Source organism: Ammospiza caudacuta, chromosome Z (genome assembly GCF_027887145.1).
Source record: "Ammospiza caudacuta isolate bAmmCau1 chromosome Z, bAmmCau1.pri, whole genome shotgun sequence".
In the NCBI taxonomy this organism is placed as follows: Eukaryota; Metazoa; Chordata; class Aves; order Passeriformes; family Passerellidae; genus Ammospiza; species Ammospiza caudacuta.
Genome location: NC_080632.1, coordinates 23,414,499 through 23,536,394, shown reverse-complemented (window position 1 = coordinate 23,536,394; position 121,896 = coordinate 23,414,499). Strand labels below are relative to the sequence as shown.

General features: G+C 41.6%; 1 protein-coding gene across 1 annotated transcript; it reads left to right on the top strand.

Annotated features, from left to right (window-relative positions):
* The first annotated feature begins 546 nt into the window (after positions 1-546).
* PIGG (phosphatidylinositol glycan anchor biosynthesis class G) lies at positions 547-81,431 on the top strand. The gene is made up of 13 exons (XM_058823748.1): positions 547-759; positions 3,953-4,158; positions 5,139-5,348; positions 6,841-7,029; positions 8,575-8,713; positions 12,039-12,251; positions 20,241-20,458; positions 22,838-23,119; positions 30,211-30,668; positions 38,129-38,320; positions 40,043-40,352; positions 50,328-50,491; positions 79,556-81,431. Exons 1-13 carry the CDS (start codon positions 600-602, stop codon positions 79,779-79,781), a joined length of 2,967 nt encoding a protein of 988 aa, XP_058679731.1. The 5' UTR covers positions 547-599; the 3' UTR covers positions 79,782-81,431.
* Positions 81,432-121,896: the final 40,465 nt, after the last annotated feature.

The window sequence follows — 121,896 nt, the reverse complement described above, 5'->3', positions numbered from 1 at the left end:
TGTGTTTGCGCGGCGAAAGATTCTGCTTGCCAAACACCCGCAGCAGCCACAGTCCAGGACTCCTTCCTGCCCTGCCAAGCACTCTTAGCTGCAGCAATTCCTCAAACCTGCTTTCCGCTCCCGCCGGGGAACGCGGGGTCGGGACGCGGGGTACGATGTGGAGTTGGGTCGCAGGTGTGGGACGCGTGACCGGGATGCGGGAGGGACAAGCGGCGGCAGGAACGCAGAGACTGAAAGCGCAATGGGACGCGAGCCCCGGAGGCGAATTGCAGAGGCGTAACGAGGACCCAGGAGGCGGCTCCGCAGGCGGGTCCGGAGGCGGGAGCGGGCCCGTGAGGCGGGCTGTGGGGGCGGAACGAGGGGCTGTACTTCCGGTTCGGAGTTGCTGTTGCGCGCTCGCGGAGGGGCTGCCGGGCCGCTGGCCAATAGCGAGGCTTGGCGGAAGCGCGCGCTGGTCGGTGGTTGGCCGGCGGCGGGCCGGAGGCGGGGCCAGGCGGGCGGGGCGGGCGCGCCGCAGGTGCCGCCCCGGAGAGCCGGCGTAGCGCCGGCCGTGCTGGGTCGGGTCAGGTCGGTGCCGCTGTAGCTGGTGCCGAACCAGGATGCGGCTGCGCTCCGGGGTGTTTGCCTCCTCCTGCCTCCTCGTGCAGGCCTTGGGCGTCGCGCTATTCCTCCGCGGCTTCTTCCCGGTGCCTGTCAGGTCCGTGCCCCGCAGAGAGGCCCGCGCGGCCCCTCCCGCCGAGCCGGCCCCGCCCGGCCCAGGTAACGAGAGCAGCTGCCGGGCGCGCCCGTCGCACGGTGTCGCGGAACATCTCTCTGTAGCGCCCTCGTGTTTCCAGACCAATTTCCCGAATAGTTTAGAACTTAACTGGTTTTCACGTAGTTATGGATCACAGGCAGGTGTACTTACTCGCAGTCGAAAAGCCTCAAGCGTCAGCTGTCACTTTCTTGAAAGGTGTGTTTTCCTGTCGTTTTGTTTCCCTCTCCCTGACTCTGATGGAGCCGTGATACCCGGGCCTGTTCAATGGCTCCTTGTTTGCATTTAATGATGCCGCCTCAGCTAAAACGCCACACGCTTTTCCTGTGATCATTCGCTGGCTGTGTTGTGCCCGAGAGTCATTGTTCATTGATGTTTCTGTGGTGTGTGAGTGTCTTAAAGCCACCTCAGTGAGACTTTTAACACCTCAGTAGTGACAGAGCAACTGTAGTAATGCAGGTTGCAATATGTATAGTGTTGCCATCCATCACTGTTTCTATGAAATCGCTGTCTTTACAGGTCGTACTCTGTTCCAGAGCTGAATTTGTGAAAGCAGAATTTTCAAAAATCTTTTTAAGGAGCCTATAGAGGATGTGCTAAGAAAGTAGTTGTCTCATATGTTCAGTCACAAATTGTATTAAAGTAATGTATTAAGAGGACTGTGTACTTGAGGGACTGTTTTTCACCAGTTTGGAGCTTGTGGGGTGAAACTTCAGTTTCACTTGGCAGCTAGATCGAGTTGTATTTTGCTTATACAAAGTTCTTGATTGGAACACCAGGTTATGGTTAACTTTTTGGAGCAGGACTGTAACTTCCAAACTGGGTCTTTAGCTGCTTGATATTTACTGTTAATTCTTCTGAAGTGTGTGACGTTATGCCTGTAGGGACAGGCTTACTTAAACTGCAAGACACAGTGGAGAGAACAGAAGGTTGTGTGGTTTAGAGTGTGGTGTGCTGGTTTTGGTTAAGCAGGAACACAAAGAATCTAGTCTGGTAACAGCCTGAGTGGTTTCTGCTGAAAGACAGGTTGATTTTTATCTGGAGTTTACCAAGACTATCGCAGATATTTGAAAGGCTGCTGTGAGTGAAATATTGCATTCACATGTGATTATTAGCAGAAGACTTAATGTAGAAGGAGACTGTTCAGGTGGGAAGGAGATGTCAGACAATTTGGTTTTGGAAAGACTGGTTTGTGTTGAAGAGTGGAAATGTGTGCCACAGGGCTCTACAAGCAGTTTAAATTTAGGCATGTCACAAGCAAGTCTAGGTGTAGTAGGCAAAAATGGAGTGACAGTAGAAAAATGCTTACTTTCTGTAGTACTTGGTTACAGTATGCTTGCAGAGTGATGTCTGGATGCTATTGTCTAAAGGCAGGGTATTGCTTACTAAACCATTGTGCAGAAGGCTTTCAACCTACTTTAGACCTATTCAGAAAACAATATTTCTCCAGTGCTTCTTTAATTCCTGAATGTTTCACTTTGTGAGTCCTGACTGCTGTGGAGTGCATCCTGTCGTAGCTGTAAGAAGGCTTGATGCTGAATGCTTGCAGCACATTATTGTAATAAGTTCTTGGTAGAGAACCTGTGGTTTTCTTCACAGACTTTAGGTTCATTTAGAGTAACTGTTTTTTAAGTAACCCTGGCAGAGATAAATAGGCATGCTGCATGGCAAGACTTGGACAATGTGTTGCTTTAGCTGTCTTACAGTATTTTCATATGGCTTGTAAATGACTCCAAATTCATTTGAACTTCTCAACACTTTGGCTTTCTGATAAATCACACTGCAGGAGGAATTGAGGAGTAGGGCATATGTGTCTGTGATCTGAACATTTTTGGTGTCCAGCAAGCTTTCTTTCACTAAGCAGTGGATAGGGAAAAGATGTAACTAACAGAACATCTGGTGATGCCTTCTTGTTTTTCATAGAGAGCCAAAGCATGCCTGATAAGTTGATAATTCATGTCCTGAAAAAAACCCAAATTATCAGTTTAATTAGGATTGCTTGCAGTCAGCATTTTGTTGTTGTTGAGATTTCCTTCTTCTCCCTGCTGTGTCCTCCTCCTCTATTTCCTAATCTGGAAGAATCACTAGCAGTAACTAGTCTGCGAATGTCAGTTGGTTGATGCTTCTCTGTGTAACCCCAAAATAAAATTTCTGAGGTTGTTTTTGATGTTGCTGTGTTAGACACACCATTATCTGCAACCTGTCCAAACTGTCAGCCATTTTGCAGAAAAAACCTTTACTCTGAAGGACTGTAAAACCCCTGACTTTATATAACACATTTACAGAGTGGTCAATTCATCATGATGGTGTCTGGGTAGAGGCCTGTGGGTTGGATACATTCTGCTTCCCTTTTGCCCTTCTGTGTTTTTTCCTGGTAGAGAAATGAGATATGTAGAGGTTGGAGCAAAAATGTTGCTGTAAGACCTGAACGTCACCGTGTGGACCAAGTTCAATGCAGATGAAGAGTTGCTGTGGCCAGAATTAAATCCATGCAAGAGAAAGAGGTGGCATTGAAGGCATGACGTTGCCTACTGCTTGATGCACAGCAGCATTTTTCTGTACCCACCTGTATGTTCAGGGAATTCTGGAATTGGATTTTGGCCCTGCAGCTGCCATCACTGAAGTAGCCTGTCATACAGTCTTCTACCTTGAAGGGAGTGAATGTGCATAAATCTGTTTGATTCAAGTTTCAGTGAAATTGTCTCTTTCTTTGTAATCTTCCTGTTATCTTACAGTGAAATTTCATGCAGAGGCATTGTTTATGTTGTGATGTGAAAAACTGGGTATTAGCGCTGGTGAATGCTATGTTTTTTTTGTAACAGAAGTTGTCTGTCAGATACAATTAGTTCAGCTTTACTGAAGTAAAAAGAGAGAAGGTAGCAGCTGTTACTTTGAATGCTCTCCATTACAAAGCTTTTCCTTAGTTTTCTCAATTTCATGTCACACATTCCTTTCACATCGTATTTTACTTCCTAAAGGTGATATTGGAGTTGTTGTGTTATTCCTGTGCTGGATGGCTTGAAAACTCTTCTTCAGATTACTTCTCAGGTTTGCTGTGTGCAGCTTCTTATTTCTGGGTGTAGAATTAATAAAGAAGTTGAAAGCACTCATTTATATGGCCAAGTTGTCCTTTAACTTCTGTCTCGTCTTTGGTGAAATTTTTTGGTGACTTTTATATGCCCTGTTTTTGTTGCTTAGGAATGGTTTCTAACTGGACCAAGATTCCTCCACCGCTTTTCAAAAAAGTTGTCATTGTGCTGATAGATGCTTTGAGAGATGATTTTGTGTTTGGACCCAAAGGTAAACAGTTCATGCCGTATACTACTCAAGTTGTTGAAAAAGGGACTTCCTACAGTTTCATTGCTGAAGCCAAGCCACCCACTGTGACTATGCCTCGAATTAAGGTAACTGTAGTAATTTTTTATCTGTCATTTCATTGGAGAAGCTTTTGAAGTATGAGGTGTTTCATATGCTTGGAGTTGGCATAAAGGACATGTGTGTGATGTTAGTGCTATCTATGGCTGAATGTCTCTGTGCTGTAGTAGTGCACGTGATAGACTCCTGATTTGCCATGGGCAAGAGGTTAAGGACAAGTAAGGCCCTAGTCCAGGCTTAAGTGATCGATGTAGCCTTTTTATTTGTAATCATGGGAAGGCAGTAGACTCTTAGTTGTCCAGTTTTCCAGAAACATTTTTATTGTATTTCTCTGTGTTCTTGTAACTTCCGAGAGAAAATCCAGTTAAGTGTAAAATGTTTTTTGTCATAGGGATGTTTCTGAAGAAATTAAAAAGGAAATTCTGCCAAGTTCCAGATAAATAAAAGATGAATTGTGTTGGTGTCATCAAAATACTATATCTTCCAGGCTTATCAGTGGTAGATCTGAGTAGCACCTCTGCACTGAAAAGGCCAAGGCAGTGATGAGTGGTAGGCTAACTAGCAGGACAGTCAAGGAGAGACAGTCTGGTAACTCTTTATAGGTGCACTTCAGTGCTTCTTCTAGAAGTTTCTTACTTAGTGTCTTGAAGGTACTGTTGTTGTTAATGTTGAGTCAGTTTACTTACACCTAAATTGTCTTTTGATGGTTTAATGACCAGCAAACATCAACTGTTTGTTTGATGAAAAGACTGAAAGTCTTTTTTCTGTCCATTAATTGAGACAGTAATATTTTTACTTTCTGTAAAGCAGTAATCACATACATAAACTAGCACTATGTTGTGGCAGATGAGGTTATGTGGCAAGACAGCTTGTGTTCTTTTACTTTGTCATATTTCCTTCCCAAAAATATGATTTGTCTACCATCTGGCTTATTCCTTCCTCCCATAGCTACTGTCTTCTGAGCACTGGAAGTTTCCTGTTTAGTGTGTCTCTTTTCTTCTTTCATTAGGCTTTGATGACAGGTAGCATACCTGGTTTCATCGATGTTGTTGTGAACCTCAATTCTCCAGCTCTCTTGGATGACAATCTGATATGGCAGGCAAAAACAGCTGGGAAAAGAATCATATTTTATGGTGATGATACTTGGGTCAAATTGTTCCCAAAGCACTTTGTGGAATATGATGGAACAACATCATTTTTTGTGTCAGACTTCACAGAGGTGAGAGGTTTTGTATGATCTCAAGTTAAATGAAGTGAGTACAAACAGACAGTGTCAGTTTTTGAGAATGAGTGAATAAAGCTACCCTTGTTCTGAGATATTCACCTGGCAATTAAATAGAAATTGAATTTCTATGTCATTTTGGTGTGGGTGCTGTAAAGCTAAGCATTTGAATCCCTCATGCATCTGCTGTAGAAAGTGTTGGAATGATACAGTAATCATCAATTTATCACTCTATAATTTAACTAAGCATGCCGTTTTTTCACAAAACTTGTTCTGATTGGAAGTTAGACTAGTTGCTTTGTTTAAAAATTCTGCTAACCACATTTCATTTTGCTATCAGATATTTTTAATTAGTGCAATCTTTAAGAGGTCCATTAGTATATTAACTTGGTGTCTTAAAGGTGTACTTTTATAGTATTGCATCACTTTTGTAACTGCAATGGGAGCAGCGTTTCTTTATGTTGTAAAAGAAGGAGCATAGAAAGTAAGTGAAACAAATGCTGATAATTTTTACTCCGAGCACATTAGAGAGTAAATGCTTTGACAAATTTACTTAATTTTTGAACCTTTATAATTTTTAAAACCTCAAGTCATTGACCTGCTGCTACTGACTGAAGTATTTTATTATTTAAGAAAGTTAAAAAGGTCTAATGTGAATTGGAAGACATGTTTAATTGTTTATATTGTTGAGAGTTGCAAAAGCTTCTACCTGGAGTAAAAAGTACCAGTGTTCTACTAGATCTGTGGTTATGTGGCTCTCAAACTCTTTATGCAGTCCTTAAGCTGTCAATGTAGTTTATTAACCACAGGTTTTTACAGTTCTTTTGGTAGTTTTATACAGACTCAACAAAGTAGTATCACATGGGAAATATTGTAGGGATTTTTAATAACTGAAGAGAATACATGCAACTAAAAATGTATTGTCAATCAGAGCAGGAAAAGTTAAGTTAGTTGACTTAGTTTGAATGGTACTTTTCAGTTTTTCTTTCTCACTATGTTGTCCGTTATTTTACTCATAACAAGTTCCACCTTCTTGTGTTTGCACACTAACAAAAAGGGAGCTGAGAAATTAGGGTTTGTTGTACCCCCAAGCTTCCCATCATTAAACTGAGATTTTCTTTGTACTTGTGATATGATGTATCACGTGTGAAGTGATTATCTGGAATGTGCAGGGTGAAAGTGACTGAAAAGTTCTTGGGACAGTTTTTAAAAGTTTCTATGGAAGCTTTGCAATCAGATTGCCTTGTCTGCATGTAACCTGGTGTGTCCTTACCAGAAAAGATTAAATGGGGTGAAGAATCTATTTTGTTAGACAAATATATTTGAGTGCCTGACATTGAACTAATCAATTTTTTTTCTTGTTAACATTGCCCATGTAAGCTCATCAACTTCTATGGAATTTTCATGGGTAGTATATGGTTAATTTTTTTGTGCTTTTTAAAAGAGGGAAGGTTTTTTTTACCTTATAGTTGTTTTCCTTTTCTTTGAGGTTGATGATAATGTTACCAGGCATTTGGATAGAGTGCTAAAGAGAGAAGACTGGGATCTCCTAATACTGCACTATCTGGGGTTGGACCATATTGGTCATATGACTGGGCCAAACAGCCCATTAGTGGGACCAAAACTTCGTGAAATGGATAACATACTGAAGAAGATTCATATTTCCCTTATTTCAAAGGTAATACAGATTCTGGGGTCAGTGTCTGTTAGTTGTGGACTGACATTGAAATGCTTGCTGGTTGTTGTTGTTGGCTTCTTTATTCATAGACTAAAGCGTGTATTCTGTTCTTTGCTTTCCTGGGCTATTTCCCAGTGTAGTATTTGTAAGGATTTGGTGGCTGACCTTAGTAACATCTGCTAACAGCCTCTTCTGGGCAGCTGTGGGAAATAACATCCCCTTGATGTGCAGGAAGAGGAGAGGAATGCCTGCCAAAGTTCTCTCATCACTTGTGAATTAAAATGGTTGTTGATGTGCTTTCAAGTAATGAAATTCTGCAGAAGGAGGAATGGGGATGTGTAGCTAATGGCTCTGATGTCCAGAATTAGGAAGGCATACGTAATTCTTAGATAGCTGATAAATTCAAATGGAAGTGGTGGTCTTAATCTGCATTTTTTATGGTAAATGTAGCACATCTGAATCTGTTTTTAGATTTGTAAATACTAGTTGTCACTTACCTAAGCAGTCTGGATACTGAAATACGAAGTCCTAGTTCCAGGTGGCCTGAAGCTCTTTTTATTGTTTGTTTTTGGCTACTGCAATTCAGAATAGCTGATCATGAAATTTTAATAATATTTTTAGTCAAGTGGGTACTATAACATGAAAAAAAGGTTAAATCCTGTGTGTGGAAGTTCCAGGAATGTTACAGTTTTCTGCTTTTTAGTATCTTTGCTTTTGCCATTTATATTCAAGCCTTTATCTCTGTTTTAGAATACAGACGTAGTAAAAGCACTTTATTTTTTGGATAGCATGTGTACTGGTGATAACTAGAGATGATACAAAAGTACTTTGTTGTTGAATGACTGTTAATTTTCTGCCGCTTTGGTTTGTTAGCTCAAAATTCTTGGACAGGCCTCACTTAAGTTTCTGTTTCTCTTTATTCAGAAACATACACCTCATTCAACATAATTCTTCAACAATCATTATCAATTAGTCTTCATTGACTGTTAGATTTAAATCCCAAATCAGTCAGATTTCCATCCCTAAAGCCCTTGGGAAACTATCAACCATTAGAAACAGGATTATTTTTTAATATTGAATTAATATTATGTTAGTATTCACAATATTAGTAATTTGGCATTTATATTAAAACTTGGTGAAGCTGAGGGAATGAAGAGGGGGATTATTTCTGTGTTAATGATGCTCTTCTGGGATGCCTGATTTTCTTCTCATGGTGATAGCCTTTATTTAATCTTCCATAGAGTTTCTTGTAACTCTGTAAATTCAAGGTTTTTTAAAAAAGGTTTTTTGTTCCTTTTTTTTTTTTTTTTTGCTAAGATACTGGCAAACATGTTAGATATGAATATGCCTTAACTTTTAAAAATTACTATTACTGAGTTACACTTAATTGCAGTGATCTCTTATTATCTGTCCCAAGGTGAGCAAGTTTCAAAACTGAAGTTAATTTTGAGACATATTCGTGTTTGAAAATGATGAAGATAGTGAAATGAATATAAATGAATTGTGTTTGTATGGTAACGTAGATTTTTTTTCTGTGATTTGCAGGAGGAAGCTTCTCTTCCCAATTTGTTAGTTGTTTGTGGGGATCATGGAATGTCTGAAACAGGCAGTCATGGTGGTTCTTCAGAAGAAGAAGTGCACACACCCCTTCTGTTTATCAGCTCTGCTTTTGGGAAGAGAAGTGGTAAGGATCAAAGACGCATGACGTTTTTTAGAGCTGTCTTAGTTTCAGATGGAATAGAGTTAATTTTCCACTTAGTGGCTTGTACAGGACTGTTTTCTGGATTCAGTATGAGAATAATGTTGATAACAGACTGGTGTTTTGGTGTTTACTCTGAATCAAGGACTTTCCCTTTTGCCATGCTCTGCCATTGAGCAGGTGCAAGAGGAGCCATTAAGGAGCATAGCAAGGACATCTGACCTGAACTGGCCAAAGGGATATTTCATGCCATGGAACATCATTCCTAGTATATAAACTGGGGCTCCCAGTCACTGCTTGGGGATGGACTGGACATTGGTCAGCAGGGGGTGACAAATTTTATTGTGAACCACTTGTTTCTCTTGGGTTTTATTCTTCCCCCGTCTTCTTTTCATTACTATTATTGGTATAATATTTAATTTTGTTTCAATTATTAAACTGTTCTAGTCTCAACCCATGAGGTTTACCTTGTCTTTCTCCTCCCCACCAGGATGTGGGGTGTGAGTGAGTGGCTGCATGGTACTTGGTGTAAGGCTCCAGTAGATACTTGGTGTAAGGCTCCAGTAGATACCAGTGCATAGTGTACTCTAATAGCATGGGAACACTACTACTGTATATAGCTGTAACAAGAATAGCAATAATAATTATGTGTAGATTATAGTAGTTATTATTGTAAGGGAAAGAGGGGAGAAAGAGGAATAAAACCCAAGAGAAACATGTGATGCACAATGCAGTTGCTCACCACCTGCTGATTGGTGCCCAGCCCACCTTCAAGCAACAATCCAAAGCCCCCAGTCAACTCCCTCCAGTTTGTATACTGGCTATGATGTGCTATGGCTTGGACTATTCCTTAAAGCAGTTCAGGTCAGCTGCTCTAACTGTGTTCCCTCCCAGCTTCTCTTGCTCACTGGCAGATCAAGGACATGAAAAGTTCTTGATCTCGGTGAATCATGAATGAAGCTTTGTAACCAGTGAGAGAATTGTGTATTTCTGAGATGATAATCTTTTACAGCACTGTCCTATCCAAATGTTGAGCGCTAATGAGATGTGTTGTCAGAATATTGAGCTAATGGTAAATAAATAGGTGTATATCCAAAATCCTATTTGAAGTAGGTTGAAGCTGTGTCTTTCATGTCCAGAATATTTCCTTGGCCTCTATTCTTCTCTCTCAGGCAGCTAGGATAGAAGAATGAAAATTTCTCACACAGAGTCCCCCAGAAGGAGAAAGAAAGCCCTTGGAATACTAGAGACTGTTGGAAGTAGGATTATTTGATTATTTTTTAACAGTAAATTGATCTGACCCTTTTGAAAGGGTGAGAGGTGATGGCACTGATAACATAACTATTGATTGCTAAGTCTTAAGGATAGAATATGGACTGTGAGTTTGTTTACTGTACAGGCTGCTTAATTTTATATAACTGATGTGAGTTCACATGGTTCTAAAGCTGATTTTCTACTTGTAGGTAATGACAAAAACCAAAAACCAGACAGTTAAAGGCAAGAGGCAATAAAGAAATGGGGTGGTAGAGAATCTTTAGTCTACTTTGTACAGTTGTGCTTAAACAAACTTCTTGACTGAGTGGATAGGTAGAATGCAGTTATACCAGGAGTGAATATTTTCCTCAAAATAATACTCCCTTCTGCCTTTCATTCTGCCACTTGTTCATTTCCATGTGATTTCTTTTCTTCTAAAACCTGTGTGCAGAAACTTGATTTATTTATCTTGCTGGAAGTTCCTGCAGCACGGTGGAGGTAGATTGTCCTGTAAAGTTGCTATACAGCTGCAGTAGAAAGCACTGCTTAAAGAGTCCTTGACCTCTTCTCAGGTCTGTAAACAAAACAAAGTCAAGAGTGGATCAAAACTCTTGGCTAAATTTTTATTTTATGAATTTCACTAGCATGTGTTGACAGCCGGGCCACAAGAGTATAGCTTCTGTAAATGCAGTCTCCTGTTCATTGGAATTAGTTTCTGTGAGGTTTAACCTGAATGAGCAGTTCTTACAATTCAGTGAAATGTATCTATTTACCTGTCTTTTGGGATAGCATTTGTGATTTCTAATGCCTTTGTAAATATCCAGCAGTTTACTTTTCATTGGTACAGTAATCAGGATTCTAGCGACTGCTCCTTATGATCCTACTGTAAACAAAATGTACTGTGGTTAATTTGGTAGACCTCAAAATAGTAATCCTGTGGGCTTTTTACATTTAGTATGCTGTCAGAGTATTACTTGTATAGCCTTCTACAGAGATGTGTCACCCATGATTGGCTAAATGTGTTTGGGTAGTTTGGCTTTTTTTTTACCAGTTAAGAACTTGCCTTTAAAGATAAAATCTGAAAACTGCTGACATACAGGCATTCATGCAAAGAGGCTTTACGGATTATAGATGGCATTCTGTACAAGTACGGGATTAATCAGAGCTCGATGAGAAATGAGTCAAATTTTAATGCTCTTAAAAGCAGCCTTGAGAGGAATAAAGACTATATAGAATTCTTTCTATACTGCATTTAAGTCAAAACACTTAATGCTTGAAGTTACAAAGAGGATGAAATAAAAGCACATAGAAAACCACTGTTACCTAACTAGTTTAGCATGAAAAGAAACAGCTGGCAAAACAAACAGAAGGTTCATTATGTTCATAAAATCATTCATGTCTGTAGATTTCTGTGGGACTGAAGGCTAATCCTGATAACTGCAGTAAGTTAATGGAATCTTACACAGGACCCTTAAAAAATCACTAGGTTTTCCTGCAGGGAGCCGTGGATTTGGAGCCTCAACATTCTTTACCTGATGTCTAACTATTTTCCTAGCAACCTGATATTAATTAAATCTTGAGCTGTTGTCCTTATATCAAGATGGTTCTGGAATGCTGTCAGCATTATTTTAGGTTCTCATTCTTTGTTCATATATTAAATTGACCTACTGTAGTGTTTTCTATTCTTTCTAATGTCAAACTTATGAAACCCTCTTAGGATGTAGGCTGCAATTTGATATTAAGATGACGTCCTGGACCATCTGTTTTCTTACTTCTACTTGTATAACATTTATTTTATGTTTACAGTAGTTATTAGCATTAAAGAGTGGCACTGGCTAAGAATTTAATAAATATTGGATTTACAGCAGCAGAGGATGGCAGCTGAGAAAGATCAGTCAGCTCTCTGTAGACCACTTAAAATAGCTGATCTAACACCGGTGAAACAATTTTGAATCTAAAAAGGTGCCAGCTGTCTCTGGAGAAATAGAATGGGCTTGTTATTGAAACTTCTTTTCCTCTCTCTTTTTCTTTCTCTTTTTTTTTTTGGTCATTCTAGCTCCTCCAGCCCAGCCTGAGCATGTGCAGCAAACAGATTTAGCTAGCACACTGGCAATAGGTCTTGGCCTACCAATTTCAAGAAACAGTGTTGGGAACCTTATATTGCCAGTTGTTGGAGGCAAGACAATGAGAGAACAGCTACGTTTTGTGCACTTGAATGGGTTCCAGCTTAGCAGATTGCTGCAAGAGAATACGCCTGCATATGAAAAAGGTAAATTAGCTAAAAAGATGTTACAGGTATACTAAAAGGAGATTGTTTATAAAACAGTTTGGACTTTTAAATTCAATAGTATGGCATTGCACTGCGAGTTAGCTATTCTTTTGAGAGCAGGATTCAGAACAGTTGTACTGAATTCAATCTTTACTGCAACCTACTTTATACTGCTTCTGAATACAATTTTTTTAATGACTACTAATATTCCTAGTTGGCAAAAGAGCAAAAATAAAGATGGAGTAAGATTAAAGTAAAACTGCCTGTGTAGTTAAATCTCAGTGGTTTCATAACTGCTCTTTGTGAGGTGTTCTATATAGGGCACTGACTCTGAGCTATTTGGAGAATTAACACAATGGACTGAATTTTCTAGTTTAAATAAAAAGATGCTTCACGTAAAGCTGGGAAATAATTTAGGGTAAGTTATCTTTTTATTTCATTTTTATGTATTTACTTGAAATGAGAACCTAGAGAACTGCTTATTAAAAATGCATATGTGTGTGTGTGTGTGTGTGTGTGTGTGTGTGTGTGTGTGTGTGTGTGTGTGTTTATTTGGAGGAAAGAATAAAAAACAAGTAGAAAAAATAAACCAAACCTAGCAAAATGTTCTATTTCATTAGGAAGCATGATACAAACTGCAGTATAAATAATGAAGTTAATATGATAATTTTGTTAAAAAAATGAGTCAGAGGGTGAAGGAGAATATTTTACCACTGACATTAGAAGAAGTTGTCTTAAAGTGATTCTGAAGCTTGTCAGTTGATTTGTAATCTGTTGAATTATTGAAATAACTAGATGAGAATGCAGAGCTGTTGTATTGCTAGGAATAATTAAAGTGGATACCAACGTAGATTTTAGCAAAATGATTGTTCTAGGTCAATAATCAGTTATCTTTCAACATCACAGCTTCAAATCATAATTAAACCTTGTCCAGGAATCTCAACAGAACAAATTCTGCTTGTAGCAACAACATGCCTATAGCAGGACCCATGCTCCTTGTCTTCTGACATTTTTCTTCTACACAAATTTCTTCACTTAACCCAGTTGTGTCAAGTGAGGAACTTGCCCTGTTGAGGGGTTTCAGGATATGACTGTGTTGCTGAAAATGCCAGCACGAAACTCCCATCTGACAGTATTTCTGAAAACACTGATGAAACAGGCTGGAGTTTCTACCAGCTTCTTGTTTATATCTTCATTTTCATTTTATTCTTGTCTGGGAACAATTTAATTTCAACTTGTAGCTTTCATCTGAAACATGAAAGTCAAAATTGCTGAGGATAAAAATGTGAGAAATTTTTATGGTGCTTGCTTGTGACTGCAAACTTATTAGAGGTGCTACCATACTGGAAAGAGTTTGGGTGGCAAAGCACCCACAGTGACTTTCTCTCCTTTCAGTAATGGAAAGTCTCAATAACATGGTGCAAATTAAGCTTTTTTTATAGAATCTTAATGTCAATTTCCCCTGTTTCTGTTGACTTCTTAGAGGGATCTTGTTTTTCTTAGAGTGTCCTAGATGTTCAAGGCTTTGGTCTGTTCAGTTAAGACTGGCAGGGAAACAGTATGTTCTGTTTCTTTAGTGTTTGATTGATGTGGATACTTCAGGCCTAGAAGTACTAAAGACAGTATCTCAGTGACGTACATATGTAACTCAAGAGCTGCATGGATGGCCATTTGTTTTGCATAGCCTTTAAGTGGAGATAAAAGCCATCCCACTATCCCACTACAGAAACATGGACATCTCTCCGGATTCCCCTAGTGGGAGGTTACCTTGCAGAGAAGTTACTATATTCAGTAGTCTGATTCATGTTCAAGAAGGTTGCCTGCTCTTTAAAAAAGGTAAAAAGAAGGCTTCTGGGAACTGCGTCTGTACTTGTTAAGATCACAAAACAGATCTTCCTGGAAGACATATTAAAACATGTGGAAGACAGAAAGGTTGTTGGAAATTATTGATACTACTTTGCCATGGGAACATTGAGCCTGGCTAATTTAGTGTCTTTCTATGATGGAGTAAATGCATCAATGGACAAAAGATGTGGCATCTACTTAGACTTTTGTAAGGCCTTTGGTAAGGCATCCCTAAACATTCATGCTGCTGTTGTTAGAGTGATATGGTTTGACAAATGGACTGTGTCATGAATAAGAAATTGGCTGCATGTGTGTAAAGTCGGTGGCTTAATGTCTAATTGGAAACCAATAAGGAGTGGTGATGTAGCAAAAGATGTCCCCATTAACAGTGCTGGCAATGAATGAGATAATCTTAAAAGCAGCTTCCAGCCTGAATAATTCTACTATTCTAAGATTGTAAGTTGGGAATGTGAGGAGGGAAAATTTATCTTAATGTGAGAGAGTGGTGACAGGCATGTAGCTATTCCTGGGAGGGGATGATGAAATAGTAGAGAACTTCTGGGTCAGGATTAGTGCACAGACCAACATGGGCAATATTTTATGGGCATCTAGGGCAGACAGTTGGATTGTAAGGAATTGTAGCTTTTGTTGTAAGGATTGTAGCTTTTCAGACAACTAGAGGAGGTCTTACTTTCACCATCCACGGTGCTCATGTGATGCTTCAGCCATCCCGTTGCATTTCAGGCTAGATAGCTGGACAGTGAGATGGACTGAAAAGTGGCTTACCTGCTGGCTTCGTGTGAATGTGATCAGCAGCACAAAGTCCCCCTGAAGGCTATTGTGATCAACCACAGGGCTTGACTCAAGCCAGAACTATTCAACATCTTCATCAATGATCTGGCCAGTGGTACAAAGTGGCATCTCAACAAAGGAAGGACACAACAGAAATCTGGGAGAATGCAATAGGTGGGTCTCCTGCCACTCAGAAGCACTTTGGCAGCCTGGAGAAATGGGCTGACAGGAACCTCTTAAGGTTCAGCAAAGGGAAATGCTAAATCCTACAGCTGGGAAGAAGTAATCCCAATGTATTGTAGCAGATTGGGTTTTGGCTGACTGGAGACAGCTGGAAGAAGCACCATGGGATGACTGGGGATCCCAAGTTGAATATCAGGCAGCAGAACACCCTTGTAGAAGGAAGGGCAATAGGAGGCATCCAAGGTGGCATTAGGAGGACAATCATCAGCTGGTCAGTCCTGCCTCTTCTATCAGCTGTGGTGAGCGGGCATCAGGAGTCTTGGGTCTGGTGCTGGGCTTCTCAGTACCATAATTTAGTGGATGTAACGTAGTAAGTGTAGTGTGTGGTCATGAAGGTGATGAAGGGATTGGAATGTCTTTCATATGAGGAGGGGTGAAGGTGCTAGGACTGTTTAGGAGGGGTCTTGTCAATGTAGATAATATATGATGGGAGGCAATAAACAAGATGGGACCAAGGTCTAATTGGTGGTCCTCACAAAAAATTTGGAGGAAACCTTTTTAGGTAAGGTTTGTCAAACACTGGAATGAGTTGGCAAGAGAGGTTGTGGAGGCTTCATACCAGTAAACATTCAAAACCTGATGGGACACAGGTTCAGAGCAATCTTCTTTAACTCACCCTACTCAGAGCCTTTTAATCTGTATTTATGGAACATCTGAGCACTCAGCGGAGTTGTGCTGACAACTCTTGAGCTGTATAAATTCTGAATTCCACAGGTAAGGTCTTCTGCCAGGTTTTTTGGAGTAAAAGAAACCCCAAAAGATAGTTGGATTCAGCTGGACATCACTCCCATTTGCTTAGTTGGACATCACTCATATTGAAACTGCTGCTGCAGTTTCAAGCTTTCCAGTGCAGATTCTCCTCTAGTAACAACTAGTGGATCAAAACATTTCCATTTCAATGCTAAGAGAAATGCCTACACTTGCAAGGATAGCATAAGCCTTGCTGCTTTAAAAAAATATGTTTTTGATTCTTGAAGTCCTGTCCAGTGCTGTAATTTACAGCACAGAGATTAGAGCGCCAGCTGTTGGGACCACGAGGATGATGACTGAGTCAGGAAAAGACTCACCCATTTTAAGCTACATCATAAAATGTACATTCATTTTTGGTGGAATATTGGTTTCCTTCTTAACACAGTGATATGAAGTCAGCTGTCAGTTGAGTTGAATTGCTGTCAGATGGGAAGGCAGAATGATTTTAACAAGCTGTTTCATAAGGAAGCCATGGATTTCCTTCAATTCAACTGCTCCAATGTTAAGAGCAAACTGTAACAGTACACAAAAATTTAATCTTCAAGTATGTTTTAAATATATCTGTTAAAATAAATAAAGAGCAGAAAGAAGGTAGGTGAGTAACTCCCCCCCCATGTTTGTTCGCATAAACACGCATTTTCAAACAAAAATGTTGCACAACATTTAATGGGACTTGGGCTTTGCTTTATTGAGGTTCAAAAGAATCCTCACACTTAAACATATCAATTAAATGAAATTTTGCAGGAGAAACTTGGAGGTTGACTAAAGGCTTTATTATTTAAAACATATATTTTTGAAACATGCTAATAAATTGTGATGTGAGGCATGAGATTTTCTTTTGATAGGTGTGGATACATGCAGCTAAAGAAAAAGTCTGAAAAAGGAGAATAAAAATAGCTAGCAAAAATTAAAAAGCTGAAAGAAGAATTATCTAAAAACACACTTTGGGTTTTTGAGCAAGTTCATACCTCAGTGTAAGATAGGCAGTCCTAGGTATCTAGCAATGCTTCCCTTATGTTCTGAACTTCTGAACATGTAGTTGAATGATAAATTGGGACCTCTCTTTGAAAGACATTTTACAGTGGAATGAAGAGCCATTCTGGTGAGCAAGTTGGCTGGTGTTATTAAAATGAGTGCAAGCTTTTCAATTTGGGACTGATCCTGAACTGGTGGTAGATTAAAATAATTTGACTTTTACTGGGACATGTATATGTTGAAACTGGAGAAGTCACTTTTACATTATTCATTCTTTCATATAACTCTTTTTAAATTATTGTTGCCTGTGACTGGAACTAAGTGAAATTATTGTCAAACATGCTTGCAAAGCTTATCCATCTGGTTGTGATAAGTTGGTAGTGAGGCTGAAGCAGAAATTGCTAATGTAATAATATGCAAGTAAAACATTGCCAGTGCTTTGTGAAATATGCAGCTGGGCAAGCTTTCTTTGGATTTTGCTTCAATTTTGACTTGTTTTAGAAGTATCTTGTATGAGAGTGACTTCCTATTACCTGCCTGTTACCAAAATGCGTCTCCAACAACTTAATGCCCATGACCCGTATTATTTTATGCCTTCTGCATATAAATGTGCCACTTAACCAATATAACTGGAGTTCTCCAATGAAATTTGGCAAACATGGTCTTCTATTCCTGTCTGAAAGATCTTTAAATAATTCATTCATGAGAGTTTGGCTAAAAGTCATCTTTCATAGCAGGGACACCATAGTTTTGGTGGGCAGTTAGCATGGAAAGGAATAGATGAGAATGAAATAAAAATGCTGAAGGGGCTGAAGAGGGAGACTAGTCAAGAAGCATGAAAAGGGAGCAGAAGATGTGGAGAGAATTTATTTATGTTTCAAAATACAGCTTGAACTCATTTCAGTCTTCTGTATAATGAAAAAGTGTCATGTCAAATCTCAGTTTGATTAAAGCTCATTTTAGATGATCCTTTATGGATGTCCTCAAATGTATGAATATTTAACTCTTATTTCAAATATACTGAATGAGAAACTTTACAGGGAAGTTAAAAGTATTACAGAAAGGAAATAAAATTGTCCGTGAGCACTGGCAGCTATCTTGATAAACGGGTGTTTGCTGCTGGCTGGATTGTGCTTTCTGGCAGATTCCTGCAAGTCCCCTGATTAGCAGGGTCAGCATGCCTTGGTGTCTGCTAGAAGTCTTAGGAAAACAAACTGCACATTTTGAGTTAAACACTGCCTTTTAAAATTCTCACCTTGAATTCAGCCCACAGTAAATGATGAAATGTCTTGTATGGTAAGAGACATGAAAATAGTAAGCACAATTCTTTCATGACTATGTGATTTGAGAATAGAAATACTTCATTTAACTTCATTCACTTGAAATAAAATTTAAAATATTTCTAGATTTAATAATGCACTTTTGCTGAAAAGGCTTAAAAAAATAAATGTTTTTTTTTTTTCCAAGTAGAATACATTGATCATCTACAAGGAGTGAAAAAGAACTGCAACTTAAGTCTTTGTGACAGCAAAGTTATTTCACTCATTGTTTCAACCTTTCTTGTCTGAAACTGTACAGCAAATGTTTCACCCTACTTTAAGCTAAAGAGGGAAGAACTGCACGTTATATAAAATTTCCAAATTGACTTTTTGTACTTAAGTTATCATTACCTCTCAAATCAAATTGCAGGGAAATAGCAAATACTATTAGTGTGAAGTGAAATTAAACATATATTTTTCAGAAAAAATGCAGATAAATGTGAATATTCATGCATAACATAAGTTCCAGTGAGCTGTGATGTTCTGAAAATTATGCTCTTGCTTTCCATGTGTTATCAACTGAATTTGTATTGTGAATGCATACTGTATTAAATGATCAGTATTTGAAAAGCAGTCACAGATTAGGTAAAATAGGACTGGATCACTGCAGGTTATTTACTCCAACTGCCCTGCTTGAGCAGGATCCCCTACAGCACCTTGCTCAGGAATGCGTCAGACAACTTTTGCATATCTCGAGAAAAGGGCTCTGCAAACTTTCCATGCAACCTGTTCCAGTGCTTAGCCACCCACAGTATAAAAAAGTTCTTCCTCATGTTTAGGTAGAACTTCCTGTGCTCCTGTTGCCTCTTGTCAACAAGCAGACTCCTGCCTGTTGCTGGGCACTGTGGAGAAGAACCTGGCTCCTTCCTCTTGGCGCCCTTCTTTCAGATACTTACAGACACTGATGAAGTCCCCTCTCATCCATCTCTTCTTGAGGATGAGCAGGCCCAGCTCCTTCAGCCTTTCTTTGTCGAAGAGATGCTTCAGTCCCTCATCATCTTTCTTGCTCTCCACTGGACCTGCTCCAGGAGCTCCATGTCTCTCTTGTCCTGAGGAGCCCAGAACTCCAGATGTCCCTCTGCTCACCAGGGCTGAGCAGAGGGACAGGATCACCTCCCTCAACCTGCTGGCAATGCTCTCCCAAATGCACCCCAGGGTCCCATTGGCCTTGGCCCCCAGGGCACACTGCTGGCTCATGGACAGCTTGTTGTCCACCAGGACCCCCAGGTGCTTCTCCACAGAGCTGTTTCCCAGCAGGTCACCTCCTGCCTGTGCTGGTGCCTGGGGTTGTTCCTCCCCAGGTGCAGGAGGATTACCCTGCTCTTGCCTCTGTTGAATTTCAGATGTTTCTTTTCCCGTCCCTCCAGCTTGGCATGGTAGTTCTGAAGAGCTGCACATCCCTCTGGGGTGTTGGCCACCCCCTCAGCTTTGTGTCATTAGGGAACCTGCTCACGGGAGGCCTCTGTGCCTTCATCCAAGTTGTTGGTGCATAAGTTAAACTTCTTTGGACCCAGTGTTGATCCTTAGGGGATGCTGCTACTAACAGGCCTCCAGCTAGATAGGCTTTACACTGCTGATTAAAAACCTCTGAGCTCTGCCTTTTTTTAGTTCTCAGTCCACCTTCACCATCCACTCATCCAACTCGTACTACCAGCTGATGTGACGTGTGTCATTTGGTGTTTCCCCTATCAGCTATTTGATAATTTCCTGCTTTGCTTATACAATGTGTTCCGGTCAACAGCATTGCTCTCTTCCCCCTCCAGTATCTGAAGCATTTAAATTGTTTGTCCTGGAAACATTTTGTAAAAATGAATTGTTATTCTATATAAGTTTGTCAATTGTTAGAGGTCTTGACAGTTTATTAGGTTAGAATTAATTGCTTTTATTCCAAGTAGCTGGTATTGCTGCAGAAAGATAGTGTAATTTTGTACCCATGAAAAACTTCTCAACTGCCATACCAATTATATGTTTTTATACATTTTACAAGCAAATATAAAAATATGATCACATCTCCAAATAATCTTTGTTCATGGACCCTCTTTCTTCTTTTCTTATCTCTCTCCAGATCCTGGGTATGAACATTTTAAGATAGCAGAAAAATCCCATGGTAATTGGATCAAACTGTATTTAGAGGGGAATAATTCAGAAATACTCTTAAATCTTGGCAAGAAGGTCCTGAAGCAATACTTAGAGGCCCTCAAGACTTTGAGTTCTTCATTAAGCAGACAAGTGGCACAATATGACATGTATTCAATGATGGTGGGGACTGTGATTATCATGGAGGTATGAAAATCTTTTCTGTGTAAAAGTTAAGTGCACAAAAGTAAAGTATCTTGGTGTTGGATATGTAATGTATACACTTACTAGTCTTTAAAATTACTGAATATGGGTTCTTAGGGTTGGCTGACATTCTTCTTGCATGATCAATACCCTTTTTAAAGTAAAATCTGGCCTTTGAAATTATTCAAGAGCGCTTTTGATATGAATTACTTACATTTTAGTGTATCTTGTTACAGTAGATATGCAGATGTGCTGCAACTTTAATTACTCCTATATTAGTTAGCCTCCTATTTTTGAGTGACTTTACTGCATTAGGAAAAAGAAAAAGAGTCTGGCAAGTAAATCCCTAGCTGTTCCTCTTTATCTAATATTGAGTATAGCTGCTCCAAACAGGCAATACCTTATATGGAAAATTCTCACAGTTCCAGGAATTGTTCCTTGTACTGATAGATTTAGAGGCCTGAAATAAATACTTGCTGTAGGGTTACCTCTTCATATCTCCTGTAGTTACAAAGATAAGATATACCGAATCTTTAATTTTAAGTGGATCACTCCAAGTGATGTTTTGGGGAAAATTCAAGTACTGGGTCTCCTTTGTCCTGGCAGGGCTCTGTGCCTTGTCTGCCATGCGCTGCTCTCTGCATACAGAGAGCTTCTGAAATGGCTTTCTGGTAGAGTGCTCAGTGGGGTTAGTCACTCTGCTGGTCACTTCACACGAATGAGTTCCACAGTGCCCTTAGGTAGATGGGATGGTAGGTTCTGTTCCTGCTCTACAGATGGAAGATCTGGAGGTGGCAAAGCTGAAGGTGCATATCTTTCTTTGTTCCTTTATTTTCAGAACCTGTGCATTCAAGTTGTTGAATGTTACTTTAGATTTTTATTTTTGGACTGCGGTTGTAGATGCTTACTATTTCTTGAAAACAAATCTTAGGTGTTATACACAAAGAAATATACATATTTCTTCATCAAAGAAATATGCAGCTACTAACCACAGAAATTTTTGTTGAGAAGTGTATGCTTAGCGTAGCTGTAAGACTCCAGCAAAATGGCTGGAATTGTTTATTTTCTCCAGTGCAACACTAAAGAAACTGCCTTGCTCTCCAAAATGTTTTTGCCTTGATATTGATTTTCCACCTTCACTGAATAAATAAGAGTAGAGAAACTCAGATGTCTCTTCAAACTACATTATGCTATAAATGCCATTTATCCTGTACTTCGGATGAGGAGACTACCTCTGAGACGTAAACTGATAACAGTGCATTTGTTCAAAAGACCTAAATTTAGTTTGGTAGATACCTACAGTTTCAGCATTTTCCTGCCAGGAGTGCTGTTTTGGTTTTAAGTGATGGGCTGAAATGTAAGACTTAAGCCATAACTGCATATTTTCATAACCAAATGAAATATGCAGTAGAATATGAAGAAACAGCAGACTGTTGCAAAGCTTTTTTTTTGTCTACTTTACTATGTCTCACTGTAGTGTGGGAAAAATTTTAGGCATAGGTCTTCACAAGTGACAGTGAAAGATTACAGGTTGACAGTGCTCTGATATAGTTATTTTTGTTTTGATTTGTTTTAATCTTGCTCTAGCACCAGCTGATTGAGGTCAGTCTAGCCTTGCTCCATCTCTGCAGCTTGCAAACATTTCAGTGTGTGGCTGAAATTTCCCACTTTTTGGTAAAGATTTGTATACGAGTTGCAGAAAGTTTCTTTGTGTTGATCATCTCTGCTGCCACAGTTATGTAAGAGAAAACTTGGAATTCTGCTTGATCTGTGTGCAGGTCAGAGCAAAGTGAAAGTAAAACTATAAATTCAGCTAAGATCAGGAGAGATAAAAGAAGTACTGGGAGAATTCATAAACTAGAAATTCAGCATACACTTGTGTGATGGTATGAGAACTTCCCCTCGTTCGGGAAGCTATTTAGCTCAGCAGGATCTCATACATATGTATTTCTCATACAGGAAATAAATTGTCTTTGACAGAGTGTATTAACTTCAGGCATTTACAGGTGACAAACAATGGGTCAAATTTGCTTGCTTAGGAGCTATTTTGATACTGGGAGTTCAAGATCTTTTACAGGGAATGAAGGTCATACATATGATTGGTTGCCACAGGTGAGGAGGCAAATGATGATTTATTAAACTTGGTAACTTGTGTGTTTAAGCCCTTAATAAATGAAAAGACAATATTGGGTTCTCCCATTTATATGGTAATATCTTTCTGAGGGAAAAGAATTCCAACATAATTCTTCATAGCTTTTTTTACAAAGTATGCATATTAGCATAGTGACATGGATGACAGCAGCATGATTTTTTATGTGAATTCTTAGTGTATGCTTTAGCTAACCCCAATTTTCAAAGTATTAATTCTCCTTTTTTTTCTAGGTTCTGATACTGCTTTTGCTCAGTGTTCCAAAAGCCTTGAGCAAGCGGGCAGAATTTGAAGTGCCCCTCTCCCCTCCACTGTTCTCTCTGCTGTTTTACCTGATGTGTCTGATGCTGTGTGCTGTTCATGTCATTGTATGCACATCAGCAGAAAGTTTGTGCTATTTCTGCAGTATGTCCTGGTTAACAGCAGTTGGAGTGATGATGCTGATTTCTGCACTCATGTGTGGTATTTTATCTGCTGTTGCAGAGGTCTTAGAGAATTACAGACTTCCACCGAAGGTGAGAGCGTGCATTAATTGTGTTTCAAAATGTTTTATCATTCATATACTGTCTTCTATCTTCCATAATATTGTCAGTTAAAATTGTGTTTTCTCTGCGTGTGCTTAAAGAAATTCTTATTTGTAATGTAATATGAATATGTATTATTATTTAAAATTGTAATTGAAATGTGTTGTTGTCGCTGTGGCATGATACTGATCTGATGAAGATCTAAGAAGTGCTTTTTTTGACATGATTTGAAGAATTTTTTTAAAATATTGTACAGTATTTTCTGGTTGACTTTATGAGATTGGAAACAGTTATGCATTGTACAAATCCTATGCTTTTACATAGTTAGGTTTCACAATTGCCATTAAAACAAGATGTATAATGCTTTACAACAATATGAACAAAGGAAAAGTGATGATACAACAGAGAGTAAGGCTGTAAGTATACCTTTTCTTGTATTGGTGCTACTAATGTTTGGGTTTTTTTAAATAGTTTTGAAAATGCAACAGAGAGAGATAATTTAATCTGTCTTTTCTACTTTTTAAGCTTAAAAATAGAGTTTGTTAAAATCTTCGGAGTTCTTGAAGTGTTCTCAGTGTGAGGAGTTACCTTCTCTATGTTACTTGATGAGTTTTATTGTTTGTGTTCTGTAGAATACAGGAAATTCAAAGGAAAGAGAATTTGCAATGCCTTTTCTTCCACTGTGAAACTTAGTGTGCTAAGAGCTGTCTGTCAGATCATAAAATAAGCTTCTAGCTGGTTTTTCTACTTCTTGTTAGTCATATTTTTCAAAGGTCTCTAATGTTCAATAGCTTCACTGCTCATAGTACTCCATTTGATGGTGCAGCCTCTGTGCAGTACAGTCCTTCATCAATCTGTTTCGTAGAATCAGGCTTGGGGGTTTAGTACCTTTTTTTAGTGTCTGACAAAATACGGCAAGTACATTGGTTTTATGATATGACAACATGCTCTATCAAAGAAAAGAGCAAACTTTCCAACTTGAAGAAACATTTTGTAACAGCTATATTTCTTGCAATTCAGAAAGTTCAGAATTCCTGAGTAATGATTTATTTTGCAGTCTGTGCAGATATGTGCTATAATTCCTGAGTGTAGATTTAAATTCTTATAAGTAGGGTTGCTAATATATTTTATTCAAACTATGCCAGATTATAATTTTGTTTCCATAATTTAAGTGGTTTTTTTCCTTAGAAAAAGAAGAAAAATATAATCTTGAAATAAGTATTAATGCTTCACTGTAGAAATCTCACATGTACTTGGTGTGCAGTGACAAGCACAACTACGAAAGATAAACTTGTTTTTCATCTTGTTACTAGGTTTTCTAATTTTAGTAAACAGTAGAAATCTAAATACGATGCATTTTGTGGACCTGCATAAAATTTACGTACATACCACTTCAGTAGCATGGAAAGCAATTGCAAGAGATGATACATTTCTTCTCCAGGTGGATAGTCTCAAAGAATCACAGAATGATAGAATGGTCTGGGTTGGAAGGGATACAAAAGATCATCTGGTTCCAAATCCCTTCCATGGGCAGGGACACCTTCCACTGGACCAGGTGCTCAGAGCTCTGTCTAGCCTGACCCTGTTGGGGCATCCACAGCTTCTCTGGGCAACCTGTTCTAGTGTCTCACTACCCTCAGACCATCTGCTTCAAATTGATAATACACGAATGAGATTTTCAGCAATGTTTTGCAGGTTTGCTTGTATGTTTGTTTTTCCAGGGCTGGGGCAGATAGAAATAAAAAATATTGGATTCTCCATCCCAGGCTGGTCTTGTGATTTTATTCCTACCTGAGATATATCTGAAAATGGGGAAGCTTAAGTAAATCTTATGAAGTTTAGGCAATAGTAATTTTGGTTGGGCAGACATGACTTTATATTCAGACCAGTAGAAATACATTTTTGTCATCCTGTCTTCACTCCTATTCCATAGGTGACTGAATTACTGGATGTATCTCATCTCATCAGTCAGGGAGGCTTTGTTGTGTCTGTTCAAGTTCCAAACAAAGCTTGAAATATTTCTTGGGTTTAGTTAGTATGTGCCTTCATTCCAGATATGTGTAAAAACAGTGACTGGGTTCTGAATAGCATTTTTACCAGTCTCAAGGCTGTTGTAGAATGATGTGGTGGGGTTTTTTTTGGGTCTGCTTAGACAAATGCAGAGTCTGGAGAAGGTGAAAGGAGCAGTGTATAAATCTGGCGCTGCTTGTCATGAAGATGTGTTCCAAATGTTCATCTACATCTTTCATGCCCTTTCCAGTAGAGCGCCTAGGTTTCAGGGAGAAATGGGTTGTTTTCATATGCTGTGTGTTGATCTCGAGGGGCCTTCTGTGTGAGTTGTGAGTATCGCTTATGCTAAAATATCTCTGAATCCAAGTGTTTTGTGACCTGTGCATCTCCATATTGTGAATCTGCCTGTGGAGTCCACTTCTGACAGAATTCTGAAGCTCTCATCTTCTGATGGTGGGAATAGAATCCTGAATCTTGGCCTTTCTGGTTAAAAAAAAAAAGCTAAAAAGCCTTTTCTAAGCTCAAGCTATACGATAAAATGCAGGTATTCTAAAAGTAATTAAGATAAGCTCTCCTGTTAATAGCTTCAGAGCTTTTTTCCTTCAAATTGTTTCCGTTCTCTTCTAAAGATTTCTCTGAAGTGCTTCTCATTTGTAATGCTTTTTTTTCCCCACTGTGGCTGAATATAGAAACTGATTACCAAGTTCATGAATTTTCTGAAGACCAGTGCAGGGAGTGTTAGCATCTGCTTCCTGATGGTTATTTATAGATTCTGATTGCTGTGTTTCTAGCAGAACCAGTCCCTTCTTTTAGTGATATTTCAGGCTTTAAATAGTTCTGCAGCCCATTATGAATTCCAGAAAATTATTTAAAATTTTAACTTCTTGTTCATAGTTTCACTGTAAGTGCTTGGTAGTTGATATAAGCATGGTATTTACTACTACTAATTATGGGGGGTTTTTTCCCTGTTTCTGTTAGAAATAAAAACTAACCATTTTTTTGAACTAGAATACAGAAGTTAAGGCTTGTCAAGTAGAGATTTTGAGAATTTTCATTATGCAGAATTATAGTGGGTTTTTATCACATATACAAAATGTCCTTCTTTCAGTTTATTTTAAAGCACCTGTTCATATAACAGTACTTTTGATTTTCCTCCTTTTTTGATATTCTTGATGAATTGAACAATGTTACATTTTTATGCAATTGCACCTAAAATATTTTTGTCATTTTCTGATCTGGGGAGAAAAAAGCTGATTGGGTAGTGTCTTTACCAGGTAGTGTTCAAAAATTATCCCAAACTGCTGTGAAAATGTAGGAGCAAGTGTGATCTGTAGTACTTTGGCATGGAAAAGTTACCATCATAGAGAATCATGGGTTCAGGGAGCTCAAGTATCAGAAGGGAACATAATGATAAGTGTTTAAATTGTGAGTGATGGTGAGCATGAAAAATAAAATGTTTCTCCTCTGAAAAGTAGTTGCAGAATTTCTCAGGCATTAGCTGTAGATGGTTAATCACAAATTAAAAAAAAAAGGTAACTGGAATAAGACTTAGAGTGCAGGAGGCTTTATTTCAAAGTGAAGAAGTTTCAAAATTTAATGATCAAAGGTGCATGTACTCTGTCATTTATGTACTGACACTTCTGCAAGCTGGCAAGGTATGTTCAAAGATGGGGCAGAGAGGTCAGTTTCCATGTTGCTTAAATATTAGTGCTGATACATCAGTTGTTAAAATTGCCTTGGCTTGGGAGATGATATGTTTACATAATTTGAAGCCTGGCATTTAAAGATTTCTAAACAAAAGCTTTTATTTGAAGTTTTTTTGCCAAGATACCAAACAAACTGAGAGTAATACTGTTTTTTTAGTGTCTGGAGTGTCTGCTGAGTTCCTGAGGGCTGGAAATGTTCAGCAGCTGGAAAAACAGAGCTGTGAATATCAGAGTAAGACCTACATTTCAATGCCTTTAAGCCAAATATAAAAAATAGGTACAATCTAAAAAATCGAAGGTCAGACTGTATATGACCCCATACTCATGGCATTCGTAATAAGGCACAGTTAATACATAAGGAATTAGAAGTAAATGTGGAAAACCTTGATGAAGATATTTCTAGAATTTCTGAAGATTATCAGGGCTCGGGAGATTATAATTTGCATCATAATTTTTAATTTTGCATAGTGATTTAACTCTGATATGAGTTGTGGTTTATCAGTAAATGTCATTGGATTTTAATCCTTTGATGTAAATATAGGAGTAATTTTTTTCTCTTTTCACTGAAGTTAGGAGAGACAAGCAGGCAAGAAATACAGATTTCTGATCCTGGGACATTTCACATTAATGCCATCATGAGGTTTTTGTATGTTCCCCATTGATAATGCATCACTTCTTCAGTTTTCACGTTGGTTGCTGACAGAAACCAGATACAAGAGACCAGTCCTTCGATGGATTTTATGTTATGTCTTACAAAGAAGACAAATTATATCGTGGACTTTTTCATTCTCATTTATTTAGGATCTCAGATTCCTTTGTCTCTGCAAGCTGATGGTGCTTACATGCTCATTTGTTTAGTTAGCCAAGATCTTTAAGGTCAGCATGATAGAATTATTGGGATTCTAACTTGCTGAAGATCCGTCATGTACTGTTCTTGTCTCAGCTTTGTGAATTTCATGCTCTTTGGTCTTTGCAGAGACTACCTTGTCCTTTTGTTCCAAATACCAGCTTATGGTATTTGCTTTTCAGAACAGAGTACTAAACAAACCTGAGTTTGTTCTTCCACCAAAGAAATTTCAAATGCTAGTAAATTTAGATTGAACTTGGGCATTTTTTTTTATTATTGGTATTTTTCTCTCCATTATTGTTGTGTGTAACCTCATGAAGACTTTTTTGGTTGTGTGGGGTTTTGTTTGTATGTTTGTTTGTGTTGTTGTGTTGTGTTGGTTTTTGTTTTAAGTTAAATGAGTTTGATGTAATATATTCTTTAAGAAAACAAGAAATGAAGAAGTGAATAGGTCATAATTGTAGTTATAGCTCCTGCATTCTTTCACATACATCTCATTAAATTTCAATTTTGCAAAAGTTATTTTTTTCCTAAAGCAAAGTTTTTTTTTCCTAAAGCAAAACTTTTTCCTAAAAAAGTTTTTTTTTCCTAATAACATTAACTGTCTTCTTGCATCATGTGTTTATTGTCCTCTTGGTGTTACATTGTCTTGCTTATTGACAAAAATACATATGCTGCTGTCAGTAAGTCATAAACACAAGTGATACTTGCATTTAAGATGCTCAGAGCTACTTGTATTGTTTATACCTGCTTACTTATTATTGGCTCAAAGGTCAGTTTGGTTTGATTTTCTACTAACATGACTTAAACTGTGCAGGTATAATAGTACACTGTGCATCTTTAAATTTAGTAGTTTCTCTGTGAAATTTATCCCTGTGAATATTCAAGATTTTTAAAAAAGTTTTTTCATAGGTCAGATGTAGGAGGATGATGTAGTTAAAATACGCAGTTAAAGAAATGAATGTGAAAGTAGTTTCAGATATCTTTGTTCTGAAGTAAAAATGGCATGCAGTAATTTCAGTCTGGCTTCTAAATTTTTGATTCACTAGATGCTTCAAATACATTATAAGAGATTCTGCATAATATTCTGTAATAGTGCAAAATTAGACAAAAGAAATAGTAATGTGTGAGACAGTGTATTGACATTGTCTTTCCCAAAATTCTTCACAAGCATGTATGCTAGCCTATTCATTAAGGTATTGTTAGGAAGCTCCTGGTGGTTCCACTGTCCTCTGGTTCTTGCTTTTACTTGCTCTGGTCTCAAGTTTTTGACATACAGGCTTGTCCCTCGCAGTTGCATCTTGAAACACCCACAGGTGGGACAGGGAATGGGCTTGAACAGAATATAGGAGAGGATTTAGTAAGAGAGGATAGACCACAGTAACCAGGCACAGGGCTCAGTCTGAGATGTGCACTGGCTCCTCCTTATATGTAACTGAATCCTTTCTCCTTTCCCCTCTTACTTTGCCCCTGCTTCTAGCATGTTCCTCACCACCCCCTCTTCCCCACCCTTGACATTCTTGAAGCTCTCTTTAATGAGTTGGTACAGATCCACAGGCACTCTCAGATACCTGTAACGCCCATGTGCTGTCACTTCTCCCTTATCTGTTACAGAGTCCAGACTGATGCTCTTCAGAGCTGTGCCTGTGATTTCTTACTGGCCTGTCAGTTAATGGCTGAAGAGTTTTGGTCATCTTTATGATCTTCCTTAGTGCATACTTACCATGGTTGTGTCTCTCTGTGGTCTTTTTATGGCTTTCTTTATGTACTGAAATGGTTCTTTACTTGATAACAGCAATAAACTGGGTACTCTCAACTTCCTCATGCCCTTAGGCTTTCTCTTTTGCCCTACCATTGGAGGTAGTAATGGTAAGGCAATTCCAATTAGCTGCTGAGAACAGGAAATTGAGCTAATGAAGGTATTAGACAAAAAATATTGTGTTTTTAGATAAGCACAGATTGTAAAGTAAGTAATAGATGGTTTAAAGTAGATTTTATGGTGAAAGACGCATTTCAAGCTAGACAAGGTCATGGGGTGCCAAGGTCATCAGGCAGCAACTTTGTTAGCTTGAGTAGTGAAGGCTGTCACTGCATTGAGTTGAAGATATCACAGATTTCAACTACTAGAGAATTACCTATTATCTATATCTCAAGATTTCTGCCGGATTTCTATTTTTACTTCTACAAATATGCAACAGGGCATGAACTTCTTTTGAACCTTCTGTTACAGAGTGGTAGGGAATCTTAATCTGTAAAGTTGTGATGATTATTCATAGAGAAGTTTTATTCCTTAAACAGAATGCACTTTTAAAAATCATTACTATGTTGTAGTGCTGAGTATGCTTCACTGAAATTTTGAATTTCTAAAGATAGCTATAAGTTATAAGTTATCCTGCTATTTATTTTGTTTTCATTGGTGAATACATACAAGTGAAAGTTTTACATACTTTTTCACCACTGCTTTTTTTGTGTTTTGTTTTTGTGTTTTTTTTTTTTTTTTTTTTTTTTTTTTTTTCCAGAATCCTGTTGCTTCCAGTTATAGCTGGTCAGAAATAGATGTCCTGATTCTGGCTGGAACTATTGGCCATGTTTTGAGTTTGGGGGCAAGCAGTTTTATAGAAGAGGAACATCAAACCTGGTATTTTCTTATCAATACACTTTGTTTGGTGCTGTGTCAGGAACTTTGTAGAAATAATTTTCTTCTGAAAGAATGTGACCCTCAACATAGCTCCAGTGTGAAACAAAATTTTGATAGTGTCGAGGAATCCTCTGAGTGCAAGAATATAGACATTCCAGCAGCAAGTAATTCAAAACTGGGCAAGGCTACCTCTTCCTCTGAATTCATAAAAGGATCAGATAAGTGGATAAGCTTAGCAACTCCATGGATCATCCTTATTTGCTGTCGGCTGCTTCGATCCTTGAATCAGACAGGTGTTCAGTGGGCTCATCGGCCAGACTTTGGACACTGGTTGACAAGGTTGGTATCTGATTTATTGTCACACTTTCTGCCTTATTTAAAAATTAATGTGTGTTGAATTTGGTGGAATATGTATTTTTCTATATGGTCTCTGATCAGGAAGTGCTGCAAACAAGCAGATAAATGGTGAAGTGACATAAGGAATTTTTTCACTTCTGTTTCATGCAGGAGTAATTCCTTGTGTACTATCAATAGTTTATAATCTTTGCCCTGCACCATGACATACCTAATTAATGCCAAATACATGATAGGTTTATCAGAAGCAAAAAGTAAATATTTTACATGTGTAAGTCAACAGTGTCTGGTTTGAGAAATTAAAAATTGCTTAATAGAATTAAACTTTTGAAATTCAGGCAGGAAGGTTCTGCATAATTCCAAACTTTCTGAAGTCACAGGAGAAGATGCCGCACATAGAATTCTTCCTTATCTATCACATGCTTGTAATGTGTGGGTGAAAAGCTGAAGGAATTTATTGAGTGTAATATGATAAACATGAAAAGGATTTTTTATAACTGAAAGGACAGCAGAGAAAGGCTTCTGTTTTTTCTAATGCCTTTCAGTATTTTTAAGGACTAAAGTTATTATTCAGTGATACTTGAACTGTCTCATGTACTTCAGTTAGTGGATAGAGATGCAATACTTTTTGACTGTCTAGTCAATGTTTTGCAAACAGCAGATGAAGAGGCTCTGCTGTGTAAGATAAATAGATTTCTTGCCAGTATTTTACAACACATGGATGAAATGTCATTCATCATTCATTAAAAATGACATGAGGAAATGGACTAATATGAGACTTGTTATTTATTGGCAGCGTCACAGATGAAATGCTAATTGCAGTGACAGGCATAAGTGCTGAAAGACATGAGTTATGAGGGAATTTATTGCATTATAGCAGTTGTTCTATACCAGAGTGTCACAGACATCTTTTATGAAAAATCCTTTCCTTAGGATTTTTCCTCCTGAGAAGCCGAGAGGCCTCAGGAACAAAATGTAAACAATGATTATCTGCTGCTGGGGAATGCAACAGGTGGATCTGTGATTGGCCCATGTCAGATGGTTGTAATTAATGGCCAATCGCAGCCCAGCTGGCTCGGACAGAGAGCCGAGCCACAAACCTCTGTTATCATTCTTAGCCAGCCTTCTGATGAAACCTTTTCTTCTATTCTTTTAGTACAGTTTTAATGTAATATATATCATAAAATAATAAATCAAGCCTTCTGAAACATGGAGTCAGATCCTCGTCTCTTCCTTCATCCTAGGATCCCTGTGAACACCGTCACACCAGAGCTTTCAGCATGCATTTCTGCTCTTGAGGTCAGGAAATGAGGAAAAAAAGTCATATTTCCTATATCATGTCCATATGATAGATAACTCACTTCTTCAGTATGAGCTAAGCCAATGTGTGAGCAGGATGAGGTATGATTTGGTGTGACTGTGCGAATTTTTACAATCAATCCTGAGCATCTGCGGAAGATTTATTTCTCCAGTTATGTCCTGAGCCAGATTTTTTTCTTCAGACAGTCCTTTTCTTTGGAGTGTGCTGGTGCCACAAGGCCATGAAACAAGGACCTGATACTCCTGCAGCTGAAAAGTTTGTTTTGTTTTAGATACATGCTTTTACTCATGTGGTCTGCCAGAGATGTTTATTTACTCTTGGAAATGTTACCAGACTTATAAAAATTGTGTGTGTGTGTATGGACTTAACTTTCGAAAATCCTCTCTTGCTTTAATATGCTCCCACCTCTGATTTCTTGGTGCTAAGTATGCCTGGAAAGCAGCTAAACTTTTTGTAGCTTTGGCCTGTAGGGGTCTCAGGGGGATAACACAGATGGAGTGTAGGCTGTAGGTAGAGCAGGTGATTCCTAATTTATAACAAAAGTGGGAAATCCTGTATGCCCAGCTCTAACACTAGTTGCCTGTCCGGAACTTCCAAGCAACCCATTCAGGTAAACCGAAAGCTTTTTACATCTTTTTGGTTTACTATAGTGTGTGTGTGTCTCTGTGGGGTTTTTTTTTTGGTGGTTTTTTTTTTTTTTTTTTTTTTTTTTTTTTTGTTTTGGTTTTTTTTTTTTTTTTGTTATTGTTGCTGTTGAGGAAGGAGAGGGGAGAAGGGAGAGAGGATTCTACTTTTGTGTTTGGTTTTTGTCCCTGTGAATTGGAAGTCATGTCAATTTGAATATGTCCATATCTTTCTCTGCACTGGGTCACCCCTAACTGGAGCCATGGTTGAACCCAGGGTGAGAAATAACCTTTGTCTGTCTTCGAGTAGGGTTCTGCATGTGCAGCTCCACATGCTGTTGGTTGCCTTTGTTACAAGGGCATGTTGCATGCTGATTGTTGAGTCAGGGTCCACCCAGGCATTTAGAGTCACCTCTGAGAAGATGGTCAGCCCCCAGTCTGTCCTGATATGTGTAGCTGTTCCTTCCAAGGTGCAGGACATTCCTCTCACACTCATTGAACTTCATAAGATCGCCGGTGGGTAATTTCTCCAGGCTGTCAAGGGGCCTTTAAATGTCATCAGACCCACCTACTGTACCAACCACCCCTCCCAGTTGTGTATTGTGTGCAGACTTGCTGAAGGGGCACTGCCCCATCCCCCACGTCATTAGTGGGGATTAGTTAAACACTATGGGCCCTGGTGGGGGCCAATGCCCAAATCCTAGGGTTGACAGGTACTGACTGCCCTCCACGTGGACTTTGTGCTACTAACGGCAACTCTGTGAATCCAGCATTTGAGTATTTTTCAGTTTGCCTGACTGTCCACTTATCTAGCATGAGATTGCCTATGGGAATGTTATGGGAGCTGTTATGGGAGCTGGTGATCAAGGTTAAAAACCTTGTTAAGGCACAGATAAACAACAATGTGGGTTTTTTTTTTTTTTTTTTTGTGCTCTTCCACTGAGCTTGTCTCATCACAAAAATCTGTCAGGTTGATAAACTATTCTCTTTCCTAAAGCCATCACAACCCTATTATTAAAACTGTCTGCCTCCCCCTTCAGTAAGGCTGAAGAATAGCAATTAGACATCAAAACAAAACCACCAGAATTTTACAGATTAATTTCTTCCTCTGTTCCCTGTCAAATTATGGCCTCACATTGAGTATATTTGCTTAGGTCTTGAAGTAAGTAGAAGAGAAAAAATTCTATGTCTGTAGTCTTAGGCTATGACTGATTGTTTGGCTAAAATGCTATATTTTGCCATACAAGGCAAGGAACTTGCTTTCTTTCTCCTCACCTCACTGGCCTGTATTTTACTTGTTCCTGTGTCAGTATGGTGAACCACTACGTGACTGCATAGACGTGTCTGGAAAAATAACTCAAGATGGTATGGGAAACTCTTGGCTTTCAGTTGGACTTTCACTTTTCACTCTAATTTACCATCAGTCTTGGCAGACAATTGGGCTGACTTAGTAACTGGAATGCAGGATGGGAAATGTATACAAGTCAGCACTGCTGTTGTTGGAATTACTGTAAGAAGAGAATGTGGAAGTGTCTGCGTCTTTTGAAGTGCATCCAGACAAACAGGTTTTTTTTTCTGCTGTTGTCAAGCATTCCTTACAAAACTCACTTGCCTTTCAAATCTAATTGAGAAAGAAGCAATGATTCCCTACCTTGTACTTTGGGAGGCTTAAAAAGCTTATGCAACAGTTCAGAGTGTTGTGCCATGGCAGGCTAAGAGGATGTATGATTAGGACTGTCACTGTCACAGTTCTGCCTTCTCCCTTTCATTGGTGAACTACTTCTTCTGTGTTTAGGGACCAAATGAAAGAACTGAGCCCTGGCAGCCCTGGCACATGTTTGCTCAGGCTGCTGTGGGACTACATATTGACTTAAAACAACGGAGCAATTTTCAGCCTAACAGGAGAATATTATGTAGGTGTCCATGGTGACATAAACTTCAGTTGCAATATGGAGTTAAAAGATTAGTAATATTTGAAGTATGACAATTTTTGAACTTGAATGATGGGATGTAGTTGAGTGTATGACTCTGTTATGGCTCACTGAACAAGCTTTGGAAAGGTTAGTCTATGATGCAGCTAAATCTTTACACATCCTGTGGTCTGTAAAGTGTCTGGGAATTCCTATTTGGCCAGCATGCTTACATTTTCTTTGGTCAGGGGTTTTAACATCTTTGTTTCTTCTCCTTCACATGATATTAGGGTTGTAGAGATGTCTGTTTCCCTGGTGATTTGATCAGTATTGAGATGAATAGCATGAATTAAAAGTTGGTGATAAACTGAGTTGCATAAAGCATTTACTCTTCTTCCCAAAACACATTGCTAGTCTATAAGGTTGATTGTTATTCTATTTTTAGTATTAGTTTAATTGGTGTAGTTATGTCTTAATAGCATGTTTTTTACTAGTAAGAATTAGGAACCTTACTTAGATCCTGTGTGCTGTTGTTAGTTTGAGTTTGGGCTACTCAGACTTTTTCTAGCCAGCCTTCTGTTTTGTCTCTAAGATAAACTAATGAACAAACAGCCCTCTTTTTTTGTTCCTCTGTATTTATTTTCTGGACATCTGTGCTCATGCTCAGACTAGGATTTTGCTTAACTAGACAATGCTGAAAGGGCTCAGCATTTAAAACAGAGACTGTTGTCTAGATTTTCCTGTTTCATGTAAGCATCAAAACACAGAAAATCAATATACCTATAGTGTGTTGAATTTGGCTACTAGGAAAGCATTCAGCAGTGCTAAAATAAGGAAAATGTTCTTTGTTACTTGCAGACAGACTGTGAAACCCAAAAAATATTTTGATGGGACAAAAAGCAAAAGAAAATCAGACAGTAGATGAAATGAAAGAAAACATGCAATCTAAATCTTGGCTGGAAGTCAAGTTTTCGTTTTGATTGGTTGGTATTCAGTTAGCTTTATTTGGCTGTTAATCTTGTTCAGCGCTGATACTTGAAAGTATCTTCCATGTACTTCCTCCATGGAAGTGTCAGCTTGAAGAGAAGTGTCAAGAAGCATCAGCATGGGAAGATGATAACATTTTCATTAAACAATATATTAACCATCCCCAAATGCCCTTCCCCTCAAAGCTAGCACACCTTGTGACTTCTGTGTATTTGGTTGTAAAATGAAAAAAAACTATTTAAAAAGACCACATCCACTTAAGTTATTAATCATGCACATTTACAATTTGTTTCACTCTACTTGTATTTGCAGTAATGAGGTGAGGTACAAACAGTGGAAGAAAACGTCTTCAACCTTCCTTTTATTACCAGAAGTATGAGTGTAGACCTAACAAGCTGTTACAGTAGGAAGATAGAGCCAAAGTGCTCTTTTTTCCTTCCCTTCTCACCAGATTTTCTTCTCAGGGGGCTATTGGTTCTTCACTTTCACTTTTGTGGTTTGTCCAAAACCCAGGATAGGGCAGCTGAGATCAGAATAGCTTGTTTGTGCTTGTATTTCTGAGAAGACTATCAAAACCATGTAGAGCTTTCCATTATCTTTCAAAATATACGCTAATTACATGTGCTTTTAACTGCCTAACTGTAAGAACCTTGACTGGAAAACCTTAAAACACTAGGTGATTTGTGCTGACCTGACTTGGCTGTCTGTAAATCCTTTCCTTGTTTCGTCAGCAAATGCTATGAAGCATGCGGGTAGGGTTTTTTCCAGCAGATTTATATGATTCAAAAAAAATCCAAACAAGATCACAAGAGACTGTTACAAGAAGACCTGGACATGAGATGTGTGTTAATCCCTGTGCTACCAGTCAAGAATGTAAACTCAATGTGTATTGAGTTTTTTAGATAAAGCGACAAAGATGATGATGAGGGTGTGCTGTTGTTTATCCCTAATTTGTCTTGCTTTCACACAATCACTAGCCAAGGAGAATATAACCAGAATGGTTAGAGTTTTCTGTAAGTGCTCATTTGAAAAGTGGCTACTAAATTAGTTAGTTATATTTTGATCATAAAGAAGGTGGTGCTTGCGTTACCTTCATAGGTTGCTGCAGGAGTCCACTGTTTCTGCTCTCTCCATGTGTAGAGGAATAATAATTGGGACGAGAAACATCAAGACTACATTTTCTGTTTCATAGTATTCTAGATTTTGTGCCTCTCACTTTTCTCCACTGGGTTTCAGAGAATACTTCATCTCTTGGGAATTTTGTTAAGGTGTACAAGCTACTTGACTGGGTTCTGCATGCAGAACTAACAGGACAATTTATCTGCCCTACAACCTTTCCTCCATGACTTTTCAAGCACCACACTTGGAACAGCTATTGATCAAGCTCCTGATAAAGTGTATACTGGGGAATAGGAAAGTAAACTTGTTTTTGAAGTACAATAATTGTTATTAAATCAGAGATAAAACTGTATTTTCATAAGTGATTGAATTCAATGCAGCTAACAGCCCAGGCACACTGTTGATTTCTTGAAGTTAGTGATCTTTTATCATGGAATTTTGAGTTGTGGAAAACAGAAGATGGAGCCTTTAGCTCTGTGGGCTATGGAAAATCTACATGTTCATAACTGAAGGCAGATTTAACAAAATTAGTGGTTTTATGTTATTTGGGATACTGGGAATATTTTCAGGCATGGGTTGGCAGTTCTTGGACTACAGCAGGCTTTCTGAAGCTACATGTTAAGGAGTGGGTGCAGATCTTTGCCTTACCCTATTACATTTTGCATTGCTGGCTCCTACTACTGAAGATTTAAATATATAACACTGGCAGCATGCTCAGTGGAATGCCCTTGTTTCTGGAATGAGTGTTACCTATTTAAGATGCAGGGGAACAAACAAACAAGCTGTATCTGTGATCGTCTCTGCCAGTGATGCAAATTTTCTGTCTGTCTCTTGAATGTATTGACAGAATACAATGTTCTGTAGTTGCTTAAGGCAATCATATTGTGCCAATGAGTTTGTGTGTGTGTGTTTGTGTCTGTTTTAAACTATGTAAGTGTATTTTTGGTCATTTTGAGTAGATAATGTGCTCTATAGGTGGTAGGGTAGGTAATGTGTCTAAAATGAAGCAAATACATATGTAGTTATTTCAAAAGACAGTTCTAATCCTGTAGTGCAGAAATATTTGTAGAGTGCTAGAAAATAAAATACTGTAGTATAAGAAAAACACACAATTTCAAAATGTATAAATTACAAAACTGTAGTTTAAAAGCAGTAGACCCTTTTCCATTATGCAATATGCAGCTCAGTTTTATATAATTAACAGAATAACTAGCATATGGTGGAACACAATAATTACACTTTTAATATGCATGCTTGAATAGAAAACCTCATTAATAAAACTGCTTTTCTAAAAATACTAAAATATTTTACCATACCTCTTGGAAAGTTCATAACAGACACCATTGCAGTGATTAATTTGGTGCTGCATTAATTAATACAGTTTGTTTAATACAGTGCTGTAGCTAAGGCTTTATCAAATGTGTTTAGCACTAATTACTGGTTTTAAAGGGGTTTTTTTGTTTGTTTTTTTTTTTTTTTCCCCAGCTCTGAACATAAATCTGAACTCTCCTTCTTGGCTGCAGTCTCCCTTCTTATGATCTTCTTTCTGGTTCAAAGAAGATGCTCCCTGGTTTCAAAAATTGCTATGGCACTTGGGCTCCTGGGAGTCTACAGTTACCGGGCAGCTATTGGAAATGTCACATTTCCATGGCAACATGATGGCAAAGATATTTCAAAGTAAGTTCATCAGCAGATAAGTAACTGTTTCTAACAAGGTGTTGAACACTGCCTGTCAGGGGATGAGGTGGAAGGGATGTTCTATGTTGGAATTACATTCTTAGGAATAGAATTGTGAGTTGTAGGTAATCAGCATTGAATTTTTGTGATGCGTGTTTAATTTTAAGCCACATGAAGTGTCTTTTCACTGTGACACATGAGAAGCCAGTCAGATAAACATTAATATGAGGGAAATCTAGTAGGTATACTCTATATTTTTTGCTACTAAAACCTCCAAATGGACCTTCTCTTGTTTTCAGTTGGATTTGCCACAGAGCACAAGCCAAGCTCATTTAGCTACTTCTTAGTTTTAATAGTGCTTAGTAGTTCAGAGAGCTGCTTTTCCATACCTTACTTTTGCAGTTGAGTATTCTATAACATGGGCTTTCAATAAAGGTAAATCATGCTTGACCAACCTGACTGTCTTCTGCTATGAAACAAGTACAGGGATGAACAGGAGGAGAGCAGTGAATGTTGTTTACCCTGATTTCAGCAAGGATTTCAACACTTTTTCTCACATTTCAACCCTTGTAGACAAGCTCAAGTAGTGTGGACTGGATGAGTGGACACTTAGATCTTGGCAGCCCTCAACAGGCTGGAGAGTTGGGCAGAGAAAGAGGGGTGACCTGCTGAGAGGCAGGCCTGTGCAGAAACACCTGGGGGTCCTGGTGGACAAGAAGCTGTCCATGAGCCAGCAGTGTGCCCTGGGGGCCAAGAAGGCCAGTGGGACCCTGGGGTGCATTAGGGAGAGCATTGCCAGCAGGTTGAGGGAGGTGATCCTGTCCCTCTGCTGAGCCCTGGTGAGGCACATCTGGAGTGCTGTGTGCAGTTCTGGGCTCCTCAGGACAAGAGACATGGAGGTCCTAGAGTGAGTTTACGGCTGGACTCTGAAAGTGGTTAGGGGACTGGAGCATCTCTTGAATGAGGAAAAGCTTAGGGAGCTGGGCCTGTGTAGCCATGAGAAGAGAATGATTGAGAGACAACCTCAGCAATGTCTCTGAAAGAAAGGTGTCAGAGAACCACCAGGCTCTTCTTGGTGGTGCCAAGCAAGAGGGCAAGAGACAATGGGCAGAAACTGATGCACAGGAAGTTCAATTTGAATATGAAGAAGAAGTTCCTTACTGTGAGGGTGACCAGACACTGGAACAGGTTGCATGGAGATGTTGTGAAGTCTCCCTCACAGGAGATATTCAGGAACTATCTGGAAACAATCCTGTGCAACATGCTCTAGTTTGTGCAGTGTGCCCTGTTTGAAGCTTGAGCAGGAAGGTTGGATCAGATGACTTGCTGTAGTCTCTTTTAGTCTTAGTTTCTCAGACCTTGCACTTCTAGAATATAAGGTTACAGTTTTTAAGCTTACTGATCCTCCTTCTTGTCAGCTTTTTTGAACAGCATGCTGTGTTTCCGTCAGAAGCTGGCTTTCACTGGAAATTTAGAGGCAAATGAATTTATAAGTGGTTTGAAGATAATGTAAGTGCTAATTACACTTACAACTTAAAATGTACATTTTTTTGTAATGGAATTGCTTAGGGATTTCAAAAATACTAGCCTTGGATTTAACCTGTTTGGCAGAACTGGTTGGTCTTGACCTCTCTTGAAAGGTTCTGAAGTAAGTATTAGTAAGTACTAATCTTTCTGGTATATTTACTTATTAACTTTTTTTCAATTTTATTTTTTCTTTAGGGGGATTACTGAAGCTCGTTTTGTTTATGTCTTTGTTCTTGGCATAGTCTTCACTGGCACTAAAGATTTACTAAAGTCACAGGTTATTTCTGCAGACTCCAACACAAAGAGCACAGGATTATGGGAAGTATATAGTGGATTGGTTCTACTGGCAGCTCTTCTATTTAGACCTCACAATTTACCAGTCTTGGTATTTTGTCTGCTGATTCAGACAATGATGACAAAATATATTTGGATACCTTTGAAATTTGATGCAGCACAGATTACTATCATGCACTACTGGTTTGGCCAAGCTTTCTTCTATTTTCAGGTAAGCTGAATACCCTCTCCACTGCAGAGGTGGGAGATGGTATAATTTTTCAGAGAAATATTCCCCATTGTAAATAAAATGGTAACTAAATATTACAGTGGAAGACTTTACTGAGTTCTCAGAATGATTTAGTTGCTAAATGCTTTAATAATGTTTAATTTTCAAAATCAGGGAAAGATGCATTCCTTAGTGTCTTATCCTCATTGTAGATTTCCAAAAGTGTTACAAAGATCAGAGAGCTGCACCCAGATGATTTTGGTCTGTTAATGGGCCTCATAAGTACTTTTCAGATGATAATTACTTTAAAAATGTCATCTGAGTTGATTAATACCAGTAAAAGACAAGTGGCTTTTGTCACTGGTTATTGAGAATTATGATAGGTCTATATACTGTTTAAGACTGAAAGAAAGTGCTGTGGTTTGTAATACCTCTTATGAGAACCAGAACTAATTTTCTTTCTTATTACATCAAATGATACCTTCTTTCCTGAGGAGCCTTACTAACTTCAATAACCTAGTCTCTGCATTGCAAATAAGGTTGCAGTTCCACAAAAACTTTGCTTTGTGCTGAAGCTGGAGAGGATCTTTCTACTTCTAGTATTGTTGGAACCTTAGCGTAGCAGGCTGTCTAAAGAGAGCATTTGTTAACCTGGGAATCAGGTTTAAAAGGTGGGGTTTGCAAAATTTCAGTGTGGGACCTCCATTGACTACCTCTGGGCCATGGCTGGGGATGTTGAAACTCTGGTCAAGCTTAGGCTACTATGACTGCAGATTAAGGGTTGGCTTGATTGAGAGTAGTGTATGTCCAGATAGGGGACTGCTGATGCAGGTAAGATCATCATGACTCATCCCTTTGTCCCCACTTTTCCTCTTCAGAGGGCCTAGCATGTCTTGCTTGAGTGGCTTTTGCATATTTTGAATGTTACTATTCAGGCAGTCAGCTTTGATTACAGTCTTCTGAGAGCACCCCTTAGTGCAGCTGGCTAAATGCTGAAGACAGAGCCATCTCTGTACTGAGGGACCAAACCATAACAACTACCGAAAATTTAATGGTGGGGAGGCTGGCACGAAAATCCTAGTGGAAAAGAGACTAAAAAAGAATGGTTCCGATTTTTTCATAAAGCAGCAAATGGTTCATGTTTTCAATGATGTTGAGTTCTTGATATACTTTGCTGAGAATTTCACAGGACCATGAAATTACAGGAGAGTTGAAGCTGGAAGATGCCTCTGGAGATCAGTTAGTCCAGTCTGACCCTGACATGAATCAGCAGATCAAACAGACCAGGTTGGTCTGAACTATGTCCATTCCCTATTACAAATGCCTGAAAGGGTGAAGACTCTGCAAGCTCCCTGGGTAATTGGTCCAGGGCTTGACCACCCTAGCTAGTAAAAAAAGCTTTTTCTGATTTTAATCAGAACTTCTTGCATTTCTGTTTCTCTGTATTGCTTCTCATTCCTTTGCTAGTCACTATTGGGTGAGTGAGAAAAGTCAGTCTGGCTACATTTTCTGTACTTCCTCTCATCAGGTATTTATACACATTGTTATGATCCCTGCTTTCTCCTCTTGAGAGTAAAAAGATCCAGGGAGTTGCTTGTATGACATGTGTTTTGTTCCTGCTGTCATCTGTGGTGCTTCCATGGACTTTTTCTGGCACACCCTTGGCTTTTCCATGGTGGCAAGCCCAGAACTGGACCCAGGCACCCAAATGTGGGTCTCACCACTGCTTATTAGAGAGAATGGAGATATCCCTTATATAGCTTAATGGAGTCCTGGATGCTGTTGGTCTTTGCGCAAAAAGGACAATGGCTGGCTGATCTCTTCCAAACTGCTTTCCGTATGGTTAGTTCCCAGTGTCACCAAAGGCATGATTTTATTCCTCCCCAGGTGCTAGATTTGACATTTCCCTTTGGTGAACTTGCTGAATTTCTTGTAATTTCATTCCTTCAGCCTGTTGAGGTGCCTCTGATGGCACCTCTGATGGCAGCCGACCCATGTGCTGTATCTGCCACTTTCCCAGTTGTGTGCAGCCTTCCTGAGAGAGCTCTCTGTCCACTGCCCAGGTCATTGGTAAAGATGTTAAACAGTATCAGCCCCATTGTCAGTCCTTGTGGCTGACGGCAGCCCTGTGAACCCAGCATTTTAGTAGTTTCCAGTCCACATGACTGTCCAGCTTCCTAGCCTGGACTGCATCCATTTGTTTGCCTGAGGAGATATTTAAAAGTGCTTGTGAGGTGATTGTGCCTTAGATAAATGTAGCCCATGTATCTTCAACCAGTATTGCATGATGGAAAGGAAAACAAAAGCTTATTAAAGTAATAGTTTTGTTTTGGAAGTTTAATGTGGCAGATGAAATGTTGTGTCTTTTCTGCTCTGAATGATGCAAAAAACTTTGGACTAACTTTTCTGGAAGAATTTACATCAACTTTGAAGCAGCCATAAACATCTTCCGGAAATGAGCTATTAGAGCTATGAAGAGCTTGAGACATCTTTCTGTTTTACTGTGCTGTGTCAAGGGGTTTTTTTCTACACCAGTAAAAACATATTTATGCAAGACCAACAGAAGATAACATGATGTAGTAACATCTGTTTCAGCTTTCTAGTGGTCTTAAACTGGTGTTAGGGGGAAGACTGCTCTATTTCATTATGAATGTTTTGCAGTTTTAACTACCCTTGTGATTGAGGAATTTTTTCATTTTTAGAAGATTGGAAGTGATTTCCATTTTACTTGACTGCAGATTGTGTTACTGCACATCCTGCAGTTTCAGAGCATCTGCCTAGGTTCTATCACTCTGCTGGCAAATTTGACATTTCTTCTAGAAGTGTTTCCTTTGGAAATGATAACTTCAAGTATGATACAGATTTCAGCAAACTTCAGGATATTTGAAAAATTAGATCTGACAGGGGAGTTTCTTCCACATAGACATGTTGCTGAGTCACAGCATCCAAATCTCATAAATGAGAAATTCTCCATTGCTCTATTATGAGCCAGATTTCTAGATGAGTCTTTGTGCATCTCCCGTCACTGTAAGATCTGAAAAATTATGTGATCTGGGTGATACTTACCTATCAGAACTTCTGTTAGAAGCACAGCAAAGCTCTTCCCCCCATATTGCTTTTCCTGCTGCTGTGTATGAAATAGAACAGGCCCAGATAAGAAGCTGCCTTTTTCTGTCCCATCACAGCTTTGAAAATATTATTTTGACTAGCAGTGGCTTAGCAAAAGTTTTGAGAAATTCTTTAGCACAGTACCTTTTAAAAAGTATCAATTTCAGAAGAACGTGTTAACAGTCTTCTAGAATTTTTTTGTGTGTTGGTTCACAAAAACGAAGGTGCATGCCTATTCATGATGCCCAAGGCTTATTAAAATGAAAAATGAATTGTAATAGAACAGGACGGATTTCCTCTATTGTTTCTCTTTATTTCTCTTTTTGTTTTTCTATTTTCAGAACATCTTAGAAATATTTCAGAAATAGAGAAATCAATTCTTCTGATAAAAACCAACAGCTTTTAAGGGTCAAGTCAGATGGAATTTTCTTCCCCCCCCCACCCCCTTAGAGAACAAGTTTTTGATTCTCTTTTAGAAATGTTGTAAGTACATTCATATTAGATGCCTTTTAGGGTGGAGATTAAGAGTTTGACCAAAATACCCATCTTTAGATGTTGGCTTGTTCTTTCATTCTCTGATGAAAAAACTGTTCTGAAGGTATGGAAAGAAGCAAATTAATTCATACAAGGGTAAGAGGGACCTTTTTTTTTTGCATTTCACAATTGAAAAAAAGTTATCTGATATGCAGAATATTAGTATAGAAAAGTAGAATGTTTAAGCTGGTAGTTCATAAATTACAGAGGCTACAAAGGTGCTTCAAAATCTAATGAATGCTCTTTCTTAAATTTGTAAATTTCTCTCAGTTTATGCTGAGAATAGTTTTTCCAGTCTGGGTCCATATTTCCAAGGACGGAAGGAACTTCTTCCAAAAATGATGTGTAATTTTATGCCTCTTTTATGTTGTTTTTCTCTGTGTGGCATTCTGATCTGCATTATCTGGGAAAATCAAAAAGCTGGTGACATACAAAACCAAATTCTTCATTATTAGTTTTTTTAAAAATGTATTTAAATGTCTTCTTCTCTTTCCTTTGAGTTCTGTCTAGAGATTAATGACTTGTTGCAAAGGGAAAAGTGCTCACTCTGTACAGCTGAAAATCAGAATTGAAATGTTTCTTTAGTTTATTTGTGGCACATAATTAACTGGCAACTTTATACTGATAATGAACTGCCAGTCACTGGACTATAGATGCAGGTTCCATACCAGATATACAACAGGTGAGCTTTTACCAATATTTATGCTATTTTGTGTACCTGAGTTGGAAAAAAAATCTAAAAAATTGCCTGCACTGGGACACCAGGCTCCCAAACACATGGAGGTAGCCTCTCCCTGTTTACTCACACCTCCTTTGACAAATGCAGGCACTCAAACTTCCTTCATGTGTCTTGATAGTACTGTAGACAAGTGACTCAGGTGAAGTTAGAGATGATTCTGCATAGTTTTGTACATTCTCCAGCTCTTGCTTAAGTGAGTGATGGAGGGTGGAGGTCTGGATGTACCCATACTGGTTCAGTAACAAATTCTACTTGTTTGAATAAGCCATTTGATCTTTTTCCTTTATTTGTGGGAAAACCAGGAGGATCTTTGCTTAGTGACAAGCAGATTCAGATCCCCACCTTACTTCTGTGCCTCCCCATGAAGTGACAGTGTTCTTATTGAGTACAGTTCAGGTGTCCCAGGTTTAGGATCTACCTGTCCTGTCCATGTCCATCAGTGCTGAGTTCATACATTTTGACTGAGTTAGGACAGGGTTGTCTTTCAGACTGAGCATGTATGGTTTGTTCTCAGACACTGAATAAACATAAAAGAAGTACAGCTGGGCTATTTCTGGAGGGAGGAGTCCGTCAAATTCTCCCTTTCAGTATTGACCTCTGTTCTGCTTGCTGCTGGTAACAGTCATTTGTTTACTGCCTCAGGAGCAAGCAATACTTATGCTAGAATTCTAGGGGAGAGATGTGAAGGAAGCACAACTGTATTATTAGGTATGATATGTACTGCTGGTGTAGATTTAAATGTCTTCCTTTATTTCTCCAAGTTTTGTGGTCACTAGAGCTTCAGTATGAAACTTACTGAGTTCAGAGTGATGCTTAGGTTTTAATTTCCAGACAGACATAAAGATGTAATGTAGCATACAAAAAAATAGCAGGCTTATGGTTGAAATACAAAAACTGAGTATCACTGAAATTCACTGGTGATGTAGATCACATTGGATGCTAAATTTATACTGTGCTGGCTAAATGAGGCAGGAGAAGCAAAAAATAAATGAGATATGGAATGCTTCCATCTGGAAGTAGGAGAGAGGTTTGGAGAACTACTTTTTGCACATGTCTTGGTGTGATTATGAAGTAAATGAGAGTTGCCCATGTTGCTGAGTCTTTATTAAGTATTGGTAGACGATATGTTACATAATGACTAAAGGAGTAACTCTGTCTTGCTGAGTGTGGATTGTAAGTGATGGCCTTTTGAATATGATAGTAAAAATAGCCTTGTTCAGGATAGCATATTTAATGAATGAGGCACTGTTCTTTCAAAAAAGTATTGTAGAGTCCTTCAAGACTTCATGGAAGTAGATCTGCAAAAATCCCAAGTGTACAGAATAAGCAAGGCTGACAGGAACAGATACTACTTTTTATTAATCAGTTGCTATAACTGAAGAACATGGGGGAAAAAATGAAGTGCCTGGGTGTGGAAGTTAACTTTTTAATTTTGAATGTAATAGGAAAAAAAAATAAGGATGGGTTGAAGAAAAATACCTTGATAATACACTTGGTTTTGCATTCTGCATTTCGTCTGTGTCTGAACTCTGAGTGCATCTTTTGTCTCAGTTTAGTTAGCAGACTTCAGGGTCATGTCCTTGATTGAGAGAGGATCTGATGGTAGAAAAGCAGCAGGAAAGGCCTGGCTCTTCTTTCCATTCTGGTTCTGCTTTAATCTGATGCTTTACCACCTGTGTTTTATGCCAGCTGTGTAAGCAGGTATGTGTGTGCCTGTCTTAAACTTTCTCGAACCTGCCTTGGACCTGGACCTGATGGCTGAGCTTTCTGGCCTAATCTTGGACTTGCCTTGTCACTACAGACTTGCAATCCCTGGTCTACATCTAGCCCTGATCATTATTTCTGGATCCAGCCCTGATGTGGGCATGCCACTGAAGAGTCCTGACTTACTGCGCTCACCTGCCTTGTTTTCACACTCTTTTCCCAGCTTATCTTCATTTGCAGAACCAAAGTCCCTTTCTGCTTTCTTGCAGTTTGGATCTAAAAGGCAAATTTGTTAAACAGTTGTAAATTAAATGGGAAGGCTATGTGTAATGTCATTTTTCCAGCATTTTAGCAAGATTTTTGTGAATATTAAGCAGAGGAAAAGGTTGCTCACACAGGTTGTGTAGTCTTCATGCTTGGAGGTTTCTAGAGATTGTCTGGATAAAGTGTTGTCTTATTAATATGGAGCTGGGTAAACCCAGTTTGTTTTCTAGTCTTGTTTTAGTAATTAAGGACTTGGTTTATCACTTTGTGTGAATCGATGAAGTGAAGGAAAGTTTAAAATATTCCAGTATTGTCAAAAATAGATGAAGTTAATAGATTTAGTCAGAATACTACTTATTTATCGGGATATTATTGCAAGCTTGAGAATCTCTTGATGAATTTTGCAATCAGCTTGAATAATTGATTATTTTCTCCTAAGCCCTGAGTTGTGCACATCTCATAACTCAGCAGTCATTTCCCAAAAGTATGTTGTATCTTTATCGTTAATATTTGTCCTTAAAATACAGTAAGAATAGAAATAAATTACTTGGGTTTTTTTTCTCTTTAGTAGCCCAGCTCATAAAAAACTTATTTTGCTGTAAATATTGCTAAAAATATTGTTGTTTCCTTGTGTGAATGCTCATAAATGAACAAAAATTCGATGTATTTATTTATTAGTCTTGTGGAGTTTTGTTGCCATGCTTACAGCAGTATATCTGCAGAATGGGAGAAAGAAAATACAATTCCACTTTCTGGTGGTTCTTAATCACTAGAAGAAACCAAAATAGGTTTGTATATTTAGAATTATTTGGATCTAATTCGACTTGCCTTTAAGTAAAGAGATGGACTGAGTCACTATTTAAAGTGATTTTAACTTTTTTTTGTTATGATTTGAAAGCATTGTAGCATAATTTATGTTGGAAAGGACTCACAGTTCAGTCCCATTTTCAGAACAGTGTCAACTGTGAGGTCAAACGAGATGGCTCAGGGTCTTGAAACCTCCAAGGTCTGTCCGGAGACAGCAGAACCTTTCTGGCCAATCTTTTCTGAAATACTAGAGTGGTATGTTAAAATAAAAGGAGGCATTCTGAATTGTCAGTTATTTATTATTGTGTGGCATATTAGAATTTATAGCTTTGAAAATTTAGTGTAAATACATTAATTTGTCTTGGAGAAAGATATTTAATGTGAAGAAAAAAGTACTTCTTCCTACTCACTGGGACTCTTCCAGTAGAACAGTGGCAGTAGTATCCATGAGACTCAGATTCACAGTAGGAATAAGATGTTTGGACAACTTTGCAGTGTGATTGGAGCTGTGTGTGGATCCAAATGTGTGCGTCCTTGTTCTACAGCTATGTCACTTTAAACAAAGTCAAAGACAGATGGAGTGAGCCCTGTGGGGAAGGGACTCAGGGAGCTGAGGAGAAGGAGAACCTGTTCCTTCCTCCAACTTCCTTGCTTGCCTTGACTATCTTCCATAGGGAAGTACATATTTTTGCCTACACCAGGTCTGTAGGATCAGTGACATGCGCTGCAGGGTAGCATTTATTCTTGCTTCTTCGCATATACTGTGACCTGGGGAGTTGCCCCAAGATGCCGAAGATCAACCATGTGCGTGAGGATTAAGCAGTGTAAAGAGACTTTTCAGCTCCTCATGATACAAGCAGGAAGGATCTCCTAATATCTCAGCTTTTCTACTGTGTATGCATCATGCAGTGAAGGGCAATGAAAAATAAGTAGATGAGGTGGGCAAAAGACCTGCTGCTGTTGACAGGGACTGGAGAAAAATGGAGCAGGTTCCTTCCCTACCTGTCCCTCTCAGACTGTAGCTTATTGAGAAGCAGCACCTTGCTCAGCACTCAGAGTACTTACACTTACCTTTTTGCTCTTGCCATGACCTCAGTCTGTACTGGTTAAACCTGAGAAGTAGTCTTGTTTTGCATCTTCCTTGTGCAGTCTCATATTACAGGTTCTAGGGCACAGACACGCTTTTTTTTTTTAGCTGCTTGTCCTTTGTTGTGCTGTGCTTTGCTCCTGGCATTTCTGAGCATTGCACTAAATGCATAACAATAATTGATATGCTGGTGCAATGATTTACTACAATGCTACATGATGAAAGTCAAAATGAGGAAGACTAATAGTCATAAGTGAAGAATTTTATACTGTATGATATCTTGGTAAAGTCTATACCATACAGCCCTCTTACAACTTCAGGCTCCCCTTACATTCTGGGGATATCTGCATGGTGAGATTGATGGAGATGGTGACTACTCATAATGGGCTCTGAATGGTTCCATCAGCACAGATGCCTTTTTTCCTCTTAGGTTTTAGAGCTGTCTCAGGAATAGGGTTTTTTGCTGATGCCTCATTAGTTATGTACCTAAAAGAGCTGCCTATCTTTTATGCTTCCCTGTGTGCTCTGGGCTTTGTGACAGAAATGTGTATTTGATGATAGCACTTCCTTGCTGGGTTAACTTGCAGTTCAAGAGGACTGCAGTCACTCAGGTGACCTGAGGTCAGTTTTGAGGGAAATGGAGAGCTACCACTCCTCATATGCTCTGTGGGGATTGAGTCCAAGGCTATTGGTGGTGACAGCTGTCCTTACATTAATGTTGTTCTGGGATTCTGTAGGTGGAAAAAGAGTGTTTGATGGCTGTTAGAAGATCAGTGCTGTCGAAACTGATCAGTTTCTCAGGGTACAGCAAGAATATCTGAGAGCTTTCTCACTAGTCTGAGGAAACTTATCTGTGACCTTTTAATTTAAGAAATATTCTGCCTTAATCATAGGGTGTGTTTGTTATTTTAGGTATTTGGGTAAAGTTAAGTACTTTTGGATTTTCAATGGAAAATACTTCCTTCAATTTTACATTGTTTCTTGTTATTTAGTGGTCCTGGTCACTGGAAAAGAAAACTAGGTAAAACATGCCAGACTTTGACAGCTCTTTGTACTTTAATTGCTGTATGTTCCTTCTGTTTTTCTCTTGGTAGTTTTAAATGCCTTTTATTGATGATTCAGGCTATATAGACTGACTTCTGGTCTATTTCAATGCAATCTTATGTAGTACAGGGACTTGAGAAGGAGAAGCCTCTCTAAATTTGCCTGTCTTAATCTGTTTACATGCAGGAACTTGTGCTGTGAGGCAGGCAGGTGGGCGATGTAATGTTCCATTACAGCTCTGATTTAGAGTCCTGCTGTCTCTAAGGGCAAGAAATATTTATTCCTGGTATAATTTTAGGCAGCAGACCTAAAATCTTGTGTTCTAACCTTGTGTGACAAAAATAATGCATCTTTTTCATTAATGTGTCTGAAATCAGCAAATGGAGCTGTTTATTTTAAATTCTTTATTTTTTTAATGTAACTTATTAAACAATAGGCATGTTAATTTGCAGAAAAAATAAGACTGACAAAGTAGCATGCTGTTTATGCCTTTGTTAATCTGTAAATTTTAGTTAAAAGCACTTGTTTGGTAAGCTGTATTATTGAAAGTCAGATGTAAAGAATATGGCTGTACTGTAAAGCAATTCAAAGAGTAAGTCCTTTATGGGTGCAATTATTAATATTATTCTAATGTATTTAAAATGTATCTTTGTAGGTATTTGGATATTTATTATTTTATCCCTATTTTCAGGGAAATTCAAATGGCATTGCTACTGTGGACATTTCAGCAGGTTTTGTGGGACTAGACAGCTATGTGGAGATACCAGCTATCTTCCTCACAGCATTTGCCACATATGCGGGACCATTCCTTTGGGCCATTCATCTGCTCTGCTACTTGAGTTCTGAAGTTAGGAGGTAATAATTTTTGAACTAAAGTAATGCTCCTCTAAGTAATGCAGTTATAAACACCATCTATAAAGTGTATATGTTTGCAAAGAAGTTTTTGTTCACATAGTCTTTTTCCCTGAAAGTTAGTCTTGTATTAAAAAAATGCATGTGAATTTTTCTAGTATAAGTTCACCTAACTCTACCAGTTCCATTTTATCTGCAGAAGCTTTGCTTTGGGAATATACATGCATGTTTTCCTAATTGTGTTTCTTAATGAGTTCTCAGTTTGCTGTGCTAAATTACTTAATTTTTTTTCTTTTTATGACAGCATGTTCTGCCTAAAAACATTTTTTCTTGAAACCTTTTGAGATTTTAAGACCTGAGAAGGGCTTTTTAAAGTATTAGAATAGAATTCAAACTTAACTAACATGATGTTCTTTGAATGTCCTAGGACATAGTGACATGCCAAGTTTTATAAATAAAACACATTAATATTATTGTGTGTTACTGGTTATTGCAGTCATTTGTAGCTAAAATATTTGTACTTATTTGGGTATCTTGTGTAGTGGATGAGTTAAAGTAAAATGAATTATTGCATTGGAATTAGAATTTTAAGACGGTTGTAAAAAGGTAATGTAATTTAGGAGTGTGCATATAACATCCGATTGGACTCTCTAAAACTGCTTTTAACTCATCGTTCAGGGTATTTAAACTGTGTGGTACAATATGTTTAAATAGGGGAGTTATTGTATCATATCAATGTACAGATGCCAAACAATTAATTTTCCCAGAATTGACATTTGACAGTGACAAAATTCTTATCATCTCAGAGTCTTTTCTCTGTTATCTACTTTCTTTTAGTGATTGTAAAAATATTACAGTAGGCTCAGGAGGTGGGATTTTTGGCAGTATTTAGTTTATCACAAATTTTTACCTTACTTGTCAACATCTGTAAACCTCTGACTCCTTTTTATCTACACAGTGTCATTGGTCTCACTTTGTCAGTGATTTTTTGTTTTCTGGCTTCTCTCTTCTCCTTTTGCTTCTCTGTTTTGTGCTAGGCCTACACTGTGTACTTGTGTTGGCTCGTTAAAGGTGTAGGGAGATGGGATCACCAGCTGACAAAACTGCACAGACCAGTGGAGGTTTTTGAGCCAGGAGGGACCTGTTGTACCAGACTAAATTTGTGCCCAGTCACTGTGTCCATTTTTCTGGATTAACAGGCCCCTAACAGGTATTCAGAATTATTAACCTTTGTTCACTGATTTGCCTGTCTGCTACATGTCTCTGCAAAGATGTCTAGCAGTCTCTTGTTGCTGTGGATTTATGCAGACCAGTGCTGGGCCATTGTATTGATCTACTCATGCACTTCTTAGTGTAAATTGAGACTCACTGTAGAACCTTACCTCTTAGGCTGAGGCCAGCTACCCTGAAGTTGTCTTTGGTCTTAAATAGGTTGATACTTTGGTCTAAGTACTGGTGTTTGAATATAATACTTCTGAAAGCCAGGCTTTTCTCTGTTCATTCACCCTGTTCATTTTTTTGCTTCAGCAAGAGTATATGTGGAGTACACTAAATATTGTTGTTTTGATTTGTGTAACCTTAGAAAGCCCTTTCCTGAATTTTCCTTACTGCCTGCTGACTTGACACCAGACTGAGTTATAACTCTATTTCTAAATGCTCCCCAGTTTAGCTTTAGTTACTGCTTTGCTCAATCAATACATTTTTCCAGTGTCCAAACTCTTCAAGTGTTCTCCATTCTTTCACTCTATTTTACAAAATAGTGAACCTGTACATATAAAAAGTGTTGCCACTTGTCTTCTGGTAAATATGTTACCCATGAATCTGGGTATTGCTTGCATTCTTTCAATGTCCTGATTTTCCCAATTCCTTTATACCTCTAGTGTGATTTGTTAAAATAGCTCTGTGCTGTTTTAAGAGTTCGCATCCGTGTTTCTGCCATGTTGAGTTTTTTTCTTGTAGTCTAACTCTCCATTCTTCATTGTTGTACTCTAGGTGCTTTTGAACTGGCACTTTTGGTTTGAGCTTGGAGGATTCCAAGCAGAGTAGAGAGCACTGCCTTGGTGGCATTCTCTGGGGAAGGAGGAGAAAAAAATTTAGCTTGTGTAATTTAAAGAACTTCAATTTTATTGTTTAAAACCTAGACTGCAGACTGTGATGAACACTAGCATACAATGAAGAGAAAATGATAACATACAGCATGTTTTGGAAAGCTCTTCTAACAAAATAACAAAAAACTTTAGGTGACAAAATCTTTGAGTGTCTGTACTTGTTTAATATTAATTCAAATAATGTGCCTCTACATTATTGTTTCTACAATAGTGTTTCTTGTTGTTCTGATATTTTCCTGGTTGAATTTTTGCAGATTAAATCTCAGCTAGTAGTGTTGCTAGGTACAGAGCTGGCTTAACCTGCTCTCAAGCAGGTAGCTACGGCCAGTAACTCCCACATCACTTATGTAAGTAGATTCCATCAAGCAGCTTGTGTCTCTACCCATTCTAAGGTTCATTTCGTTCAACTGGTAAGGTTGTTTCCTCAATGAAACAGTCCATAAATATGGACTGGAATCTCTAGCTGCTGGGACTTGCTTAAATTGATATGTTAATCTGCTTGGAACTTGGTCTACATGCTTTTTATTCTTGTGCTTTGCCATTGCTGTCCAAATGGTTCTTATTACTTGCTTGTTACTCCTTGGAACCAAAGCTGAAATTGAAGGAGAAGGCAGGGGGTTGGCTACTTCATATGCTTTCTTAAGTGTATGGGACACTGAACTTCTTAAAAAAAAATGCTAGATGCTTTAGGATGTTCTTTATAAAAGCTTCTTACTAACTGCTTTTTAGCAATATGCTTTGGTCAGTGGAATTCAAACCTCTGCTTTTTGATTGTGGTTCTGAGAGCAAGATTAAGATGTGCCCAGAACCACTCAGGAGTATCATTCTTAGCAAAGAGCCTTGCATTCTGCAGCCTGTTTAACAGCTGTTGCATCTGAGGAGGTTGGCCTGGATAGAAAAGCCTGATTCCAGGACTGTCTTTTTTAATTTCAACCACTCTAGCAGAGTCCATGTAATTAACAGCTGCATCATTTGGGTTGGCTTACCAGACCTTCTTGCACTGAGCATCTCTGCATAGGTGCAAGTACACATACATTCATTTCCCTCTCTTGGCACTTTGCATTTATGAAGTCGCAGAATACCTGAGTCTGGAGTCCAGCCCTCCTGCTTAAAGGAGGGTCAGTCACAGCAGGCAGAGATATTCCAGGGTCTTCTTGAACAACCTGTTCCAGGAGTTAAACAGTTGTTCACTGGTGTTTAAGGGCAATTTGTTGTGCATCATTCATCCTTTCACTGAGCACCAGTGAGACGAGTCTGAGTACATCTTCTTGTGCCTGTGAGACATTTATGAACGTTGGTGAGAACCCTGCCAAACTTTGTCTGCTCAAGGTTAAACAGTCCCAGCTTTCTCAGCCTCTCACTTTGTCAGATGCTCCAGTCTCTGAAACATATTTGTTAGCTTTCAGTGCATTCTCTCCAGTAGACCCATATCTGTCTTGTACTGGAGACCGCAAAACTGGATCCAGAACCCTAGTGTGATCTCACAACTACTTAACAGGGAGGGAAGATCACCTTCTTCAACTTGCTGGCTCCACTTTTTGCACTGTGGCCTTGGGTTGGTTCATGGGAACATTGCTTGCTTATGCTCAACTTGTTGTCCAGCAGGAATGACATACGTCCTTCTCTACCTAGCTGCTTTCCAGATGGTCAGCCCCAAGCCTGTTCTGGTGTGTGGTGCAGAATTTGGCATCTCCCTTTGTTAAACATGTTGAATTTCTTGTCAGTCCATTTCTCCAGCCTGTCAAGATGCCCCTGAGTAGTAGCAGACCATCTGCTGAGCCAGCTCCCGTACAAACTACTCCTCCCAGTTGTGTATTGTGCAGACCTGCTGAGGGGGCACTGCCCCATCCCCTACTTCATTAGTGAAGTCATTAAGGAGTACTGGCCCCTCTGTGACATCCTGTGGTTGACCACTGGTGACTGGCCCTCAGATGGAATTTCTACAGCATCTCAATAGTTTATCAGTTCACCTAAATGTCCACTTTTCCTAGTCTGGACTAGGCTAGGAAAATATCAGAAAATAGCAGTTTGCTTATGGAGATGTGATAAGAGACATTAGGAGCCTACTTGTGAGATGAAAGTGCATTAGATACGTGTAGCCCATGTGTCATACCAGTATTTTGCTGGTATCATAAGGTGGAATAGAAGATAAGGATGGTTTCAGATAGTACATTTGCTGTGGAAATGTAGTTGGAAGTCCTTAAACAATTTGCTCTCATCTGAATAAACTCGTGAAACTATAAGATATTCTCCTCATATGGAAAGGTAAATGTGTTTCTAAAATAATTAAGTGGCATGTGATAGACACTAACATGGATATTACTGCCACTTTTAATCGTTCAGGCTCTCCTGAGAAACTTGGCAGCATAAATGTGAAGGGATTTTCACAGACAGAAATAGAAAGAACTCTTTAAGTTCAGTCTCCATGGAAACTGTGCAATAACTCTTGAAACTATTTTTGAGATGGGGAGTACTGATTAAACTGATGCCTGAACTTAACCAAGTGTTCTGTGTGTGACTTGCATAAATTCCTGTGAGTACCTGGTTCATATAAAAGGTAGTTTTTACAGTGACCACTCTATTGCTCTGATCTAGATTAGAACTTTGGGGTTTTCGCTCCTTAAAACTGGAAAGGGCTGTGTTGTTGGATAATTTAACCTATATTATATGACCTCACTGTGCAGTACACTCCATATGGATTCAGTTTCTGAGCTCCTACCCAAACAAAATTGTCATATGGGTGATGTTCACAGTGTTGTGTAATTACCACTCTTCAGTTAGGCATCGTGATAGTTTTCAAATTACCAGCACATTGAAATCTGTGTTTTAGTTGGTTTAGTTAGGTGTCAGGGTGAACTGGTGGGTGTTTCCTAGCACTAGAAGCCTGCATGCCTATTAGTTTTTGTTCCTCAGATATCATAAGTTGTAACAGTGCTTTCACATTAGCAAATGGCTTTCAGGTAGCAAACATGGATGTATGCCCAACAGGAGGGTGTTAATAGTTGCATAACTTCAATGTTATGCCTTGACTCTGTTAATGTAGAGCACTGGCACATCAAACTTAAATTTTGCTCTGAATTCTTTTATGATGCTGATCTAAACAGAATTAGGAAAGTGTTCTTCTAGCTGAAGGAATTTCAGCAGTTCATATCAGCTTTTGCTATCTTCAGCCTAATGTGTTTGATTGATTGAGTCCCCCTTCTTGGTTTGAAAACACAGGTGTCTGTTAAGGAGTGCAGGAGCCTCTCTTAAAATGGAAAATGTAAACTCCCTCCCTCTGAATTATTAGAATTCTGAAATTAAGGGGCTCTCAGGCAAGATATGGGAGTAGGAATAACAGTTCTTTATCAGGAAAAATAAAAATGCAGTAATACAAAAGAGCACTGGCAGAGTCAGAATACAACCTGACACCCCGTGGGTCAGCGTGTTGTTAGCAGTCTGATTGAATGGTGGCTGCAATCCTCCTGCAGTGACAGGGGTGGTTCTGTTGGAGCAGGGATCCTGTAGAAGGGCATGATCTTCCTCTGAAGGTCCAGCGGTGGTGTAGATGGGCCTGGTCTTCCTCTGGGAATCTAATGGAGAAGAAAGCTGCTCCTGTGGGAACCCAGTGGGAAGAGGCTGCCTGTTGTGTTCCATATCTCAGATTATATTTTGGAAGGAATGCTTGGCTCCTCCCCCTGCATGAAGCATCTCACAATGGGATGATGGCACTTTATCAATCATGCAGGGAGACTCAGTGGCCTATTAACAGAATATATCTCCTGGAGGGAGGATGGGTCATGGAAAAGACAAAGAAAACAGAATATATCTCCTGGAGGGAGGATGGGTCATGCCCAATTAAGAGAAGGTAACTGCCCCACCTCTAAGAGATGGCAATAGAATAGACAACCCCATTTGCAATCTAAGACACCCCCATTCACTACCCACATTAATGCATTAAAACTTTTCCTTCTGACATAAGGTGGACATGCAGTGAGTGTTTCAATACCTTTTTTTGAGTCCTAGGTAGAAAGTGTCTCCTTAAAGACAAAGGACAGTCCAAACATTTTCCACTGAACCCTTCAATATTTTATAAAAACAGTTTTTAATTCTTCTGTTTAAATTCATTCTGTCTTACTTAGATTAGCTGAACAACGTGTAAGCTGAAAAAATGTTGGCATCTATGAGTATATGCTGCTGCATTCTCTAAAATTCTAATACTTGTTATCTGTTATACTGTAGCAGTTCCATTCTCTAAATAAATAAAAAGAAATACGAAGGTCATCTACTTGTTTGTTGATAATGTATGGAAATCTGGAAGTGATTGGCTAAAACTAGGCTGGGGGTTTTATTGCCACGAGCTAGAGGAGTATTCTACTCACTTATGTTTTTCCTGAGATGCTGTCATTGTAGAGATGGCTGAAGATTTCTCTTGGACTTTGTTACTACTCTGTGATGGATACCTCTTCAGTCATTCCTTTTTCATGTTGTTGAGACACTGATTTTTCCTATGAGGCTTCCTCCAGGCATCCATGACTTTCAGTGTTGAAAAGTATTTTCTAATTGGAAAGTGATCGAGCAAAGTAGGGTTGCTTCTGTTATAAACAAGTAACAAGTTACCTGCAAGCCATTTGCAAAATAAATATCATCCTTTTGCTCCATTAATCAGTTTTAGGAGCTGAAGCACTTTCTATGTAAGTATTAAGGAAACTTGTGTGCACAGAATTTATGAGTAAACAGATTGGGGGTAGGTTAGGTTGTTTTTGCTTTCTGTAGATAAAATTAAGTGTCTGAACAGATTTAGAGCTTAAAAATTAAAATCTAATTTTTGGAGGAGTTAGCATATCCAACATGAGGTTTGCTTTCCAGTAATGACTGGTGACCCTAATTGAGAACTTGTCCTCCAGTGTGCTAGCTACTGCCCAAATCTTTGAGACTTACTCACTTGGCTTTTAAATGGTCTTATGGATACTGTTTATTGCAATTGCTATGAGATTTGTTCTCATCAGCAGAACTGCAGTCTTAGGTAGAGACCACTTTGAGTAATATCAGCTACACTTTTAAATTGAAATGGTCTATCACTTTTTCTTTGTGGGTAATACTGAATTGAACGGGTTCTGAAAATCTTTTTTATTTCTGCCCAAGCTCTGGTTTGAGGTTGTCATGGTTACATTGTCTTCTTCCTCTTGTTCTTCTGGTTTTCATGTGACTTTTGCTCAAGAGCACATAGCTGAGTTGACAGTTCTCATTGCATCTTTAGACTGCAACTACCTGCAGTGCAAGTATGTAGTAGCACTTTGCTGTACAAAAAGTATTTGTTCTTTATTTTTGTTTGGAACCTCTGTGTTGTGAGACAGCATTTTTCTGCCATCCTATATGGTTAGATTTCCCAAAGTTGCTTGCACAAAAGAGTTCATTAAACGTTAATACATGCAAAGCTTATTGAATATATTAAGACAATCAGTATTAACTGTGTTGGACATGAGTAGCCTAGGGAAAGTTTTGTATTCCAGTGGTAAGCGTGCAGAGTATCCTCAGAGAATAATGACAGTGTCGTCAGAAACTGTTAGCAGGATTCTAAAAGGACTTGAAAAGATGAAAAGATAGTAATGAAAGGTTGGTTAAGTTTTGTGTCTGTAAGTAAACTTATACCAGTCCTTCCTATTGTTACTGAACTGTGCTTACTGGAACTTAACAGAGGAAAACTAAAGCAACCACATCATTCTGCAATAGGAGGAATTTTAGTAAGTTTGCATGGAGAAGGGATTAGGTTTTTCTACACTACCATGTAAGAAAAGTTTGATTAGTCAGCCCAGCTGATAGTAGATGAAGAGCTGTGAAGCTTGGTGCTGCTAAAAAATGAAGATTTCATTTTCCCGTGTGCTTTCCTGCTGTCTCTGACTCACTGTCCTTCTTTATATCTTGCCTGCTGTCTCTTCGCTCATTCTTCTGTATCCTTTTCTTTAGCTTGTTTGGTGTCTTCCCTATACCTCTCTTGTTATCCACTTGCCACCAGCACCCCACCCCAAACTTCCCTTCTTTCTTGGACACACTTTGCACCTGTTTTTCATGCTTTTTCTCGCTTGCATGTGCAACACATCTCTCCCTCTCACACTTCAATCAAGATAAGACCGCTGCATGCAGACTGAGACAGACCAAGATGGAAAGCATAGAATTACAGGAGTAAACATTTTTTTATGTATATGAGTGAGGTGTCCCAGTAAAACAGAGGCACCTGGATGTGGTTTGACACCTCTGTTCATTCTCCTCTCTCTCACTGTGTCAGTCTCTCTCTTTGTCTGTGTTGCTACACCTGTCTTCTCTCCGCCCTCCTCCCTCTTGCTTTCCTATCCTGTCAGACACGTACCCTTCTTGTGCACATTGCCTGTCTCTCATGGCTGTGCTTTCATCATCCCTTGTGTTTGGGTTTCCTGCCTCTTTTACATGCAGACTTTTCCTATTTGCCACATGTGTTTGATTTGTGCCTCTTGTTCTTCCTGTCCTGGCTATGCTTACCTCTCTCTCTTGGGCTTCCCCACTCTTGTGCTCTCCTCCTCAGTGCCCTCCTGTCACTCTCATGGTTCTGCCCCTCACAAGCACGCTTCTTCCTGTTTCATGCTTCTGCATGAGCTTTCCTCCCCACACACTTCCTCACTCACACTTCATGGCTCCCTGACTCCCCATCAAGGCTTTTCCCCTTTCTTCCTCACTTTTTCCATCTCTCAGTCATGCTTGCTCCTTCTCATGTATGTGTTCTTCCTGCTTTATGTGCTCTTTACATCTTCTCTCACACACTTCTCCCCTTCTCTCACACATCTTTCTCCCTCTCTCTTGCCTTTTCCCCTCACCTTTATGCTCTTCTCCTGATTGGCACACTTCTCTCCTCTTTTGAGTGTTCCCATCTTGCAGCTCCCCCCTTGTATGCTTCCCCCTCTCACGCATGCAACTCTCATTGCTCATGCACTTTCTCCCTCTTGCAAGCACGCAAATGCTCTCCCTCTGTCATTTGAATGTGCTTTGTTTTTCTCTTGCTTTCTTGTGCATGTTTGGTCTCTTGTTTCTTTCTCTTGTGCATCCTTATGTCTCTTGTTTATCCTTTTTGTGTCTTCCTTTCCCTTTTGCAGCTTTTCTCCCTTGTTGCATGCCTTCCCATGCCTCACAGATTTTCCAGCTTTCACATGCACTCAGATACTTTCAAATCCAAACTACTTGCACTGTCCTTCTCTGCCCCTTGTTAAATCTTTTACCTGGGCCCTCATCTTCTCCCTCACCCTTCTTCTTTCACATGCCTTTTTCACTAGGACTTCCCTCCCTCATTCTGTGTATCTTTATCTTTTACTTTCTCCTTTGTATGTATTCTCTTGACAGACATACTTTTCTTGCATGCAGTATGCCTCCTTAAGCTTGCAGTGTCTCACTTGTGCTTTCTTCTTCTCACTCGTTCTCTATCCTTTCCGCCTCTATAGTTTTTCTTCTAAATCTGTAGAGCTTGTCCCAGATATACCCTGCTTTGGCTTGTCTTGAACCTGCTTTTCCTCCCTCTTAGATTTGCATTTCCTCTTTCTTGGGGATTTCCTATCTGTCTTTCAAGCGTTTTTGAGAGTCCTTCCCAAAGCAGAGTGGCTTCCCTTCCTCCCTCCCCTCTGTCATTATCTCCAGTTGTTCTTCCTCCTCTCTGTTGTTCCTTTCCTGCATCTCTTCCCCCTCTCACTGTGAAGCTTTTTCTCTCTTTATGTCTGCACCCACATTTCCCTCTCTCTCTCTGATAGGTTTTGCCTTTTTCTCATGTGCTTTGCTTTGCCTGCCCCTCATCTCTATCTTTATCAGTGATATGTACAAGGGGATTAAGTCACGACACCAAGTTAGGTAGAAGTGTTGATCTACTGGAGGACAGGAAGGCCCTGGAGAAGGATCTGGACAGGCAGGATTGATGGGCCTAGGCCAGTGGTATGATACTGAAAAAGACCAAGTTCCAGGTCCCTAGCCTTGGATCACAACAACCTTACAGGCTGGGAGCAGAATGGCTGGAAAGCTTCCTGGTGGGAAAGGACTGGGAGGGGGGTACTCATAGAACATCAAGGGCCCAGGTGGTCACAATGGCCAATGGCATCCTGGCCTGTATCAGCAATAATGTGGCCAGCAGGACCAGGGCAGTGACTGTCCCCCTGTACTTGGCACCGGTGAGGGCACACCTTGAGTGCTTTGTCCAGTTCTGGGCCCCTCACTACTGGAAGGATATTGAGGGGCTGGAGCATATCCAGAGAGGGCAGTGGAGCTGGTGAAGGGTCTGGAGCACAAGTCCTATGAGGAGCAGTTTAGAGAATAGGATTATTTAGCCTGGAGAAAAGGAGGCTCTCTACCAGAAAGGAAGTTACAGCTAGGTGGGGGTCAGTCTCTACTTCCAAGCAGCAAGTCATAGGACAAAAGGAAGTGGCCTCAAGCTGGGCTAGCGGAAGTTTAGAGATAGGATGTTAAGGAAAAGTTTCTTCACTGAAATGATTGTCAGGCACTGGAACAGGCTACCCAGGGAAGTAGCTGGGTCACCATCCCTAGAGGTATTTAGATGTGCAGATGTGGCACTTTGGGACATGGTTTGGCGTGGACTTGACCTGGGTTCATGGTTGTACTCAAAGATCTTAAGAGTCTTTTCCAGCCTAAATGACTCTGTATGTTTTCTGCATGTACATTCCCTCTCATGCTTTCCCTGCTATCCAGTGCTTGCTTTCTTCTGCGTGCTTTGCCTCTCTTGCCTTTCGCCTGAATATTGTGCTGTGCCTCTCTCATGTGCCATTTTTTTCCTTGTAACTCTGAACTTCCCTTTCTTATTCTGTCACTTTGTTCTTGTGCTTTGACCTTTGCTTCCACTTCTGTGTTTCTTCTTGCATGCATTTCCCTCCTTTGTACACTTCATCTCTTATGTATCTTTCATTCCCTTCTGCATGTTGTCATCTTTACACACGTTGCCTTTTCTCTCACATACTCTCTGTCTTTCATGTGGGCTTTATCTGTCACATGCTTTGCTGTTCCCTCATTTGTCCCTTGTGTCATGTGCTTCACCTTTCTTTCTTTCTTTCTTTCTTTCTTTCTTTCTTTCTTTCTTTCTTTCTTTCTTTCTTTCTTTCTTTCTTTCTTTCTTTCTTTCTTTCTTTCTTTCTTTCTTTCTTTCTTTCTTTCTTTCTCTCTCTCTCTCTTTCTCTCTTTCTCTCTTTCTCTCTCTCTCTCTCTTTCTCTCTCTCTTTCTCTCTCTCTTTCTCTCTCTCTTTCTCTCTCTCTTTCTCTCTCTCTTTCTCTCTCTCTTTCTCTCTCTCTTCCTTCCTTCCTTCCGCCTCTTTCTCTCTCTCTCCTCAGTGTTTTGCACTCATGCTTTGTCTCTTGTGTATGTGCATTTTGACTCTTGTGTGTGGTTTGCCACTCTGTCTCCCACAAATGCATTTTGCGGCTTTGTCTTTTGTGCTTTGCAGTCATTGTGTCGATTTAGGCATTTTGCTCTCCTAGTCTCTCTTCTTATAGTGTCTAACATTCTTCTCTCTCATGCATTTCCATCTTTCAGTTTTTCTCTCCTTGGACTTTGTCTCATGACAGCTTTCTGTCTCTCACTATCCCCTTTGTGTCACTTGCGGTCTCATTCTTTGCCTCACTGTACTTCTCTCTCCTGCTCACTCATTATCCCTTCTTCTCAGTCACACCCTCAACCATTCCTCTCCCTCCTGAACTTTCCATCTCTGCATCTCCTTTTGCCTCCCTCTTCCCCATCAATCTGTGTCTCTTTGACCTCTGTCCTTCTCTTCCTTCATGTCTTCTGCTGTTTCCTTTCTTTCTGCCTCCATGAGATGGGCTTTTCCTCTCTCATTTGTATCTCTGCCCTGCAGCTTTTCTTGTCTTCCAGACATATTTTGCCTCTCACTCACTTCACTTGCATGATGTTTTTTCCCATATTTGCCTTTTTACATTCTTCCTTGCTTTGCCTTTTTCACTTTCTCCATTCCTCATGTGCTTTCCCACCTCTTTGACACATTCTTGCATGCACTTTCCCTTCATGCTTTCATTTCCTTGCTTGTGCTTTCCCTACACTGCTTACTATTTCCTGCTCTTGGCATTCCACTGCCTTCCTTTCTCTATCCATCTGTCTCTTGGGCTTTTTCTTTGTCTTAGATGTGTTTTCTCTCCCTCCCCTCCTCACAAACTACCTCTCAGTCTCACTCTCTTCTTCCCTTTGTGTAGCTTCTGCTTTTGTCTTTTCTTGTCTTAGGCTTTCTCTGGACTCCTCTTTGCATTCCACTAGTCTCTATCCTTCCCTGTTTTCCCTCTTAGCAGTGTGCTTTTTTCAGTCAATTCCCTCTTGCCTCTCAACCTTTGCCTCCCTCTTGGCCATGTTTTCCTCTTCCCAAAGAAACTGTCTCCTTTTTGTAGAGGCTCTTTCTCTTCCATTCTGATCAGCCTTCTCTTTCACAGACCTTGCCCTCCTGTTTAAGGTTGTAAACTTAAACACATCTGCTTTCTCTCACATACATAACATCTCAAACACATGTTGCTTCTCTCTTGGTTTGCTTTTCCCTTATGTTTTGGTGAATGTTCACGCTTTTATATATTTCTTTTCTGTTTTTCTGTGTTCCTCACTTTTTCCTCCCTGCTGTCATCCTGTTGGCTTCTCTTTTTCTTGCTTTCACTTTCCCTGTGTATTTTTCTCTCTTCTGTCTCCAAATTCCCTCCCTCCCTCCTTTGATCTTCCCATTTCCCTACTCTCTTTACCCTCCTTTTACTCTATCTCAGATGTTTTCCCTTTCACATTCACTCTCTCATATGGTCTTCCCTATTTACTTTCTTCACCTCTCTCTGCTTCTGACATGCCCTTTGTCCCTCTGTCACATGCTTTGACTCTCTTGAGTGTTGTTACTTTGTTTTGCACTTCCCTCTTCTCACTCTTTCTTCTCTCTCTCATTTTTTCCTCCCCTTTGGTTGCTTTTCCATGTCAGACACATTTTTCTACTTTGATGTGCTCACTTTCCCTCTTGCTCATGCTTGCCATCTCTTGCTTATACTTTCCCTACCCCTGATCTCTTCCCATTCCCATACCATTCAGGCACGCTTTTCTTCCCTGATGTGCTCGTTCTCCCCTTTCCTCACAGATTTCTCTCAAAGGGAGCTGAGCAGGTGGTCTCCTTCCTCTCAGCAGCCATTCAGACGCAGGGAGGTGCAGAGGTGCAATCAAAAGAAGGCTCTAAGGAGCATGGTGAACAGGGTGTGGCCTGTGTTTGAGGGAGCAGCGTGGCACTTTGTGCAGGCAGGGTGGCAGTCATCCTCCTAGTGGAGTTTTTATTTTGGTTGGTTGGTTAGTTAGTTTTGGGATTTTTTCAGCAATGGTCTCTAAACGATGCCATAGCTAGTAAAAGTGTGCCAACCCAAACAGAACCCCCCAACACATCTGTCCAGACCCTTTCCTGTAAGGAGTGTTTGAGCCTGTGAGAAGTACCAAAGGATGGATGATGCCTGCCTGCGGTGTGAACAGCTGAATGATCTCCCCTGTCTGGTGGTCAAGCTAAGGAGGAAGTTGAAAGACTAAGGAGTATTACGGAAAGTGAAAGGGAAATATTGTGGAGTTTCACCCTTCCATCTGTGAGAGAAGCCCACCAGGAGCCAGAGGACCCCTGTGCCTCCTACAATCAGGCAGAAGGAGGAGACCTCTGATGAAGGAGAATGGAAATGGGTTCCTTCTTGGGGACTTAATAAAAAATTCTTCCTGACCCTCATTACCTGCCCAGGTGCCACATACAGAACAGGTATGAGGCCTGGATCCAGAGGGTCAGCCAGATGATATTGAAGAAAATAATCTGCCTGGAGAGCCTCCAGATTACATTTCATCTGTCAAATGGATCACTAGCATTAAAAAGAAAAGTAGTCATAGTAGGTGACTCCCTTCTGAGGGGAGTAGAGGACCCTGTATATTGACCAAACCCATCCTACAGGGAGATCTGCTGCCTCCTTGGGGCCCAGGTATGGGATATCACCAGGAGACTCCCTGAGCGGATTCAGCCCTCTGATCACCCTCTGCTGATACTCCAGGCTGGCAGTGATCAGACTGAAAAGAGGAGTGTCAGGGCAGTTAAAAGGAACTTCATGGCTCTGGGTCAAGTGGTTGGTGGGGTAGAGTGGTGTTCTGCTCAGTCCCTTCAGTGGCAGGGCAAATGATGAAAGGAACATGCGAACCCACATTTTCACCAAGCAGGCTGGTGCCATCAGCAGAATTTTGGGTTTTTTGATCATGGGGCTGCTTTTACACCACATGGCTTGCTGGAGTCAAATGGGCTTCATCTATCTATTAAGGGCAGGATTCTAGCACATGAATTGGCAGGACTCATTTAGAGAGCTTTCAACTACGTTCAGAGGGGGAAGTAGATGCAACTAGGCTCTCCACAAACAAGCCCATGGGTGGTAAGCCTGAGTCAAGGGTGAAATCAGCAGCCCAGTTGAAGTGCATGTACACTAATGTGTGCAGCGTGGGTAACAAACAAGAGGAGCTGGAAGCCATGGTACAGCAGGAATGTTGTGACTTTGTTGCCATTACAGAAATGTGGTGGATCGACTTGCATAACTGGAGCGCTGCAATGGATGGCTACAACATCTTTAGAAGGGACAGAAAAGGGAGAAGAGGTGGAAGGGGATAGCCCTGTATGTTAGGGGGGCTCTTTATACCACAGAACTTGAGATTAGTAATGATATGGTTGAGTGCCTATGGTTAAGAACCAAGGGAAAGGCCAACAAGGCTGACATCCTGGTGGGAATCTGTTATACACCACCCAACTAGGATTAAGAGGTGGATGATATTTTCTATAGACAGCTGGAAAATGTTTCACAATCACCAGCCCTTGTTCTTGTAGGTGCCTTTAACCTTCTGGGAACTTAACACAACAGAGAAGAGCCAGTCTAGGAGGGTCTTAGAGTGTGTGGAGGACAATTTCTTGTCGCAGCTGGTGAGCGAGCCTAACAGCAGCTAGACCTGCTGTTTGCAAACAGAGAAAGGCTGGTGGGAGCTGTGGTGGTTGGAGACCACCCAGTGCACAGTGATCATGGAAATTACAGTTTTCAGTATTTGGTGAAACAAGGAGCGGGGGGTCAAGTTCACACTGGACTTCCAGAGAGCAGACATTGGCCTATTCAAGAGACTTACTCAGAGAATTCCTTGGGAAGGAGCCCTTAAAAATAAAGGGGTCCAGGATGGATGGGTATGCTTCAAAGCAGAAATCTTGAGGGCACAGCAACAGGCTGTCCCCTATGTGCCAAAAGATTGAACCATCGGGGAAGATAACCAGCCTGGATGAGCAAAGAACTTGTGAAGGGGCTAAGAAAGAGGGTGTATCACCTTTGGAAGGAGAGTCAGGTGTCTCAGGAAATGTTTAAGGGAAATGTTGCTTATTTGGTCATGTAGAAAAAAAATTAGAGAGCCAAAAGCCCCATGGGAACTCAATCTGGCCACTTCTGTGAAGGAAAATAAAAAATGTTATTTTTAATACATTAATGGCAAAAGGAGATGCAAGGATAACCTCCATTCTCTATTAGATGTGGGAGGGAATTTAGTAACTAAAGGTGATGAAGAGGCAGAGATACTTAACACCTTCTTTGCCTCAATTTTTAACAGAAAGGCAGGTTGTCCTCAGGACAGCTGTCCTCCTGGGCTGGTAGGTGGGGACAGGGAGCAGAATGGTCCCCTTGTTATCCAGCAGGAGGCACTCAGAGACCTGCGGAGCCACTTAGATGCTCACAAGTCTATGGGCCCCGGTGGCCATCCCAGGGGGAGGAGAGAGCTGGCAGATGAGCTTGTGAGCCTCTCTGCATCATTTACCAGCAGTCCTGGCTCACGGGGAGGTCTCAGATGACTGGAAGCTGGTCAGTGATGTCCATCCACACAAAGGGCAGGAAGGAAGGTCCAGGACACTACAGACCTGTCAGCCTGACCTCTGTGCCTGGCAGGAGAATGGCACAGATCATCCCAAGTGTGGTCACGTGGCACCTCCAGGATGGCCCAGGGCTCAGATGCAGCCAGCATGGATTTAGCAGGGGCAGGTCCTGCCTGACCAACCTGATCTCCTTTTATAACCAGGTGACCCACCTGGTGGATGAGGGGAAGGCTGTGGATGTTCTCCACCTGACCTTCAGCAATGCCTTTGACACCATCTCTCCACAGGACTTCCACCCCTGGAAAAGCTGGCAGCCCATGGCTTGGACAGGAGCACTCTTTGCTGGGTTAGGAACCAGCTGGATGGCCGGGCCCAGAGAGTGGAGGTGAATTGTGTCACATCCAGTGGGTGGGCAGTCACCATGGTGTCCCTCAGGGGTCTGTGCTGGGGTCAGTCCTGTTTCATATCTTCATTGATGATCAGGACAAGGGGATTGAGTTCACCATCCGTAAATTTGCAGATGACATCAAGCTGGGAGCAAGTATTGATCTGTTAGAGGGTAGGAGGGCTCTGCAGAGGGACCTGGACAGGCTGGATGGATGGGCCGAGTCCAAGGATATGAGGTTTAACAAGTCCAAGTCCCAGGTCCCAGACTTGAGTCACAACAGCCCCCTGCAAGCACACGGGCTGGGGATGGTGTGGCTGGACAGGGCCCAGGCAGAAAGAGACCTGGGGGTGCTGGTCCACAGCCGGCTGGACATGAGCCAGCAGTGTGCCCTGGGGGCCAAGAAGGCCAAGGGCATCCTGGCCTGTGTCAGGAATGGTGTGGCCAGCAGGAGCAGGGAGGTCATTCTGCCTCTGTACTGGCACTGGTGAGGCCACACCTCGAGTGCTGTGTCCAGTTCTGGGCCCCTCAGTTTAGGGAGAATGTTGAGATGCTTGAATGTGTCTAGAGGGAGGCAGCGAGGCTGGTGAATGGTCTGGGACACAGGTCCTGTGAGGAATGGTGGGAGAGCTGGGGTTATTTAGCCTGGAAAAAAGGAGGCTCAGGGAAGACCTTACCTCTCTCTACAACTGCCTGAAAGGTGTTTGTAACCAGATAGGTCTCTTCTCCCCAGCAACAACTGACAGAACGAGAGGACACAGTCTTAAGCTGCGCCAGGGGAAGATAAGATTAGATGTCAGAAAAAAAAATTTCACTGAAAGAGTGATTGGGCACTGGAACTATCTGCCCAGGAGGTTGGTGAATTCACCATCCTTAGACATGTTTAAAGAAAGACTGGATGTGGCGCTCAGTGCCATGGTTTAGTTGATCAGGTGGTGTTAGTTCATAGGTTGGAGTTGATGACCTCAAAGGTCTTTTCCAACCTAGTTAATTCTGTGATTCTGTCATTCTCCCTAAGTATCCCTCTCTTTTCCCTTTGTTATCCCTTTCCCTTTGGCTCTGTCATTTGCCTCTTCTACTTTTTTTCCCTCACACTTGCCCTTTCACAGGCTTCCCACACCCTTTTCCTCTCTGTGTGTATTTTACCCATGTGTGGTGCACCTATCTGTCTCAACAGCCTCCCTCTCAGATGCATCCTCCTCACTCTCATGTGTTTCCTCTCTCACATAAATTCCGCCTGTCATGCTTACATTATCTCCCATGTATGCTTTTTCTTGCTTGCTGTTCTCATTCTCTGGCACTGCCCTCTCTTACGTGTATTGCTATTCTTCATTTCTGTGTCTTCCTTCCTCTCTTATGTGCTTTCTGTCTCACAAAATTACCCTTCCTGTTTGCACTTTCAATGCCACTTGTGCTTTCTGTCTTGTCTAGTGTCATTGTTCCCTGTCTTGCTGTCACTACACCTTTGTCTCGTTCCTTCTCTTTTTCTCTAGCTTTCCCTCTCTCCTCATTTCCCTCTTTCTTATTGTCCTCAGTTCCCCCTTACTTCTCTCTTTTTTCAACTTCCACCCTCTGTCACTTGCCTCGTCTTTCTCACACACTTTCCCAGCAGTATATGATTTGCTTCCTTCTCACCTGCCGTGCCTCTCTTTGTCATGTGCTTCCCATAACTTTTCATGATTTACTGATGTCATGTTCTATTCACCTTGCACTTTCTCACACCTCTTCCCCATCTTCACCTCATCCATATTCCCTCTGTCACACACATCTTCCCTCATGCTGTCATTCAGTTTTATTGTCTGTCTGGTATGTGGTTTTTGTCTTGGACGTGCACTTTGTGCTCAGTCTCTAATGCTTTGCTTCCCTTGCATGCTTTGTCTTCCCCTTGTGCTATACTGTTCCCTTTTTTATCTTGTGTTAAGTCTTTCTCTCTCACTAACCTCCTCTCTCACGCTTTCTCACCTTTCTCACATTTTAACTCTTGGATTTCCCTTTTGCTTATCCTTCCAGCCTCTGTCTAATGCTTTCCCCCCTTGCTTGCTACCTCCCTCTCTATTGCTCTCTGTCCTTGTCCCACTTGCTGCCCTTCACACTTCCTCTAGCTTTACATTTCTCACAGTATGTTTCCCTCTCTGGCCTATGCCCTTACTGCTGTCCTCAGTGTTCATGTCCTCTCTCTTGAGTGTGCATTTTCTGTCTTGGATGCTCTTTGACCCCTTTGCTTGCATGTCTTCACTCATTTGTATGTATCCTCTTTCTCTTGCACACCCTTGCCCTCTGTCCCTTTGCTCTTCTGCTGCCTCCCTTTCTTGCATTGCTATACAAAGCACACAGTTCTCCTCTCCTCTGCTTGTACTTCTTCTCTTACTCCTACTGTCAATTTCCTGTGCCCCTTTCCTCCTTCTCTCTCATCTTTTTTTTATCCCTTTTGCTTTCCCTTCTCCCTTCTTTCTCTTTCTCTTGTTTTCCTTCCCTCTTGCATGATTTCTTGTTTGTCTCCATCTTCCCCACACTTTTCCCTCTATCGTGGGCTCTCTCACTTTGCCACCTGGTTGTGCTTCTTGTGTGTCTCTCACTCAGTAGCACTTCTCTCACTGTCTACTTGCTAGTTCCCTCTCTCTGCATTTCTCTCTCCCATAATTTAATTCATCTTGCTGCCCCCTCACTTACCCTCCAAAATTCACCCTAGCACTCCTTCTCTTGCTTCCTTACTCTTGCCTCTCACACACCCTGGCACTCACTGGCATACACAGGTTCTGTCACTCCCACATGCTCCTTCTCCATCAGTCTGTCTTTCCTGGAGTCTTTCCCTCTCCCTTCACCCCTCTCTGGACATCCCTTCCCTCCCACCCACTGTACCTTTGGCTCCCACTATCAGACATCTTTCACCTTCTTACCCTCTTTTACTTTTTCACACACTCTATCACTTTCTTCCTTGCTTTCTCAGACTTGCCTCACAGAGCTTCTTCCCTTTCTACCATGCTTGTCTTGCCTCCCGCTCTTCTGCATATGCATTTCTCTATTCCTATGGCACTCCTTACATGTTTTTTTCCTTTCCTTGTGGGTTGTCTCACATATTTTGTTTCTCTTTTGTACTTCATGGCCTTTATTGCTTTCTCTTGACCACATTTAGTTTCAGTTGAGCAGTATCCCAGTCTCTCTTGCTTGTACTTTTCTAATTACATGCACACTGCCTTTTCTTACCCATGTCTTCACTTGCTCTTTCACTTCCCCTCTTCTCTTTTGCTCATGCTTTCTGTCACTTTCACACATTCCATCCCTCTTTCACACATTCCATCCCTGTTTGTTTTTATGCTTTCCTTTTAGTTAATGCTTTCAATTCCTAGAATTCTGTTGCATGTGCTTTTCCTTTGGTCTGCTGCAGTTTTCCTTGCTTGCCCTTGTACACTTTGCTCCCTTGTGTATGCTACCCCACCCTCTCTGCCTCATACTCTGTTGTTGATTTACTCATCTTTTAAGTTTCTACTTCTTTGCATGCGTGCTTTCCTTCTCTCTCTATAGTGTGTCCCCCTTTTTCTGCATGGGTTTTTCCTCTCTGGTACACTTTCCCCATCTCACAGTCTTACGCTTCCTCTCTATTACTCGCTTTTACTTTCCCTCTCCTGGGCATGCTTTCCCTCCCTTATGCAGCCATTTTTCTCCTTTCCAGTGCTGACTTGAAACCTTCCATCTCATTTGTGTACTTTCCTGCTCTGTCACATGCTTGTGATTCCACATGTGTATTCCTAATAAAATTATCTTGTATGTAAATTCTCTCTCATTTTTCATCCATTTTCCCGTGCGTGTCCCCTCTCTGACACCTTTTCATTCTTTCTGTTACACCTTTCCTCTCTCTTGTGCACATACTTTCTAATCTTCTCTCTGGCGTCCCCATCTGCTCACACCCACAGACACATTCAGTGTGTTCCTGGTATGCTTTCCCTCCTTTTCCCTGTTGTTTTTCATCTTTCTCCCATATTTCTCTCATGTACTTTCTTTTCCTCAGTTTCTTGCTCTATTGCGTGCATTCCCTCTCTGACAGGCTCTTTCACTTTCCCATACACACTTTACCTCTGATTTGCTCAAGTGTCCCTTGTCTCTACTGTGAATGTTTATCACTTTTACACTCTCTTGGTCTTTCTCAGTCAACATAGGTTCCCCACTCCTTCCTTCCTTCCTTCCTTCCTTCCTTCCTTCCTTCCTTCCTTCCTTCCTTCCTTCCTTCCTTCCTTCCTTCCTTCCTTCCTTCCTTCCTTCCTTCCTTCCGACACTTCCTTCCGACACTTCCTTCCGACACTTCCTTCCGACACTTCCTTCCGACACTTCCTTCCGACACTTCCTTCCGACACTTCCTTCCGACACTTCCTTCCGACACTTCCTTCCTTCCTTCCGACACTTCCTTCCGACACTTCCTTCCTTCCGACACTTCCTTCCTTCCTTCCGACACTTCCTTCCGACACTTCCTTCCGACACTTCCTTCCTTCCTTCCGACACTTCCTTCCTTCCTTCCGACACTTCCTTCCTTCCTTCCTTCCTTCCTTCCTTCCTTCCTTCCGACACTTCCTTCCTTCCTTCCTTCCTTCCTTCCTTCCTTCCTTCCTTCCTTCCGACACTTCCTTCCGACACTTCCTTCCTTCCTTCCGACACTTCCTTCCTTCCTTCCGACACTTCCTTCCTTCCTTCCTTCCTTCCTTCCTTCCTTCCTTCCTTCCGACACTTCCTTCCTTCCTTCCTTCCTTCCTTCCTTCCTTCCTTCCTTCCTTCCTTCCTTCCTTCCTTCCTTCCTTCCTTCCTTCCTTCCTTCCGACACTTCCTTCCGACACTTCCTTCCGACACTTCCTTCCGACACTTCCTTCCGACACTTCCTTCCGACACTTCCTTCCGACACTTCCTTCCGACACTTCCTTCCTTCCGACACTTCCTTCCTTTCAACACTTCCTTCCCACACTTGTTTCTTTCCCACACTTCCTTCCTTCCTTCCTTCCTTCCTTCCTTCCTTCCTTCCTTCCTTCCTTCCTTCCTTCCTTCCTTCCTTCCTTCCTTCCTTCCTTCCTTCCTTCCTTCCTTCCTTCCTTCCTTCCTTCCTTCCTTCCTTCCGACACTTCCTTCCGACACTTCCTTCCGACACTTCCTTCCGACACTTCCTTCCGACACTTCCTTCCGACACTTCCTTCCGACACTTCCTTCCTTCCTTCCGACACTTCCTTCCGACACTTCCTTCCTTCCGCCCCTTCCTTCCGCCACTTCCTCCCTCCCTCCCTCCCTCCTCCTTTCCCTTCTGCAAATTAACAACTGCAATCTTCTGAAAGTTGTGTTCTGTCTGTTTACATTTTCTGTCTCAGAGCCATTCCAATTACAGTATCACCAAAACTAGGGCATGAAAAATCCTGTTCTGATTTGTCTTCTTCTCAGCTGGGGTCCAAAGAGGAGGAGGATCTGCAGATACTAATCAAGGTATCTTCATAAAACATCAGATTAATCTTGCAATTAGTTACATTTTGTTCAGCGTTCCTTCTGCACTTAATGTTACTAGCAGCGTTTCATCTTTTCCATCCTTGCAGAGGTCTTAGGTCTACAGATCATGCTGTAATCCATTTTGCTTCCCCAGAGGAGGTATGTGGGGCTCTGCAGTCTTTATCCCAATGCTGAGTATTGCTCTTAAAAGTAATTTGGACAAAGCTGAATTACTAAGAAGTCCAACACTCCTATAAACTTGCCTAAGTAAAAAGTGTGTATGACACTTGGGCTTATTAAGAATATCCCTGTGTAATCCCAGAAGGCATCTCATTGCACCACAAGGAATAAAAAGTCTCTGAAGATGAATATGCTGTGCATTGTGCTAGAAAAAGCTGTGAAGAAAGTTGGGAGTAATATTCTGATACAATGCATGAATGCACAGTTCACTGAAGAAATTATTCCATTGTCCCTTTCTCTTCAGTATTTTGCATATTCCTCCCTATTTATTCTGAAACAGATTGGAGAATAGTACCAACTTCTTTTCCTCTCTTAAATCAGCAAGAGCTGCGTGATGATGTTGGACTCTGAGTTGTTTATTGCTGCTGCTCAAGCACAAGCAGAGTCCTTCAGAAGAGCCCTGCTGGAAAGAGAGGGTCATACTTGCATAGCTTTGCTTATATACCTCTTTATTGTCCCTATTATACCTCTTTACCTCTATACCACTTATACCTATTTATTGTAGCAGTGTTTCTAGATATAACCTGTACTTTTGCTGGTATTGGCCTAGTCCTACTATTCTTACAAGTTTTTTTTCCTTTTTCTCCATTACTTTACTGTTCTCCTCTGTTCCATGACCAACATAACTGGTTGGTTCTGGTAGCTGTGGATAGGATTGTGCATGACATACTGTCATTCTGCATTTATCTAGGATTTTTCTATCTTCTTTTCTCACACCTTTTCTTGAAGTTAACAAATTCTTATTGAATGTGTGTGTTACTGGGATGGCAGGAGTAATTTGAGGAGAGAGCTGTTATTTTATTTAAGTCGTAAGTTTAAAAATAGTTACTGTAGTGAAAAAACACGAGAAAGAATTGAGTCTACCCTCAGTGCAGAAGAGTGAGAATTGCTTCACAGAACCACAAGACACCCCAGGTTGGAGATGCCCTTAAAAGATCATCTGGTCCAACCTTTTCTGGGAAGAGGAGCGTCCATGAGATTATCTAGCATGCTGTCCAGTCTTGTCTTGAGAATTTGCAATGAGGGGAACTCTACCAGATCCCTGGCAAGATTGTATCTGTGAGTGATAGTTCTCACTATAGAACATATCTTTTTTATACTGAGATGAAACCTCTCCCAGTGCTACTTGTACCCATTGCCCTATATTTTCTCCATGTGCCACCTGGTGAGGAAAGCATCTCCATCCTTTGTTGCCATCTTGAAATAATAAAGTACAGGAATGCTGTGATAAAGTCTCCCTGAGCCTTCTCCATGAAGAAGAGACTTAACTTCTAATGTCTTATGTTGTACAACTCTTTCATGCTCTCAAGTCCTTCTTTAGAGCCCCTCCAGCCTGTCCATGTCTTTTTGGAAGGGTGGGGAACAGAACTGAACATGGTACTACAGATATGGCCTGACAAGCACTCAGTAGAGTTGGACTAACCACATCTCTCCCTGCTAGTAGTGCCCTCGAGAATGCAGCCCAGAACATGATTTGCCTGTTGCTGCAGCAGTGCTCTGCTGACTTGTGTTTAGCTTGTTTTCCCCAGTACCCCCAGGTCCCTTTTGAAAGCACTATTTCCCAGTCAGTGCATCCTAGCCCACAACCCGGGTGCAGGGCTTTGTGAAACTTCATATAGGTCTTGATCAGATCTCTCTGTAAGACAGCTCTCCCTTCTACTCTGTCCACCTCAACGCCCAGTTTAGTGCCCAACAGCACATTAGCAGAGGTGTTTTCAAGTCCTCACCATCTAGACATAATTTATCTAGAATTAATCATGTATTTATGAAAATGTTCAGCCATTTGGGGCTCAGTAGCATTCACTGTGATACCCTACTTGTGACTGACTGCCGCAGTGAGTAAAAAACACAGATTACCACCTATTCTGGCCTTGCTGGCCAGTTTCCTATCCACGCTTAAATAAATTGTGCTTTACCTTTCTAGAAATGCCTTGTGTCACTGTCAATATGTCTTGGTATACTGGTATATTTTAACATGTTACATTTGAATTTAATTGAATAACTTGGACACTAACAGTCTGTGTTAAATTTCTTCAGATCCCATCTGTCAATAACAATTGTCGGATGCAATTTTTCTTTACACCTTTAGCTAAGGTCATGAAGAATAACTGTTTGTTTACAAAGATGGGCAGGAAATTGTGCAGATGCACCTTAATAGAAAATCAACCTGTGAATTTCCTTGTTTTTCCTTGCATGTATGACGCCATTGTAAAATGCTTCAGGTTTTTTTCCTACTGGAAACCTTATGAAGTGTTCAGTGAATTTTGGAAGAATCATCACAGAAAATTGACTGATGCTGGGCTTTCAAATATTTAGGGTTTGTGTTTTGCTTGTTAGGATAGCTTGGTTATACCTTACTGCAATAAAATCTGGGACAGTGTCAAAGGAGTAGACTGACTTGGTTTAGTGTTTTTTTTCTTTATTGTCTTTTTTGTTTTGTTTTGGTTTTTGTGGGGTTTTTTTTGGTTTTGTTTTGTTTTTTGGTTTGGTTTGGTTTTTTCAGGGTTTTTTTTTTGTGTGTGTATGTTTTTGTTTTGGGTTCTTTGTGTGTGTATATGGGGTTTTTGTTTTGTTTTGTTTTGTTTTGTTTTGTTTTGTTTTGTTTTGTTTTGTTTTGTTTTGTTGGGGGTTTTTTTTGCTTATTTTGCTGACATGAAGCTCACAGCACAACTGATTATGCCAGCAGTGAGAACAGGAAAAAACATTGATACAATTCTACTTTTCATACTCTTGATGCTGAAATCAAGAGAATTGAAATTTTAAGTCCTAATAGCTTTTTACAGCTAAGTCGGTGTGAGAACCTGCTGAACGCTGTACTACAATCCACATGTCCTACAGTCCCCTGTAACTTACTGCCACAGACATGACCTTGCTCAGGTAGTTGTACCTTCTCTGCCTTTCTTACTGGGAAAAAAATGCAGAGGGTAGAGAAAAATTAGTCCTCCCCAAGTTCCTCATTTCCATGGCAGCAGAATACACTTTACAGCCCTTTTATCTTCCTGGCAAGCACCATTTTTGACATCTATCCATTGATAGGGTGTGGTGACAAAAATCGTGACTTCATAGCATTAAAACTGTTGTTCTGATTGATAGTTTCTACCAGAATTAATCATGTAAATTTCCAGAGGACTCTTGATTCCTTTGGAACTGCTAAATATATAAGGTGTTTTTCCATGAAAACGCAGGATTGTGTTCTGTAATCTAAAATAGTGTTGTAGAATTATACTAAGTGAGAATGGGACATGTGGGAGAGATACAGCAAATTTGTTCTTGCTGCTGAACTGATGGATACTTGCTTAGATCAGAGAAATTGCAGATACACATTGCAGATACACTAAGATGATGGAGAAATTTGGAATGCTACACAGCTTGTTTCTGAGTGCAACCCTTCATTAGTATGTATGGGGCAGATGAACAAAATCCTGAGTATTTTTCAGAGGGCACTAAACAGGGAGATCTTTGAAACTGCAGAATGCCTAGAAAGAGAAGTGCCACTTAATACTGTAGAAGATGTTAATACAGTAAAAATTGCCTTCAAATAGGCAAATTCAGGATCTCCAGTAGGAGATAACTTAGGCAGTGATGTTCAACTAGAAAAGGGGGGGTGGAAGGGCAGAAATGCTAGAGGGTAACTTGCATTGAAAGGACTCAGCACATTCGCAGTGAAACCCTCCAGAGCGAGCCTCCTCTTCCAGCCCCAGAAGAGCGACAGTGCTAGGGTATTCCACCCTCATATGCCTGCATGTTTCTATGCTGTTTATTTGGTATGGTGTGTTGGAAAAAGGGTTGGAACACTGTAAACACTGTAAAGATTATTTTAAAATTCCTTGTGGATGCATTTGTAGGGCTGTTAGCGGAGATGTTTTTCTTGATTTTTAAGCTACAAAACTTGTTGCCACCAACTGCCAAGTATTCTGTATAACTATGAGACATGTTTTCACAAGAAAATAGTGGTTTGGGGTTTTTTGTTTTGTGGGGGTTTTTTCAGCGTGGATTTTTTTTTTTTACATTGTAGTTTTTTTTCTTTTTGCAAGACTTGCATTACTGAGTGGCACCTTAGAGATGGATTGAGAGGTGAAAAATTTGTTGATGGAACATCTACTACTAGGGTTTAGGATATCAAAAGAAGAGGTAAACCTATTAATATAACAGTTTCTTGGGCATATTTTACTACACATTAAATATTTTCTGTTAAGAGACAGTTTTTGCTGAAAGCCAATGTTTTCTAGACCATACTTAATGTTTGCATTCTAATTACAGCATGTCTAGTGATTTTAATCTGTAGTGTTCTTTGCTTCAGAACTCTCAAAAAACGTTTTTTCCGGGATCTCACATGAAGTTTGGATATGCTTTGTCATCTGTAACACATATGGGTCTCTCTTTCAAGTCCCCATAAGCTGACTTTCTAGATGAGATGATTATTAGAAGCTGAGTATTCCTTTTTGTTACTCCTGCATTGTGCAGAGGCCTTAATAGTGGGCTGTTTTTGTCAGAACATGGAGGTAGTTTATACCTGTCTGTGCTCTTCTCCTTTAAATTATGAAAGGTATTAATTGCTGAAGAACGACTCAGTGTGGATTAGTTACAGTTTGATACTTTAGATGTGTCCTGTAGTCTTCCATTATTTTAATTGAAACAGCACTGAGAATTTGCAAGCTTGTTCATTACTGGCTGGTCCAGATCATAAACATGAGCATACATGGGTGGCATCCCACAGACAGCTTTCTCTGTTCTTCTGGTGAATTAGTTCGGAGTAACTCAGAAACTGGCAGAACTAGCTGGATTGTCATGGTCATGTTATCAATAGCTGCCTAATCCATGGATGCTGCCTTCCTTGTGGCCTGGAGATGCTGTGTGCACTGTGTCTGTAGAATGAGAAGAAGGAGCACACAAAGGATATTACTACTCGCTGTGCAAATTTTGTCCCTGGCCAAAGTAAGAGAAAAGGATTATGATGTGCTAAGTTGTTGCCTTAGGATCAGGGTAGGTCTCACTGCTTCTGCTCAGTCACTCCAGTGCTCTGTCCGCAACGATGCATGTGTGAACACTTTCACCAGCTCTGAGATAAACCCAATTATTCTGCTGCTGAACCCCACTAACAGTTTAACTTTGTGGATACAGTGTGCTTTTGCTGCCTTCTCTAAATTGCGCCACTGAGTTATACAGCAAAACTGTCCAATATTCCCTCTAAAGGTATGTGTCAGTGTTATCTTGAGAACTGAAGTGAATGCTGAGAACTTTTGTAAGTAGAGATATCCTGTAAGCAGAAAACAGTTAGCTGTTTTTATGATATCAGAATACAGAAAGAATTGGATCATTGACCTGGAGATTAATCTATACGATCTATTAAGTGCATTTTTTAACTCTAGAAAATATTTTTAAAAATGCCTGTTTGTCTGACTGAAAAGCCATTTCCTCTGTTTATTCAGTGGTCATCTGACTATTACAAATACTATTTTACTACAAATACTGTTTGAACTCATATCAGCATCAAAACAGCTAAGACTGAGTGAACTGAACTTTGTTTAATCCTTGTCAATAAAATCAGTTATTAAATATAAAGTTGATTATTTACACAAGCTCACTGAAGATTAAGATAGTTATGCGAAGCAAGGAGCAGTCTAATTCACTCCCAAGTCTCAGTTTTCTTGGCTAAGCAGCAAGGGAAATAGTTTTCTGTGAACTGAATATATGTTTTTCAGTCATTCATGCCTGCTGTTCTTGATTTTAAAACACTGCTTTCATTACCTGTTCTTCCTTCTACTGAAAGCCGTGGGAATTTAGATCTTGACTTCACTGGAAAACAGGGCTGTATCCAAGTTATTTTTATTTTAAAAATAAGAAGTTTTGAAGAAATAATGGTTTATATAAAATACTGCGTTCTGTAGCTTACTTAGTCATAAGTAACTAATTAACATTTTGCAGAAGTGCTAGCCTTGTTAAATTTTTATTACTTGGAACAAGATTAGAATTAAAAACTGGGAGGAGCAGAACAGATTCTCAGATCAGGATTTCGCTGTAAAACATATCCACTCTTTGCCAGTGTGTTCTTTTGGGAACTGCTTATGTAAAATATTTTGAGGGGGAGAGGAAAATGTTCGCTTATTATTCCAGTGAAATAGTTTTTTCCTTCCTTTTATCTGAAGGGGTAAACATCTGAATTTAGTGTGAATTAATCTCAGCAGATGTATTTTGGGGAAATTAAACAGGGGCCAACCCAGCATTGCTTTGAGTTGGTGCCTCAGGAGAGAGAGGACAATCAAAGTGCAGAACACCTCACTTCCATTTTCATTTGACTCTTGTCACCCACCAAAATACATCGATGTGGCAAATATCGTGGGGCAGACATTTCTTGGTATGCAGTGGACCCAGCTGAGCTAAGCACCTGTGACAGGAATGCAGTGTATCACTCCTGTGAGCCTTAGAATGTGGTACTTGGAGAATGTTGTTATGTTAGTTAGCTTTGTGAAGCTTTCCAATAGCACGGGTTTTATGTTGTTCTGTACAGTGTTGCTGGCTATAGGGGCAGTGGTGCACTCTGACAAGTTTAATGCCCTTTAAGAGGGGGCTGCATGCTCCATCTGATTGTGTGTTGAACAGGTTAGAAGCTTTGTGAGAAGTACTGTTGTCCTCTCTTCTTCCTACCATTCAGGTTTGGTGGAATGGCGCTATAAATCCAACAGGAGACAAAGCGGTCTTGAAACTGCTTAATGGAAACTTTGACAATTAGAATAAAATACATTAAAGTACAGAACAATATAAGGTTGAAGTGAACTACTGGGCACCTTTATTATAATCTATGCTTACATCTGACATACACGTTATAGGATATATAGAGGTGACAAGAACAAATTTTATTGGTTCATCATTGCATTAACAATCAGTTTCCTAAAACAAAGTGGAGATCTCTGAATACTCCTTGTGCTGTGAAGTAATGCTGCAGAGGGGGAGAACTCAGGTGTCTTTTCTGAGTTTGTCTGAGAATGACCTCCTGTGTTTTTGTTCCCAGGAACTCTGCAGCAGTGGGTCACGGCTGTTTCTGCTACGCCCTGATGCGTTCCATCCCCGTTGCCATCTACGTTGTTTTGGTGACAGGTCTGCGCTACCACCTGTTCATATGGAGCGTCTTCTCGCCAAAGCTCCTCTACGAGGGAGTGCATGTGTTCATCACAGCTGCTGTCTGCCTGTTCTTCACAGCAATGGATCAGAACCACTCCTACAAAGTGCAAGACTGAAAATGGGTGTGTGGTGTGTGGTTCTGCGTTGCAATGTCCACTGTGCCACTGGATTGGAAGAAGGAAAATACTGGCTTTAAATTGTTGTGGAGATTTTGAAGAGTAAATTGTTAAAAGAGTTGTTTATTTTAGTCAAGATCAGTCTTGTGTTAAAACTGAGCTTGCTTTAGAAATGTTGAATTGAAATAAACTGTCTTTTCAAGGATACCTTTTGTTCTATAGCTGTCATTATAGCACTTCCCAAATAACAGATTGGTGATATTACATGTTTTGAATTTGAAAATATACATCTTGATATAGATACAGACCAGTGCCTCATAGGCACAGAAGAAATCCTGTGTGCATATAATTTTTTTACTTTCTTAGACTACAGAATCCTAAAAATGTGCAGAATTTCTAGGTGCTGTTCAAAAGATCCTGAATCCATTAGCTTCAGGGAATTTTTGTGTTTGTTTTCTTTCTAGTGGATGCATTGAAACTTCTAGTGTACAAACATCCCAGGTAAGAGATTTTGTTTTGCATAAGCAGCAAGCATTTCTGTTTAAAAGCAGCATTTTTCTTTGTAGGATGAGTGCCATCATTGTTTGTAATGGATTTCGATCTGCACTTCAGACACTGAATAAGAAACACTTATGGTCTAACAAAGTAAGGAATCTTTTATGGAGTCCATTCACGGCTAAAATGTTGTTTCTTCTTATCAATGTATAAATGACAAATCAGGTCGGTGCTGCTATGCTGAACATTTGATCATGTTTTCCACACATGGGTACAGAGTTTTGAGCAGTAAACAGGAAAACAGTTTAATGGATTAAGTTAGCAGCAGAATAAAATGTGTAAAAGGTGTGTTTGCAGTTTGCATCACCACCCTCCTAGTGACCTGTCTAGCCATCTCACTTGAATTAATTTCTGTAATTTCTGTAATTGCTGTGATTAATTTCTGACAATGTTGTTTTTCCTTTCTTCTGTAAAGAAGATACATGTTAATGACTATACTGACTGTCAGTATTCATGTGGGGTCTTTTTACTTCTTAGTTTTGTCCATGTTTTGTCCATCGAGTTACTCTATATTTGAGGTATATCAGAATAGAAGCAGACCTTTTAACTTTTGTTACAAATAAGGAAAAATAAAGCTTTCAAGACCTATATAGCTGACAGCACAGTTAAAATAACTGATGCGCTTTTTGTCTCATGTTACAGATAATGCAGATCTCAAAATGTAGGCCTTTAGTTTTTATACATTAATACTAGGCCATCTTGATTACTCATAATGAAATATTTTTTCAGCTATAAAACAACTAAAATTTTCAATATACTGGCAGCATATTGCTCATTACCTGAAGGAGAGAATACTCCATCTTAATGTCCTTTACTGTGACCTGCTGGAAGATTGAAAATTAAATACTTCTAATAAATCACATTTTACTGGCAATTATGGTTATTTAAACCAGTTTGTATTTGTGAATGTACATCTACCATTTTCCCAATGCTCAATTTTTTTTTTGGTTACCTGCTGGCTAGCAGCCATGTTGGCATTATCAACATATTCTCTGTTTACTTACATTGTTAATTTGTAAGCATTCCTCCCTAAAATTCATACAGATTATGTTTATAAGACATTTAAATCAGTGGAAGAGGTTGCTAATAAAGAGATGGAAGGCATAGAGCAGAGCTTCTGGTGAACAGAATCCTAAAACAATGTGGGATGACATTTACAAGGTCTTTTATTGCTTCCTTCTGGGTTTGTTTTTGTCTTTTGTTGTTGTTTTGTTGTTGCTTTTTTGTTGTTTGGTTTTTTTGTTTGGGTTTTTTTATGTTTTTTTTTTTTTTTTTTGGTTGGTTGGTTGGTTTCTTTTGTTTGGGTGAGGTTTTTTTGTTTGTTTTTTGTGGGTTTTTTTTTTGCTTCTAGTATATCTCTTTTATCAAATAGTGGAATCTAAAGTATTGTGTGTGTATTAAGATTGAATTTTTTCAGATTACTTAGTTAAATGATCAGTGTCCCCCTTCCCCTCTGAAGTTGAAAGATGTCCAGATTGGATATAGGATTAAATGGCTTGGGAAAGCTGTTACTTAGGTCTTCAAGACCAGGAAAGGGGGGAGGAAGGAGAAGAGACTGCATCTCTGTCTCAAGTCAGCTCATGAGTTTGCGTGATATATGAAAGAAACATGGTGCTTTCAGCTTCAGAATCGACATTTCAATTCTTTTTCACCCTTTCCCTTTGCGTGTAGGCAAATGAAATAATGCTTCATGAGCTGCTGGGCTGTAGCAATGCAAATCTTAGGCAGTGAAGGAATGAATTAGTTCCTGCTGAAGGCAACCAAGCTTTAACTGAGGGATTATGTTACAATAATGTTATTTTTAATCAACATGAAGCAAATGCCTGAATACAAATTCTTATCTCACTAGTTAGTTGTTGCACCTCACTTCTTGTCATGTTCAGCATGTTTTAAACCCTCAGACAAGGAGACAAGTGATGTGGGAAGCAGGAATGCCACTGGGGATATTTTTTGCCATTCTGAGCATATCAGTTTCTTCTGTCCAAGTCACCTGTAGTCCCTGCTCCAGTGTGGGATCAGACTGGAATTCCTTGGTAGTGCCCTGTGCATAGGCACAGACTCCTCCTTTAAATACCTTCTGAGCAGGGATGTTTTCTCTGTTTGGATAAAGTTTTGCCATGTTAAATATTTCTGCTCAGACAGTGCAGCCAGTTACTGTGGGCTACTGCCTGCTCTGCTAGATTTCACTAGGTCACCACCAGCCAGCACAACTCAAAGCTCCTAGCTGATGTCTGGTCTGGTCCCATGGATTCGCAATGGTGAAGCTTGAGCTTCATTCTTGTAAATGAATTCAGGTTTAAGAAAAAATATTAAATCTATTTGTATTTCAGGTTCTGCATAGATGTATTTCTGCTCTCTAGGAAAAGAAGCCTCCATTTTCCCTGCTTCTATATAAGCCAGCACAAAATCCACAGTGAGAACCCCAGCCTTTCCAGTAGGCAGGACACGTGTGTTAGGCCACTGTTCCTCTGTGGTTCTCTCTGTAAGGGTCAGGGCAGTTTCTGGAATCTCTCACATCAGGCATTTGCAAACTAAAGATCCAAGATTTAGCTCCACAATTGCACAGTTGCAGAGGAGGGGCCACAGTTGCAAGATACCATGAAAGACTTCCTCTGAAAAACCAAAGTTTTCCTGAGTGCTTCACCAGCAGAAGTAGGGTAAGGGAGCTGTGATCCCACTGGTCAGTGGGGCAGGAGAAGGAGCTGGCTGATGTCATTAGAGGCATCCCACTCTCCTGACTGTGAAAGACTGTGTTCAGGTGATGTTTGTGAGGCTGGCATTGCACCATCTAACAGAAGTATAGAAAGTCTGGGAAATAGCCTCTCTTCAGTCCACAGGCAGATAATACAGAGGGACACTCTTTGCCAAGAGCTAGATGGAGGGAAAATGACTGAGAGGGAGTTCGCCCAATGTGTTTGGCCCATTGGTACTTGATTTCTTCTTTTAAGAGATGACAGACTCTGTGGAGAAGGGAAGAGCGTGGATGTTGAACAACTTGAGCAAGGCCTTTAGCAGGGTGTACTTGTCAGCCACATGTTGAGCTAATACATGAGTAGGCTTGAAGGATGGACTGGATCTTTGGGCTCAATGTCTCAGTCACCCCATCTCAGCCTTGTTTGTCAGAGAAGAAGTGATACTAGGGCAAGGCACTTTAGGATCGTTCTTAAGCTGGCTGAGGGGAGAGACCAGAGCAAATCTGGAAATGGTACCGAGTAGGGGGACTTGTGTATATGCTAAAGCGAGGACCACCCTTTGGAGAGAGCTTGGCACGCTGCTGCCAGCCTGCGGTACAGCCTGGGCACATGTCCCTGGCTGGTGATGGTGCAGGATGGTGCCCACAGGCTGCTGAGCAGCCCTGACAGCCTGATCCTGTTCCCCAGCTCATCACTGTTCAAGGAGCAGGCGCACACATGTCTGCATGGACGGACAGTGTATCCAGTACCTGGCCTAGATCCCAGTGGCCTGCCTTGCTGCCGTCAGTCAGACAAGGGAACCCCAGGTTTCCAGCTTCTGTTGCTGGTATACAAACCTTTTCTCTTATGAGTGAGCCCAGCTTGAAGTTCACTGCTATTCATAAACATCTATCAAGAGTAGAGGATGCACTCAAAAGAAGTAGGATTTAATGAGAGGAGGGAACACTCAGCAGCGATGAAGTGAAGGACACACACAGAAGTATGCATACTAGAGGCCTGTTTATACAGAGTCAGCACTTTTTCTCTACACTTTCCTCTGCTTTTCCATGCTTATTCCTTTCTGAGCCATCTTGGTCTTTCCTTTTCTTGTCCTTTTGTCTCTTCCCTAAGTATTATGTAATGACTTGCATGTTCCATCAATCCCCTTAAACACACATAAAATTTTACTGAATCCTGAAGTGCTTTTCCCTGTGGATCCCATGAGTTGTGTGCTCCTCCAGGCAATAAATTCCTTGAGTCTGCAAGGTCTTCAGGAGGAGACATTTCTTTTTTTTACTAATCCTGGTGTACTTCACACCAGGGATAATTGTCCAGTTGCTTAGTGAGTGATTATATTGTCATCTAAATAAATTAGTATAAATTGCTGATTGAGCAATTAGGATAGCTGAGATCCTCAGCAAGTCCTTGCCCATCTGACCTTTGTGCAATCATGAACAGTCTGTTATCACCTAACTTCACAGTGATTTGTGCCTTGTTTCAGCCTGGGCATGAGGATGCATCAGAGACCTTTTGGCTGCCATCAGCTCCAAAGAGGGAAGGCACAGAGGTGAACTTTTCTCAGAGGAGGAGAGGGAGAGCCTCAAAGACAACAGGCACAAGTTGGAGTACAGGATATTTCCAGGAGTTCAGGGGACTCTTTTTTTACCTGTGTGTTTACTGTGGGGATGAGCCCCAGGTGTCCACCCTGGGAGATCTTCCAGCACTGGAGCAACCTCATTTAGTTACCCCCACTGTGTGTTGGAAGTTGTACTGTGTGTGCTCTGAAGTTCTCTTCCAGCCAACATTCAGCAAGGATTTTGTGTTTTTATTGTGCTTGAAGCCGTCTCTGCAATTTCTTACTGACCATTTCACAGGTTACTTCCTGAAGTCAAAAACTTGGTAATTGATTTCATAATTAAAAAAACCAACAAAAAAGAAAATATCTGTGTCAATAAAAAAAACAGATAAACCTCACAGTTGAAAATTGTTACTAGTTTCTGTAGCCATGCATTTACACCCTAGTTGTAATGTCACCTGCCCTTCAGTGCCTCTGTAGCTTGAGTATTTCCAGACTTGATTGCAAAAGGTTCCCTATTCTGTATTGTCTCTGTTAGGATTCAGATGGTTCCCCAAAGTGTTCAACTTGCCTATCAGGCCTGAAGTGACACTTTTGGCCTGACTGTGATTTCTGCAGGCCCAAATTGAGTATGTTTGGTAGGACACACATAGGTGACTAACTTACTGTTTTCAGATTGAGAAATAGGCCTGTGGACATTCATTCCTTTTGTTTTCCTAATGGGGGACAGAGGGTCATCCCAAAGGACTTGTTACCTGTCCCTCAACATTTGGTGAAAACTTGGGTTGCCATGAGGAATAGCCTTGTTCCTTCAGCTGTCTCTCCCACTCAGTATAACACTGTTGTCCTCCCCACCTGCAGGGTGCTGAGGACACATTTTCCCTGTGATACAGTGGTTAAGGTGTAACTCAGAGAAAAGTTCAATCTGTTGCTCAAAGCACCACTGTTTTTGCATAACATCATTGTCATTTAAGAACTAAGGATGCCAGCCACTAGAGATGGGCCTTAAGCATGGTACTTAGTCTCAAGATGAACTGTACACGGCAAAACTTTAACCACCTAAGCCTTTTTTTGACCTCTGACATTTCCACTGCAGTGTGTTGTATTTGCTGATGTCTGCTGCAAAGGCTACCTGTGATGTAGAACCTGACACAGTCCCATTCAAATGGGACCCAGCAAATGTGCACCCAGTGCTGCATGTTGGTGTGTCAGTCACCAGCAGGAAGACATGAGGTCCCAAACACTCAGAAGACCCTGCACCTGTTACCCTGAGAGCTGATTCTATCTGTGTAGGTAGGAAGACTTGAGGTCAACTTTTCCTAATAGAAAAAAGCCCTGAAAAGCTGATGTCTTTGGAGGCTGAGGAATTCCCAAAATAGCCCTTCATGGTGTTAGGCTTTTGCTGACCTGCAGAGGCTGTTAGTATGGGGTGGTCCCCTGGGGAAGCTGAGTCTAGTTACAGGGACAGCATTGGAGAGCCGTGTAGTGTCTGGCTTGCTGGTTTGGCAAGTTTTTGGTTTGTACTGTGGGTAGCTTTTTGTTTTGGATAAATGTTTAGAAGAGTAACATGGCTGGAGTCAACCCCCATAGCAGTGAGTGGCTTAGGAGTGGATGAACAGCTTCTTAGATTTTGCTTGCACATGAACTCACCCTGCACATCAGTGGTCAGGCACTTTTGGCAGTGGCAATGAAAGCCTAGATCCTCCACAAAAGCCCTGCTGGAGGGGCCTTGTCAGTGGAGTAAGGTCTCTGGTCCTTCCCTTTCACAACTGGAACACAAGGCAGCTGCTGAGAAAAGACAGAGGCCTGTTAGAGAGGATTTTCACAGCTGGAGGTGCAGTTACGACTGGAGATTTGTTGTCCACAGCTCTGACAAAGACATGCTTCTGGGAGCGTGAACATCTTTCTGCTCTGTGAGGCAGAAACTCTCCAACGCTGCGTGTTTAATGTTGCTCAACGGTGTGCCACAGCACATAAGTAGTGGCTTCCCTCCTGCTTTGCCATAAGCGTGAGGGCAGCCCTGCGGAGATCCACCATGGGAGGGAAATGGGTTGCACTGCCTCAGGGACCCCAGCACAGCACAGCACAGTACAGCACAGCACAGCACAGCACAGCACAGCACAGCACAGCACAGCACAGCACAGCACTTTGTGTGGTCACTTGCACTGAGGTGACTGCAGTGATAAATCCTTTGGTGATCAGCAGCATGGGGCACAGCTTTGGTTTACAAGGCGCAGTCTGATGTGTACAGCGTGTGAAAGATGGATATGTGGAGAGCCATTCTCAGCTGTGTGTGATTAAGATCTCCATGCCTGGCAGGTCTGGGTGCACAGAGGGCAGCCCAGGAAACCCCTTTAAGGGAACTGGAGTAATTTGTGAGGCTCACAGTGGCAGACTGAGAGGATTCCCTGGTGGGATGTGAAGAACATTTAAGGGAAAGTAGAGCTGTGGTAAGGGATGTGCAAGAATGAAACAAAATGGTAGTTTTTGAGAGCAATGATGTGGAACTTTTCTGTTGAGGGGTAGTTTTTGCAGGGTGGGTTGTGTTGTCAATGCCATCTGCCCTTTCAACACATGTTTCTGAGCAAGCCATAATAAATCCCTTTTATGAAAACACCAGAATTTTTAAAAAGGGAAAAACCAACTAAGCAAAAACCACATCAAACCAAACGAAACCAAATGAAACCAAACCAAACGCCAACTAGAAAAACCCAATCACAATAATCAAGACAGTTGTCTGCTTGGAACCAATAGTTTAGCTACATATAAATTCACAACAGCTGATTTCCAATAGGCTTTGATTTCAACATCCTACTCAAAAAGTTTTGCTAGTGGAGAGAAAGGGGAACAGAAGGAAATAAAAAGTATGTGAGTGACTGTATCTGTCCTGCTGACCTGTTTAAATCAAACCTGGAGAAAAACAGTTTGCAGGATATTCTGAGTTTCCATATCCCTTGGCTAAACATCCACAATGTCTAATGTAGGAAGTTCCCAGGATAGGCCTCTGCTACTACCCTGACTTCAGCAGGGCTTTTTACACTGTCTCACATAAATCCTGGTAGGTAAACTCAGGAAATGTGGGTTAAATGAACAGACAGTGAGCTGGATCAAGAACTGGCTGGAATGGCAGAGCTTGGAGGGTTGTGACCAGCAGAGTAGAACCCAGTTGAAGGCCTCTAGTGGTGGCATTCCCCAGGGATCAATACTGGGTCCAGTCTTACTCAGCTTGTTTATCAACAACTTGGATGAAAGGATAGAATGAACCCTAAGCCAGTTTGCAGATGATGCAGAACTGGGGGGAGTGGCTGGCACACCTGAAGGCTTTGCTGCCACTCAGAGGGACCCTCATGGGCTGGGGAGCTGGGCACAGAGAAACCTAATGGGGTTCAACAGGGGCAAGTTTAGAGTCCTGCACTGGGGAGGAACAGCCCCAGGCACCAGCACAGGCTGGGGGTGACCTGCTGGAGGGCAGCTCTGTGCAGAAGGAGCTGGGGGTCCTGGTTTACAACAAGCTGTCCATGAGCCAGCAGTGCCCTTGCAGCCAGGGGGGCCAGTGGGATCCTGGGGACATCAGGAATAGTGTGGCCAGCAGGTCAGGGGAGGTGATTGTGCCCCTCTTCTCCACTCTAGTGAGGCACATCTGGAGAGCTGTGTCCAGTTCTGGGCTCCTCAGTGCAAGAAAGACAGGGAGCTACTGGAGAGGGTCCTGTGGAGAGCTGCCAAGATGATTTGGGGCCTGGAGCATCTCTCCTATGAGAAATGAGGAACTGTGAGAGCTGGACCTGTTTAGTCTGGGGAAGAGAAGAGAAGACTGGGAGATTTGTAATTGCACACAAATATCTCCAAGGCACATGCCCAGAGAATGCTGCCAGACTCTTCTCAGCAGTGCCAGAAACAGAACAAGGGTTAATGGCCATAACCATGACATAAAAAATTCCACCTCAACACAAGGAGGAATTTCTTTACATTGAGGGTGGCAGAGCACTGGAGCAGACTGCCCAGGGAGGTCATGAGGTCTCCCTCTCTGGAGGTGTTCAAAACCCACCTGGGCATGTTCCTGTGACACCTGCTCAGGGTGACCCTGCTTTGGCAGCAGGGCTGGACTGGGTGATCTTCTGAGGTCCCTTCCAACCCTAAAAATTCAGTGATTCTGGGCAGTCAGAACTTAGGTAGTGTCCATTCCACATAACAGCAGCCTGACCAGTCCATGCACATAGGCTTTGGACAAAGAACAGCTGTTGGAACCTGACCTTGCTACTTCCCCTGGTCCTGGAACAACCTTATTTAAATGCAAAGGGAAGAAGCTCCTACAAGTTCCTCCTTACTCACTAAAGAGACAGTCATCTGACAAATGTGCCTCAGTAGCGGAATTTTGCTGGGTTTTTGGTGAAGGCTCTTATCCACAACCATGGCCAACACCTGCACCTCTGCCTTAGCATCCTTGTGGTGGAGTCTGGACAGCTGCTGCCTGTTTTGATTCCTGAGTACAAGTGCAGGATCAAAATGAGTCACACTTTCCATCTTTCCCCCACACTGCTGCACTGTCAGGGTATGTGACACTGTCTGCGCTGCATTCCCATCTCAGCAGAAAGGGAGCCAGGAATGTCACACAGCCTGCCTGAGACTTGAACAGTGAGCAGGGAATGAACGCTTTTTCCTCCTCATTGAATGCTGTAGGGCCGTGGCTGGGGGCTGTCTGCACCCGAGGAGACACTCAACACTGTCCTAGCTCACAGATCAGCACAGACAGACAAAGGTCTGACTTCCTTCTGCCTTTTCAGGATCACTTGTGTGGAACCTGCTGGCTTGCCCTAGGGTGAATTTTGCACAGCAAAAATCATGATGCCAAAAGTATACCACGTGCTATATACCACAGCTAGCAGACAGGTATAGACAAACAAGATATTTAAAGCCTGCAACTCAGATGATAAAATACTAGATGATTAGCAAAGTAATTTTACTCCATTTGTAACAAATGTGCTCATTTGCATGAGGAGTGCAATGAACGTAGATTAGATGAAACAAAAGCACAGAGATTGGGCAGTTTTCCTCTTTTATGCAAAGACTATAATTAGTCTGTATTTTGATATGTGATGGTTTGAAAATATCTTAGCTGCATACAGAGCAAGTGTAACTTCCCTGGAAGTGTTTTTCACCTGCTGTTAGATGCCTAAATCAAATTGCTGGATTTTTTTTCATCAGACCAATTACATTATTTTACATTGTTACATGTGACGTGCCTCCCCCACCCCCCGCCCCAACTCCACTAAACGTACTGTTTCCCTGGAATGGGCTTTTTAATCGAGCCTTGCTTATTCCCACTGAAATCAGCGGTGTTTTTCTCATAGTGCCAAGAGAGCCCTAACTTGCAAATAATTTCCAGTTGCCATCACTGAAATCTCTCACTTGCCTGATGCTGTACTGCTTGAGATGTATGAAGTACTCTTAGAAAATAAAGACCGAATCAGTTTAATTCTTCATTTGAAATGTTAGTGCCATGCTGATTTTATGTAGGCAAATGCATATTAAGTCCTATTTTCCGAGTGTAATTGCCTTAAGTGCTGTTGATCTTGCAAAGAGAATGGTGCATTCTCTAATTCAAAGTCACAAAAGATCCAGATCCTGAAAATGCTTAAGCATGTGGAGAAGGCCTTCCCAAGGGATGACACAGACATCCAGCTACTGTTGTGCTCAAGGCTGGGTCTGCATTTGCCAGACTGACACAGGAGAGGCACTCTCCATCTTACCCCTGAGCAGGGCCGGACGTTGGAGGGAGAGACTTAGCAGGAGAGGAGAAGTGGTGAGAACAATTGCAGGCAGGAAAAGAGCAGTGTGGATAGAGTGTTTGGAATCAGATGGAAGTAGCCAGATGGGACATAGAAAACACCAGTAAGGCAAATGAACAGAGGCAAAAGAGGAAGACTGAAATATGTGAATTCAGTGTCAGAGAGTGATCCTTCAACTTATTGGTGGCAATGTGAAAAAGCTGGGTTGAAATCTGTTTTCAAGGTGTTTCTTGAGGGCTTGTGATCAACTTCAATCCACTCTATTTGTGAATTGAAATACAAAGAAAACTAATGGGGGCTTAAGAACATAGGCTGGACAAAATGACTAGCCATGGAAAACTAAGTTATTTTGAAGACCAGTAGCATTTATAAGAACTACCAATTAAAACTCTCTGCTCTTACTGAGAACTCTCTCTCTCCATCTCATGGAACATTCATTCTGTTCCACACTGGATGATTTCTAATGAGCAGCATCCCACAGTACAATATCTGAGTGCTGGCCAGGCTCACTGTGTTTAGCCTGGCTTGCTGACTAGCAAGCACTTCATGGGATCCTGTCATGATCACCCTCTGTGCAGCTTCAGACCTGCACAGAGCAATGTGCCTTGATGTAGTGCAGGTAGAAAAACAGCACAAGAGAGACGTGGACCTGAGCAGGTCCACCTAGTGGATCCAGAGAAGAGCCACAAGAATGAGGGCTGGAGCACTTCTCCTAGGGGGACAGGATGAGAGAATTCAAGCTGTTCAATCTGGAGAAGAAAAACATCCTAGAAGACTTACAGCACCATCCAGTACTTAATGGGACTTTATTATAAAGATGGAGACAAACAATTTATTAGGATCTGCAGCAATAGTTTTAAATTAAAAGAAGATTTAGAATTAAGAAAAAGTTCTTTACTGTTAGGGTAGTGCTCAGAGAAGATGTGGATGCCCCATTCCTGGCAGCAATCAAGGCCAGGCTGGGTTTAGCTCTGAGCAACCTGGACTAGTGAAATGTGTCCTGGCCCATGGCGAGGGGGCTGGAACTAGATGACCTTTGAGGTCCCTTCTACATCAAACCATTTTATGATTCTAGGATTCTATGAAATTTAGATTAGATGTAAAGAAGAAATATTTCATTATAAGGGTGATGAAACACTGGCACAGGTTTCCCAGGGAGGTGGTGGATGCACCATTCTTGGAAATGTTCAAGGCCAGGTTGGACAGGTCTCTGAGCTACCTGATAGAGTTGAAGGTGTCCCTGCTTATTGCAGGGGTCTTGGGCTACAGGATCTTCAAAGATCCCTTACAAGCCAAATCTTTCTACGATGCTATGGAGAGCAGGAATAGGGTGGGAAAGCTGTAAATGTAATGTACAAATATCCATAGACATTGCACCCTGAGCATTGCTAGAATTGATAGTACAGAGCAATTTCCTTTTTCATGCATGAATGTTTTACAAAACACTCATTTTATGGCTCCCACTTCACAGAGCTGCTTCCTCCCTCAAGGCAACATCTCAAGAAAGGTCCTGTCCTGCTTGTGAATGAAGGAGGGAAGCTTGTTTTAAGAAGGACGAAGTTAGAAAGTGATTGAGACTTTTCATTGCTTTAAAGAGAGAGAGTTTTACTGGTGAAAGAAGAACACAGCAAGTCCATGAATAGATATGTATCTAGAAATCCCTTATTTTGAGGGAGCACAGCCTCTTACAGGAATATGCAAAACCACTCCAAGAGGAAGACAGCATCTGTATTTGCTTGTTTTGCTTGTTTCTGTGTCATGGCTTCTAGCTTTCAGGAAACTTCTACCCTCTCTTTCTTTAACTGCTGAGTCCTTGCACTACTCAGCTGCTCACAAACCAGCTTGTGGGAGCACCACTACCATGTGCCTCTTTCAGGGTGCATCTCACAACTTCATGCATGCCTTTCTGTGTATGTGTTTGTCCCTCTGCTGCATCTCACACAGCTATGTTGAGAGAAGCTAGTTTAGATCAGCAGTGCTGTGCCCCTACTTTCACAGGGCCATTACTGCCTTGTTGGCACGTAGACAAAAGGGGTAGGGGGAAGTTTCTGGGATTCTGCTCCTTTTAATGAAAAATTAATTTTTTTCCCAAATTAAATGGCAGAGATCAAACGCATCCTCTTCTGCATGCTTCTCCATAACTGCTGTCTGTTGTGTAAAACAACACAAAAACATTAGTATTTCAGTCTGCTAACTGATGAGGCTGACAGCATGCTATCGCTGGAAACTGCAGCTGGTTTAGCTCTGATCTTGCAGGAGGAGGAATGAGGAAGGCAAAGGGAAACAGCCTATCCTTTCTTCTGCTGTGTAAAGTATTCACAGGAAAATAAGCTTCTACCCATGCTCAGCTTCCTCAGTCCAGGCTGAATTCACAACATTGATTTCATGCTTAGAGATGGGTCACAAAATGGGAGAGAAAACTGGCAGAGGCAGGTTTTTCTCCAGAGTCCTCTGATTAGAGCTTCAGTATGGCCAAGACGAGGAGACAGTTCTCTGGGTCCCTCCAGCTCTAGGCAGCCAGGAGCTTTAACTGCAGTGTGCTTTTACCCTTCAAGTGGTTTGACCCTGGCTGGATGCCAGGCACCCACCAAAGACACGCTCTCACTCCTCTCCAACAGTGCACAGGGGAGACAAAATATAACAAAAGTTTTCATGAGGAGAGATCAGGACTGGGAGAGATCACTCACCAAATACCATCATGAGCAAAACTGACTGCACTTTAGGATTTTAATTGAATTTATTGGTAGCAAAATCAGAGGAGGATAATGAGAAATAAAAAAAGTATTAAAAACCATCTTACCCTCCTCTCCCCCTGCCCCTTCCCAGACCTACCTCCTTCCCCCGAGGAGCAGGGAGACGGGGAAAGGGGTTCAGTTCATCACACATTGTTTCTGCTGCTGCTCGGGGGCAGGAGTTGTTCCCCTGCTCCAGTGTGGCATCCCTCTCACTGGAGACAATTCTCCATTAACTGCTGCAACACGGGTCGTTCTTACACAGGGTGCAGTCCTTCAGGCACAGTCTGCTCCAGCATGGGTCCCTCACAGGGTCACAAGTCTTACCAGGAAATCTGCTCCAGCTCCTCTCTCCATATATCTGTCAGGAGCCAGTTCCAGCGCAGGCCTCCCAGAGGTCACAGCCTCCTCCCAGGCATCCACCTACTCCAGTGCAGGGCTCCTCCATGGGTTGTGGGTGGGTCTCTACCTCCTGGTGATCCTTCACGGGCTATAAGGGCACAGCTGCTCACCAAGGGCTGCAGCAGGGTCTGCAGGAGAATCCCAGCTCTGACACCTGGAGCAGCTCCTGCCCCTCCTTCCCCGCTGACCTTGGTGTCTGCAGAGTTGTTCCTCTCTCATATTCTCATCCCAGTCTTCTCTGGCTGCAATTGCATCTCCACAGTAACATTTTTTTCCCTCCTAAAATATGTTACCACAGAGGCAGTACTATAATTCTTGGCTGTCTCAGCCCTGACCAGTGGCAGGTCCATCCCAGAGCCATTTGGCATTGGCTCTGTTTGACATGTGTCACCATTGAGTCAGGACTCAGAAGGATAGGTGGCACATACTCTGTACATGATCAGAGGCTAATAATAATTTTATTAGGAAGCCCATTCTTTTTATACATGGTTTTATACAGGTGGACCTGATTGGTCCTTTAATCAACACACCATCACCATTGGCTAACTAAGACATCTCCCTCTGGTAAACATCTTCCCATAACACGTTCCATATGTTCACAAACACCAGGTGCAGAAATGTAAGAATTGTTAAATTCTTTTCTCTGACCTTCTCACAGCCTTTCCCAGAACAATTCCTGGGAAATTTTCCCTCTCTGACCAGGCTGTCGGTATCCACAGCCATGGGACCACTCTTGTAGTGCCCCCACTACCAAATCCTGTCCAAACAAACCCAGTACAACCACCTCCTGCTGATTGTCTTTTCCTTTGTATGAAGCAGCTGAATGTCCACCAGAGCTGAGGTCCCTCCCTCAGATAATGAGTTGTTTTCCTCTGTGCTGTGAATATTTACACTACTTACGCAAGCTGAAGAACTGAGAGGGAAAGCAAGGAGCCCTGCCCTCAGCACAGCTTGCAGTGTGACCTGCAGGGAACCCAGAGAGATGTCCCTGTGCACAAGGCCAGGTCAGATCTTCTAGAAATGACTTGATTTCTTGCAAGGCATGAAGGGGAGAGAATAAATTTTATTAGCTAAGGCAAAAATCAGGTAAGTTCTTGTATGAATGTCTACACAAAGAATATGCATGTGAGGGAAATATCAGTGATAAAAAGTCAGAAAGCCAAAGGAAAACATGTGCTAGCTCCCAGAAATCCCAACTAACAACATTCCTTGATATGGCCATCTACAAGGGCTTGTGGAAGAAGGCAGCTTACTACACTGCAGCATCTCACTGCCAGCTGACCTGCAGGAAGGAAGAGCTTGATAATTCCTGCAGCTCTGTGGGAAGCTTTCAGCTGGTGCTCTTAGAGACTGATGTCCTTTAAGCTAGTACTCAGCAGTCCCTCTCATACTTGTGAATGTCCATGTTCATGTAAGTATCTAAACAGAAATGATTTCTCTGGCGAGTCTGCTCCTCTGGTGTGTGAGAGCAACATTTCAGTGGTTCCTTCCAACTGGGGTTCCTTCCAGCTGGAGACTTCACTGACCTGAAAACAACTGTTTTCCAGACCTCAAAGATAATATGTGAAGAAAAGGCAAAAACTTTCTTAAACTGCACAAAGTGAGCAGGGCCATCTTGTCCAGACAAAAAGCCTGAAAGAAAAGCAGCACAGAATTTCAAGAGGCTTGTGCACAGCCAAGAATAGAGTTATCTGAAGGTGTACATGGATCTCCAGTCTAATCTAAGAGGGGAGCAGTTTTCTGGCCATGTTGCTCTCTCAGGTGCACCCAACAAAAGCAAGAAGCTGGTTGATGAGGTGCTGACAGGTGAAGGTGGAGCTCCTTGAGGACATTGCTTCAAGGAGCTAAGGGCTGCCAGAGGATGAGGCTCCCAAATGAAATGGAAGATGGGGAGCTCTTAATTTCTGTGCTTTACAGAAAGCCACCACCATTTTCCCAGGTGTGCACACGCTCATTTAGGAGATTTGATTTTCAGTGTGTGAAGTTCTGGCACGGATGGGTTATGAGGGAAGACAGAGCCCCATATCCATGACGTGGGCACTAGCCCTGCCTGGAGTTAACTTGTTGCCCCTGTCTTAAGAGGATCTACCTTGAGGGTCTGACACAGGCAGAACGTGGCAGGAAGGGAATTTAGTGTGAGATCTTTGGTGAGGAGGCCACCCTCTGCAGACAGGGATGGGCCAGGGCAGGTGGTTCAGGGCTTGTGCTGAGGCAGTGGCACTGGGACTGTATGAAGGTGAGCAACTCCACTGGGGCTGTGGGGCAAGGTGTAAACTCAGCCCTGGTCCTCCACAGGCTGATTTTGGGGTGTTTTCAACATGTCCTTGAAAGCAGATGCATGCCCACACAGATTGTGGAGCCCTAGCCCCAGCCCCTGGCCTCCTGTCTCACAAATGCTGCTTGGGGGCAGAGCAGCTGGAGCTCCCTGCACGGATCTGTGCTGTGATGTCTTCTGGAGAGCTGAGCAACAAGGCAAAAGCCAGCCCTTACATTCAGTTGTCTGCTATGTGCTGCCATGAATCCACTTCAGTTTATTTGGCAGCAGAGATCAGAATGAATTAATTTGGGATTTTCAGGCTGTTGAATGTTTTTCCTCAGGCAGTTTTCTGTTGAGTTCTGGGGTCTGGGAATTAGCTGCTATTTAAAGCAACAGTGTGTGAACTTTCCTGATGGCTTGTGCTCTGTCTGTGCAACTGAGACAGAGGAGGAAGTGATGTATGTGGGTGCTAGTCAGTGCTCTGCCTTGGCTCCTCCATCCCCAGTGGGACTGATCTTGTTGAGTTTCTAGGATGTAGGCTTTCAAATCTTCCTGAGTGCTGGGGTCTGCTCTGTGGCAGCGAATGTCACACTAGACACCTGTATAGTCCCCATCTCTCCAGGAAGGGAAGGGCTTGGCATCCACTTCTTTAGGGCTAAAGAAGAGGGGGTTTTGCTGTTTGCTTCTCGATGCAGACAATTCCATCTGCTGATTCTACTTACAGAGCTGCCCCAGGGGACCTGTCGTCGGTGTTGGAAGTAAAGCAGCTAAATAGAAAGATTGAGCTATGAAAAGGCAGCCGGGGAGGTTGGGGAGAGGTGCAGGGACACGAGGAGCTGCTGTGGGAGAGAAGCTGTCTCCGAGCTGTTCAGAATAGAAGCAGGAGCCTGTGTCCAGGGACCTGAACGTGCCGAGCAGGGGCTGCCCTCTGCCCAGCCCAGCCCCAGTGTGGGCAGGAGGGTTCACAGCAGCAGCAGATGTTGAAAAGGATGAGCCATGTTTCCCTGCCTGCCTGAGCATTCAAGCACACCCTTCATACCTTTCGTACCTCCTCCTAACAGATTCTTTGACTTGGGTGCACACAGTAAGGGTCACAGGAGTCTGTGAGAAGAGCCTGGAGTCTGGAAATTGCTTGCTGAAAGGCTTAAAATCTCACAGAGAGGCTGAGATCTGTAGCCTGACCTTCAGATGGGCAGAGAACGTACCAAAGGCTTTAACATTTGGAAACAAAATGACAGAATTACCCAATAGCTTCGTGTGACTGACACCCGGTTTTGAGCTTCTCTTTATGTTCAGCTCCAGTTTTTCCCCTTTTTGTATCATGAAGTAGCTTTTGCTTTGCTCTGCAGTGAGAATTTAAAGAGGGAGCCAGGATGAAAAATAGAATAGGTGCAGTGGGTCTGGTCTTGATCTTGCAAATGCACTTGTCTGGGATGCTGCAACACAAGGTCTCTGAGATCCACACAAAAGGCTGTGGGCCACAACTGGCCCAAACTTGCACTGGCCGGAACCTGACCATCAATCCTGTGTTCAGAAGCCATAGCTCCATTTCCTCCAGTAGCTGCAGGAGCAAGCCTTGTTCTAACCCCTGGACAGACTTATCCTTTGACCTCACCTGTAATCTCACCTGTGGTTTAGAAACATGAATCTGTTTTTTGAAACATTTAGATAAAAATCAGTGCTCATCTCACACCTTTCTATTTTCAAACTAGGAATTTTTAACTGGACAGAAGTATAGGTCTGTGACAAAAAAGACAGCAGCTAGAACTGTCCTGGTGACTGATTTTGTATTTGCAAGTTACTATAGAAAACTTTTCAATCCAGAAATATTTTAGCTGGCACTTGTTTAAATTGGATTCTCTGAAAATAGCATGAGTTATTTTGGAAATCTTTTCTGCCTTGAGCTTCTTAGTACCTATTAGGAAATTTTAAGTGTGCATTCACTATGCTAAAAGAATAATGGAGAACTCAGAGCAACCAGTTCTGTGTGGGATGCTTAAGGCATTAACATATTTTGAAAAGATTATTTCCAAATTAAGATACCTAAAGTTGGAACTGATCGTAATGTGAAATTCCTGCCGTTGAAAGAAACAGAGTGGGAAATGTAGAGACATGGAGTCATGTATGTGTTCTGGATTAGGATTAAGTGTTTGTGTGTGCACTCTTCCAGCCTACTGCTATAGCATTACTAATATCCATTCATAGATAACAGATTTAAAAGCTATTCACTATAAGAGTCAGTTTCTGTGGTCTGAGAACTTCACATGGAGACATACTAAACTAAGTTATGACAACTCAAAACAAACAATATTATTTGTTATTATATAGGCGGTCTTATTGTTTCTCTTTTTGTACCTTGGAGGAAATTTTCCTTTCAGAGGGGAAATTACCACTGCTTCCACAGCAAGGAGAATACCCTTTTGCCTGTGCCTTTATTCTGGATGGAGGAGTTAGTGCTGGAGGAAGCCACATGATACTGGATGGAGATGCAGAGGGGTGAGACTCTGTCAGATATGGTTTTGGCCACCCTGCTGCCCCCTAGGAACCCTGTGACTTTGGAAATGTTAATATTTGCTTCTCTCTGAAAACCTGAGATATCTTCAGGATCTCCTGAAGCTTCACCAGATCTTGATCTGGTGAAGGAGTCCTGGGAGGAAGGGAGTGGGATATTTGTATTACAGGCTGGAATATCTGCAATGTGCAGGAGTACTCTTGTAAGCTTCTGGGAGCTATTCTGAAAATAAGGAAGAACTGCAAGGTAGGGACAATCTGTAGGGATGATAAAACTAATGCCTCTTTTCTCTTTTAAGTCACAGGACCACTCCTGAAGCTCTCCTCACAGCATCCAAATGCACCTTCCTCTATTTATGCAATCATATGGACCCCATTTATGGGCCTTTTCCTGTAATGCGTGCTTGTAAAGTGCTAAATCCCTCCAAAACCTCAACATGCATGACAAAATATTTGGCATAAGCCACAACATGAAAAAAGCCATATGCTCTTCCTCCTTGCTTGTCCTGCTGCTTGAAGCCACCAATTTAGGCATAGCTATGTGAATGCTCATTCCTGAGGGACAGAGGTTTCTGTCCACCGCTTGGACTGCTGCATCTCTTTCTTGGCCCACCTCCTTACAGAGTTCACTGCTACTCAGTCAATGAATTCACTGCAAACACATACACACACACACACACACACACACACACACACACACACACACACACACCTACATACAGTTTCATAGCTCTGCATGGCTTGTCATCCAAAACCCAAAAATGAAACATGTCTGATCTGCATTTATTCTAAAACGTTATCCATAGTCTAATTTCTGAGCTAATTTCTTTTCCTTCAGTAATGAGCTGACAAACCTGCTCTTAGAAACAAAGGATAATGTCTGCATTTGAGGTTTTCTCCTTACACAAAATTAACTCAGCCCTCAAGCTCCTTTGTATTGTGTTCACTGCATTGCAACAGTGCCTCCATGCTTATCAAAGGAAATGTGAGCTTTTTGAGTGTCTTGAGTAATAGTCAAGCCAAACAGCTACTGGTGGGTATTAAAATACTTTACTAGTTAGAAAGTTCATACAGCAAACATTTGTTAATGTACAAGAGTTCTGGAAGGGCAATCAAATGAATCCAAATCAAATTGAAACTTATTATGGTCATTTCTCATGTGGCCATTAAATGAATCTTGAGAGAGTGTTTGAATACAGCCCTGTGGAACATGTCATCAGAATACCTTCTAAATGAAAAGGCATTAAACAATTATTTGGCTAAAAAATGTTTTCCAGTGCCCTTCATGCCCCAATGCCTTGGAGTGTTTTGGGCTCACAGTAGTGCTAAGCAAGATCTTTAAATCTGTGGTAAATAAGTATCCTGGAGAAAACACATAATGAAGAAGAAAAGCCCTGGTTGTCTCTGTGGAGTGGCTCTTCTTTTTTAACACTCTCTGATGACAGGCTGGGTTAATTAGGTCAGATTTCCAAGCACATCTTCCCTTTCACAGCAGTTGGAGGTATCCTCTTGTGCCTTTGGATAGGATGCGATCATGGAGCAGAGCTGGGACAGACTCTTCCATGCATTAAACTCCCTCTCAAACAGCTGGAAATACCTTCAAGTTTTTTCTAGCAGCTGGGCACAGAGAGACAATGTTGATGCATCTTCTTTTCCTTGCAAGGGGCCACCCTGAACTTTATAGCAGTGATTGTGACACTGCTGCAGGTGCATGCTGGATGAAGAAATGACAAAGGCTTGGAGACCAGCAGCCTGCCACCTCGGTCAAACCTTGCTTGCCCCAGGAAGGATTCAAGGAATACACACTGGCCATGATGCAGGAATATAAAAGGAGGTGGGATCTGGGAGGCAATCTTCCTTCACACGATGAAGTGAAGTTGCTGAGCTGTGTCACTGCTCTGGGAATGGCTGCAGCCTGGCACAGCAGACATGGCAAGGGGACAGGAGCGTGGATCCTCCCTGTAGGGCCGCTGTTCTGTGGAGAGGCCATGGCCACAGAACCACTTCCCTCCTTCCTTGCTCTTGGCTTTTGCTACACAAGGTACAGAGCTTGGGGCTGAATCCCACTCTGTGCTGGAGAAACTTTCTTCCAGGAGTTTCTTCTGGCTGGTTTGGCATATTGCAGTCAACTATGACAAGGGTGTGCTGGTGGCACGCACTGACAGCTAGGGGGACAAAACTGCTGGCATGGCCTGGGATGTGTGCCAACATATCCATTGATAGGTAAATATGTCTTTCTGCCTAGGAGGAGAAGGAATTTTCCTGTCCACTTTAAGGGGACAGTTAACAGTGGGATGTGGTGCTGGATTGGATCAAGGCATCAGGGGGCATAAAAGAAATTACAATACTAAGGTTGTAATAAACACAGATTAGAAAATAATTACTGAGATATTGCACTACTCTATAAAAGAACCTGGAACCATGTGAGCTGGGTGCTGACAGACCATTAGGACAAAGATCTTGTCAATGAAGAAGGCAGCCCATATTCAGCATGACAGATCTTACGCTGGTATTCACCTGGAGGAGTATCCTAGAGAGAGTCTGGAAAGAAAAGAGCACCACTGGGATAGCAGTGGAGCAACAGTGTCACCACTGTGCACACTACTGGGCTGACTGCAGCAGAAATGCTGTGTCCAGCCCTGAGCCTGCAGCTCAGAAACATGCTGCTAATTTGAAGGAGGCTCTGAGAGGAGGGAGAAAAACAAGTAGGACACCAGGAAAGTTGCTTTTGTAATGAAACAGTTGGGAGTTCAATTTATTTGACTAATCACCTAGGAGGCCACTGGCTGACTTGATCCAAATCTGTAAGTACCTGCTGGAAACAGAGATGTGATGACAGAGGGCACTTCAGTAAAGCAGGCAGACAGATAACAAGGCCCAGTTGCTGTGGATTAAAACAAAACAAATTCAAAGCTGAAATGAAGGGTAGTTTCTCCCATCTGGCTTAATTGAGGGCTGTGATGGAGTCGCAATCTTCCAGAGATTGCCCTTGAACCTCAGCACTCCTGCCACGTGCGTCTAGCAGAGCAGCAATGCCCACCTTGCTGTTCATCTGGGGAGGTCTGGCAGGCCCTGTGGGCTTGCCTTAACCCCCACTGTGGCTCAGTCCTCTTCCCCAGAGTGACTTGCAGGTGTTGCATCCTTCAAAAGTGGAGGAATCACATAGGAATGCAGCAGCAATGCATCAACCCCCTGGCTCATCTCAGGGCTTGCTTTACTGCTCTCTGGAGGCACGGGGCAGGCTGGACCACTGACAACCTGCATGGTGCTGGTGCTGCAGGAAGCCCTGTCCTGGCATGGGTTGCTTGGCCAGGGGTCTGAGGGGAAGGCACTGCCTCTCTGGTGATAGCCCCCAGGGTACCCAGACACTTGAATATTAGAGAGGGGACTGTCTGCAGATTCAGGGATCGCACTCCATGCCCCTTCCCTCCTTTATCTCAGCATAACCCTTTGCTCCCCCAGCCCCTCCTGGGCCCCAAACCTGGCTGATCCAAGTGCAAAGCCAGTCTGTCCTGCTCAAGCGCAAGGGAGAGAGGGAAGAATTGGGAGAGAAGGGCCGCAGCTGGATGCCAGATCAGCCTTTTTTCTGTGCTACTTCAGGAACAGAAAGACTATACAGAAACTTCTTCCTTGGCCTAGGCAAGGAAGGCCATGGACAGAAGAAGAATTGGCAAGGCACACGGAATTACAAGCATGAAGTTAAAGCATTGTTATGGTTTGGGCCTGGCAAAGCCAGAGCCCCCATGAGTACACCTTCTCCCCGGTGTCTGCTGTGAGATGTGACCAGGAATAAGCAAAGCCGGCTCCAAACTTAAACATAAAGAAAATTTTATTAACTAAGCTACACACAAACAATTACTAAACTACACACAAAAGAAAAAAAAAAAAAACAAGGAAAATGAAAACCTCACAGAAACACTCTCCTCCTCCTCCCCCCTAAATTCCCAATACAATACATCCTCCAAATCACCAATTCTAGGTCCAACACCACCCTTCAGATTGCTCAGACTTTCAGCTCCTCAAGAGGAGAGGGAGTCCTTCTGTGTGTCGTGGTGGCCTCTTCCGTCCTTGTTCCAGTGCTCTCACCACCGAACAGGGATCAGGGCTGCTTCCAGGGTTGTCTTTTTTTAAGGATGCTTTGTCCAGTTCCAGAAAAACACAGTATCTCACCTTCTCGCCTTTGGGACATCCGTCCCCCCCATATTTTATATACCCCCTGGGGCCAAGGGGTACCCACACTGAATCTTCTCTGGCACTGGGACATTTCTCCCCCTGGACTCAGTCTCTGTATCTCACGGAAACATGGCTCTGTCCATGGCTACACAAAAGAGTCCAGCATAAAATGCCACTCCATCTTCTCCCTTCTTTCAACATCTCTCACTCTCTCTCTCTCTCTGGTCCAGACCTCCATCACTGGTTCATTTCCTTCGTCCTCCTCCACTCCACACAGGCTGCACTCTCTCTCTCTCTGTCTCCGGGGGAAGGGGGGGGGGGGGGGGGGGGGGGAAGGCTGTCCGATGTCTCTTGGGGCTCTTCCTCCACCCTTCCATCCTGCAAGGCCTCCTTACTCCCATCTCTGTCCAGGCCCAGGCCTACCGCATGGCTGCCCCTCCCCCGCCCAGCGGCAGCGGCTGGACGGGGGAGAGCTCCGACCTCGGTCCCTCGAAGTCCCAAGAGAGCCTCCCAGGCCCGAAGCTCTGCTTTTAACCCCTGGGTGTTCTCGGAGGTGTGTCCTAAAACCCACTGGCTACCCCAGGTGCCAATATCAAAATCCAAGCACCCATTGGTTTGACCAGAACATCCCAGAATTCCCACTTCTTTCTGGTCAAACCACCACAAGCATGTACATTTGGGCTATGTTGCCATGACTCTACATGGCCTGAAGAAGACAAACATAATCTTAGGCTGAGACTTATCTCTCTCCTGCTTGTGGGAACTAGCATGTCCCCATTTCATGGTAGACAAACTCTCAGGTGTTCTGTTTTCCATGCTCTGTTGTCTGCACCATGAAACAGAAAAACCTTTAGGGGTGCAGGTCTATTGGATGATCATGATGGAGACAATAATGGAAAAATTATCTTGTCAGCTATGCATTTTTCCTCCAAGAGGGAGTTAAATGAAATCTTTGCTATCAGTCTGGGATCAGAGTCTGGGAGTGAAACAGATGGAGCCTGGACCTGGGCTGTTGACATGGCTTTGTCTATGGCTGTATTGAACCTTACTGCTACTCCTGCTATTGGATATATTAATGTTTTATTAGTTGCACAAAAGTTCAGGGATGGTTTCCTAGCTAGCTGAATGGCCAAGCTCTCACTGGTAGCTCAATGGCCAAATTTTCACTGCTATGCCAAGGACTAATTCTAGTGTTCAGGCAGCTATGCAAAGTTCTATCCTAGCAATGGAAGCAGCTATGAAAATAGGAGATACTGTCTCTGAGACATTGTATGACCTTTTGAATCAAAAGGGAAAAAGAGATTTTCTGTGAGCCGTTCTGCTCTACTAGGCAGTAACACTCTGCATTTGTTAATAGCAAACTGCTGCTCCCTAGCAAAGGATTTTCTGCTCTTTGTGAAATATGCACTGCAACACTGAAATACTCTAAAGAGGAAAATTTTGTTTGCCAGGAAGAAGATTGTAAGAGTCATTTGGGTGCAGCCTTTCTTCCCTTGGAGAAAGGTAAGAAGGCTACTACAGGCATGATAGAAGTTGCTTTTATACCTACATTTTTATCTAGTTTTAACACATTCCACAGACATGATAACAGGAAGTGACTATCTGTTACCCAAAGCTGTAATGTTCTTCTGACCAGAGGTCTAATGCTGGTTCTTCCTCTGTCATAAACATTTCAGTTTAGAAGCTGTAGACCCAAGTGATGTGCCCTCTGCATGTGCATCTCCAGAGGCCCCACAGCTGTGTATGCCAAATTCATGTTTTGGAGGAAAACATGTTTTTTGGTTGTCCAGGTTTCCCCTGGTCTGTGGGGAGACTGGCTGCAGCTCCTGGGATTTTCTTTCTCTTCCTCTGCCTATAGTGCTTCCCATAGTGGCAGCCTCATTTCTCCATTGTTCTGCTCATGTCCGTGCTGCTTCACAAGGCAGAGAGGAGACAACAAGGGCTGGGACACAGTGATCTTCAGGAGACACTTGCAGCTTCCTTTTATTAAGTCCAGAGGCCTCTCTTGAGTTTGCAATCTAAATGGCTTTGGACTGGATAAAGGCAAACCCTTCCCTGACAAACTCTCTGGAGACTGCAGGTGTGCTCAGGGCTTGAATCAGCAGAAAAACTTCCAGTGACTCCTTATGCTCTGAATAAGGCATGGAAAGTCAGGCCGGTAGTGACAGCATGGAAAACCAGAGAATTAGTACCTGAGAAGCACAGGGAGAATAGAAAGAGAGATGGGATGGCTCTTCTAGGTCTTTGATAAAAAATTCTGTAAAAAAAAAAAAAAGAAAAAAGCCAAAAATACTTGCTTTCTGTTGTGAAAAAAAGCTGATTTTATAATGAGTGAGTAGGAGATTTCAGTTCTGGCAGGATTGGCTGGCTCTGGGCTAATAAAACTGTTATGCTTCCAGCTCTTTCACATATACCATCTCTGCTGAAAATGATGTTTGGTTGAAATCTGCCATATTTGGATGTTTGCCTGTAATTCCAGATGTTCAATGTCCTGATCAGAGTTATTATGCAGAAATTTCAAGTTGGAGCACTGCAGAGGAGCTGGTTTGTTCTATGCAAGTGCAGTATTTGCTACACACTGAAATGAGCGTGTTAAACTGTCAGTACACAATGCAGAGGAAGTCGGTCAGGATCCCAGGGGTTCATTGCACAATCTCGTCTGTGACAGGACTTGTTCTGTGCAGGGAGCTGGACACAGAACCATAGAATCACTTCTATTTGAATGGGGTGGGTTGGAAGGGATCTTAAACATTACCCAGCTCCAAATCCCTCACCATGGGCAGGGACACCTTCCACTAGATCACATGATTCAAAGCCCCATCCAACGTGACTGTGAACACTTCCAGGGATGGGGCATCCACAGCCTCTCTGGGCAACCTCTTCTAGTGCCTTAGCAGCCTCACAGGGAAGAATTTCTTTCTAATAACTAATCTAAATTCTCATCTTTTAATTTTAAACCATTCCCCCTTATCCTATCTCTGCATGTCCTTATAAAAACTTTCTCTCCATGCATGGACATGATTTCTGTCCTAGAAAATGGAGAAACATGGCAGGCCTGTTTGGGGGGAATATGTATGATACTGAATGATTAAAGTGTTTTCATGATTAACAGGATATTGAAAATCTCTGCTTCAGAAGATAAGAGAGATTATTTTCCCCCTGAGACTAGGATCTCCCCTTTTTCTGGAGAAGTCTATAAATGAAATGGAGGAAATGCTTGACTGAGACCAGAGACTACAAATCACCCAGCTCCAGTATTCAGTCTTGGACAATGACTAGTCACAAATGTTCTTCTGATCAAGGATAATATGGGAGATAATATTTGGAGACAATTTGGCAATACACCTAAAATCCTTTTCTTGATACCTCTGACAGCTGAGTTTTTTTGACACAAATCTTTTTTTCCATTCTGTGTTTAGGCTGTTGCAGAGTTCAGTGATGGGTCCTGTTCTGTGGTGTGGGATTTCAGTGATTTCTGCCACTCCAGGAGTGCCCTCACCCCCCAGCTGTCCCTCCCCAGGGACACTGTGCCACCAGTTGTCACGCAGGGCATGTGTCCTTTCCCTGGCCCCCTGCCTGCCTCTGGCTGTGCTGCCCGGTGTGGCCGCCCCTGCAGCACCAAGCAGCAGGTCACCTTGTGTGAGCACCAGCACTCCCCACTCTTTCCCATCTCTTAATCACTGATCCTCAGAGCACATCACCTCAAGCATATTCCTCTTCCAGTCACGGCCATCTTTGCTGACCTTTGGGAAGCGAGCTGGCAAAATGTCTGTTATTTGCTGCGAGCTGGAGAGAGGGAAAATTTTAATTACTCTCTGAAACCAATGGGTTGGACAACCTCTCCCTGCAGCCCCTAAGGACTGTGCATTCTCTTCTGTAAATCGGGTGCTTTATTAGATCCACTGTAGCAGAAAATGAAATGTAAAACTGAGTGTAGACTTATTTTAGACACAGTAGTAGCAGAATTAAGAAGGGAAATATGTTTGAATTACTGGGGGAAGTAATTTAGGAAGAAATTGGAATGGTTAATTAGAGAAAATTATCTCTATCTAATTCTCAAAGGCTAATTGAAATGCTCCAGTCTTTTTTCTTGAAGAAAAATCTATTTTAATAGCTTAGATTATTATCAAGGAATGTAACTTTGGTGGTAGCAAAAAAAATTTCATAAATTATCCAAGAAAAAATACTGTTGAAGTGGCATCTGAGTATTATGACAGAGATGCAAAATCATAGTGGGCCTCTTTTCTTTTATTGATATTTTATTCCTGGGGGCCTGGAAGGTTGGGGACAGGCAGAAGACAGGGAAAGGGATTTATGAAGCTTTCCAAATTTCCATGTATCCCATAAGTGATAGAAACTTTGAGACCAAAATCTGTATCTGTATGATTCCTGAATCTTAAACTGAATAACAAAATAAACACTTAAGCTCTTGATAAAATCCCAGGATTTGTAAGGATGTCAGTAAAAATACTTATTTTATACAGGAGGTATGATATTGCAAGTTCCCAAAACATGCTGTTTTGATTTGTTTCAGCTAAAGAAAAGTCTAGTGTTGATTAACTACCCTTCTTCAATTTAATCTTTGACTCAGGGTTTCAGTTGTTAAAATAAGAGCTTGGGAGTAATGTCTGACAACTTTACCAAAGCAGAATTGTGTCTTTCACCTGGGGTTTTGCAGATCGTGCTGTCTCTGAGGTAGTTGCAGATGATCATCTTGCAACTGCAGAGTAGCTGCAAAGAACACCCTTGTTGCACCACCAGTATGTTCCAGTCTCCTTTGCCTTGGCTGGGATTCTTTTTGGTCTCACCTCTAATGCAGTAGTTCTCTTCTAGCTGAAGAGACTTCTCTCCCCAGAGAGAAGTCCTGGTACCTGATCCCTTGTGGAAACTCTAGTTGCTCAAGAGAAGCCTCAGCTGGATTTTACCTATTTTCCAGTTGGAAGAGGACATTACTCCTTTTCAATGTGATGAGTTTCCTGTGCTGCCCAGGCTGTCCCACCTGTTGCAAAGGACGTAGTGCGTTAGAGAAATCTGATAAAACAGGGCCTGGACATGGTCTGTGACTGCCACTATCACTGTGAATGTGCTGCACCAGAATTGGTTGCTGTTGGCACCGTACCTTTTCTGGAACAATGCAAAGCATTTGGACACCAAATTTAGTTCTTACTTTCATTTGCCTTCATGCTCACAAGAACTAAAAGGAAGCCAACAACTCTTCTTTCAGAAAACCCTTTTCCTTCCAAAATCAGTAAAAACCTGCTGCACAGTTACATGTTTAGCATGAGTCCAGGCACCAGCCTGTGTATGGTCATCAGGCATGAGGGAGAGTTTGTATGGGAGACTCCAGGAAATTGTGTTTGGAAGTCAGCAATACAGACCACACAAGAATAACCTGTAATTTTCTCCTGAGATGTGGTAAACCTATTCAGTTACCTTTGGGAAGGATGAATGACATTTAGTCACTGGGTAGATAACTCACATCTCATGACAGTATCTGCAATTACCTAATGAGAAGTTGTAGGTTATTTTTTTCCTCTGGGAAATAAATTTTCTGTGTAGTTATGCATCTTCTGCACCAGGGATACTTTGCTTCATCTAGTGTAAATTCTGCTTTTCACTGAAATTTTTGCAAAGAAGTGGGACAGATTCTGGCATTTTGGTCTAAAGTAAATATGCAGTAATTTATATTTTCAGTAGAATAATTCCATTCTGCCAATGTTACTATAGTAAACTTGCCTTTATTTATTTGTTTGTTTGTTTGTTTGTTTTATAATCTAGTTCTGACAATATTGTGCTTGGAAAAACATTATATGTGTGGACTACTTTCCACAAAAGTGGTCAGTAGTCTATGTCTTACATAAGTATGATGTGGCAGCTTTGATACCAGGATACTGACTCGTGAAGTTATCTTTCTACCTTACAAGCCTTAATGTTAGGTACTTTAGTGACAGTGAAATTCCATGATGACTCCTTTGTGCCAAAGTTGGTGAGCAGGGCATGTACTGTTCTGTTGATTTCTTTCCCAACTGTTTATTAGCATCTAGCCCACAACTTTTGTAATCAGGATCAAAACCAGTACTCTGCTTAAATTATAAAAAAGGAGTTAAAGGAAAGCAATCAGCACATTCTGTCCTATGCTTTCAGGCAGAGATTATCCTTTAGCTTCATTGGAAGCTGGAAAGAAACAACCTACAAGCAGCTTACTTGGTAATAACTTAATGCCCAAGAGTTTTGTGTCTTGCCATGGAGCAGTAGATGCTGGCTAAAGGATTTTAGTAGGGTACACCACTGGAGTTTTCTATTATCACAGACACTGTGTTTACAAGTGTAATTAAATACTTTCAGAAGGGATTATGTAATAACATGTAGAGCACATGAAAAGTAAAGCCAGATTCTGCTCTCATTTGGATTAACTTTTATGTGGAGGAAAAGCAAGAATTTAAACAAAGATAGCTCATATACAGCTACTGTACAGTCTGAGTCTCAGTTTCTCCAAGCTGCCACATGCCTCAGTCCATCCCCTCAGCCTTCCTCCCAGTGCTCAGGCAGCTGCTAACCCGATGCTGTTGTGCTGTCACAGCAGGGTGGACGCTGTGTGAAGGATCAGGCTCGTGTTTCTTGGAACTTGGTTTGCTCTCTGGCTATGCAGAACCTCGAGTCCACCAGCCCAGGTGCCTGAAGCAGATGTTGACTCCTGCCAGCTGTCACCATCAGAGGGCAAGGCAGCAATGTGGCTGTGCTCAAAATGATGGTGTCATATGCCTTCTATTTGCATCTGTGATGCCCTAAACATGACAGTACAAATAGTGATGGGAAAAGGGAACTTGGAGGGGTAGGATGCAGCTGCAAAAACAGAAGGAGACAGAAAAGTATGAAGTGGCATGGCAGAAAAGAGGTGGGAAGTCTGCGTATGAAATGTAGGGGCAGAGAATATCAGACCTGTGAAAGGCTAGAGAAAGAAAGAGGCAGACAACAGTTAAAGTGGCTGAAATCAGTGTGGAGAGCTTTCACTGAACAGGCCAAAGGGAGAAAGGGAAGTCTCTCCTTCTATTTTTAGCCAAGCAGCTGAATTACTCCACTTCCCTGCCCGCGGGGGTCAGGCAGTAATGGAAACCACCCTCTGAGCAGCCACTGAGCAGGATCAGGGCTGTGCTTTGCCTGCTGGTAGGGCTCATCTCCAGGCGCTGTGTGATGGCATGTGCTGCAGCACAGCCCTCCCCTGAGCTGGAGCTCAGGAAAATGACAGTGCTAAGGGAGCTGTCCAAGTTTCGGCACCTGCTGGCCATCCCAGGGCATGGGGGCATGGAGGGCTGCAAGTGGCCTCCCCTCTTGATTTCAGCCATGCCTGAGCAGTGGTGTGTTCCGGCCCATGGGTGAGCCCCCATCAGCCTCATGCAGTGCAGCCAGTCTCCATTTCTGCACTCAGTGCAGTCCCTGTGCCTGTGAGCTTCTGTGCCACATCATTTTGGGCATATTTGGTAAATCCTCAACTCTCTAGAGAGATTATCTTCCTGATTTGTCATCAAGCACCTTGTTCTTTTTCAGAGGGCAATTCAGTGCAGCTAAATTAGGTTCCTGTCTTGCTTTGTGTTTTTTCTCTGTCTAATGACTGCAGAGTACATGCTTCCAGCTCACATGCTTAAGATAGTTATGCTGTGTATGTACTACCGGTTATTCCTGGCCTTGTGAGGTGGCATCATCTCAGAAACACAGATCAAGGATGTGCCTAGCTGAGAAAATAGGATGGGAGATGATATATAAGGCTGAGGGTGACAAAGAAAGAGAGAAGATCAGAGCAGTGCTGACATGAGTGTTAATAACACTTACAAAGGCTTGGCTTTCCTTCTCTGCAGGGAGTTCTTGGAGTTGTATTCTCAGGAGCCATTGTCGTCAATGGTGGTCTGTGGGGAAGTATAAAAATCAGTTCATTTTACAGATATTTTGTTAACAGTTTTTTTTAAATTTTAATTTTTTTCTTTCATCACAGCCCTGAAGCTGGTGTTTGAGGAAGAAATGGATGAACCAACGTCACCTTTTTGTCATTTAAAGTTCTTTGAAGAGAAGAGGAGGTGAAATGTAGCAGTTAATTCACCATTGCCAGTTTCACACCTTTTATGCAGAACATAGCCATCATAATTTTTGGTTTTGCATTTTTGAGTTATTATCCACAAAGGGTGGGCACAAGGGGGCCACAAAGGATGAGGGTTTCATGTCTCTATTGAGGTAATCCCTTGCAGTTGGACTTGCGGCCTGTGAAGAGCCAGGCTTTGCTGGGCCTGTGCGGCCCTGTACTTTGTTAGGTCTCCCTGCAGAGCCTCTCTGCCTTTGATGGGGTCAAGACTTCCTCCCAATATCTCCCTTGGCTTTTGAATAACTGTTGAGCTGAATTTGGGCAATTTATCCCAGCTGCTGCTCTGTCTTTCAACTGGTGAATGCACTGAGGCAGACCTGAGTGCAGCAGGTCTCCTGATGAGCTCAGAGCTGCTGTCTGCCTGCTGGCCCTGAGCAGGAGCGCTATCACCCCACACACCCTGCTGAGCTTGGCTGCAATGCCATCTTGCTGGAGCAGCCACTTTCTATGGCTGAGAGACAGGACTGGCTGTCAGGATCTCTGACTTGGCACTCCCTTCCTCCTGCACCAGATGAACAAGCCTGCACCTCTGGAGCACCAGTGGATGCTTAGTGGTGCTGTGGCCAGTTGGTAATAGACAACCTGGGCAAACAACCTTCTGCTGTATCCCACTTCTGCTCCAGGGTCTGGGCTCTGTGTGCCAGTGCAGTCCCAAGGTGGGGACTGATGTCATTCTTCTGCAGGGCAAGTAGCTGCAAAAGGAGAAACATAGGAACTCCTCTCACAGGTGAAGGAAAAGCATAGGAAAAGCATATGAAAAGCACAGGAAAACAAATGCCTGAATATCAATCACTCAGCATCTCTGTCCTGATTTAGAAAAATGCATTGAATAAGAGGTCACACTACCTTGGTCCTCACCTATCTTCTGGCTGATCTCAGGGACTCCAAGGTTCACTTTTCCTTGAAAGGAGACAGGAAATTAATTTTCACTGGGGATGCCAGTAGAAGTACCTGCTGAGTATAGGCAGTATTTCTCTCACTGAAAGGCAGGAGATAGTCTTATCTGCCTTCACCAAAGGGCTATAGATGGCCCCAGTAACAATGGATGATTATTGAGGAGGTTTTGGAGCTGGCTGGTAGAATAATTTTAATATTGTTGGGATTTTATTATACCTGAGATGTGTTAGGCCACTGAGAGCCTTGGGCAGACTTTTTTTATTATTGCTTAAGCTGACATGATGCATCACTGTTGGTACCTGCTGTCAGCTAGATCTGATACAGTGACTATCTGTACCTGCTGTTCTGGTTGTGAAGTTTTTTCAGTCATGCAGATTCTGCAGATAGGATCTGTGCTGTGATTTGAATATGAAATATTTGGGGTATAGAGAAACAATGACATTTTTAGGAAGCTGAAAGGCACATGAACAAGTCTTCAGTGATGCTGCATGTTTGGATCTTGGCTCATTTGGAAATCCAACAGATGAAACCATCTTCAAATTTTACTGGCAGATGTATGAATGGAGCACTTCTCCCTTTCTGACTTTACTTCACGATTCCAGCCAATCTGACATTTCTTCTTCTGCTTCAGACCTGCTGTTCCCCAGCCTGCATCCTCACAGGCAACACATGGGTCACAGTGGTTTACAAAGAAGGTATTTATGTCTTTGGCTTCAAATCAGAATCTAATTTGCCACATGCATTTTGAGGTGCACATAAGCAGACACCTCAGGCAAGCTAGGACAGTGAGTAAGAGGCAAGGAGGTGCTGCGGATGCACCCTGGAAGTGCTGCTGTGTTATGTAATGAGGACCTGGCTCGACGTAAGCATTAGGTTACAGCCTTGAACACATCCCTGCCTCTCCCAGCAGGTTCAGACAAAGCTGCTGACATGCACAGCAGCTTCAGTGCTGCTTCTGTGTTGCTTCAGTGTCTGCACAATAAGCAAGGCTGAATGTATGTCGTTTTATTGCTCTCTTGCCTATGCCAAACCAGCCATAGGCAGTACCTTGGTTTTGGGGACAAACGAGGGTTAAAACAAACAAGGAAAAAAAAATTAGAGAAAACAAGAGAAACTGTTGGTAGCAGTTACCGTTCAGTTCAGACAGATGACAGCATTTTATTATCTCTTGCATGGTATCCAGGGGAACCTCAGGAGCTCCCTAGCAACAATACAGCAAGAAAAGGAAGTGTCTTAATCCCTGGAGCTAATGTGTTTGTGCAAAGCTATGGCCTGTTGGCTCTATCTGTCCTGGTTGTAATGGTATGGAGAGCTGCTACCTCCTCCCACAATACTGCCAGGCAGCAAAAACGGCAAAGGCAGCAATTTCTGGAACTAAGACAGAGGAAAAGGAGCATACATAGTCTAAGGAACCACGTGGTCAACTCATGAGAAAGAAAAGACTTCTCCAGTCGTTAACTGAGATGCATGCCAGTCTGTGTATTTTATAGAATACAGCTTTTGTGATCTATGTTACCCCTGCTCTCCTAAAAATACACCTTTTCTCATTTCCTCCTCTCCTATCTCCATTTCATTATCCCTTTATCCATATAAAATGTTTCCTTGTTTCTGAAGATGACATTTGTTTGTGATCCTGCAATCGTTCCCCTTACTGCTCTGCTGTAAGTGGATCATGACAAAACGGGAAATCTTTGTTCCCTCAGGACTGGCTTTATAAAGGATCCCAAATTTCCTTGATGGTAAGGCTTTCCTCAGGCTTTCAAAGGCCTAATGTCTAGGAACTGAGAGACCACTGACACTGGAGGCAAATGGCTCCATGTCAAAATGTCACCTTACAAAACTGATTCTAGATTTTTAATTTTGAAATTGTGTTTAGAGATGTCTCCCCTTTATCATATATGGCATCAGTGCTCCTTAATATCCTCTGCACTTGGGACTTGTTCAGCTGTTCCTATTTCCCTGAAGGGCACCAAGACAAAGCAAATTTTGTATGAGTTCAACTTTGGCAAAAGGCAGTACCTGAGGGTTGGTGTGTCCCTCCACTTCTTCCAGCCCTCTGCTTTGTTCCACTTGGCTAAGCTGATGCATAAATCTCTGTAACCAAAACTGAGCTGTTAAAAAAAAAAACCAACTCCCTCACTCTCATAATAAAATCTTGGAAAAAAACCTACTGTGTTGCTCTGTTATCTCCACATGTAAGCTTTGTTCTTGGCAGGCACAGGTGCATCTTTTTACAGAGATGGGATCACTAGGAAAAAGTTCATGGTGGGTCTCAGGCATCTGTGGGACTGGAAGCTCCCTTCTGTTGCTCACCAGGGTGCAATTTCCAGGCACCATGTTAAGGTAAGTGCTGCAGACACCTGGAACAGAGCGTGCCTTTCTGGCTGGGAATGTATGAAGCATTTTGTCTAAAACATTGTGTTATTTCCCTAGATTGTTTGGGTGATTGGAAAGGGATGGAGTGTTCTTTCTCTGTGGCATACGTTGCTTTCCCCTGCCTTGACATGAAAAGTTTTCCTCACTAAAGGAAACATGGACACAGCTGTGCAATTTTGCTGTGCTCTAGAGTACTCTGACTAGAGGGGAATAACATTTGCTTCACCACTGATGCACATTGCACTGCAGACACCTTGTCATGGTGTATCTCTCCTCTATTCAGCTCTGCCATGGATACCTGTATATTATGACACTTTCAACATCAGCAAGGTATAATTTTGCCACTTTCATAGCCATGCACTATCTCCTCTGCTTGGTCATTTGGAGATGAATCTGTGTCCCCCCACCCAGTGTGGTGCTATTGCAGCATTTCTAGCCATGATGAGCTGAGCAGAACTTGGGCTGATGATTCATTACTGGAAGAGTGCTGAGCATACAAATGAGAGGGTACAATCAGTAGTGAGGCTTGCTTTGCATATTTCTGCTCTGCTTTGCTTCACCAGTAGGAACATTTCTCAGACCAGCCTGCAATCCTCTGCAGCCCTGATGGCAGCCTCTCTAGTGATGAAGCGCTGTAGAAACTCCTCTGACAGGCACAGGCAGTGAAAGGAACCCTGTACTTACTGAATGTGAAATGCTGCTGGCATGCCCCTGTGCTAAGCTCCTCCTTTTCTGGTGGCCTCTATCAGTGTGTTTTATTAGTCAGGCAATGAGGAGTTCAAACAAAGACTGAAAGAAAAGTAATGGATATATGCATGTCACTGCCTGCCTCATATAAATCAGTGTGCAGTGATGAACCATTATTATTTGTGTGCTTCTAGCTACTTGTAGGTGGCCACAATCCAGATTAGATGCTCTCTGTGCCAGTACATCTGATTGTCAATAAGAAGCAGCTGGACTCAGCTGAAGCAAAAGCTTTTTCCTGCATATGAGAGAAGAGTGTTGCTAAAGTTGGCTGACTCCCGGGCTGTGTAGGATATATTCCAACAATAATGTTGTGGGATTTTTTTTGCTAAACACTTTCCAGCTTTTTTTTTGAAGAAGTGTTTCCCATAATGCATTTTGTAAAGCTGACAGTCAGCACTTTATATGTTCTTTCCTCCTTCTGGTGATATGAGGTAGGTTTTTTTGTGTAATTCTATTGACTGTAGTGATTTTATTTCCATTTCCACATCAAAGTGGTCAGAATCAGGACCTGACACTTATTCACTGGTGTCTGAAAGGCAGGTGGAGGTGGAAGGGTATAAACACCAGTAAAGAACACGAAAGGATTAAGATGCCAGCCCTGCTATAGAAAAATCTCCTGTTAAAGCGTGGGTGGCCAGCAGAAATTCGTAGTTCACTGAAACCAGCAAGTGGTGGTGTGGTAGACTAAGAGCTCACCCATTTTCATGCATGCATTTGAGTACAGGAACCCTACATCCAGCTCTGGGGTCCCAGTGCAGAAAGGATATTGACCTGCTGAAGCAAGTCCAGAGGAGGACACCAAGATGATCAGAGGAATGAAGCATCTCTCCTATGAGGAAAGGCTGAGAGAATTGGGATTTTTCAGCCTGGAGAAGAGGCAGCCTCAGGGTGATTTAATTTGCCCTTTCAGTAACTGAAGGGAGCCTAAAAGAAAGAAGAGGAGAGATGTTTCCAAGAACATGTAGTCACAGGGCAAGGAGAAATTACTTCTAACTGAAAAAAAGTAGGTTTAGATTAGATATAAGGAAAAAATTCTTTACTGTAAGGGTACTGAGGCACTGAAACAGAGAAGCTGTGGCTGCCAGATGCCCCAAAGCGTTCAAGGCCAGGTTGGATGGAGATCTGAGCATCCTGGTCTAGTGAAAGGTCTCCCTGTCCATGGCAGGGGTGTTGGAAGTAGTTGGTCTTTAAGGTCTCTTCCAACCCAGGCCATTCCATGATTCTGTGATTCTCTGACTTATGATCCCTCAGGGAAGCAGAGAAACTGGACTGTTATGCTACCTCCCAGCTGCCAAAATGGCCTGTTGTGTCTTTGCATTAGTTAGTTGTGTTGAGGTTGTAGTGGTATTCCTAGGTTGAAGTGGGTAAATGTTTGTTCTGATGATGCACTCTGATGCCCATCTCCTCTGAGCAATACAGTTATTCATAGAAGCGAGGAAATTTAGCATGCAATAGTTCAGGAAACTCACTCTTTCCTATCTGGAGCCCTAATTAGACCAATTAATCACTGCTGCTTCTGCCATCTAAGCTCTCAGGCTAGAATATATTGTCCTCTCTTGTCAGAGCAGAAATGTAAAAATGGCTTCCCTTTACCTGACACTTTGCCAGTACAGCCTTTGTCAGTGTCTGTCTCCTACCAACTTCTATCTTTCCTGAGAGCTGGAGCTGAAAATGCAAAGAACAAAATGATGTGGCTGTTCCAAAAGAAAGAAGAGGTGTGAAATTTTAAGAGATCATCTTCTACTCTGTTTACATGGGTTTTAGCTGGATGTCTCCATTTGCATTACCTCTCCTGGGAATTTCTTTTGGGTTTCCACATTGCTGTAACAAGGTGACCATTTTAGGGGGGGAATACCCTGACATTTCCACTGTAAACAGGGATTTTCTTTCCACTTGATGCAACTGAAACTTCCCCTCAAAAAATCTCTATTCATTGAAGTTCTCCAGGTATGTGCCCAATCCTCATCCTGCCCAGGAGAGGGCAGGATGAGGATTAGGTTGCCTGTGTGTGTTTCAACTCCATATTTGCCCCTTGTCTGGTCCATCAGTAGTCAGTTCAACTGGTTTAATGTTATTGCCATTCTGCTCTTCCTGCTTCCCCATGTATCAATGTGCATCAGGTGATAAACTGTAGGGCTGGGGATCACAGGACAGCACCCTGGCCCTTTCTATCTCAAAGTACATAATTCTGTAAGTTAGGGAGATCTGTGCTTTGGTCTCTCTTCTCTGTGTTCTTGTTGTTCTTGTGACAGTGACTCCTCCTCCATGAAAGAAAGGCATTTCCTTTGGCACCTGATCTGGTGAGGTCTCTGAGGGTCTCTGCTGAGGATGGGCCTATGCTGAGGATCTCTGAGGATGTCAGGGGTCTCAGTAGAAAGTGAGAAGTTGAAGATTTGATCAGTAACCTGCTTTTCTTTTTCTCCTGAGAAAAACTAGGGTGGAATCTTTCTGTCCACAGACTTGCAGATTCCACTGGATTCCATGGAGTGTGATGGGGAAGAGTCAGGTGTGGCTCCATGATGCTGGCTGTGCCTGCACTTCTGCTGAGATTCAGTGCCTGAGCGGGGCTGCTCTGATGTTCTGCTGCAAAGCTGAACAGAATGGATGAGCTTGGCTCTGCAGTGGCAGTAGGCAAGATGAAGATGGCCATCTGTACACAGCCAGCATACACATTTTTGTCTTACACACACACACACACACACACACACACACACACACACACACACACACACATGCCTGAAAAGTCCCAACATGTAGCTATGAACAAAGAAAGTACTGGACTGGAAGTCTAGTCTAGTCATGTATAGAAGTTTTTGAATATCATCTAGAGACTTGCAGCATATCCAGCTGCATGTATAAGGGAAGTTGAAATTCATGGTCTTGTTAGCCTTTGCTAACATTATGAATGGTCTGACAGTAGCATTGTGAAATATCAACTTTCTTTTGGTGTACTTTCTGCTGCTTCCTTATCAGTCAGCTTCAATACCTCTTACAATGAAGCAATTCTCTGAATCTGAGATGTTAACACTAATGTTTGTCTTTTTGCTGCCCTTGATGAAAAATTAATGAACCATGAATGAATCAACACTTCTTCCCTGTTTGTGCTTTCTTCCTTTTCATGCTTGGATGCCAAGATGCATTTACTGAAACACGGGAACAGTTGCTTTTTGACTTCTCAGACAAATCCATCCAGGAAAACTTGCAACAGGGATTCCTCATTCTTGGACCTCTAGATCATGCAGACCTTAAGCAGATAAGAATTGCCACAGCCCTTCAGTAAAGGACAGCCCAGAGCAGCTCATAGCTCTTGTAATGTGCCAAATATCATTTGTTGCTCATTTTTATTTATTGCCCCACCAGCTGATTGAGTAATTCAGTACACCATTAGCAGGCTCTCCCCATAAGCAAAGAGGCAACAGACAGTGTGCATTTGGCATTCCTGAGCTGATCCTCTGGAGAAGTTGCTAGAGGAAGTAGAGGATAAATACTAAACCCAAAACACAACACCTCTGTTGTGAACATCTGCAATTGGATCACTCACTGTTTTTGGAGGGGGGCAGAGAGGGTACCAATAAAGACATTTAGTTCTTTTTCCATTCCCCTTGACTTTAACAACTTTCTTTAGCAGAAATGATCCAGCTCCCCAAATGCAGCCAAGCTCTGGCTGCCCCCAAGACCACTGCACAGCAAGTCTGGAACTTGGCACTGTGACAGCAATCTGCTTTCCTCCTTGCTGTTGCACAGAACAGCATTTCACCTGGGCTGCTCCTCACCCACCATCACACACCCACAGCATGGTGCCCCAGCACTCTGACTCTCAGGGCCACGAGCTCCCCACACGTATCCAGGGGCTGGATTAGTGCGGCACAAGAGACAGATTCTTGCTCCCACAGACAAGACAAGCTCCATTGCTTAGGGAAAAGTGAAGCTCAATGCAGTAGACAATGATCCAGGTAAACCCGGATGATGATGGTGCCTTTCAATACATTTCTAGTAGCTCTCTAAGGACTTCACTGATAAGGAAGTCTCTGTGCTAACCAAATGCATTTCTGTGCAGCTATCATCTCCCAGTTTTGGACAGAAGCACCCTTATGTTCCATTCAGAATAACAAACCATATTTCTTAGCAACAGTTTCGACAAGAGCTGTATCAGAATTTCTTTCTTTTTGATTTAGAGCAAAAGATGAATCAGAAAGCAGAATATGATTTTTTTTCTAATATTTCAGTCTCATTTTGGAGATAGCAATTTTTTCAATTCTAGTAATTTTCAGTGCCCAGGTCAGGAGGATATGCTACTGGAATTAGCATATTTGATTACACATCAGAAGATTTTACTACAGATTAAGTAGTTTTCAACACTTACATTTCCATTTCCTATTTTCCTAGGAGTCTAATTTAGACAATCTGCATACACTAGTAGCTTCTGTGTCATTCAGGAAATTGTAAATATTCCAAAATGCAAGGAAATAGAAATTTCTCAGTGGCTCTTTCCTTTCTAGTGCAAGTATGAGCTTATTTTGGTTGGACTTCTCCATGTTTCTAGGAGCTATTGTACCTTAGACATATCAAGATCTGCCCCTATTCAGATCCACCACTGACAATCCCTTAGACATACATTTTAATAATGAATGGACCTTGAGACTATACATACCTCATCCAAAATCCATGACTGTCTGATTGCCTATGACTTCCTTTTTTTGTAGCACAACTTAGTGCTGTTGCCTCCTTCATCTGTGAGGAAATGTCAGAATTTGAATGTTGGCAAGTAAGGCCTCATTTGCACCATGTGTCAAATTCCTTATATGACCTCTACAGGATTTGATGGCACTCAGTAGTTTGTAGGACAACTCTACTTCATCTCCCTAAATTTAATAATTTAAATGTCTGGAGATTTCACTGAGCATTTTTGTGAGATGAGTTTTCATTTAAAATGTAGAACCTGGGAGAAAAAGCAAATTTTGAAAGAAACTTCTCTAAATCTAAGTATTAGGTTTCCAAAAATATAAACCCTGGAAAATAATCTTTTTAGATATTATAGGTATTCTTCCATTCTCAAATCTTTATATAAAACCAATGAATGCTTTGGAACGTTTAGTCCTCTGAACCCATTAAGAGGATCATGATAAGCTTTCTCTCCTCCCACACTTCACTTTATCCTCTGCTAACAATGGCCACAGAGGAGACAAACTGGTAAGGATGCTTGAGCTGTTTAAATCCTACCTGCTGAAGTGAAACAAATGATTCATTTGCAAAGACCATGAAATGAATTTCCCCATCAGACAGACCCGTGCCAGAAGTAACATATAAGTGAAACCCTGGGAACTTCTGCTAAGTTGTATTGCTATGGGAATACATCTACTCTTGACTTTTCTGTGTTCTGGTGATGATTTAGTACATGTTTTTCACTAGAAGTGTTTCCTTCCACGAAACTTAAGGAGATCTTCCAGATGTCTAAAATTCCACAACCAAAGTAGTGGCAAACTGTAATGTCATCTCCACCCCTGCCTCAAGGTAAATTCACTGAAGTTTAAGGCATTTGGGTCTGAAAAAGCAATGAAACAGGACAGCAGGACTTACACCTGTAAAGGAAATACACCTGAGATAGTCTTATGGCTTCTTAGAAGAACTGATCTTCAATTACAGACTGTCTAGGCTGACATCAGGGAGACGTAGCCATAAACTGCAATTGAACTTCCCCGTGGTGCCCGAACACTGGCTGGATAGCACATTGCACACCTGGCCAATAGAAAGCCAGGAAGTTACTTAAATCATATTTTCAGAAGATCAATTTGAGGATTTCACTCTTCAGAAGCCATGCAAGGGAAGAATTTCAGAACTGGTAGTGTAAGAATGAGAACACAATGTACTCAACTTAAAAGCTCAGATTTCTTCTAGTTATTTTGTTTGGGCAGCGCCTCCTTTGGAGCAGGAAACACTGTATGCTGAATTGTTGCAACAGGTAACTGAAGGTTTTTTCCCCTGCAGTCCATTAGCCTGTGGATTTCCTGAAGTCCATCTGTTATCTGCTAAACTGTTATTAGATGAGCTACTGCTGATTCTGGAACATACACCCTAGTCCCATGCCATTAACTACTGAGAGATAATTAAGAAATTTAAAAACTGGACAGTGATCATGACAAATTTGAGTCTTACCCTTGTGCATTTTAATTGGAAATATGTGCCTGTATTAAGGAGAGATAACTCTAGAACATGTATAGAGTGCCATCATACAAAATGAACAGATTTTTACCAGTAGAATTTATCTGAAATATTTGAACATCTTGTAACTGAGAAATACCTGACTTATGGAAACAGACTCAACTTCATGGTAATACCTGGAATTTTATACTGTGGTTCCATTTGTACCAGTTCTAAGTATCTGAAAACCAAATTTTTGTAATGGAAATTGTAATTAAATACTAGTTTCAGTTATTATTACTATTAGACATCCACCTAAGACAATAAAGAATATGAAATGAAGAGCATTAGGCTTTTCTTATAGGATATGCTGTGCTTTAAAACTTATTTTATTGATCCTAAAGTTACAAGATCAATTACTGACATTTTCTTGAGGATCAATCTTGGATTAAATGGCAAAATGAAGAAAAGGTTTTCATATGTACTATATCCAAAAGCAGAAACAGATTGCCATTCTCATGTGAACATTCAGAAACCTTTTCTGATTATTAAACAGTATGTCTGAAATATATCTAAGTTATACCAGCCGCCATAGCACTTTTTGGTGAACCAAAGAAGTCCTACAGTGAAATCAAACTTTGAGTAAAATCTGTACTACTTTAATACAGTTTCCCTCTAACATAATTTTTTTCCTGTTTTTAGATTAATGTATATTCTGTCTGTCAATTACAATGCAAAGTATAAGTAAGATTTAAGCAAGGATGTTGGAGTGTGAAAATAATCCATGTGAATTGCTAATAGGCTGGTGGGAATAAATTATTTCCACATGAAGGCAAATCCTGTCTCATCAAAGACAGCAGACTTGATTTTCCACCGTTTCAGACCTTGACTAGCCACTATTACCTGCAGAAGGAACACGAATGCTGAGAGCTGAAAGCTATAAAATCAGTATTTCACTGTGACCAAAACAGTGGTATTGAACCTATTCTTCCCTCCCTTTGAACAGATGTGAGTACAGCTGGAAGCAAATTAAAACAACAAGCCATAAGGCAAAAAGAAGTCATTACTTCAGGTAGGCAAAATGAAGATTTGATAGCACATACATGTTTCTTTTCCCTTCTCCATGGTTTTGCCAGTTAAGGCAGAAGCCTTGCAGTTATCA

Bases quoted from the DNA above. Each gene is read 5' to 3' on its own strand.
- PIGG (XM_058823748.1), top strand. From the start codon at position 600: ATGCGGCTGCGCTCCGGGGTGTTTGCCTCCTCCTGCCTCCTCGTGCAG. The intron at 760-3,952 runs GTAACGAGAGCA...TTTGTTGCTTAG, and splicing joins GCCGGCCCCGCCCGGCCCAG to GAATGGTTTCTAACTGGACC. The intron at 8,714-12,038 runs GTAAGGATCAAA...TGGTCATTCTAG, and splicing joins TGCTTTTGGGAAGAGAAGTG to CTCCTCCAGCCCAGCCTGAG.